The sequence below is a fragment of the Trichosurus vulpecula genome, chromosome 1 (assembly GCF_011100635.1).
Source record: "Trichosurus vulpecula isolate mTriVul1 chromosome 1, mTriVul1.pri, whole genome shotgun sequence".
NCBI classification, from domain to species: domain Eukaryota; kingdom Metazoa; phylum Chordata; class Mammalia; order Diprotodontia; family Phalangeridae; genus Trichosurus; species Trichosurus vulpecula.
In genome coordinates this window covers 237,365,429-237,509,607 of record NC_050573.1, presented here as the reverse complement: position 1 = coordinate 237,509,607, position 144,179 = coordinate 237,365,429, and the positions used below count along the sequence as shown (strand labels likewise).

Here is a 144,179-nt window from a genome sequence, read left to right as displayed (position 1 = left end):
AGGGAAAAGTACAAAGTGCTGTAAGAAATTTGACCAGGGAGAGATCACTTCCAGTCAAGGGGATCAGTGAAGATCTCAGCAATAGGTAACCCCTGAGTTAGGCATTGAAGAATGGGAAGGATTTCAACAGGTAAATATTAAAAGGAGGAGCTACATTCCAGGCATGAAGAGCAAGACCAGCAAATGCCCAGTTATGGAAAAGAACAAGAATAGGAGACAGTGAATGGTCCGATTTGACTAGAATATGAAGGCCTTGTATTTGTATGAAAATATGTAAATGCTATCAGTAATTAGCTGAATATTATTCAAAACTAGGTTTGCACATGTACGGAAAAAGGATTTGGGATGGATTTTGCTTCCCACTCTGCCTCCCCACTCCATGAACTGTGACCATCTGCCAAAAGGACTGTGGAGAAGGATGGAGGCATAGAAGAAAAGGGCAACAGAAAGGAAGAAAAGGGAATGTTGGGAGGCGTGTTATGATTCAGAAGTAGGGAAATAAGATTAAAGCTTTTTAAAAAAGAACTAGAACACTACTCACCATCAAGACCCCAGATCTTCACTACTTAAGTCAGTACCAATGCCTACAACCCACATGGAAAGTGAAATATTTTAATAGGTGAGAAATGTCCCACATGTCAGTCTTGAAAGGAAGCAGTAAAAATTTATTTAAGAGTTTTTGCACTTAAATGTGAGGCTATTTTGGCAGCAAAATCTAATGAAAAGAACATCTGGACTGACATCCAAGACACCTACTTTCTAGTCATGGATATTACACAAAAGTTTCCTTCAGAAGCAAGAAAGTAAGGAGTGTTACGTTGAGATCAAGGACTGTATGCCTTGCTTTGTATCCCTAGCACATAACACAGAACCTAACACATCGATGACGCATAGTACACTTGCTGATTGACTGTATCAGTACATTTTTAAAAGAAGTAACAAATACATAAAATAGCAATTGCCCAACAGATATGTAGTCAAAGGGAAAAAGTGATGTAGCCCACATAGAAACTAGGGATCCTTATCCTAACTTCTCCTACACTAGCAGGTTGGGTCCCCACCTAAATCATATAAGGGGGATAATATCCCCAAAATTTGGGGGGAAAAGTCTATGCTTTGTTCTTACAATACCTTTGAAACAAATACCTCTTTATGAAAGCTAAAATGAAGTGGTTAAATGGAACTAAGGACCAATGACTGTCCTCCTGAAAATGGGGAAAGCATAGTTGATAGGGTCTGTAGTCACTGTCAGTAGAGAAAGGAAATTGCAATGCCTCAGAGCAGTCTAGAATCCTGAGGAGGGAAATGTAGCCAGTCAGCCTGGCCCTGGAATAGAGAGGTCAAAGGAAACTTGTTGATCCACGTAACTGCTCTTGCCTTTTCCTCATTGAAATGACACTTCAGTTAGCTTGCCTGCACCTTTGAAACAAAGCTGAATAAATCTTTTAATTATTCCTTGGCTTTTTCTGCTAAGAGACTCCTAACAGCCTGCTGGATTTCCCTGAAGGATTACTCCTTTGATCTCTGGTCCTTTCCCCTTATTTACTTGGATATGCCATTAATGGCCTGCCTGAGACCTTGCAATTCCTCAGGATTACCCAGCTTTACCTAGGGGTTAGGCTAATATTGCTTAAGGCAAGTAGAGTCTATATCACTGGCCTCCCAGGTTGAAACTCTGAATGTGTTTTTTCTTAGAAACATTTTTATATTTGGTGGTTAAAGTCTATTGTACTATTAGTGATATCTACAGTACTATACTTCAGCTATATTATGAATGCATAGACTTTTGTGAGCTAACCTGGAAACCTAACCACTTGACATTTACTCTGTGGGGAAAATGTATCCCAAATTAGAAGAACTGGTCAGAAGTTGTGAATTAATTACATAAAGAGTGTTATCTCCTCTTTGTTCATGAGAAACTTTCTGAAAGAAAAAAAATAACACTAGTTGGCTTTGTTTTAGACATGCTCCATACTTTAAACATGAATCTTTAAACATGAATGTACATTGCATAGGTTCTTTTCCTCTTTATTTTTCACTTTTTTTGTCTTTAAAAAGATACTATTTGTTATATGCAATAGTACTCTGGAGACATGGGAGGACAGAATATTTTATTAAAACCATGGAATATTCAGGCTGGAAAAGCTCTTAGAAAGCATCCAACCCAATCCTCTCAGATGAGGAATCTGAGACCCAGAGAATTTAAGTGTCTTACTAAACATTACAAGGTATTTAGTAGCAGTAAGGGAATACAGACCCCAGATCTTGATTTTACCTGTGATTTCCCCTCCACCAAGCTGCCTTTAATTTAAAATGCCAAGGAAAAACTTTTTTGTGTGTACCTAGATCTGCCTTAGTTCTGAAAATCTTTGAGGACTGGAGAGACCATTTTATCATCTAAAGTCGTATCTATATGTAATTTTCCAGAAAGTTTTTTTTTTCCTCTCAGTAAAGAGCCCTCTGCCATTTTCTTAGACAGCAAGTAAATAAGACCAATTTAATACATAACTTGTGCTTAAAATAGAGTAAGGACTCATCTTAGGGGAAATATTTGGCTATATGTTTATAGATATAGCTAGATATTGAGATGTACATATGTATCTTAATTTTAAAAGAGCCAAATTTGATATTTTTATTTTCTTTGGTACAGAATACCATTTTCCATAAATAAAACAATCTTCTTTATATGTTTTCTGACCACATCACTCTCTCCCTTTCCTCTTCCCTTAGCCTTCCAAATCAGATTTTTAAAATCTTTTTTAAACCTCTTCTTAGCTCACATTTCTAATTTTTATCACCTCTGTTCAGATCCTTCAGTATAGTCAAGAACATGTTATTCTGACCCCTGGGGGATCTTGTGCCTACTTGATTTGGACAGATTCCCCTAACAGGACAGGACCCCTTCAGCTTTTCCTAGAATCCTCTAATGCCATTCTCCTAGAATTGTTTCCTCATTTCAAACCATATAGGGCCTTCCTCTTCTTTTCAAGACTTTTCCTCAAGAGTTATTTCACTTAGGAAGTCTCAAAAGAACAACTTGGGGTGAATCAACTAATAGAGAAGCAAAGGAAGTCATGATGTACATTGAGAGTAACAAAAATAGCCCCATTTCTATAGTTATTTAAAGCTCCCAAAGAACTTTCTTCATAAGAACCCCAAAAGATAGATAGTATAAGCATTATTGTCATCACCATTTTACAGATGAATAAGCTGAGGGCAAGAAAAGGTAAGAGAATTGGGGGGGGGGCACATAGTAAGTGTCAAAGTCAGGATTTGAATCCATTTCTTTCTTTTCCTGTCCAAGTGCTATGTGCCAAAGTGAATCAGGAAGCTGAAAACAGACTCTAGGTCCCAGACTAATTCTTTTCTACCAAGCCATGGTATCTTTCTAAAAAGTTAATAATAGTAAATTGTACAATTTCTCTTCAACTGCCTTTAATATTCTTTCCTCTCAGTAGAAAGGAGAAATTTTAAAATGTTTTTTAAATTTTTACATAAATGCAGGGAATGGCTATCCCTCACTCTCTGAGTTTCCAAATTCTAAAAGGTTCATTGGGAGAGGCTACTACAAACAGGAGGAACACCATCCAGGCACTGAAGGAGGAAGGAGATAGTTTGAACCTGAATGACAAATGTACCTATTCAATTGGACCAAAAAAGATTCCACAAAAAATGTCCTACAGCAATCTAGAACCATTTTATGTGGAGTGGGCCTTTAATACTGGACCCAAAAAATCAAAAATGTGAAGAATGCCAGAGATTCAGTGCCCTGGAAACAAGAAAGAGCTCTAACACTTCCACATGAGATTCCAATGTAAGTCTTGTGAAGGCTAGCCGCCTAGTACTGGTACCTGGCAAGGATGTACTTAGTTTTACCTTCTGGAGAAAAAGCAAATAGTCAGGAACAGAAAAACAAAACTGAAAACAGTAGCAATGGCTGAAAGGACCTATAACAACTTTAAGGAGTATAGACAGCAACAATGTTGAAAAGAAGCAAGGGTATGTGGGGGACAGAGACTCTTGACTCTCTATGGGCACTAATATAACTTGCATTTGCATCTCTTATTATGCAGTTAAAGCTGATTAATATTTTGAAGTCTTGTAAGAGGAGCTGCTTGTATATTTAGGAGGACTGTCAGATACCAAATTTCCTAAGTTCCACCTGGGTGAGAGGCAATGAAGCAACGAACTGGAAATCCCTAAAGTATATCCAACCCTATCATGTTAGGAAGGAGACTCCAATAAAAAAGTTACTTCTAAAAAACCCTATCCTCTGAATAAATGTAAGAGGTTTGGAATTAATCCATCAGTATTAACATAAAAATATTCAAGTCAATTCAACAAACATGTGTCAAGTGTCAACTGGGTACAAAACTTTGTAGTTGATGGCATGGTGCTGAGCACCGGAGATACAAAAATAGAAGTGACAAAGATCCTGGTCATGAGATGCTTACAATCAAAAGGCATGGTGGGAAGACATTTGTACTAATAACTATAATCAATCAACAAGCACTTATTAAGTACCTATTATGTGTCAGGCACTGGAGATACAAATGACATACAGGAGGATTTGATAATTGCAAAAGAGAAGTATTTTAGAAGTCAGAGATTACTTTCAGGTTGTTTAAAAGGGGTATGGAAGAACAGAGTTAGAGAAGGTTTGATGAAGAATTTGGCCAGTCTTGAAGGGAGGGAATTCAAAAGATGGAGATGAAAAGAGGAGTGGGTAATCCATCCTAGTGATGGTAGGTGGACTTGGCAAAGAAATATAGGAGAGGACAGGATGAGAATGAGGAATAAGTACAGTTTGGCTAGAATAGAATATTGGCCGGTAGGAGAGTTTTATAAAATAATGCTAAAATGTTAGATTGGAGCCAGATTATGGAGAGCCCAAAAAGTATTCACTTCAGTAACAGAGATACTTTAAAAAAAAAAGGAAGAGTCTTAAATATCAAGATCAAGAGTTTATACTTTATTCAATATATAAAGGAGGGCAAGCTGAATTTTTTGAGTGAGGCACTCCTCACTCAAAATCAGAACAATGAATTGGGAAGATTATTCAGATAACAGAGTGAAGAACGGTGAGATAAGGGATATACTGACGTCTGGAAGACCAGTTTGGAGTCCAAGTGAAAAGAAATGAAGGCCAAACTAGGACAATTATCAAGGAAATGGAAACAACAAAATGAATTTATGGGACGTTGTGAAAGTAAAATCAACAGATGAAAAATGACCAGATAGAAGGGATGACTCCAAAAAGAGAATAACCCCATAACAACTTCAAGTGAGTCTCAAAGAAAATTGGATTTTCCACAAGGATTAAATGATTATCTAGAAGAAATTAATTAAGAGATTAAAAAAAGAAGTAAAAACTCTTAAGGAAAGATTTGGAAGGAGAATAAACAAGGACAAGAGAAATTTGTAAACCTTACCCAAGGTAACTGACTCCCTGAAAACTAGAACAGCCCAAACAGTAATCAATGATTTCATGAGACAGAAATATTAGAAATCAAAAATCAAAAGATTGAAAAATAGAAGAAAATAATGGTATATCTGATGAAAAATGACTTGGAAAACAGGCGAAAAGGAATATCAGTAGACTAATCGTTAGATTAGAATCATTAGACTTGGGGCAGCTAGGTGGTGCAGTGAGTAGAGCACCAGCCCTGAAGTCAGGAGGACCTGAGTTCGAAATCCGGCCTCAGACACTGGACACACTAGCTGTGTGACCTTGGGCAAGCCACTGCCTTCCCCCCCTCAAAAAAAAAAGGATCATTAGACTCTCTGAAAATCATGACTAAAAAAACTGGATACTATATTTCAAGAAATAATAAATTAAAACTGCCCAGATCTACTAGAACCAGAAGGCAATGTGAAATTAGAAAGAATCCATAGATCGCTTCCTGAAAAGAAACTCAAAAGGAAAAGTTTCAAATCATAGTCAACATCCAGAACTCTGACTTTAAAGAAAAGATACTACAAGCATCCAGAAAGAATCAATACAAATAGGAAGGAATCACAGTCAAGATCACACAAGACCTGGCATCTTCTATCAAAAATGAGAAGAAATTTGGAATGAAATACTCCAAGTGGCAAAATATATGTAACCAAAAATATTCTACCTTGCACGCAGGGTATAATCCTCTAAGGGGAAAAAAATAGACCTTTAAATTAAAAGAGGGTTTTCAAGCACTTCTGATGATAAGACAAGAGTCAAATAGGAACTTAGAAATGCAAACATGGAAGTCAAGAGAAATCTACAAAGACGAATGAGTATCCAGAGCCAGAATGGACCAAGTTTCAACCTGTGAACTCTGAAATATCAGAAGAGTCATCAGAGGTCCAGAAAATGGAGTCAATAGAAAACTGCCAGTAGCTGCCATATCCACCAGATCCAGTAAAGAGCAAACCCTGACTGCTCATCCAAGCTGGTCCTGGTTGCTTGTCCAACCTGTTTGATCAAGACCAGCCACGAGTCTTCAAAGCAGCTGAGACACTATGTCCTTCAAGCATCAAAGCAACTCATACAGCAACTGGCTATGCTATACCCAGAAATAAACTTAGTGTGGACTCTATGAAGGGAGGACTCCCAAGGCCAGGAAATAGAACCCCTGGGTTGGGGGTGAGGGAATGTTTTAAGCTTGAGTCCATTCTTCCAAGGGGCAATTAAGCTCCCCAGTTTGGTGTGAATGTTTTTGTATTCTGTCCTTAATCTACTTCCTCAGTAAATATTCCCTTGTAAGGACTTTTTTTAAAAGTTAGAGGGAGAGGAAAATTTTATAAGAAATTTTAGACCATCAAATTTGAGATGCAAGTAGGATCTCCATGTGTAGCTATCTAGCAAGCAATTGGATATCTAATAGTGGACGTGAGAGAAACTGGAGGTCTTGGGAGTCATCAGTATAGAAGTGACAACTAAAGTCATGGGAGTAGATGAGTTCACCAATGAAGAACATGTAAAAATAGAAGAGAAGAAGACCAAGGACAAAATCCTAAGGAACACATACCTTGAAGGACTGAAAAGAGAGAGAGAACCTGCCCTCCAAAGTCTTATATTTTAACATATACCAATATGATTATGGTTAGGATTTTTGTTTGTTGTTTCATTTGAAGTGAGGAATTGTTTCATTTTGCTTTTTGGTTGGGTAGAAAACATTCATTCAATATTCATTTTTATTAATACTACAGAGCTTTCAGGCAGATGACTTGTATTACATCTACCAACCTTTAAGCACACTGAGTTTTGCCAATCCAGGCAATGAGAATAAGGTCAGAAATGTTCTCCTCTTATTTTGTCTTTGTTTAAGTTGGAGATCAATCATCCCTAGGTTAAAAATCAGTATTAGTCAAGAAATTAACTTGAGTATGATCAACTAACGGCAATTTATTTTCTTTTTAAATTTCTGGCAAGTATACATGAAATAAGTATTTTGCAGTATTGTGACTGGGGAAGGCAAGGTGGTACAGCTGCAAAAGTACTGTATGGCAAAGAAGGAAAGCTGGATTCTAGTACAAGCTCTGCTGCTATCTGACCTTAGGCAAGTTGCTTGACCTCTGCCACCCCTTCTAGCTTTCAAAAACAAAATTCTAATAATTGAGAATCCACTAAGAAACTTTCCTGGAGAAAAAAACCATAACAATGCCCAAAAGAAGCAGCCATAATTTTCCTCCATTCCTAATTTACATGTTGTTGTATCACCATTTAACACTAACTATAAAAAATACATTGTTGCCATAGTAACTGCCACATGGCATGATGCTAAATCATTTTCCGAAAAGTTCATTCTCAACACACACAGAAGCACTCATACACATATACATAGACTTTCACCTTTTCTGAAAAGAACATAAACAAGTTTCTGCTTTCCCGATAAGCAATGTTTTCAACGAATACAAACAAGTTACTTTTTTAAATGTTTGTAATTCTTGGAGTTGGGCCATGTCCAATGTCATCAGTGCTATCATCTTATCATGCTTTTGGAAATGACTTTATTTTGTTGCAGGGTCAGCTCTAGGCAAAATTGTAAGATGAGCAAAGGGTTTCTTTAATTATTATTTTATATTGGGGGGGGGGACATTTTATTGTAGAGAATGCACACTACATGGTTTTTTTTAAATAATGCCCACATTCCAAAGAAATCAAGGTCAGAATTAATAAATAAGGCTTAAGATGAAATGGTCCAATTTATCCCAGTATTAGTAAGTGGTAACAGAAAGCAGCAGTTAGTCATAATTGCTACTTTTGGTACAAAGATGTACCAAACTAGTCAAAAGTGTTATCACTTCCTCTTTTCTAAACTATCTTTAAATGAAATTATAAATGGGGTCATAGCAAAGTCATAGAAATATAATAATAATACTTAACATATATTTTATATTTATATTAGTTTATATTATTTACATGTTTGCATATATTTACATTTTATATATAACATACATATAACACTTATTATGTGCCAGGTACGGTTCTGAGTGCTTTATAATATATTGTATCTACCTCATTTGATCCTCATGACAACCTAGGAAGTAAATGCCATTATTATTCTTATCTTATAGATGTGGAAACTAAGGCAAAGAGAGGAGTTATATGACAGGTCCATAATTGCAAATCTAGGAAGTGTCTGGGGCCACATTTGAACTCAGGTCTTCCTGACTCTGGGTCCAGGCATTTTTCTATCCACTGTGCCACCTACCTGCTATATGAATGCATGTTTTTATCTATAAACTGATAAGTACTTAGTTTTGGTTTTGTTGCTGTTGCTCTTTTAATTAGCGGAAGTACAATTAATTTCTTTTCCAGCTCCCATCATAAAAGGTTTTACTGTCTGGTTTCTGTTTTTTAAGTTTGCCTTTGATTGACTTCATGCCATCTTTGATATATTTTCTTGTGAGTTTTTTTTTCTGAAGCTAGTTTCCTGGAGATAATGGTTCATTACTATGCCAATGCCAGTGATTCTTGGTTATTCATTCTTTCACTTTCAGGGGAATTATGCCCCCCAACAAGTGAACTACCAATAGTACCCTCTGTCCTACTAGTCATCTTTCCTCCACCTCTAGGCATAGACTGTACATTATCCTCCCCCCACCTCAATTTTATATGAGTTAGAGAATATCTCTCATTATGGCTGGTGATATCCTTGTAGATTATCATGGGAGCAGAGAAAAGGAAGCAGCAACCCTAAGGGTACAGCAAGGACCTAGAGCTTCACTTGGGCATGATATAATCAAACTGGCCTTGGAAACAGAAGGGGGAACTGGTGAAAAAGCATAAAGTCTATCTCTGGTCCAGCCTATATTTCTGCTAGTGGCCCTTTCCTTCATCTTGGCTTTCCAACAGCAAACCTATAATCCAACTTCAAGAATCCACATCCTATGTTCCATTTCTATTAATCCCATTAAGACGTTATCAGATAGCTATTCTAGTGGTGATAGTAGTTCAAGGAACAACCTCATCTCAAAGTATTTCCTTTTTAATAAGGACCCTAGAAGAATGACAGGGATCAAAGGAATAAAGTTAAGATGGAAAGATGACAGATGGTAGTGTCTATATTTTAGGGCCCACAGACTCATAGAGTGTTAAAGCTGGATGGGAACTTAGAGACTATATTGACCAGCTCTTCATTTTGTGTTGTCGTTCACTCATTTCAGTCGTGTCTGACTCTTCATGACCCCATTGGGGGTTTTCTTAGCAAAGATACTGGAGTGGTTTGCCATTTCCTTCTCCAGCTCATTTTACAGATAAGGAAACAGACAAACAGGGTTAAATAACTTGCCCAGGGTCACACAGCTAGATTTGAACTCAGAAAGATGAGTTCTCCTAACTTCAGGCCCAGCATTCTACCTACTGCACCATCTAGCTGCTTCTCATTTTGCATATGTGGAAATCAAGGCCCAGAGAGGTGAAATTGTTGCCCAAAGTTACAGATCTGGTTAGTAGAAGACCAGAGAATAGAATCTAGAATCTATTGATTCTCATCAATATTTATTCCACTATTCTATGCTGCCAGCAGACTTTTCATGGTGAGCCCATCAAATTCAATTAAATTTAGCATTTGCTAAGTCCTCCTCCAATGTGTCAGCATGATCCATAGAAGCCTCTGTATTGACCAAGGCTACATCCATGGAACATAGGTTCTAAAAAGTCTTTATAAACTGGAAATACCTTGGGTGTGGGCTCCACAAAAGACTGCTATGCAAGTACCTTAGTTATAACTTAAATGCTGAGTGGCTATACTTATAAGAGGCTTCCCTATTATAATCATTAGGTTAATGCTTGCTAGTGACCTTGTCCCAGGGTTGTAAATGCAAAAATCATTAACTCATTCCTGAACGATGTCTTTTAGAGGAAGAACATACCCAGCATAAGGAGCCATTTTCTCAATTTGAAAAGCCTACTTACCTAAGGACTAAAAAGTTGTGTAAGCTTTTACTTCGGCCATTCTCCATTTGGCCTTTCTGCTGGTATCACCTGTCTCCTTATTTTGTTGGACAGATGAAAAGACCGTAGTCTTATCTGTACTACTGCCAGGCCCTGGATGCTCTGCTATGGTTTAATCAGATTTAAGAATCAAGCATAAGAGAAGGCTTCTTGCAGCATCAAAGACACAAGAGTATATCCAGGATTGATTTTCTTTCTTCCCTCCTACTCATTCTCTTCCTGCAGATCAGAGAGCCAGGCAGAGTCAATGACATTGCTACATGCTCAGATTAGCAAAGAAAAAGTAAAAATGAAAAGGAGGCAGAAATGTGGAAGGACATTTCAAGGCAAAAGAAGCGATCCACGATAAAATTGGGAACTAAAGGAAAATGTAGAAAAGCAGAGAACTCCAAAAGTTAAAAAAGAATCTGCAAACTTTGAAATGATACAAAGAGACAGCATGCCATTTGCAATGCAAGATGTTTTGGAAATGGCATCGGACTAGACTGGTGGAGCTCAAGAGACCTAAGTTTAATCCTAGATTTGTAACTAACTAGTTTAGTAAATCACTTTGCCTCCCTGGGTCTTATATTTATCGTTTATAAAATGACAGCATTGAACTAAATTATTTCTAAGGTCCCTCTCAGTTCCAGCATGTTTTGGTTCTGGGTACATAAGTATATTACGCTGGAGATATATGTAATGGGGAAATAGCCAAAGAGACCCCAGTCCTTAGGAGCATTCTTGGCCTGATGCAATACCCTACACAAAGGCCAGGTGACCTTGCCTCTTCCATAAGTTCATGATGTTGTGCAGTGAAGGAGTCTGGCTATCCACTTCAAAGTTTGTGTTGTTTCCTGTCTGCTTTCTACATGGTAAAGAAAAGGCCTTTCAGTTAGTTGCTGATCCAGAACTAACTTTGTATGAAAAAAAAAGCTTTGACAAACCAAACTGGATCTCTCTCTGACTGTGTCTCTGTCTGTCTCTGTCCCTCTCTGTCTCTCTGTCTCTGTCTCTCTCTGTCTCTCTGTCTCTGTCTCTCTGTCTCTCTCTCTGTCTCTCTCTCTCTCTCTCTCTCTCTCTCTCTCTCTCTCTCTCTCTCTCTCTCTCTCTCTCTCTCTCTCTCCCTTTGTCTCCCCCTTCCCCTTGGCTACGTTCAGGTAATGACATTGTTCTCTGAGGTACACTCTTAACTCTCTGTACTTTCTCCATCATGCCAGAACAGCCTTCTCACACTGGAAATTCACTGTCTCTGTGGTTTCGTTACCCTGAAAGTTCACTCCATTCCAGTCGCCCCTTCTTCTGATTAGTTGACCTGTCTCAGAATCTCCATTTTGAGAAAAGTGACCAAACTAGCCCTGTCTTCGTTCCATTCTGGGCCTCATCCTGACTCTCCAGACTTTCTTCACCACCCCCTTTTTTCCCATTTCCCTATTTCCCCCTCACACTATGGGGGAGAAAGGGCTATGATCCAGGCACCAAAAGGTCAAGAGAGACATCAAGAACCCAAGAACAGGGTCCACCACACCCAGTGAAGAACATCACATCCCAAGGAGCAACCTGCTTAACCTAGCATAGCAGCTGGCCAACAAGACACCTGAGAGAGCTTATCCTACAACAAGAAAATAATTTGTCCAACATCTTTTCCAAAGGGAACTTGGTGGAGTGAATGCTTTGTAGCAGATTTTCAATTTGAGCCTACTCTTCCCAGGACATAAGATGGTATAGGATTCAGAAAGCTCTTGGTTCAGGAGAGATGTTTTTGTGCTTTGATTCTTGCCATATCTTCTTTAAAAATATTCCTTTGTAAAACTTAATTGATGTTAATTGCTCAAGTTATATTGGCATATTAGTTACTGGGTCAATAATATAGGGAAGATACTAACTAACTAGAGATTGATACTGGGACAAATAGATATGATTGGAAGCTTGAACCCATAAAATTAGAAAGATACCCCAATCCCCTCAGAAGTACCTCTAGGACTCAGGGGAAGACATTTGGGGGAGCAACTTGGGGACCCAACTTACTAAAGCACAAGTAAAAGTTGGTATAAGGACCCCTAGAATATAAATAGGTTACATATAAATGGTGAGTAAAAAAACAAAAAAATCAACAGTATCTACTGATTACCTCACATTAGTCATTCACTTGCTAGACTCTGTGATCTGCAATTTGAGTGCAAGAACTCTTGCCCCTACCCTTGGTCATTAAGATAAGAATTCTGTGCTCCACATGCTCATCCTTTCAGGGTCATAGCATATTGTGCTTGAATTCCCATGACATAAAATTATGTGCATTCATAAAAAATAGCATTAGAACATTCCCTTTGTTGGGCCTCCAGTCACACTCCCCTTCTCCCTCCCTCAGCTATATGCTAGGCAGATCCTTAATTTCTTTAACCCTCCCAACTTCCAACTTTATTGGAAAAAGGAAAAGCATAAGATTCCTAACTTCCAAGCCAAAATCTAGACAGTAGACCACACTGCCGGTGATGTCAGAAATTTTCCTGTACCTCTTCATTTAATTATTCAGTGAGTACTTGACTTTATAGCACCTAAGCTAAAAGAATATATCAAACAACTGAGGGGAACAGAGGTTGGTGGATAAATTGCCTTTGGCTCTTGTGAGAACTCTTAGCAAAGTTATGCCTGACTCTTTTCTACAGAACTGAGCCTATATACCTCTGCCAAACATATTTACTCATGAGATTTATATGGCGCTTTTTCTTCAATGTTAAGGATGTTTTCATACCTACACATTTATCATCCAGTATTTTAGTACATTCTGTTATTCAACCTTTTGAGACAGAATCATCTCCTTTCTTATGGATTCCTTACACACACACACACACACACACACACACACACACATACTACTCCCCCCAAAAAATCTGTTATGGAGCAAAGAATTAACTAAACCATCTGCTTTTGGCAAACATAGATCTCCAGAAAAGTACTGTGTTCAGAAGGATTTGAATTACCTAACTACAGAAAGGATTAAATTAATTTTGTACCAAACCATTTACCCATGTAAAGCTGAAGGGAAGTTTATTATGTAATTCATGTTACTCATTTTTGAGCCAGCTTCTCTCAGGGCCTATTTTACTCATGGATCATAAGTCAGGCACCTTTGGAAACTGCAGTAACTATTTCAGGCATCTAAACAACACCTCAGTGCCCCAAAAGTACTTTGCCTTGGTTGAAAGATAAGCAGAGCATGGCCTTCCTGTGAGGGTTTTACTGCATCTCTGCTGCCACAAATAGACCCAGGGGCCTATAAGCACCACCTGAATTCTCATGTAGAGAGGTAGTGATCTTCATTGTCATACTTGCATAATTTTCCCCAAGAACAGCACATTAAACTTGTTACTAAACTTTCCATTTTTAAGGATTATGTCAAGACACACTGGAGAATTGAAAGAGAAGATGAAGAGGCATTTTTTTTCTCCCTTGTCTCCAAAACAGTCCAGAGACAGCCTACTCAGAACACTTGGCAAGATCTGTTAAAGAGCCATAGCTGGTTCCATTTGCTCAAAATAAAATCGCTTTATAACCATAAAGCATTATACGAATGCAAGTTATTATTATAGAAAGTGAAATTATGTAAATAATTATGGCGGCCTTAGAGTTAGTTAGACAGTAAATGTTACTAGCTCATTCCACTAAATCAGGTAGGATTTCAAGAGGCAGAGTATTTAGAAGATACTACAGTTACAGGAAGCAGTCTGAGAATAAGTACAGGGATGAAAGTGGTAGAATCTGACAAAGGAGGTAGCAAGGTTTGCCTGAAAGGAATGGAGGAAATAGAAACAAAATAGATAATTAGGCTGAGTGAGGCTAATGGGTGGCCCTAAAGGTAAAATTAGCAAGCATGGCTTTATGTGGATACTGATGTAGAAAATTGTAAGATTTCATAAGTTCATAAGCCCAAACTTCTATCTCATTCAATTTGGGAAACAGCTTTAACTAGAATTACTTATCTATTCCTCTTTAGTCTCTAGAACTGAAAATTGTATCATTCCAGCTATGGAATGCTCTCAAAAAGAGGCCCCCTAACAGGCTGTGGCAGACAAAGTTCCACTTGAGGGGGCAATATTAATCAGTAAATTGAAAAACACTTAAGGACTAAGATTCACATTAAATTTATGCTTGTTCCCATTAGACCCTAATTATGTAAATGCATTCACAGAGTTCAGTAATATTATTACTCAAATACATACAATTGCTCAAAAGAAACATTAAAGGCAGACTGAACTATAAATATATGAAACTAAGAAAAAGGCAGGAACTTTGCCTCTGATATGCAATTGCAGCAGATGGGAACTATGGGAGGTTGTTCTAGCAACTAGCACACCTGCATCAATTCATACCCTTTTGGATGCCTCCAGATCAGTGGTACCTGACTTTTTTTTCTTCAACCCTAAATTGGATGATAATAAGACTTTTAAGCCCTATGATCTTTGAGTCCTTAAACTAAAGGCATTTAAATAAAATTACTCCTATTTTATTTTATTTATTTATTTATTTTCTCAAAATAAAATTCCTCTATCACCTTCATGGTCGTCATCAGAGGAATAGACAAACAAGTCTGAGTCCTAATCCAACTTCACTCCTTACTAGCATGTAACTTAGAGTGATTCATTTAATCTCTCTGTATCTCAGACTCCTTGACTATAAAACGGGGACAACCAATGTATAATTAAAAGGATCAAATGAGAGAATACAAGAAAGACAGTTTGTGTACTTTAAAGTATCATACAAACGTAAAGAATTATTTTTGTTGGTCTAATGTTATTATCATCAAAACTCATATTCCTGTATGCAGTGTTTAAAGATTTGGAAAGCATCTTTCCTCAAAACAATCCTTTGAAGTTGTTAGTGTAAGTGCTCATAGGATCACAGATTAGAGCTATCAGGGACCATAGAGGTCACTGAGACCAACTGCTCATTTTAAAGATAGGAAACTGAGACACGGTTAATTTTCCCTAGTCACAAAGCATCAGAGGCATGATTTGAACCCAGATCTTCCTGACTTCAGGTTTAGTACCCTTTCCACTATTCCACACTGGTTTTCTTTATGGAGGCAGTGTCAGTAAGGTGAATTTTAGTGTAAGTGAAGTAGATTTTAGTGTGTGTAAAGTGATTTTTGTTATTATTTCTTAGAGTTCAGTTTCCCAGGATGTATGGCCATAACAACCTCAGTTTCCCAGGATCCGTGGTTATAACAATCTCTGTTTCTCAGGTATAAGATATGAGTTCCCAGGCTCATGGTTTGAAACATCTCCACCACACTTGCGCAGCATTATGTAAGGATAAATAGTATAAACATGTATGCTGAAACTGTAAACATCCACTGCCACATGCACTGAGACACAGGGATGAGGTGATGTAAACTTATGAGACTATTGCTGGCAATGTCTGATGCCCTATAAAACAGGTGGGCATTAGTTAGTGAGTTGGGGAAGCTTTATGGTTGAATACACAAGCTGGGATGCTGTGTGCCTTGACTGGCCCCCATCAAAGCTTGGGAGGGGGGAAATCTGTGTTTGCCTCAGCTGGCCCCATTAAGGCTTGAGGGGATTTAGGAGATGCACAAGTTGTGCCTGTCTCAATTGACCCCATCAAGACATAGAAGTAGTTGCCCCCGCCCTTCTTGCCAGCCCCTGTAAGAAAGGTGATTAGGGCATACTGTAGGAGTTTGTGGTGCTTCCGTTATCAGCAATATTTTGTTAGAGAAGACTATACTAGAATAAAGCTTATTATTAACCCCTTTGAAGCTCTTCTTCCTGTATGACCAGATCAAGAGTGAACCAGTTAGAGGCTGGAGTCTGAAACCTCCAGTGCCTCCTGTGTATTATCTGTCTAACAAGCAGTTAAGTGGGATAATGGATAGAGTCTTGGACTTGGAATCAGAAAGACTTGAGTTCCAGCTCTGCTTCAGACACTAACTAGCTGTCTGACCATGAGCACTTGGCCTCTCTCAGCCTCAGTATCCTCATCCTTAAAATGCAGATAATAATAACACATATCTCCCAGGGTTGGTGTAAGGATCAAATGAGATAACAGGAAGGAAGGAAAGGAGAGAAGGAGGGAAGAAGGGAAGGAAGGAAGGAGGGAAAGAAGGAAGGAAGAAAGGAAGGAAGGAAGGAAGGAAGGAAGGAAGGAAGGAAGGAAAGGAGAGGAGGGAGGGAAGGAAGGAAGAAAAGGAGAGAAGGAGGGATGGAAGGAAGGGAGGGAAAAGAGAGGAAAAGAAGAAAAGAGAGAGGAAAGTATGGAAGAACGAAGGAAAGAAGCACTTATTAAGTGCCCACTGTGTGTCGCTGTCACAGTGCTAAGCTCTTTACAAATATTATCTCATTTGGTCCTCACAGAAACCCTGCAAAGTAGGTGCTATTATTATCCCCACTCTACAGATGAGGGAATTAAGGCAAACAGAGGTAAGCGACTTGCCCAAGGTCACACAGCTAGTAAGGGTCTGAATCCACATTTGAATACAAGTCTTCCTGACTCTAGGCCTGGCATTCTATTTACTGTGCCACCAAGAAGTCTAGTATGCTCCCCTTTGTAAGGGGGTGAGGAGGAGATAATTTTTCTTGTCACTTAACTTAATAAAGACATGCAAGTTCACCATACTAGGCCTCTTCCCACAGAGGGAAGTAAGGGACAGAACAAAACATTACAATGACTGATGAATCCATAAGTGAATCCCCTGATACTAAAGGAATTCTATTAACCCCTCCTATGTCAGTCCTTCTCTGACCTATTGGTATGTTTAAAGGTGTAGGGAGTAAATCAAAAGGGTGGAATTGTAGGGAGTTAGTGCCGACCCCGGGGCTGCTCAGACCCTAGCACTTGGCCTGTTTCCTGGGTAAAACCAGGCAGGCTTAGTAGGAGTTGGAATGGTGAGGCGCCCGGAGGAAAGACTTCTGTCCCTAGCAGCCCCCCTTACAGGCGCCCGGAGGAAAGACTTCTGTCCCTTACAGCCCCCCTCCCGCTCTGGTAGCCATCCTTTCTCATGCAGGCAGAGTCCATTCACCAGGGACTCACAAGCCCAGAAGGAGGAACCCAGCTGGCCACTAACTAATGCTCTTGAACCAGTGCCTCACACAACAATGCTTTGATACTTTACTTACTGGAACATCTTTGATACTTTACAAGGGCATCCTGCCCCGTGCCTCACATAGCTCATATAGCTCTGATATCAGCTGGCTACATGCCTGAGCCTTCCCATGCCTCCGTAGATACTGTAGGACAGCACCCCCCTTTGTCCCCATACTCCCATGGAAACTACCTTACTACAGCCCTAGTTTTTCCCATATGCTTGTAGGAAACATAGTTTACAACAATCCAGATTCTTCCCACCAGATATCAATCTTCCTATGCTCTCATCCCCTTACCCCTTGAACACTTGCTTCTGCTTATGTAGTGCAAAACCCTATAAAACTGGATAATGTCTGCCAATAAATCGGAGTTGCATCTTCCCTGACTCCCGCCTCATCATTGTGTACTGAGATAGGGATCCTTGCTGGTCAAGGACCCCTAACATAAAGGTACTTGTGATCTGCCAACCGTTTTTGTATTTGTAAAAGGCTCTAGCTTCCCTTTGTCTACTTCTTACTCACCTCTGTACATTCTGATTTGGTCTATCATTCTGGACACAGCCAATTTCCTGAATTGCAGTTACATATGCCCCTTAATTTCCCCAGAACCAGAACAAGAGTAGGGCCAAAGGATGGCAGTCAATCTGAATCTCATGACTCTTTGTATTCTTTTTAAGGAATGAGTGATCTTTTGGCAGTTTGCATACTATTAATAAACACTACAGTTATATTAGTGTGGCCAGAGTGGCCTTTGTTTTCCTTGAGTGACTCAGCTTACCTCATTAAGCCTTGCTGGTTGCTGCTGCTTCTCTTCCGGGAAGCAGAGAATTTCCTGTGTGATGAGTCATGGGGCTGGCTGAGGGGAGGTGTTAACTCCAGAGCCATGCGCTATTGGGTGTTAACCTGGTCTACACTAGGGGGAGGGGCCAACTCAAGAACCAATCGGCCCTGGTAATTCAGGCAGCACTTGATGATGTCAAAAACTCTATAAGAGGGGAGAGGACAGCTTGAAGAGCTCTCTTTCCTTTTCCAGTTGGCGTGGGAGCAGCGGCCAGCATGACTCTGGGCCAGCCCTTGCTCTTGGGCTGAGCCCAGATGTTGGTAACTATGAATTGTATTGGGTCTGTCTGTTGATATTTGTAATTTGTTTGCATTTTGGTTTTGAGGTTCGGGGTGCTGGTTCTTTTCCCCCCAGACTAAATGAATGTTCAGAACCTCAGGGTGCTGGTTTTTTCCCCTGAAGTATGTCTCTTGATGCTTGTCTCTTTGCTCCCCTGAACTAACTGAATGCTAACTGAAAGCTGGTGTCTTTTCCCCTGAACTAAATGAATGTTGTCTGTATGCTAACTGAATGCTGGATTAAAGTAAGCTGGTCAACCCCTTCACCGTGCTTTCCTTGTTTAAGCAGATAAAAAGAACCTGTGCTTTCCCGGCATCCTGGCAGCCTCCTGGGTGCTGGCTGTGGGGGGAATCTTATGCCCCCACAGGAGCTGCTAGCTGGGTTGTTAAAAACAATTAGAAATGGACATGGTTACATTTCTGTTCTTTGAATTTCAGAACCAAACTAGTACAGAGACTATAAGTACTAAACTTGAGGTTAAAAAAATACTTTACAAGTAGAGGATGAGAAAGGTGTATCTAGACATTAGTTCTTATGAAAAAGATGAAGGGGTTTTAGTAGACTGCAAGCTCAGTATGACTCAACATGATGTAAGGAGCTTTAGGTCCTTTTCGTATGAAACGTTTAGTGCTGGAAAAGGCAGAAAAAAGTACTTTTGTATAAAAGAAAATTAATTGGTAAAAGATGTAGGATATTATCACTGTGGAATATGAACATTTTGATTCCTGAAAGGAGTAGGAAAAGAATTTTTAAATTGTTAAAAAATATATGTATATGAAAAAGCATAGATTTCAAGTGAATTTTGAACAGTCTGGGAGAGAAAGTGAACTGTGGCATAAAAATAAAGACAAATCACTTTGTGCACAAGATATAAGATGATGGCTTTTTGATGGGAACAGTTTGCTATTTTAAAGGGGAAGGGAAAAAACTTTTATTTAATGCAGTTGGAAAAATTGAACACAAAAAAGTTTTGAAGACACAAAATGAATAATTGAATGTACACTCTCAGTTTATTTGCATAGAAGTGTTTTAAGATCAAAGAGGGTCACATAAAAATGCAAAATCACACATCTATTTGGAGACTGAGTTGTTAATTTTAAAGGACTATCATTTTATTAGGAAGAATTTGTGAATTGTTACTTTTTCAGTGAAAGGCAAGTCACTGAGAGATAGGAGGCTCTGAGTTAAGCTGTTGAAAAATATATAGGAAGTATAAGAGACAAAGGCTGAGGCTGATGTGGTCAAGAGGTTGAAGAACCTGATGGAAAAGAAAATAGACAGCAAGGGGTCATAAAAGCAGCTCTCTTGATTCTGTGCATTTGAACAAAACAGTCATAGGAGCAATCAGTTGACAGAAGACTCCAATCCTGTGATACCTGGATGGAGAAGAAAGGCTTAATCTCTTTGGACAAGAGCTTCAGTTTGAAATATTACTCTTCTGGGATCCCTAGATGAAATCTCTCAAAAGTCATGTTGCTTTTTGCTACTCCCTCTGATTTAAAAGGGAATTGCAGTGAGGGAAAGTTTTGCAGCTGATTTGCTAATGCTAGACATTAATTGGTCAATATTCCAAACCCTGTTGAGTAAAGAGCTGACTGTGCTTGTTTGCCTTTCTTGAAGACTCAGTCTGAACTATTTGCCATGAGCTCCTGGTAATTGAAGAGTTGGCTGGGCTGGGCTAAACAGAAGCACTCACTCTTTTAAGGGTGATTATAAATTGAAAGAACTTGTAAATGCTCCATCAGTTCAAATATAGATGAGAAGAGCATTTGTTAAGCCAGAGAACGGTGAGTATAAAGAACAAGAAGTTAGCAGAGAAATGGTTTTGTTTGGTGAAGATGTTCCTGGATGAATCAATGGCATCAAAACATGAAGAGCAGGGCTGTGGGTTATTCCAAGCACACTGGTTTTTCTCTTTTGCATGCCTTGCTGCCAGGTTCCTGCAGCACTACCTGTGATGTTATTTTGCCTTATTACTAAGTAAATGATTATGTCTAAAACCTAAAAGTGTCATTATTCAGAGTGAGTAGTTTGTATAGACAGAAACTCATCAGTGGGGGCTCAAAACCTAGGATGCTGAATAGGGAGCATGTATTCTACTTCAACAGGCTTATCCCCTAGAACCCTGAAAGAATTTTAATGTAACTGTATGATAGTAGTTTGTTTCTAAAAACCTAGATCTGCTAGAGTGAAAACAAATTAAAGTAAGTGAGCATACCCTGAGAGTGAATAGGGTGTGAAGCACTGCTATTGAGAGGGTGGTCATCACACACACCTTGTTGTCACATTATTTTGACTGCTCATCTGGGACTTTTTTCCTCAACCCCTATCTGTTATATTTTGGAAGCTTCATTAGGAAGTAATTTATTTTCCCACTACACAGTCTTTACAATGACATGGCAAACAATATAGCTATTATCGTCCTAGACTACATTAAGACAGTCAGAGTGTCCAGAGTAAGGGAGCTAATAGTTCCATTATACTCTGACCTGGTCAGACCCTGTCTAAATACTATGTTCAGAACCGGGCATTTTAAAAAAAGACATAGACTAGCTATAGATAGCATGTCCAAAAGAGAGTAACCGAGGGATGAGAGGACTGAAGAACATGACATTCAAAGAGTGATTGAAGGAACTAGGGATGTTTAACCTAGTGAAGAGAAAACTTGGGCTGGGTAGGGGGAAAGGCAAATACAACAGCTGTCTTTAAATATTTAAGAAGCTGTCATGTAGTACAGGTATTAAACCCATTCTGTGTGACCCCAGAAGACAGACTAGAAACAATAACTAGAAGTCACAGAGAGGCAGATTTAGATTTGATGTAAGGCAAGACTTCCTAACAATGAAGATGTTATCCAAAAGTTAAATGGACTGCCTCAAGAGGCAAGGGGTTTTCCCTCATTGACTATATTCAGAGGTTGGACAATCTTTTTCTGGAGATACTGCAGAGATGATTCTTGTTCAGATATAGGTTGGACTAGATGACCTCCCAACTCTGTGTGATTCTGGGGTATATTAACTGATGGCCACCCATGGAAGGAGTTAGAGCTCTGCAACAAACACCCTTGCCCTTTTCCTAGGACAAAATGATAAATCATGGCAAAGGCTTCCCCTTTAGTTATTGTTTAAAATGCTTTCATTACTTCAGCAATGAGAAATAACCAGCTGAGTCCTAATTAAAGAGCTCAGTGTTTGCCAATCAACAAACTACTCAGCCATAATTTGGCCTGTGTTTCCATTGTTTGAGGCCCTCTCCACTTATAGCCCCCCTTTCAGGTTCCCTGGATATTCTCAGGAAAGTAAGTACATTTGTTTAACTGCATATTTACTCATACATAAAAGCCTCCACGCACTAAATCCTGTATCAGTTACAAACATACCGCAAGTGTTGTTTATAACCTTTTTTCCTCTCCTGGGAACACCTTAACCAAAAAAGCTTTTAAAGGTCTGGATTTAAAAACAAAAAAGGACATCTTTAAAAGAAAATAATGTGAAAGGAAATTTTTTTCTTAAATCCCTTTTGATAGCTTGGGAAAATAGAAGGGCTTTTACATTTTTCCACTCTAAATTTATATTATAATTTCTGAATTTTTAAGAAGTTCTCTTTTTCAAAAAGAAAGAAACATGTTTCAATATATATATGCTAGTGTGGCATTGTTTGCAACTCCAGAATCATAATACCAAGAAAAAAAGAATATCATTTCTCCTTACATACTCTCTATGCCTGTCCATCTCATTGTGTCACACATACACACACACAATTACTACACAACCCAAAAACAACCAGTCATAAATATTTTTTATATAATTAATCATCACACATATATTTGGACTCTACAGTACCAAATATCCAAATATTTGACATCAAACTACAAATGTCATGAATTATAATCAAGGAAAACCTTGTGAAACAATTCAGCTTTACCAGTATTACCCAATACATATTTTCCTTGATGAATTAAAAATGTATTCCCTTGATGCAAAGAGAAATTTTTAAAAGCAAATTTGTCTGGAGCTTTCAGGATCCAAAAAGGTTTTGACAAGCTAGAACAATAGGTCAAGAACAATAAGCTTATAGCAATATATCACAAAGATTACAAACTATGACCAGGTAAGATTTATACCAGGAATGCAGAGTTGGTTCAATATTAGGAAAACTATCCACATTATTGACCATATCAATAATAATAAAACAGTGTATCAATAGATGCAGGAAAAAAAGCTTTTGACAAAATGCAACACTCATTCCTACTAAAAAAACATTAGAAAGCACAGGAATGAATGGAGTTTTCCTTAAAATGATATGTAGTATTTATCTAAAACCATCAGGAAGCAGTATTTGTAATGGAGATAAACAAGATCAGGGACGAAGTAAAGATACCCATTATCACCACTATTATTCAATATTGTACTAGAAATGCTAGCTATAACAATAAGAGAAGAAAAAGAAATTAAAGGAATAAAAATAGGCAATGAGGAAATAAAACTATCACTCTTTGCAGATGATAAGATGGTATACTTGGAGGATCCTAGAGAATCAATTAAAAAACTAATTGAAGTAATTAACAACTTTAGCAAAGTTGCAGGATATAAAGTAAGCCCATATACATCATCAGCATTTCAATATATTATCAAGAAAGTTTAACAGCAAGAGATAGAAAGAGAAATTCCATTTGAAATAACTGTAGACAATATTAAATATTTGGGAGCATGCCTGCCAAAAACTATACGAACACAGTAACAAAACAATTTTCACACAAATAACATCAGATCTGAACAATTGGAAAAAATATTAATTGCTTATAGGTGGGCCAAACCAATACAATAAAAAGGCCAATTCTACCTGAAGTAATTGATTTATTCAATGCCATACCAGTCAAACCCCCAAAAAGTATTTTATAGAGCTAGAAAAAATAATAACAAAATTTATCTAAAAGAAATAAAGGTCAAGAATATCAAGGGAAATAATGGGGGAAAAATGTGAAGGAAGGGGACTAATGAAACCAGATCTCAAACTGTATTACAAAGCAGAAATCATAAAAGTAATCTGGTACTGGCTAAGAAATAGAGCAGTGGATCAGTGAACTAGATTAGGCGAACAATACACAGCAGGTAATGACCAAAGTAATCTAGTGTTTAATAAAGAGAAAGATCCCAACTTTTAAGACAAGAACTCACCATTTAATAAAAATTTCTAGGAAAATTGGAAAGCAGTTTGGCAGAAACTAGGTATAGACCAACATCTGGCGTAATATACCAAGATCATGTCAAAATGGGTATATAATTAAGACATAAAGGGTGATACCATAAGCAAATTAGGTCAGCATGGAATAGTTTACCTGTCAGATCTATGATCAAGGGAAGAGTTTATGACCAAACAAGAGATAGAGAACATTACAGGATATAAAATAGATAATTTTGATTTCATTAAATTAAAAAAATTTTGTATAAACAAAACCAAAGCAGCCAAGATTAGAAGAAAAGCAGAAAACTGGGGGGGGGCTATAGCAAGATTTGCTGATTAAGGCCTCATTTCTCACATATATAGAGAATTAATTCAAATTTATAACACTACAAGTCATTCTGCAGTAGATAAATGGTGAAAGGATATAAACAGGCAAGTTGTTTTTAATAATATATTGTTTTTCTCCCAATTACATGTAAAAACAATTTTCAACATTTGTGGAATTCCAAATTCTATCCTTCTCTCTCCTCATCCTCTCTGAGATGGTAAGCAATCGGATAAGTTATACATTTGAAATCACGTAAAACTATATTAGTCATTTTGTGCAAGAAGATTAGGAAAGAAAGAGAAAGGGGGAAGGGAAGGAGGAAGGCAGAAAAGAAGACAGGCAGGAAGGAAGAAAAGGAAGAAGAGAAAGAGAGAAAGGAAGGAAGAAAAGAAAGAAAGAAAAGAGAGAGAGAGAAAGAGAGAGAGAGAAAGGGAGAAAGAGAGAAAAAGAAAGAAAGAAAAAGAAGGAAAGGAAGGAAGGAAGGAAGGAAGGAAGGAAGGAAGGAAGGAAGGAAGGAAGGAAGGAAGAGAAAGGAAGGAGGGAATATGCATATATACATATGTACACATATATACATATACCTATATTTATATTTATATTGCATATATATGTGTGTACATACACACATACACACAAACCTTCCACTCTCCCTTTGAATTTGGTTGCTTGGTTTGTCCCAATAAATAACTAGCTGATTTTAGTTCTTGCTTTCCCCTCATCCCCATAAGTTATCAAGTAATCAAGTTCTGTAAAATTTGTTCTTGGTTCCTGACTCCTCCACCCCAAAAAAGGTGTCAATCTCTTTGGTCCAAAGAAGCGAGGGCCTGGAGTTCAATCCTAAGCTGAACCTGGCTTCTGTAGAAGTAGAATCTTTCCCCTTAAAGCTGATATGGCCTTTGACTAATTGAAGAGGTGTTAAAGGTAGAGAGACTCCACCAACTAAAAAACAGGATAGATTTTTACCATTAGGTTAAGTACATAAAACCACAGTTATTTATAGGAGACATTATTTATGAATTGTAGGAATATTATGTTTCCCTTAATTGATTCCCATAAATATATGTCTATGTATTTATTGTTTATCAATTTAGTTTGCTGCATCAGTTGGTATGCCCAGCCATTAATCCCTGAAAACCAGCTATCCAGAAAGAGAAATATTCAAGTTTTAATCTCCTATTTTCTGTCTAAAACATCCTTTATAAGCATTATGCCCTGTAGATATTTAATAATGTAACTTCACCACTTTGAAATAATCTTATTAGAATATGCACTTACCTTCAGGACTTATTTTAATTACAAATATATCATGCATAAAATATTCAAAATTATTTCAAAATATTTATCATCCACTGCCTCAACTGCAATTCAATTCACAAGGCAAGTTTAATTGTAGCATATTTCTCTCCCCTTCTGTAGACCTCAGATTTCAACATGACATTGTTTCAGATGAATTTTCTGGAAAGAAGACCTCTGACAGGTTGCCCTGGCTTAGGTTCCACTTGAAAGGGCAGTACTAATCAGTGTGCTGGAAAACCCCTAAGCACTAGGGCCCACATTAAAATCTAGGCTTGGTCCCCTAAGGTTCTAATTATGAAAATAAATTCATATCTTTCATTGATAATATTAACATTCACAGACTTTCTGAGATGAAACACTAAAGCAACGATGCAGATTGGCACAGGCCTGGAAATGAAGAACATCAACACATTAGAATACAACACAGGCTGAGATGGAAGGAAGGGGGAGAGGAAGGCTGGCATCAAATTTCAGAAACCCAGCTTTGCCATTTACTATGTGTCACCTTAGGCAAGTTACTGCCTCTCTGGCCTGCAGTTTTCTCATCTGTATGGAGGGAAAGGAGGAAAAGACCTCTAGAGGCCCCTTCCATCTCTAAATCCTATGATCCTGGGCTAGTGATAGGTAGAGACATATTGGTTACATCCACAACACAAAAGAGAAATCATAAAAAGATATACAAACCTCGAGGAAAAGTGTGTATTTTCAATCTGGGAATACAATGAAGAAAAGGAAGAAAAACACATGAAATTCTTCAGACGGATATGGGGAAAGTCAAAGGAGTCTGGAGGTCAGAGCCAAAACGATAAACAGCAGAATGTATTACAACATCATACACAATGGCTAACAGGAATACTCTAATGCATCCAGGATCTGTAACTGGATGAGGATATATAGTCCCTCCACAGATAAAGATCTTGGCCCCACTACAGTTTAGTAGATGGGTTTTGAGAGGTGCTCTAGCTAAAAAAAATCACTCTGGAGTCAACCAGGTGATGAGCCTCCTCCAACTCAGACTGGTTCATAAACAACAAATACACAGGCTGTCAGGTACTAGAAGTCTTTCCAACTTGATGGAATAGATTGGAGTTTAATCACTGACACCGGTTCTCTATCTCTACTTGATTACCAAGCATCTCTTCTTCTGGAAGGAGGTCACTTCCCCAGTGAAACATTTCCACCTTCACATGAGGGCAGGAGGAGAAGAAGGGGAATAATCACTGGACAACAAGTGACCAAAGGACTTTAGGCCTAAGAAGAGAAAGGGAATAACTGTCTATCAATGCTATAAACAACCTAGTCACTTAGCTCTGTGGGAATTATATGCCTGGTAGCAGAAATAAAGTTCCCTGGAGGTATATACACCTAGCAACACCCCATCCCCTAACACACAGAAGCATAAGGAAAGGCAGCCAAGTATCACACCCTGTTCCTCTGGCTGCCTAAAATCCAAATTAAATCTTCATTGTCAGGTTATAGCATAAAGTGAGGGAGAAAAGAATCCCAAAGGGGAATGATCAGGCTAAAAAGTACAATATAAGTTCTTTGAAGGCAAGGATAGTTTCCATTTTGTCTTCATATCCCCAGACCCTAGAAGAGTGCCTTGCACATAGTAGACACTAAATAAATGCTTGTTGAATTGTCGCACTCCAGAATAGAAGCACAATTCCAATAATAATAACTGACATTTATGTTTTTGCTGTTCAGCTGTTTTCATCATGTCTGACTATGACCCCATTTGGGGTTTTCTTGGCAAAGAGCCTAGAGTGTTTTGCCACTTCCTTCTCCAGCTCATTTTACAGATAAGGAAACTGAGGCAAACAGGATTAAGTGATTTGCCCAGGGTCACAGAGCTAGTGTCTGAGGCTAAATTTGAACTCAGGGAGATGAGTCTTCCTGTCTCCAGGACTGGTACTCTATCCACCATACCACATAGCTGCCCCCAAGAAAATAAATAAAATTTGTATTGGGGACAACAAAATTTTAAAATGCAATAAAATAAATATACTGTCATATGTGGTTTTCTAAGTCAATACATGCCCTTAAGGATTGTTATGTAAAGATTAGTGCCCTCCCTGCTATTTGAGTTTGACACCAGTTTGCTAGAGCACTGAGTGATTACATGATTTGCCCAAGGTCAAAAAAAGTCAGTATGTGTCAGAAGTTGAACTTGAACCCAGGACTTCTTAGATCTGAGGCCATCTCTCCATCCACTACTATATCACCTCACTAAAAGCTAAGAAAGCATAGTTTTAAGAAATGGCAAATATGAAGAATACAAAAAAGCATGGAAAGTGATGAAAAGTGAAGAAGAACTAGAAAATAATATATGCAACAGCTACAACAATGTAAACAGAAAGAACAAGAACAAAAAAGAAATCAGAACTGAATGCTGTGTAATTGTAATGATGAAGCTCAGCTAGGAAAAAGAGACATGAGAACACACCTTCATCTTTGGTGGCACAGTGGACAGGAAGATCTGAGCTTGAATTTCTGCCTCAGATACTTAATAACTGTGTGATTCTAGACAAGTCACTCCCACTTTCTGCGGATCGATTTTCTCTTCTCTGAAACAAGGCATTTGGAATTGATGGCCTCCAAGTTCTGTTCCGGCTCTAATTCTATGAGCCTATGACCCTTTTTCAGAGAGGTGAAAGACCAGTATTATATACTGTCTAACTTGGTTGATGTGTTGGTTAGTTTAGCTGAATTGTTCCATTCCCCCTCTTTTTTATTCTTTGTTATAAAAGATGGTTCTCTGGATTGGGGATGGGAAAAGGATATGCTTGGAAATGAAGATGATGTAAAAACAACATATGTTAATAACATTTTAAAACTTTTTTTCTCGAGCCAGTTTTATTCCTCAGTGTCTACTCTGACTCTCTAAGAGAAGACAAAGGTCTTTGTCTGGTATATGGTACTGTGAACTCCAGATCTTGCCACTTCTGTTTGTTAAACTTCTGGAGAAGAGAGTAGAATACAAAGAGTAGAAGGCATCTTCAGTCATATCATGCCTGAAAAGCATGAATTATGCTTACTCCCTTGAGAAGAAAGCTGGCCAGTGAGTGACTATGCCATAAGGGCTCATGACCAGGGAGGGCTTCTTCTACCATCTTGAAGGGAACTGCTGAAAGTCTGAATTACCCTTGTAATGTTGCAATAAATCTATACTACTATGTGTGATCTTTGTCCTTTTTCTGGACAGGCCTTGAACTCACCAATGCCCATAAATCTGTTGTGAAGATTAGAGCCACTGTCTAAGAAAAATCTATTACATGAAATTATTGGAGGTGAATGTGTTTGATACCTTTCCAAAGGTTATCAGAGGTTTAGGTGTCCCAGGATATTTTTCCCTGTGTGTCTATAGGTATGTTTTTCTTATGTTCTCTGTGTTCCCTGGGGTCAGCTTATGTCATCTGATGATGATAATGAATCTGTCCCCAAGTCAGCTACACAGTTGTGTCCTTGATAATATGCTCTGTGCCAGTCCCTCTATGAGAGTATCAAAAATTACAGGGCCATTACTGGCTGGTCCTTCCAGATGGGGAAAGGGGATACAAAACAGAGAACAGCTGAACAGCTGCTCAAAGCCCTCAACTGGGGAGAATATAAATGAGAGAGAAGAGCAGAAGGTCAATGGGAAACATGAGATTCAGTCCTAGGCCAGGTCATTCAGAAGTGACTTAGGCAAAATGGAGAGAAATGGTGAACTCCAGCTGTTAGAAAGCTAGATCTAAATCCTCTGTCTTTTATAGACTATATTGATTAATTTTCAGAATATATTAATATTAATATATTAATGGATGCATATTTGGGAAAAAGAAAAAACAAAAAAAGCTGAGGTTAAACTATACAAGGCATAAGGTGAAAGCTATTGACCCTGACTCTTTTTAAGTTACTAGAAAACTAACAGAAAAGAGAAGATCTGGAAAAATTGTGGTTTGGTGGGGCAAAATCCTTGATCAAATATCCACTGGCTTAGATGGCCAACGGTTATCCTTCCAACACTAAGATTATGTGAATAGTGGAATATAATACTAATTATAGTCATTTATACTGCATGCCATTTTTGCCTAATTACCATACATAATAAATATATTATCATTAGTGTACATCAAGTTACCTTGATTATAGCAAGTTTGTTATCAATAGCAACTTTTAGGTTTAAAAGGTACTTTTTATGTTTAGTTGTATTTTAATACAAAGAAATGAAAAGAAACCTTCAGTGCCTGGCATGAGGAAAGAAATTCTGCTCAGTGAATTTTGTCTCCTGTTGTGATCTTACATGAGGACAAGACTTGAAAGAAAAATAAAGAACATTTCCCAGAGAATTACCCCTTCACCAATTCAGCTGTCGGGCACTTGAAGGTACCTTCAACAAACTCACATTTCCAGCAACAGGGGACCAAAACACCTTCCCACAGATCAACTGATCTCACAACCTTCTAATACAAAATAAGGAAATCAGGGTAAAAGGGAAAAAAATTTTGGTTTTGGAAAAAGTTGATCAATCTATCAAAATAAAATGTTGGCAACTGCTAAGATTGATTTTTCTGATCTTGGTCTGGTTTCTTAGTAACTAAGAAAACTAAACAAAAGTGCAGAGCACAAATATGATTTTTTTCTAATTCTCTCATTTCACATCTCAGAAATCTTGTTTCATGTCAATTAACAAGCATTTATTAAGTGCCAGTTATGTGCCAGGCACTATGCTAGATGCTGAGAATACAAAGACAAAAATGAAAAAGTCTCTGACTTCAAGAAGTTTACAGTCAATTAGTTATTCTCAGCAGTACAAAGATTCAAGACAATTCTGAAGGACCTATGATGAAAAATGCTATCCTCCTCCAGAGAAAGAACTGATGGAATCTGAATGGAGATTGAAGCATACTATTTTTTTTAACTTCCTTTATTTTCCTTGGATTTTTTGTCTATGTTTTCTTTTACAACATGACTAATATAGAAATATGTTTTACATGACGATACATGTATAACCTTTATCAAATTACTTGCCTCCTCAATGAGGGGTCTGGGGAAAGAGGGTGGGAGAAAATTTTAAACTCAAAACTGTAAAATTTAAAGGTGAAGAATTGTTTTTGCATGTAATTGGAAAAAAATAAAATTTAAAAAATTTTAAGTTTTCCATCTATCTGTGACCTGGGGCAAGTCACTTAACATTCACTAGGCCTCAGTCTCCTTATCTGTAAAATAAGAGTGTTGTACCAAATTGTTTCTAAGGTCCCCTCCAGCTCAGTAGCTATGATTCTATGATGCTAAGCATATACAGAATTAATATAAAGTGGACACCAGAGAGTTTAAGGAGTTACTAATAGCTTTCTGATACCATCTGATGGGATCAAAAAAAGCTTCACGTGGAGACTGTTTTCTTTAATCCAAGTCTTGAAGGAAATAAAGGATTCTAAGAAGTGGAGATGAGGAAAGAACATATTCCGAGTACAAGGGACAACCAAAGCAAAGGCACCAAGATGCAAGGAGTAGTGCCACATATGGGGAACAGCAAAACACCCAATCTGTGATTATAGAGTAAGAGAAGGAGAATAAGAAACTTCATAACAAAACCAAAAAGATAGGTTTGTTTGTTAAGGGGTTTAAACACCCAAAATATGCGTTTATATTTTATCCTTTGCGGCAATAGGAAGCCACTGAGGTTTATCAAGTACTGGAGTGACAGGTCAGACATATACTTAAGGAAAATCACTGTGACAGCTTGGTGGAATTAAGATGGAAGAGGGAAAGGCTTGAGACAAAGAGAGCAATAAGGAGACCTTTGCAATAGTCCAGGTGAGAGGGGATAAAGGCCTAAACGAGGTAGATAGTGCTTCGTTAGTAGTGAGGAGAGACAGCATTCCAGCGATGTGGTAGAGATAGAAACATCCTCTTCCCTGAGCTCCTTTTGTGTTTTCTTTCTGTACTACTCATTTTAGCACTTAATCAGGTACTAAACTCAAGTTTTCTCTGGAACAAGGTCACCTCTCACTCACAGTTATGTTTCCATAACTGCTTTATGTATATATTCTTGTCTCTCCAAACAGATGAATCCTGGAAAGCAAGGGCCAGGTCTTACAGAAGGAGAACACAATAACCAAAGCGAATTTTCATTTTTCATACTATGTGCCTCTATTATATTTCATAGACATAATATATACTAAAAATGTATGACTACATATCTTAATTACTATGTCTAAATTATGTATAGTATTCATAGTTTATGAAATACATATAACCACAAGATGGCATTGATGGTCACTCACCTAATCTCCTTCAGCTCTGCAGATCAGGGTCTCAGGATTTCCCACACTTATATTGATAATTTGCATGGGCCTCATTGAGTAGAAGTACTGAGTCAGTGCAAGCTCTCGAAGGTTACTAGAATATCCATAAATGTTCTATCCTTTGGCTCTGCCTCTTTCTGCAAGGTGATACCCAACCCATTGTCAAGTAGTGTGTGAATTTACCCAACTAGAATTCTGCTTTGTAGACCTACCTGCTAGTGAACTCCACCTCCTTTCTGCATTTCAGTCTTGTGACCTTGGGCCAATGGAACCAGGATTCCCCAGGAGTAGTCAAAAATACCTGGATACTATACAAAGTACTTATTCTTATCATAAAATCAATCAGTATCTAAATAGTACATAGTAATAAGAGAAAAATGCATACTAACCATCTACCAAGAAGCTGCAAGCTCACCATTCTTCATAAGTCTCCAAAAGTTCAGCAGTTGCTTGAAACCTAGGAGTTTTAGGAAAGGTATAGTTTGAGTTTTAGTTCATAGTTGCACCCCTCCTCCCTACAGAAGCAGACAAAAAGAGTGTCCACTTAACCTCAATGTGTGTTTCTCGTAGGATTGGTCTTTACTTGAAGAGACACAAACTCTGAATAAACTCTGAACCTGAGACTTATGACATGAGGAATGGAACTTGGGATCCTTGTTGACTCAGGAAAAGACAGACGTTCCTATGGCCAGTGTTGCTCTCAATTCTGGCCATCTTATTACTGTAAGGAAACTTATATTCATAACTACTTCATCACAGGGCAGGGTTAGTGGACTCAGTAGCTGGCCCTAAGCAAGGAGATGCTTGCTACCACAATTGCCCTTTTTCTCTCTGACCTTGACCATAGCCTGTTTCTGCCCCTGTAACTGTCTCATTGTTCTTCAACCAAATCCCAACCATGGAGTGTGGGAGAAATGGTACCCCTAGTGGCAACATTTCTGTTTATATTTCTGTAACAGAACTCTGACATGGATACAGAACATCTCTGATGTTACTTGCCATGTGGAAGAGGAAAGGGACCTTGCTTCTGGAAAAGTCATGATAATGTATAATGGAAGGGCCTTGGAGAGACCAAAGCAGCATAGATATTCAGGTTCCAGTCTGCTAACTACCTGGTTAGGGGTTATTGATTGGTACAATTCTATAACCAGGACTAAGGTCACCTTCAAAAGGTCTTAGTTGACCTTTGCCTTTTTCTCTTGGTATAGCAGTTCTCAAAGTGTGGTCTGAGAATCCCTGGAGAGCCCCAAGTCCCCTTCGAGTCATCTTTGAGGTCACAGCTTTCTTCATAATAATGTTAAAGCATTATTGTCCTATTAAAATACTCCTTTTCCAACTACATGTCTCTGTGAGGCTGAATTTTCCTAATATGCATCAACCAAAACAACATATCTCAACAGATTGAATGCAGATATGAGAATCTAGCTATTCACCCAATAAGTTAAAAATTAAAGAGATTTGCTAAAAATATTTTAAACTTTGCTACTCTACTCACCAATTTTTTTTATTTTGGAAAATAGTTATGTTTAATGAAAAAATGTAGCATGTTAACATGAAATGGGTTTATTGTGGTCATTTTTAAATGAATAAATATTTTGATCATTTATCAGTTTTAATTTCTAATATGGCAATATCAATAGATATAACCAATTTAAATAAAAGCTCTTTGGAGTCCTCAATGATTTTAAGAGTATAAAAGAATCCAGAGACCAAAAAGTTTTGAGAGCCACTGTCTTAAGATACTCTCTCTTAATTTGATTTCTTTACAGACACTGTCTGCTGAAAAGCAATGCTATAAGAGGAGAGGTCTTAGGCTTTGTCTCTGAGGGCGTGAGGCCCCAAGAAAACAGGCTTTGATTCTTTACCAGTCTCAGCATCTGTTCTCCCATTTTAGATGAAAGAGATTAATCTAGAGGCTCTGGCTTCACGAGTTTCAAAATGTCAAAAGAATAGTTTTGAGTGATTCATCAATTCCAAGAGTCCAAGTCCATGCTGAGTTTTGTAGCCTGCCCAGCCTCAACGCCTCAAGGAGTGAAAAGTGACTTTGAGGAGTGAATTTCAGGAGAGCCCACCATTACCTGTGACAAGGATTCATCCAGCAACAATGCTGATTGGATATGAACTTTGGTGCAACCAATGCTATGTAGGAAGCAAACTAAGTTTGAATCCACTCTCCCCAGAGACCCGTCTGAGATAAGGAGAATATACATCTGATATACTGGGTAGGGGAAATGTTTATACTTTGGTTCTTATTATGTTTCAAAGTAAATATACGTTTGTAAAAGTAATTGATATTAAGTGGTCAGATGGAACCGAAAGGCTAATCTAATCCCTCCTTGGAGGCTAACAATAGGGCTCAAGGAACTGGAGAGAGAAGAGATACTTAAAGACATTTGAGAAGAGACACTTCCAAATCCCTTAGTATACCCTAGAACTCTGAGGGGAAAGTGTAGCTGGCCTGCTTTGAGTGCACCAAGAACATACTCATTCCATTTCTAAAATAAAGTATTTTTGAAGATATGGTTCAATAAATAGTGCAGTATAATGAATAGAATGTTGAATTTATACTAGCTGTACCTTGGTTCAAACTCCAGATCTGCTGCTTACTACCTAAGTAAACTTGAACAAGATACTCACCTTCCTGAACCTCAACAGACCTCTGTAAAATAAAGGAGACAGTTGGGCTAGATTGCCTCTAAGTTCCTTCCCAATCAATCTGGGAATAAAGACACCTTTAGTTATGGATGCATACTTATATTTCTTTGGCAATCCTCCTCAGTGCTAGACACATCTAAGACACTCAATAAGTGCCTGTTGGAAGAACAAACAAATGAATGAATGTATCTTATGGGAGGAAAAAGACCACCAAGCAAATTACTCCTATACAACTACATTATTCTTCTCAATCCTGTACTATTTACCAAGCATAGATTTCTTTTTAAGTGTTGTTATAATTAGAGAGAAACAATCAAATGCAAATGAAGGTCTAAAGATAAACATAAAAGTGAATTAACAAGACAACCATTAACCAAAAGCTTTCACTAAAAATTAAGGGTGTTCTTGCTCTTCAAGAAACAGCTGCTTTCAGCTTGTGAATACTGCAGAGATCCTGGGATGGATAAATGGACCATGATGCATTTCTGGGTCTGGTCTAGACCACATTGTTGTTTTACAGACTAAATGAGTTAAACAGATATCCATACCCACATAATTCTCCCAGTTGTCATTAGCATCCATTTTAATTGCGCAAAGTAATTGTTTTCATTTACTTATGTAGACACTCACTTTGAGGGACACCCACAGGCTACAGATTTGGGAGCATGTAAATGTGGTCAGGTTTCCACATACAGCAATTTAACTCAGCCAAATTTGCACTTGCACCAACATTATTATAGCACTTATGGCAGGCAGCACAGAGAGGAACATAAATCACCCAGCCAATATTGAGGAAATGGAACACAACCTCAAATGCAACAGAAAACCCAACAGGTGGACCTCTTCTGCTTACTCTGGCTTGCTACAGGTAACTTTCAAGTGAAAAAAGAGGTCAGCTGTCTATGCCCGTAATAATAGCCTGCAAAACCCAAACCACTAAAAAAATAATTTAGCCCCAGTGGGAATTTATTTTCTCAGCAGACATTTACCAAGCACCTACTTGTGTAAGGCACCATATTAGACCCTGAGAAGAACACAGAGGGTAGTTAAATCTGATCCCTGCTTTCAAGAAGCTTGCAGACTAGCATAAGAGATGAGACACAAATTCATATAATTATGGTACAATTCATGTCATTATAATACAATAATATAATCATAATACAATATAATTATAATATAATAGTAATGACAAGGGCATGAGAGATTCAAAAAATGGTGAGAGTTCAAGGGAAGGAGAGATAATTTCTAACTTCAGGTGAGGGGTTGTTGTTCAATTGTTTTCAGTTGTTCAGTTCAGTTCAGACTCTTTCTGACCCCATTTGGGGTTTTCTTGGCAAAGATAATAGAGTGGTTTGCCATTTCCTTCTTCAGCTCATTTTATAGATGAAGAAACTGAGGCAAACAGGGTTCAGTGATTTGCCCAGGGTCACACAGCTAGTAAGTTTTTGAGGCTAGATTTGAACTCAGGGAGATGAGTGTTCCTATCTCTAAGCCTGGCACCTTATCCACTGTGTTACCTAGCTATGAGAGATAGAACTCTGCAAAGACTTCACAGAAAAGAGCTTCATTTGAGTAGGGCCTTAAAGAATGGGTAGAAAGAGGGATTAAGAGCAGAGGACATTCTAAGCATAAGGAATGGTATTGGTAAAGGAACAGCAAAGGAAAAATATTAAAGCTTAAATGTGCTCTTTCTGCAGAGAAATCAATTACAAACAGTTGTTTAGGGCTTCTCTATAAGCATTCAAGCAAAATTCTTTAATAGAAGTAAGCAACTTACCTCCATGGTCTCCAGTTACCACAAAAGATATCAGTTGCTTTATTTATTATATCATTTTCCTCAGTCAATCATACAGTTTACAAGCATTTAATAAGCATTTAATACATGTTAGACAAGGTATCGATGAGAAATATGTTGATGGAGTCTAGAATATGATCCCCTGATCTGTGGGCTCCCATCCTCTCTAAACTGATCCTGCTAATTAGTCTGGGACTTTTCAGAGAGATATTTTTATATTGGGTGAAAACAATATTATCTGCCCAATATTTGCAAAGGACAATAAATTCAGCCTCCCAAGTAAATAGATTGCTGATCTTAGGCACAGAAAATTTGGTTCAAAATCTACTTCTGATATTTCATAACCCTAAGCAAGTCATTTAACCTGTATGTGACTTGGGCCACTCTCTAGGAGTTATCATCTAATAAGTCACAAATTAATTTATCTCTCACACATTCCTTTCTCTCCACACAAAGCCACCACTCAAGTTCAGGCCCTCAACACCTCTCCCCTGGATTACTGTTAGTACCCTAACTAGTCTCCCTGCCTCAGATCTCTCCCAATTCCAATCCATCCTCCAAAGAGTTTCTAAGTAATACTCCTGAAGCATAGAGCTGACCATATCATTCATTCCCCTGATCAATAAACTCCAGCGGCTCCTTATTAGTTGGTGGTGCCATAGTGCACAGAGTGCTGGACCTGGAGTTGGGAAGACCTGAGTTCAAAGCTGGCCTCAGACACTTACTAGTTGTGTGACCCTGAGCAACTCAATTAAGCTCTGTTTGTGTCAGTTTCCTCAACTGTAAAGTGTGGGTAATAACTATCTACCTCCTGGGGCTGCTGGGAGGATCAACTGATATAATGATTATACAGTGCCCAGCACAGACTTGGCACTATAAAAATTTTCATTCACTTTTACCTCTACAGTATGAAATTCAAACTCCTCAATTTGGCATTTAAATCTGTCCATAAGCAGGCACCAACCTATCTTCCAGGTTTATTGTACCTATCTCTTTCATATTATAATCCATCCAAACTGATTTTGCTATCCTCACACACAGTGACCCATCTCCTATCTATGTACCTCTGTCCCACGGGCTGTCCCCATTCCCAGTATTTACTCCCTCTTCATCTCTACCTCTTAGAATCCCTTGCTTCCTTCAAGATCCAGCTCAAATATCACCTCCAAAATAAGGTCTTTCCTGATTCCTTCCAGCTGCTAGTGCCTTCTCCCCAAATTTACCTTACATTTATATAAGGATGGGGACCCTTCTCCCACCCCCAATTAATCACATAATGTATAGATACCTTGATTGAATCAAGCAAAAGCAAACAGATATTAATAAAGACTTTAATAAAATCAAAAGGATCATAGGAACTTTGGTTTATTGAATGAAGGCATATGATGCTACATATGACATATCTTACAATTACTTCAAGAAAAGTCATGCCCCTTGAGGCTATACATAAAAGAGCAAGCTAGTTCAGAAATAGTTGGTGGAGTAAGAAAGAATTCCAAATTTGAAAGCTGAGGATATCAAGTAGCTGAGGAAAACAAACAGCTCATGGGCAGAATAAAGGAAGTATCTTGATCTCTCCCCTTCCCTCCTTTTGTTGTTCAGTCTTTTCAGTTGTGTCCAACTCTTTGTGACCCCATTTGGGGTTTTCTTGGCAAACATACTGAAGTGGTTTGCCATTTCTTTCTCTAGCTCATTTTAGTGATGAGGAAACTGAGGCAAATAGGCTTATGTGACTTGCCCACAGTCATACAGTAAATAAGTGTCTGAGGCCAGATTTGAAGTCAGGAAGACTCATCTTCCTGACTCCAGACCTGGCACTCTATCCACTGTACCACCCAGCTGCCCTCCTTTCTTTCTCCCCACCCAAAATCAATTCACCATGTTACTAGAGAGTCTTCACTAGTAGAAGACAAAGCATACATTTGGGAACAGAAAGAGAAACGTACTAAAAACAAAGGAAAGGTCTCCCAAGAAAAGGCAATCAAGTATCCAGAGACAGAACTGATCAGGCTACAACCTTGCAAACTTTGGAAAGTCAGAAGACCCAAAGGTCCTTTTGTCCACCAGCGTCCACCAGAACTAGTAGCAGTGTCCTTGGAGTAACAGTGGCTGTTGGCAACACTTGTCTCATGAGTTGAAAGATATACCAAAGACAAATTAGACACAACAAAGCAAGACAACTTCAGAATCCCACAACGGTAGCAAACTTCAGAGCCCATCAGAGAGCTACACCCTAAAGAAACTTCCTGATGATTCCACAAAGAAAGAAAAATATTTCCAGTAACCAGGAGCTATGTACTAAAAACCCTACCCCTTCAGGGTAACTCCTAGAAACCTTAGGAGAATAGTAATACTCTACCCTCTAATGACCCCAAACTGTAAGTTTGAGTGCAAGTGGGGGTGAGGGAGTAGCATCAGAGGGTGTGTTACAGTTATCTTGCATATATTTCTCAGTATGACACCCAACTTGGAATACAAGTTTCCAAAAATTTTTAAATTAATATCACACAATGGGCAATAGATAGGGACTTGGTAGTTGTGAGCAGGCTACAATATGTAACCAATAAGAACTCCGAAGAACAAGAGTAAAAAAAAAATCATGAAAATATGTGATAGGAAGAGAAGGTCAGCAGGTCATAGGGTAAGTGTATAGGATGATAAATGGACAGCCAGAGTGCTCCAATGGTGCTCTCCTGGTGCTAGGAGAAAACAATGAAGGCCTCTAGCAAGTTGAGTGGAAAATTTTTGAGAGGACTCAAGCAAGAATTGCACAGGATGGTCCAGTATACATGGATCATGATCTGTATCCCTGGACAGAACTTTCAAATTAATATGATCACAGGTCCATTTGAGTATATGGTATGTGTGCACATACATATCTATTTATAAACTTACTCCTTGCATGGAGGCTGTATTTGTGGGAAGGAGTGAACTAGATTCTTAGGTTAACATTTGTATTAACTATTTACCATGTTATCTGAAAGTAGTAGTTACTGTTCCCTGGGGACAAAACCTGACAATTCAAGCAGAAGTTGGGGAATGCTGGGGTGCTTCTTCTTCTTCCTCCTCTTCCTCTTCCTCTTCCTCTTCCTCTTCCTCTTCCTCTTCCTCTTCCTCTTCCTCTTCCTCTTCTTCTTCTTCTTCTTCTTCTTCTTCTTCTTCTTCTTCTTCTTCTTCTTCTTCTTCTTCTTCTTCTTCTTCTTCTTCTTCTTCTTCTTCTGTTGCATTGCCTATACTTAGATCTGGGTCACAGTCTTGGGTCTCTGTCCCAGTGCAAGGTGAAGCACTAGCACAGCAGAGGTTGCGGCCACAGGGGAGCAGGACCCTGGTCATAGTTCCAGGATTGAAAAGAGTGCTTGTGGTCACCCACAAACTATTACACAATACAGGAGAGTAGTAAGCACATCTCTCGCTAGATCATACCACCTTGGAAGAGACAAAAACTTACGGGTCCCCAGAATTACCTCTGAAATCAGCTGCATAAAAAACCTGAAGCTTGAAGCAGTGTGCCCTCCACTTGGGAAGCAGAGCCCCACTCTATCATAGAGTTAAGAGTCAAGAAATAGGCTGGAAAATGAGCAAACAACAGAAAATAATTCTGACCATAGAAAGTTACCGTGTTGACAAGGAAGATCAAAACATACACTCAGAAGAAGACAGCAAAGCCAAAATTCCTGCAATCTAAAGCCTCAAAGAAAAATGTGAATTGGTCTCAGGCCATGGAAGAGCTCAAAAAAGATTTTTAAAAATCAGAGAAGTAGAGGAAAAATTGGGAAGAGAAATGAGAGTGATTCGAGAAAGTCATGAAAAAAGAGTGAACAGCTTGGTAAAGTAGGCACGAAAAAAAGACTGAAGAAATAACACCTTAAAAAACCAGAATAGGCCAAATGGTAAAAGAGGCACAAAAATCTAAAGAAGAGAAGAATGCCTTGAAAAGCAGAATTGGCCAAGTGGAAAAGGAAATATGAAAGCTCACTGAAGAAACTAATTCCTTAAAAGTTAGAATTGGGCAGGTGGAAGCTGATGACTTTATGAAACATCAAGAAAAAATCAAAAGAATGAAAAAATAGAAGAAAGGGTGAAATATCACATTGGAAAAACAGCTGACCTAGAAAATAGATCAAGGAGAAATAAGGTTAAAATTGTCAGACTACCTAAAGGTCACGATGAAAAAAAAAGAGCATAGACATCATCTTTCAAGAAATTATCAAGGAAAACTGTCCTGATATTCTAAAACCAGAGGGTAAAATACAAATTGAAAGAATCCACCAATTACCTCATGAAAGAGATTCCAAAATGAAAACTCCCAAGAATATTATAGCCAAATTCCAGACCTCTCAGATCAAGGTGAAACTGCTGAAAGCAGTCAAAATAAAACAGTTCAAGTGTGGTGGAGCCACAGTCAGGACAACACAAGATTTAGAGGCTTCTACATTAAAGGATCAGAGGGTTTGGAATATGATATTCTGGAAGACAAAAGAACTAGGATTACAAACACGAATCACCTACCCAGCAAAACTGAGTATAATCCTTCAGGGGTAAAAAATAGATATTCAATGAAATAGAGGACTTTCAAGCATTCCTGATGAAAAGACCAGAGCTAACTAGAAAATTTGACTTTCAAATGCAAGATACAAAAGAGCCACCAAAAGGTAAACAGGAAAGAGAAATCATAAAGGATTTGATAAGGTTAAATTGTTTGTATTCCTACATGTGAAGATGATATTTATAACCCCTAAAAACTTTCTCATTACTAGGGCAGTTATAAGGAGTATACATAGAAATAAAGCAAAGATGTGAGTTGAACATGATGGTATGATTATCTAAAAAAATAAAATTATGGGATGAGAAAGAAGAATGCACTAAGAGAAGGGGAAAAGGAGAGGCAGAATGGGATAAATTATCTGACATAAAAGAGGCCTGAAAGGGATTTTACAGTGGAGGAGAAAATAGGGGAAGTGGGAAGTGGAGTACATGAACCTTACTCTCATCAGAATTAGTTCAAAGAGAGAATAATATACACACTCAGTTGAGTGTAGAAATCTCTCTTACCATATAAGAAGGAAGGAAAGGAAGGTAATAATAGAAGGGGGAGCTGATAGAAGGGAGGGCAGTTTAGGGGAGGTAAATGTAAGAAGCAAAACACTTTTGAAAATGGACAGGGTAAAAGAAGAGAGAGAGAGAGAGAGAGAGAGAGAGAGAGAGAGAGAGAGAGAGAGAATAGGATAAAGAGGGGGAAAATAGGATGGAGGGATATATATGGTTGGTAATCGTTGCTGTAAAAATAAATTTATAGTGAATTTCTATGATAAAGACTTCCCTTCTCAAACATATAGAAAACTGAGTCAAATTTAAAGAAATAAGAGCTATTCCTCAATTGATAAATGGTCAAAAGATATGAACAGGCAGATTTCAGACCAAGTAATCAAAGCTATCTATAGTCATATGAAAGAAAATGGTCTAAATTACTATTGATGAGAGAAATGCAAATTAAAACAACTCTGAGCTACTACCTCACACCTGTCAGTTTGGCTAATATGACAGAAAAGAAAATGACAAATGTTGGAGGGGATGTGGGAAAGTTAAAATACTAATGTACTATTAGTGAAGTTGTATACTGATTCAACCATTCTCAATAGCAATTTGGAACTATACCCAAAGGGCTATAAACCATGCACACCCTTTGACTAAGCAATACTACTACTAGGTCCATATCCCAAAGAGATTTTTAAAAAAGGAAAAGGACCTCCTTGTACAAAAATATTTATAGCAGCTCTTTTACTGATGGCAAAGAACTGGAAATTGAAGGGATGTCCATCAATTGGGGAATGGCTAAACAAGTTGTTGTATGTTATTGTGATGGAATACTGTTGTGCTTTAAGAAATTATGAGCTCTATAAATGCAGGAGAAGAAGTGAGAAAATTGGAACACTAATGCATTGTTGATGGAGTTGTGAACTGATCCAACCATTTTGAAGAGCAATTTGGAACTATGCCCAAAGGGCTATAAAAATGTGCATACCCTTTGACCCAGCAATACCACTTCTAGGGCTGTAACCCAAAGAGATCATACAAATGGGAAAAGGACCTACATGTACAAAAATATTTATAGCAGCTCTTTTTGTGGTGGCAAAGAATTGGAAATTGAGGGGATGTCCATCGATTGGGGAATGGTTGAACAAGTTTTGGTATATGAGTGAAATGGAATACTATTGTGCTATAAGAAATGATGTGCAGGCAGACTTCAGAAAAACCTGGAAAGACTTACATAAACTGATGCTTAGTGAGGGGAGCAGAGCCAGGAGAACATTGTACACAGTAACAGCCACATTGTGTGATGACTAACTTTGATAGACTTGGCTCTTATCAGCAATGCAAGGTTCTAAGACAATTCCAAAAAGACTGGTGATAGAAAATGCTATCCACATCCAGAGAAAGAATTACGGAGTCTGAATGCAGATCAAAGCAGACTATTTGCTCTCTTTTTTGTCTTGTTTCTTCTTTCTTGTAGTTCATTCCATTGGTTATAATTCTTCTTTGCAACATGACTAATGTGAAAATGTGTTTAATGTGAATGTATATGTAGAGCCTATATCAAATTGCATGCCATCTTTGAGTGGGGGGAAACGAGAAAAGAGGGAGGAGAAGAAAACTTGGAACTCAAAAGCTTGTAGAACTGAATGTTGTAAACTAAAAATAAATTTTTTTCAAAATTTTTTTAAAAAAGAAATTATGAGCTCAATGATCTTAGAAAATCATGGACTTACATGAACTGATGCAAAGTGAAATGAGCAGAACTAGGGGAGCATTGTACACAGTAATAGCAATATTGTGTGATGATCTACTGGGAATAACTTTAGCTAATTCTCAGCAATACAATGATCCAAGACAATTCTGTAGGACTTATTATGAAAAGTGCTGTCCATCTCCAGAGAAAGAATTGGTAGTGCCTGAATGCAGATCATAGATATTTTTTCTTTACCTTCTTGATTTTTCGGGGAGGGGGGTTGTCTGCATTTTCTTTCACTGAATGATTTGTAGGGAAATGTGTTTTGCATGACTACACAAGTATAACCTACGTCAAACTGATTACCTTCTTAGTAAGGGGGAAGAGAAGAGAGAGAGAGAGAGAATTTGGAACTCAAAATCTGAAAAAAAAAATTAAAATTATTTTTACATATATTGGGGGAAAATAAAATATTGAGATTTAAAAAATAAAATGTTGCTAAGGTAATTCCTTGTAGGCTACTTGGAGACTGAAATTTTATATAAAATTAGTGTTAGTTAGCTGATTTTACAGATGCCCTAACTGTATTCTGAATCTTGCCATCTTATTGATTCTTAAATAAGAAAGTTTCAGACTGCTTCTTAAGAGGAAAGTAATTAGATTGCTTCTTTACTCACATGTCTAGTTCATCAAGACAGGAAATACTCAAGTCTCACAGCTGAGTCTCACGATAAATATCTTGTACCAAGATTCTAAATGAAAATAATTCTATTTTTACTGGGTTAGTATTTCATAAATGGTTAGACAGTAAAGGTAATAAATACTGCACATTCCCTCTCATATCTGTGAATTAGATAATTTTTTGAATTTTTAAATTTAATTTTTAGTCGACAAAAAATCTGCCTTCTCTATTTCCCACCTCTATCTCAACCAAGAAAAAAAGAAAAACACAACCCCCTTTACCAACACATGTAGTCAAACAAAACAAATTATCCACATCCAAAAGATTATATCTCAATCTATACTTTGAGTTCACCACCTCTCTCTCAGGAGGCAGGTAACATGTTTCTTCGAGTTCATTAGAACTGTGGTTGGTCATTTCAGTGATCAGAGTTTCCAAGTTTTTCGAAGTTGTTTGTTTTTACAATATTGTTGTCATTGTATAAACTGTCCTGGTCCTTCTCACTTCATTCTTCATTACTTAATACAAGTCTTCCCAGGTTCCTCTAAAACCATCCCCTTCATCATTTGTTACAGTAAAATAGTACTCAATCACATTTATACACTACTTGTATTTATATATACACCATCCAAAACAAAAAGAGAACTATTACAAATATTTTCATACATCCTTAGGTAGAGTTTTGTCTTTTTGCATGGGCCTAAACCTCTCTTAATCTATATTCCCTTTTATTCTCCCTCTCCCTTCTCCCCTTTCCCTCCTGTTTCCCTGTGGAGTCAGATGTATTTCTGTACCCAAATGTGTATATGTGTGTGTATTTTTCTCTTCTTTTACCAGTTCAGATGGGAGTGAAGTTCATGTTACTTGCACCCTCTCTTCCTCCTTGCTTGTGTAGACTTCTACTTGTGTACTTTGATTCTTTGAGGTAATTTTCCCATCCTTCCTCTCCTTTTTCGTCACCTGGAATATTGCTATTCCTCTCCATTTCTATTCTTTTATGAGCATCAAAACATAACAGAACCCCTCCCAGACGCCCTGTCTAATTAGACTTTCTCTAGGACGACAGGGTTAAGAAGGGACATGCAAATCATCTCCCCATAATACAATGTAAACGGCTTACCTTATTTAGTCTCTTATGATTGTTCGTGTACGTTTACCTTTTATGTTTGTCTTAACTCCTGTGTTTTCTCTTCAAAGTTCCTATGCAACTCTGGACTTTTCATCAGGAATGCTTAGAAGTACTCTTTCCCTCCATTTTAATTCTGTAGGAATAGGAAGAGGGATTCATCCTAAATTTGTAAACTTTTGTTTTCAAGATATTAAGGGGGAGGGGCATTCTATTTTGTGCAGAGGGGAAGAGAATTCTCCTTGGCCTTTGAACTTGGGGTGGTGAGACCTAGGTGATTGTGGAGCCATCCTATGTGGATTGTGGATGGCCAGGTCCCACCTCTTTTAAAGCAAGAGGCTGCCCCCTTGCTCTGCCTTTATTGGGGTATGGTCAGAAGACCCTGAACAAACTACACAACAAAACCTCCCTTCTTTGAGCCTGTAAAACAAGAATGAGTTCTTTGCTCAAGTTTCAGAAGAAGTTTCTTTTGCAGATGGACCACTGCTATAAGGGTAGGGGAATCTAAGCCAATTTGTGCAATAGAAGGAGAAGGGTTCGCCCTTCTGCCATATTGGTATATGCCTCCCACATTGTATTTATTTGTCAGAACACACACTACCTACTGTTGCCTCTTGAGGCTACCATAATCTTGCTTCTGTCTCTGCCCTTTGGTGAATCAGGGACACAGCAGGAGCTGAGTGAAACAGCAGTCTGGAGAGGAGAAGATGGCAGCCACTGTGGCTGCAGAAGCACAAGTATTCCTGCCTAAGCTATTTGCTCCTGCCCCCACAATGATACGGAGCAGAGGGAAAGAAGGAACTTACTCCAGGGCAGGAGCAAGACTTACGGTCAACAAATTTCGCTCCCATTCCACCTTGATAAACAGAAGAGGGTGAAGGGGGGTGAAGAGAAACAATCACTATTTTTTCCCCTTTTCTATCTGGTACATAATTAAAAGAAAATACAAATCATTAAAAGGGGGGAGGAGAGAGAAAAAATCCACAAAAACAAATGATGGGGTTATAGGGCTTATGTGATAGATTATGAATAAGACAAAGACAAATTCTAACTCTATAAAGAAATTCTGCAATTAAAAAAAGCCAAGGAGGAAACCTAATACAAAATGCAAACTGAATTTGTACCAGATGTGATGGAAGTAAATTAGATTAAAAGAAGATTCCAATGCAATAAAAAAAAAAAATAGGGAAGAAATAAAAGAAGAACTTGCATAAATGCAAAGCACCATAAAAAAAATACACCAATGGAAGTAGCATAAAAGTAGTGAAGCAAGGATCCATAAATAATGAAGGAAAAAATGAAGAACAAGTCCAGAATGTCATTAAGAAAAAAACAGTGACAATGAAGGATAAAAGTAATACACTTGGAATATGGAGACTAAAATTCAAATATAAAAGTAATTGGGATTCAAAAGATGTATAAAAAGAAAAAAAGATTTCACATCAGAAGAAATAATTGAATAATTTCCTAGAATGAAAAAGAATAGGGTTAAGGCTACGGTAAAAAGCATTTACAAGACCCTAGCACGAAGACATCTAAAATTTGAATCTCCAAGACACATAATTAACCAACTTCAAAATGTTAAAAACAAAGAAAACATGCTCAAGACTTCAACAAAAAGATAAGAAAGTATGTGTCATAAAGTTCCAATAAGAATGTCCTAAGATTTTTCACTGATAATATGAAAAAGATATCAAAGTTGATTAAAAGGGTATTTATTTTAGAAGGATTAGCTCTAAAAATTACAATCCTCCAAACTTGAACATTTTATTCGAAGGCAGAAAATGACATTTAAAACCCAAGAAGGCATCAAATCATTTATTGACAAAAGCCCACAATTAAAAGATTCCAAAACTCATGGGAAAAATCCAGATCAGTTCCCAATAAAAGTCAGTTGTTATCTGTGATTAAGAATATTTAAAAAGTGTATGATCTTTTGCAAAATAAATAAAGATAAGACATTCAATTAAAATACATTATAATTAATGAAAAAAGAGAAAGAATATGTTTAGGCCATAAATTTTAAAAGGCATCTAAAATCTGTATTAAATAATAAAAAGATAAAGGGAGAAAGGAAAATAATAAAAGTAAAGTTTCTATGTTAAATAAAAAGGGAACCAATCCATAAGGAATCACACAGAGTTAACAGTTTAAAAGACAAAAATTTGATTCATGAAATGGTTTTACCAGTAAAAAACAGCTATAGAAAAATAAGATTGATTTTAATTCCTTTAGTAATGTTAAAAACAGAAAAATTAATGAAATTCCAGAAGAAATATAATGTCTAAAATTAAATGAGTGACCCGAGTTCTATTTAAAAAAATTTAAAGTTAAAGCATGAGTTAAAAAAATCTATCAACATATTGTCTACCAGAAACATTTAAAGTAAAAGGATATGCACATGTTAAAATCATGAAACCAAAAGTTCAAAATATCAGGAATCACATAATTTATATTTATATAAAGTCAAATTTAAGCAGAAAACATCAAAGAAGCAAGCAATGGTAATTTAATGAAAGGAATATTCAATAGCAATATTTCATTTACATACAATAAATGATATTTTAGTTCAATTTATACATGAAAGATGAGCAGCATTCCTAGAACTGATAAGAATATAACAATAGTAGGAGAATTTAATATTCCATTATCATAATATTATTAATCTAATAAAAAATTAGCAACACATAAACTATTCCTATGAATTGTCATTTTAATATGCTATAACTGATCTACGAAGAAAATTAGAATATGCACTTTTTTTCAACTACACATAAAACTCACAAAAATTTTAGGCCAATCTTATTAGTGACTTAGAGGAGAAGGAGAGTAAGGGTGTTTCAGAAATATGATTCCATCAGTCTAAGGAACTCCCGGTATGGAAAATACCTTTACCTATGCAGTTTGGCAGCTCATCTCTAATACAATCTTAGAGAGTTGACTATGGAGCTAAAAGATAAAACAACTTTCCCAGGGTCACAAACCAGCATGTGTTAGAGACACAACTTAAACCAGGTCTTTCTGACACCAAGGTCAGCCCTGTATCCACTCTACCACTTTTCTACTCAGCAATCACAATTAGAAGGAGAAATGAAATAAAAATTATTAATGTAAAAAAAAGAAAAATTTTAGATCTTATTTGAGGATGACAAGACCTGATTCCCAGGGAAATCTATTGCTCTGCAAAAAAAATTAATTGAGATAACGAGTTCAGCAGGGTTGCAAGATTTAAGAGTAAACTCACAAAAAATCATTCATATTCTTAGACACAAGGAGAAAATGTAATGCATCCTGCTGGACTTAGAATCAAGAAGATTTGAGTTCAATTATTGCCTCAAACACTTAGTACCTGTGTGACCCTGGGCAAGTCATTTCACTTTCAGCCTCATTTTCCTCATCTGTAAAATGGGGTTAATAATAGCATCTACCTCACAGAATTATTGTAATGCTCAAAAGACATAATACATATAAAGACTTTGCAAACTTTAAAGTACTATATAAATGCTAGCTATTATTATTATTATTACATGCTACCAATACATAAAACCATCTAACTTGGCAAAAAAAAGAGAAAAACTCACCAAGAAAATAGAATAAAGATTCCACGTATAGAACCAAATGTGTACCAAAGTTAGTATTTTACAAACCCAAGGAAAGAATAAGTGTACAAGGGACCCATTATTTAATACATGTTGAGAACTCTAGATAGAAACATGATGAAAAATAAATGGATAGCCTTAACTCATATTATAATAAATTCTAACTGGATCACAGAATTAAACTTAAAAATAAACTCATAAAAAATAAATGTTTATCTCAATTATGGAGGGTAGAAAGAAGAAATTACTAGCAACAAAGTAGATGCACATTTAAAAAAAAGTAATAAAATCAAATGAGTCAATTTGTTAGCATTAGTAAGTACTTACTATGTTCCAGGCATGATGCTAAGTGTTGGAGATAAAAAGAAAAGCAAAAGACTGTTCCAGGTCTTGAAGAGCTAATGGAAGAAGACAATATGATAACAACTACACATAAACAAGATTTATACAGAAGAAATTAGAGATAATCAACAGAGAGAGGGCAATAGAATTAAGAAGGATCAGGAAAGGATTCTCTTAAAAAAATGTGGTTTTAGCTGAGACTTAGAAGAAGCCAGGTAATCAAGATAAAAAGAAAATACCAGTTTGGGGAAAACATTTGCAATATATATAAGTTAAAAACTTAGTCTCAAAAATTCATAAAGTATCAATATAACAGTAACATCCTGTTCCCAATAGATATATAAACATATAACTAATAGATTCACCATTCAACAAAAACTTCTGGGAAACCTGGAAATCAGGTTAGACCAATATCTCATACCATACACCACAAGTTTCAAATTAATACAAAACCTAGATATAACCAAATTAGACGAACAAGGAAGGAGATCTGTTTCACAACTATGAAGAGAGGAAGTTGTTCTTGTCCAAACATAAGATAGAGAGGATCACCGGAAAATAAAAGGAAAATAACAATTGTGGAGTTGCTGTGGAAGGAGAGGAACACCAATGCACTGTTGGTGGAGATGTGAATTGGCTCAGCCACTCATCATCTAGGTCTCATTTTACCAATGCAAAGACAGGCCCTTGATTTGCCCAAGGTCACAGAGATAGTAAGTACATAGCTGACCTGGGATTTGAACCCGGATCCTCTGACCCCACTTCCAGCGCTGCCTCTACCATGCTACACTGAAGAGCAGAAATCAGCTCATAGGAGTTACAGGTAAAGAAACTAAAAAAGTTTAGACTACAGATGAGAAGACCAAAAAGAAGAACAATAGGCATTTTCAAACATCCGTTGTCACGTGGAAGAGAAAGTAGATTTGTCCCGTGTAGTTCCAGAGGATAGAATTAGGATCGACTGATGGGAATTATATTAAGAGTAATCACCAATAGTCACCAGGAGACTGGCTAGTAGGTGATGAGTTATTTGGCCACAACAAAAAAGACTATAAAATGACTGCTAAAAGGGGTGATGGAGGGGTGGGAATGGATTAGCCATAGAATCAACCAAAACCACATAATTATATATGAAACGCACACATGTTTTACATTATATATGTAATAGAAAAGCAATATATAATTTTAATATTTATATGTTTTGCATATATGAAATATGTGTGTTTATTTTGTCAAAGGCCTTTATACATATATATAATATTGTGTGTTACATAACACACACATATATTAAAACACACACAAAAATCCAGAAAGTATAGGCATATATATGTATACATATACATATATATGCACACACAGGGGAATATTAGAGGTTTTCCCAATAAATTCAGGAGTAAAGTAAGAATATCCTCTAACATGGCTATTATTTGACATAGTGAAAATACTAGCAGTAGCAATGAGATAAGAAAAATTAAAAATATGAACATAGGCAAAGAGGAGATGAAATTATGCCTATTTGTAGGTGACAGGACGGATTATGCAGAAAGTCCCAGAGAATTAATAAAGATACTGATTCAGAGAATGAATAGCAGCAAGGCAAAACATTCTGAGGGAAAGACAAAAGTTGGTATGTGCTAGGTAAGTCAAAACACTGCCAAGACCTTGACTATCCTTTCCCCTGGAACCATAATGGAAGTAGTCCAGGATCCTGAGCACAAAAGCCTTGAGAATAGCCATGTTTCCAAGTTGGCCTCTGAAGCCATCATTGAAGGGATCAATCTTTTTATACAATGGACCACTATCCTCACCACAACCACACTAACTACTAACCATCTACCAGCAATCGGCTGGTAAGTCTGAGAACCCTAGAATAGCAGCTCTCTTTCCCAGATTACTGGCCACGCTTTTAAACCAACCACTAATGCCATTATCCAGGAAAGCAACCACTGTGAAAAAGGACCCAGCCAGCCTCGACAAAGAAGCAAGGCACCTTAAGGGACAGACAAGAGTCAGTATGTGACAGGCAAGGCCATTACCTTGACCTCCATTTCTTTTCAAACCCTAATGGAAATAGCCTAGGACCCTTAGGTCAGGAATAGCAATACCCCTCAGACCACCAGCCTTTCTTTCAGTCTGGAACCTTGAAGCCATCATCCACAAAAATAATCCTCATGAAGATGTAGCTCAGCAACTGTTTCGGACAGTGCTGGAGCCCCTGCTTTATCAGAAGTCACAGCTACTGACAAATTAGAAAAGAAAGATCCAGCCAACAGCACTATAAAATAGTCCAACATCAGAAACTAATTTCTTTTTATCAGCGGAAATAAAAATTAAAGGAGATGTACTACCATCTGCCTTGCTGCTGAACCCTAAGGACCATGCAGGCTTTCCATCTGAATTGCCCCTGAAACCCCCTATAATTCATTGTCTCCCCTACTAGAATGTGAGCTTCTTGAGAGCAGGGACTGTTTTATTTTTCTATTGGTAACCCAAGCACTTAGCATGGTGCTTTGCACATAAAAAGCACTTAATAAATACTTTTTCATTCATTCATGTATTCATCCAGAAAGTAGCAGAAATACAAAAATAAATTATCAGCATTTCTATATAGCAACAACAAAAAACAGGACAAATCTCATGCAAAATAACTAGGAAAGGCATAAAATATACAATAGTCAATCTACCAAGGCACTTTCAATACATATAAATACAATTTTAAAACACTTCTTGAAGCATAGAAGCACTTAGATGAAGTCATTGTGTCTCAGTGAAGTAAGCAGAGCCAAGAAAACAATAGACATGATGACTACTACAACAAACATGGAAAGAACTAAAAATCAAAAACAATTAAAGACGAATGTTTTAAAATTATAAAGAACTAGTCTGCCTCAAGAAGAGATATGAAAAACATCTCCCTCTCCTCCTTTGACAAGACAGGGGATCCAATGGACTGAACAATAGAATTAATGTTGTCTTGATGATTTTTTTTTCCTTTTTAAAAAAAATTCTTTGTTAAAAGACATAGCTCTCTGGGAGGGGAAGAAGGAAGAATACAGGGGAAAATCTAGGCAATGTAAAAACAAAACATATCAATAAAAATCTGTTTTTTAAAATGCTCTTTAAAAAATGAGTCAGAATTGGAAGGATATTCACTGCTTGTGGCTAGACTGCATCAATACAATAAAAAATGATGATACTACCCAAATTAATTTACAGATTTAGTGTTCTGCCAATTAAACTAAGAAGAGGTAACTTTAAAGTGCTAGGGGGGGAAATAGCAGAATTCATTTGGAGGAACAAAGGGTCAAAAATCACAAGAGAAAGAAAGGAAAGAAAATGAGGAATGAAGAGGCAATAGCATTTCCAGTACTTAAGCCATATAATAAAAGCAGTAATCCTCTCTTAGCCAGTACCAGATAGTTTGATGATTACTACCTTTAATATCTGGTATTGATAAACCTCCTATCTGGTACTGGCTAAGAAACAGACGGGTAGATCAGTGGAACAGAGCAGACATACAATTTACAGACACAAATGACTATAGCAACCTTTTGTCTAACAAGTGTATTGAATTAAGTTTTGGGGACAAGAATTCATTATTTGGAAAAAATTGCTGGGAAAGCTGCAAAGCAGTCTGGCAGAAATTGGGCATAGACACAATATCTTATACCATTTACCAAGATAAGGTCAAAAAGGACACACAACCTAGATATAAAGAGAGAGATTACAAGAAAACTTGAAGAACATGGAACGTATTGCCTATCAGACTCATGGATAACCAAACAATTTATGAATGAACAAGTGATAGAGAGCAATGTAAGGTGTAAAAAGGATAATTACAATTATACTAAATTTAAAAGCTTTTATGCAAATAAAACAAATGTAGCCAAGATCAGAAGGAAAACATAAAATCAGGGGCAAAAAATTTATAGACAGTTTCTCAGATAAATGTCTCATATTTCAAATACATAAAGAACTTTGTAAAATCTAAAATAATCTGAGTCATCCCCCAATTGATAAATGGTCATAGGATATAAACAGGCAGTTTTCCAATGAAGAAATCAAAACAATTTATAGTCATATGAAAATATGCTCTAAATCATTATTGATTAGAGAAATGCAAATTAAAACAACCTTTAGATATCATTTTACAACTTTTACAGTCAGATTGGCTAAAACGATTGAAGTTGGGAAACAGAAAAATGTTGGAAGGGATGTGGGAAAATGGGGACATTAATTCACTGTTGGTGGAACTGTGAACTAATCCAACCATTTTGGAGAGCAATCTGGAATTATGCCCAAAGAGTTATTAAAGAGCCTATATACCCTTTGACCCAGTAATACCACTAGTAGGTCTGTTTCCCAATAGGATTAGAGAAAAAGCAAAAGAATTTATATGTTCTAAAATGTTTATAGCAACTGTCTTTGTAGTGGCAAAGAACTGAATCGCTGAACAAATTGTGGCGTATGATTGTGATGGCATACTACTGTGCTATAAGAAATGATGAACTCAGTGGTCCTAGAAATCATGGATAGACTTGCATGAAATAGTGAAGAGTGAAATGAGAGAGCCAAGAGAAACACTGTATACATCAACAGCAATATTGCTTTAAGAACAACTTTGAGTTATTAAGTCATTTCGATTATTATAAATACCCAAATTCATTACAAAGGACCTGTGAAGGAAGATACTATCTGCATCCAAAGAAAGAACTGATAAATAGAAATATGGTAAATACTGATATGAAGTACTGATAAAAAGAAGTATAGAAGAATGGTTTTATTGTATATGTTATATATATATACATTTAAATCTAATAGCTGTTGATAGGACCAGGTTTGAGGGAAGTAGTGGGCAAGGAAAGAAAAAAGGGGAGGGGGAAGTTACATTATAATTTACTATATATTTAAAGAGAATAGCAAGTTGTAGATAACAGATTTGCAATTTCATGTACAATCATTTTTCTATTCTACTATGTTATAGAAATGCCTGTTTTATTTCTTAAGTACAGAATAAAATTTTTAAAAGTAATAATCATCAAAACTATTTTAAAAAAGAAAAACAGATCAGTGGGACACACTGAATAAGGAAAGATCAGAAACAATAGAACTTAATGACCCAATTTCATTTGGTTGAAAGAATGGGTCACAAAATATGTTTAATGGTGTTACAAAGTAAAGTAAACTGAGGCACAAAGTTCCAAGCATGATCAATTTATTAGCAAAGTGCAATTTTATCAGTAGAGAAGATCTCAGCTTCCTCAGCAAAGCTAAGACCCCAAGTGAGGGGGACAGCTCTCTTTTATAGTCTTGAAGAATATAAAACAAAGAATATGACTTCATAAGCAGGTAACAAGTTATGATTGGGTAAAAGAGCTCAACATCTTGAATGACAAAATCAATATGATTGCTTACAGTGCTGAGGTGTGGGAAACAATATTATTGGTTGGAAATTGTGTATGAGGGACTAGCAACAACTCCCTCCTTCCCTCCTTTGACTAAGAAATGTTCATTATTTGAGTCCACCTGCAAGGTTACAGATAGTGAACCAGACTTCTTTGGATAACAAGCCAATCATCCTTGACACAAGAATAGAACAGTGATTAACAAGAGAACTGGCTGTCTAAACTTAACTCATTACAGGCCAGCTGAATTCTGAGCTAAGTTCAGACACAAAACTGTAACTTTGGCACTTAAAGGACAAAATCAACTAACTGTAAGTAGGATTAATTTTTTTAAAAAATCAATCTAATCATTTCAATGGTAAAGATAATGTTACTTTTGGAACATGTTGGATTTGTGGATTGAGCACATAGTAGGGCACATAGTAATCAATAATACTTGTTAATTGAGAAATAAAAATAGCTTATAAAAAGTCTCAGAACGTGAAGTGAGAGTGTGGCATGTGGCTTTTTTTAACCCTTTATACTTTTCTAACATCTTTTTTATTTTCATTTAGTTTTCAGTGGCTCTGGATGAAAAGAGTAAAGAAGGTAAAGAGATATAAAAGCTAAAGTAGCTGCCTAAGAACGATGAGTAAGTCAACAAGTACGTATGTTGGGTATTCAATAGAGTGAGAAGCAATGTGGCTTAGTGGATGGAGTTCACCTTGGAATCAATAAAACCTGGGCTCACATACTGCTTGTGTGAGATGCTAGGAAAATAAATTAATTTTTCCATATCCCAGGCAACTCTCTAAGACTGTAAGTTACAGAGAAAATGCCAATGTGAAGCAGTAGAGAAAGCTACTCACTGGAGACTCACTTCACCGTTGACAATAATAGAGTAAATAGCTTTGTACAATAGGTAGGAAGCATATTAAAAATACCGTCCTTGCCCTTGATGTTTATAGCCTCATAGGAAAAAAAAATGAGACTAAATAAGCAATTCACAAAAACATGTATTTATAACTAGAATTACTAAAACATATTGAAGGGAAGAGGTAGGTGAGAAATTAGACTAGTGGAGTGGTAGGCTGATCAATGGAAGGGTACTAATAATCACAAATAGTTAGCATTGATATAAGTTTTACAATAGCAAGCTTATAACCTTAGCCCTGGAATTTACATGTTGGAAGTACCCATTATCACTGAGGCCTTTCCTTCTGGTTGGATGGCTCCTCCCAGAACCTCCATTAAGGAGGGTGTCCAAGGCAACCACTTCTCAGTCCTTTTCAGATTTACATGTCAGACTTTCTCTGACATGCCCTTTTCTACTTCCCCCATTAGAGGGTAAGCTCCTTGAGGGCAGGGATTGTCTTTCTGTCTGTATTTGTATTCCCAGCACTTTGCACAGTACCTGATATGTAGTAAGCCCTAAAAAAAAATGCTTGTTGACTACCTGTGTGTTAGATGCTATTCTCACCATTTTACAGATGAGGAAACTGAGGCTGAGAACAGTTAACTGACTGGCCAAAAGTCACATAGCTAGTAAGTGTCTGAAGCAGCATCTGATCTCAGATCCAGGGCTCTTATCTATTGTACCCCCTAACTGCCTCAGTTGATGGGCTAGCCTTTAGGTATGATAGAGCAAGATATGATATACCTATAGCATTTAGTTCTTCCCCACCTTGACCCAGAATGATCAGAAGTCCTACTACAGGATCTTCTATCTAACAAACACTCAATAAATATCTGTGGAATGAATTAATGTAGACCAGCAGATCACCAAATTATTAAAGTGCCACAGACCTTTGGCATACCTGCTCATTTTTCATACTACAATTGGCACTCTCCATCCAAACTAATTTTGAAATGCAGCTTTTGAATCTATGTACTGCCTAATGCTAAAATTACTTATATTACCATTCACCCAAACTATCTCATGTAACATCTATATTTGCAGTTTCCATGAAGACTATTTCAATGACATGTGTCTATTGTGATTTTTATTTTATTAAGTTAATGAAACTGTCAAGTTGCCTTTTGGTTCAGTCAGGTAAAAATCTTCTGGATAGTTGTGGTATCGATACGAGTGACGTGTCAAAACTTTTAGCTGCATTGCTTTGAAAATGAGGTTTGTACACATTCAGAGGTTAAAAAGGAAGACGTTACTGAAACCTCACATTTTAGGCAGTTCTTTGTCAATGATGGAAAGGATCAGGTTGTCTCCACATAGGTGATTCGTTAATCAAATGATAACAAGAGCTAGCATTTACATAGTACTTTAAGGTTAGCAAAGCTCTTTATAAATATTACCTCACTCCATACTCACAGTGCTGGGAGGTGGGTGCTTTTATTATATCCATTTTACAGATGAGGAAACCAAGGCAGGCAGGGACTTGCCCAAGGTTACACAGACAAGAAGTTTTTGAGACTATATTTGAACTTATATCTCCGTGATTCTGGGCCCAGCACTCTATTCATTGCACCACTTAGTTGCCTTTTCAATAAAGAAGTTTATTTTAAGGTTTCTTCATATGGAAGAGAATAGTTACATTTCTAAAATTCAGGAGTTTTAAGCCTTCCATAATCGACCCTGTAATCCTTTATGGATCTCATTAAAGTCTCAATGATCTAAGCTACCTTGATTTCACCTTTATCTTTTTTAAATGAAGAATGCAAATGGGCTGGGAAGTTATAATATTTAAATGAGCCATTACTCACTTCCTAGAGAAAATGAGCAAAAAAGATGAGTGAAGACTTCAACACACATTAGAAAAGAGACCATCAGCCTACTGGCTGACATTTATATAGCACTACAAGGTTTCCAAAGGGCTTTATATACCTAATCTCTTTTGATTCTCATAACAACCCTGAGGTAGGTACTACAAGAGTTAACCCCCCTTTACATTTCAGGAAACTGAGGTTCAGGGAAGTGATACGACCACTGTCCGCACAGCTAGTTGAGCGCCAGAGCTGCGAAAAGAACTGTGCTCCTGCAATAAGTAAGAGGGCTGAAGAGAATAAACCAGGAATGACAGGTAAGATAATGGTGAACTAACAAAAGAAGAATCTGGAAGTTACAGAAGCCAACAGTTTGTGAAAGAAACAGGGAGGACCTACCAAAGACTCAGCAATGCTTTAAGTCAGATCAAGTGAAATAAGCAACATAAGAATCATATCAAGTTTATTTGGAAGTCTCTATGGTGACTTTCGTCACATTGTATTGATAAGTATACACTGTGGTAGAAAGGATACTATAAAGTGAGAGTTAAAAAGTCCTAAATCCAGGGAGTTCTTCAAGAAATTCTCTATTATCCCCTGAGTTTTAACAGGGAAAAGCAATCCAAATCTGCAATGATGGAATTGGGGGCTCTGATTCTAAAACTAGACAAAAGCTGGTTTTACTATTCACTATTGGGAATACTACACCAAACATCCTCCCTAATCCTGCCCAAAAATGGACAGCTTCTCTTCTATTCAGACCCAGAAAGGCAAAGACAAGGACCATGCCATTTGAGACATTTTAGCAGCATGGAGAAGTAACAGAGTACTGAATTTGAAGTCAGAGGAACTGGATTCAAACTCTGCCTTTTTCTCTACCTGGGTGGCCTTGACTCTACTATACTACTATCTGTTAGGTACAGATTAGCTACAGGGAAAAAAGGTCAAGTGATATCCAAGAGCATGTAAAATGAAGAGGTTGGACCGGATGAGTGGTCTCTGCTTAAACACTTTTGATCACATACCCCTGTCAGTTAAAAGAAAAATTTTGAACACAGCCCCAAAATATATATATTTCTTGTTTGTAAGTTATATATACGTACCACTATGCTAAAAATTTAGGTACACTTAAAAAAACAGGAATTTTAAAAGGATGCAATAATATTTAATCCTAGAGTTAATGGGGAGTTACTACTGGCATTTACTGAGTAGGGAAGCAAGATGGTCAGAACTGTAATTTAGGAAAATCAGTTTCGCATCTGTGTAGAAGATGGATTGGAGTAGGGAGAGACCTGAGGTAGGCACAGTCAGTGAGTCAATAAACATTCTGGGACACCAAGGAGAAGGTTATAGCAATAGATACTGAGAGATTCAGAAGCCATTATATTGGGGGGGGGGGCCTGATTGAAGCATTTGATGGTGTTTAGCCTTGAGAAGAAATAGAGAGGAAATCACACGTCTTCAAGTGCTTAAACGTCTCAGCCTGATTTGAGAAAATTTTCCTAAGAGTTAAATCTATCCAAAAGCAGAATAGGCTGCCTCAGGAGTGGGGGGTGGGGGGACTCAGTGGCCTCTGAAGACCCTTTCCCATTCCAAATGTCCCTGTTCAGTCGTTTTTCAGTCAGGTCCGACTGCTCATGACCCCACTTGGGGTTTTCTTGGCAGAGATACTGGAGTAGCTTGCCATCTCCTCATTTTATAGATGAGGAAACTGAGGCAAACAAGGTTGAATGACTCGCCTTACATAGCTAGTAAGTGTCTGATGTCAGATTTGAACTCGGGAAGATGAGTCTTCCTGACTCTGGGCCTGACACTCCATCTACTGAGCCACCTAGCTGCCCTTCCAATTATTAGATTCTAATTCTGTAACACTGGACCCACCCACTGTTCTTAGTTAATAGATAGAACAGAGTTCAAAACCACCTTACATTCGATCCTCAAAACAACCCTGTGAGGTTGGCAGGAAGGACAGGTATGTTATTCGTCTCATTTTTATCGATGAGGAAACTGAGCAAGGTTCAGATTACTTGTCCAAGGCCTCCTGGTTAGTGATTAGCAGACCCAAGTCTATAACTAGATCTTAGTCCCATAGGATCATAGATTTAGATCTTGAAGGAATACTAGGGGCTATCCTTCATTCTATAAATCAGGAAACTAAGATATCAAGGTGTTAAGTGACTTGCTAGGGGTGACATATCTATTAAGTGTCCAGGACAGAATTTGAACCCAGGTCTTCTGTCTCCAAATCCAGTGTCCTTTCCATGCTTTGAAAAAAAAATACATGACATAGATATTCTTTAAAAACATGTTTATTATTTTCTGAAAAGCAAATATTTCTTAAAATAAGTCCAAAGAAAGTAGCACTGAAAAGCAACCCTGACATGCAATCTAAAACCACAAAGAATACTGCATAAATTTCAATGCACTTGGCAGTTTCTAGAACACTTTTCAAAGTATAATTGTATCTGAGAGATAAGTGTCTACAATTCATTTTTTAACAGACCAAGAGATTATTAGGAACCCATTTTTTTTTTCTTCTTAACCTGTTACTTGCAGAGTTAAAAGTGGAAGTTAAACTCACCCTCAATGAATACAAAAGGCTGGTCACTACAATGCATTTTGTCATAAAACATATGAATCCTATTTAATATCCAAGTGTACGACTGGTAGTAAAGGCACAATGAAGTAGGTCACATTAGGGGATAGTAGAGGAGATAAGGAGAATGGTTACTTTGGTCAGAAGATTATGGTCAGTTTCTAATCTGTGGAGTAATGAAATAATCAATATGCTGAAATTTAAGAACTTCATTTCCCCAGCTAGTCCATCCAGGCTGTAAGTTTCGAGCAAACAACTCCAAACATTCGGCATCTGGCATGATATAGTCTCTTAGAACTTCTGTTAAAAAAAAAAAGCCAAAGATGATTACAGGGGGGGAAATCAATTTCCTTTCAGCTGTTAAAGAAAAAAAAATAACAGAATGTTTCATTTTTGTTAAAGGACAGCAAATTAATTTCTAGGATTTCATCAAGAGGTTTTACTATTTATAGCTGGAAAGTCACCGGAAATCAGTGCCCTTGAGATTGGGAACAACACCATCAGAGCCTTCAATCATCTTGATTTATCGGTTTTCATTTGAGGGATAAGAAATGAAGATTTCAACACCTACATAGGTGACTTTTAAATTTTTCAGTATTGTCAACCCAACATCTCCTGAATATAGGCCAATTTATTTTTTAATCAACAAATTCCATGCAAGGGGGAAAAAGTGGGGGAAGCCTTTGAAAATATCTATACGAACAACTAAATGACACCCAATATGAAAAAGAAGAAAAGGAGGAGGAGGAGGAAGAGGAAGATAAGAGAAAGAAGGAGGAAGAGGAGAAGAAGGAGGAGGAGGAAGAGGAGAAGAGGAGGAAGAGGAGGAAGAAGAGGAAGAGGAGAAGGAGAAGGAGAAGAAGAAGGAGGAGGAGGAGGAGGAGGAGGAAGAGGAGGAGGAGAAGGAGAAGGAGAAGGAGAAGGAGACGAAGGAGACGAAGGAGACGGAGAAGGAGAAGGAGAAGGAGACGGAGAAACATTTATAAATGTACTTACAATATGCCAGGCACTATGCTATACATTTTACAATTATGATCTTGTTTGATCCTCACAGCAGCCCTGGGAGTTGATGCTATTACTATCCCCCTCTTACAGATGAGGAAACTGAGGCAAACAGAGGTTAAGTGGCTTGCCAGGGTTATACAGCTAAGTAAGTACTTAAGGCCAAGTCTGAACTTGGGTCTGCATGACTCCAGGCCCAGAATTCTGTCCACTGTGCCACCTAGTTGCCTGCCTACACACACACACACACACACACACACACTCTCTCACACAAGAAACTATGTTAAAGGACTATGTATCCCCTTGGTAACTCTGGGGATATCTGAGCCTTTAAAAACAACATGTCAATGATTTTTTATCATTATGATGTATGAGTCAGTGTTTGGGGGATAGGGAGAGGGGTATTGGTTGAGCACTGCCTATTAAATATTAAATCAAGGTTGAAGATACCTAGAGTTTGATTTAACTGAAATTCAGGTTTCAGAACAATCTAGCCAGGGTTGGTTTGTGGAATTCGTCTCTTCATAAATAAACAATTAAATGCTGCTGTCCTCAGAAGAGATTTCCCCAGAGGCCTAGAGGACAATAACACCATCATTCTTTCATTTTCCTCTCCATGAATCCTTGCCCTACCTGTCCCCAGTCACCTTTAATGTGGTCTAAGGTTATACTAAAAGAAGCACGTATTTTGACTTTTTCTTTTGTACAAAGATAGAATAAAACCCAAAATCTTCTCAGAGTCAGTCAGTCCATACACATACTAAACTGAGAATCCAGGGTGAAGAACCCTGCCCCAGAAGCCAAATAAGCAGGTAAGGAACCAGAAGTCTCAGGTCATCAAAAAGCTGAAAATCTACTTGAGAAAGGAAAACTGATCTTAGAAAGGAAAAACATTCACAATCAGAATCTATGAACTACTTAGTGTCCACCCAGCTCCTCACCTGGAGTGGCACACCATTGATCACTCTTACATTTTGAACACATCTATGGCTTCTTTTTCCTTCCCATTCCAACAGGAAATAAGAAAAAAAATGAGCAGTATTCAGATGCTATTATGCCATTCCTTTTACTTTATTAAGAATTTTGTAAAGAAATTAGGAAAAATTAATAGAAATGTACAACTTATTAAGTTAGTTCAAATGTTTGAATTCTAAATTCATAGTTACAAAATGACATCATTTGGGGGGTAAAAAATCAAGATGCTCCTGATTGGCTACATTTATAAAGTTAACAGATAATCCCCAAATAGCTAATCATCCTCCTTCTTTCCTAGCTGGGAATGAAGTTAGAGACATAGAAAAAAATGAAGGTCTTCTCTATCCCCGTGTCTGTTCACCCCATGAACTGCTTGTCCATCCCATCATCTTCCCTACTCTTTCTTCTGCTGGCTTGCTCTGAACTCAAATGAAAAACAAACAAAACAAAAACAATGTAGAGAAAACACTAGACCTTAATTGACAAATGATAAGAAATTATTTGCTACCATTATTTCAAAAGGCCAGAAGGCATTTAAACTCTAAACAGGAAAGCAAGAGAGAAACCACTTGAAGGATTACTGTCAGTCCCAATGACAGTTGCTATGTAGCTCCCACGGGTCTCAGTGACCTTTATCTCTTCAGCCCTCTGGGTTAACTTTCTAAGTATTGTTACCAGTAGACTAAACTCTCTTGCTGGTGGGGGAGCATAGTCCAGAACAGAGAGAACTGATTTCAGTTCTCAAGTGAGCCGAGACAAAGTCTCTCAAGTGGAACAAGTGAGAACCAACAGGACATGTTTGCTTCAAGTCACAAGAAAACCTGCAATGTCAGCAATCCATCTTGAAAGAACAAACATTTCTAAATGTACAGAACAGATGTGTTCTAGACAGGCTGACTGAAAAGCTAAACTTCATCTAAAGAATCACATTTTCCCAGTTAATTCACATTTTAACAGATAATAAATTCTACTCCCTCCTAAGTTCCAGTATTGTATACCATATTGCCAGCTCAAAAGACTAAACCATGATTTGGTTATTAGTAGCATAAAATCTAATGCCATTATAATCCCTTCACATTTTAAACTTTAGTACATAATACCTCATCTAATTTTTTTTACATTTTCAGGAGGAAATGATGCATATAGCATCATAAATAAGGGAGAATGTGAACAGTAAAAATACTTGTGATTCAAAAAATTAACAATGTAAACTTTTTTACTGTATATTAAAAAAGTTGTTAAGTGTTCTAAAGTGTACTTATAATACCATTTTCATATTTCATATTCACGATACCTTTAAATCTATGGGAGGAAAACATGTTAATCTTGAGAATACAGTAAAAGTACCCCACATGAAACAGAATATTCTGCCAATTCTCCTGTAGAATAAAATGTATCTTTACTATTTCATGGAAGATATCATGAGTTGAACCAAAAGAAAAACCTGCTGTTATTTGAATCAAAAACTGGAGTGAGAAAATTTCATTTTATGAATTTGCATAAAACAGCGTAAGTACATTTCAGTGACATATTAAAACTGCAAGCACTAAACACAGAACATGTATCATCCAAAACCCTTACAGTCATGATTCCATAGTTAAATGCTCTGCAGGAACCTAAATGTTGCTTTTTGATGACTTACTTTAATTTGCACCTTCACCAGAAGAATAAATCTTTATACATTAACATATGAACTTTTAAGAGTAGCATGAAATAAGATAAGAGTAGCCATAAATACTAATGTTTTTGTCATTGTGACTACTTAAACAAAATATAATCTATATGAGTCATCCAGATATTGATACAAAACTTTCAACTTTAGAGGCGTTGCAAAATTCTGTGTGGTTCTGCTGCCCTCTACTGAAAAACTGAAATACTGCATTACTTATACCCTGACACCACAGAGATTTTAATGATTCTTTTTTATACAACTAACCTGCATATCCAATTTTAGCAGCCCCCTAAGACTTTTAGTTACAATCGCTCATTTTTTTAAACTAATGACATTAGTTACTCAGAAATATTAGATTTTTTTAAAAAGCACAGAAGTTTTCATTTTGTAAAACTGAAACTATAGGAAATATAACCACAAAACTCCTGGCATCCACTAAGGGAGAAACATCCAAAGGAGATAACTACTTATTAGATTTCCTTAGATTGAATACAAAAATCAGTATCAAATTCTCCTACATTTTAAGTTACTCTTCATTTTAAGTCACATAGGTGTGCGTTGGGAGGGGAGGAGGCAGGGACCTCTATCACTTGAAAAAAGGAAAGCAATAAATTATGCATAGGAAAAAAATCTCTGCTAGTTTGGAATAATCAGCTAGATGTCTCCTGTTTCTGTCTCAAAAGCAACCTGGTAATGCATAAAGAACCCTCTATACAAGGAACTAAATATTATGTAAACCCCTAGTAAGATTTTCTCCCGAGTTGTTTTATAGTACAGATAGCCTCAAAATAAATTAAATATGTTTCCATGGGGAAAAAAAGATCTGTGTAAAGCAAAATGTCATGGGTTGAATCCCGTTTTCCTAAGTACTATGAAGTATAAAATCAGAAATGCATTGCTATTTTTCTCTCAATTGCCTGAACAGAAAAATGTTGGTATGGTTTAGCAGTAAGGAGATTATCATAACCCCACAGCAGCATTATGACCACTAGGAACTGCAGTCCACATCAGCAATTCAGTTAAAGGCACCTCAAGAATACGGTCCTCTCTCAAAATAAGGAAATAAACAAAACCCAAAGCTTCTACAGAACATCTAGACAACGCTGGCCATTTCTCTAGCAGCTATTTTGAGTACATTTCAAATTCAGCCTTCACAGACAAGGGTAAGACCTAAAGACCCTTCAGACCCTATTTTATCAACATCTCCATCTGCAGACTTTTTTAATGTTGGGTTTACTTATAGGATCATAGTATGGTAAAAACTATGCTGGATTTTGAGTCAGACAACTTGGGTAAAAATCCTGGCTTTGCTTCTTAATGCAGGTGTAACACTGGGCAAATCTTCAGAATTAAAAGGGACCCTGAGATAACCCTGGTAGTAGTAACTACCAGAACAGGACCATGAACCCAAGTCTCCTGAGGTCAAATCCAATGCTCTTTCCACTATACCATAACCAATCCTATTTTTAAATCCCTTAAAATCTTTGAACCATTTAAGTGCCCAACTTATGATCTGTGAATTTAATGAAAGCCCAAACAGTCTAATAACAATAATATAAACATACCTGTAAGAGGTGGTTTGTGCGAATGAAGGGTACAGGGAACACTGACAATTATTTTGTGGTCTGGAATTGGAAGTACTTTCATCTCCGGGTTCCTATTTTTAAAAGAATTTAAAAGTAAGTTATATAGTCAAATCTGATGTTTATATGTACAAATTATAGGCATCATGATTTTTTTTTCATCTTTTCTTGCGGTATTCACTCCCCAACAACTTCCCATGCGGCATCAGCACTACTGCCACCAAGGGCTGCCTTGATAGGGAAGAAAAATCATAAAAATTTAGCTTGAGGGGTGTGTTTAAAAGGACTGGGAAGGGAACAGTTAACAGTTAATCTTAGCACCTTCTACAGGAAGCCTAGGCCTTGGTTTCCCCACTTATTTTATGTGCCTTCCCTCTGTTGATTATTTCCAATTTGTTCTTTCCAGATCTTGTTTTTACACAATTATTTGAGCAGAGACTATCTTTTGCCTTTCTTTGCATACCTAGCACTTAACACAGTGCCTAGCACAAAGTAGGTGTTTAATAAATGTTTACTGACTGACTGAAATGAAATGATAATATTTTTCCTCTGAAGAATAAATTTAAGGAAAATCTTCAATTCAAGTATCAAGAGTATAGAACTTCAGGGCAGTAAGACTCAGGAGAAAACAAATGTATGAAGAGTACATGTGACAGAAAATCATAACAGAAAGTTATCCATTCTACTCATTCTCAATTTCCAGGTTTTCAAAATATGTACAAATTAAGAGTGAGATTGACTTTTGTTTAATAATAAACTTATACTAGGGGCAGCTAGGTGGCGCAGTCAGTAGAGCACCGGCCCTGGAGTCAGGAGAACCTGAGTTCAAATCCGACCTCAGACACTTGACATATGTACTAGCTGTGTGACCTTGGGCAAGTCACTTAACCCCAATTGCCCTGCCAAAAAAAAAAAAAAAGAAACTTATACTATACAAACTTTAAAAAATACTTTTCTCATACCTTAATGGCAAAACAGTTTTTTCTTGAATTCTCCCCAGTACTAAACCTTCATAAGGCTTTTTGTGTGGAGAATCTAATGGGAACACAAATTCTCCAGACCTGGTGATCTGACAGAGGAATAAAAAAGTCAAGTAAATCCACAAATGTTTTCTGGTACTGGAAAGAAAAATGAGTATTTTCTAATCAGCTAGTCTGAAAGACCATTATATATAGCATACATAGTTCCTAATTTTTTATTGCAATGTGTTGCTAGAAACTGAATCTTAAAGCAAAACATCAGAAAGTGAATCATATTTCCCTCATAGGAACAATTATAATTTCACTTCTGATTAAAAACTCAGGATCAAATAAATTACAGAAAAGACCAAAAATATAATAACAAAGCATCCCCCAAAAAAGTATGCATTTAGCACCTAAAAAATTATATCATAATTTTACTTATCTAAAATTAATAAGCTAACTATAATTAAACAATTAGAAACAGCTTAATTTGGTTTAGAATATAGAAGAGATTAGGGAAATTATTTGGGTGGATTATTTTACCTTTAAAAATTAGTATCTTGTCCTTCTTAAGGATTTAATTTGAGAGAGTTTCAAAAGCATGAGCTTTTAAAAATCTAGCCATTTCTCCATCTCTTTTCTCATCCTTCCTCCACCAGCAACTCCATCACCACCATCCTCCCCACCTCCATCCCCTACAACTCCCTCCCTAGCACAAAGAGAAGCCCTGAAAAAGAAATTGACAAAAAGGCTAAAGTGGAAGGGGTAGAGGGACTAGCACAATCTTCCCCCACCCCCACCCCCACCCCCGTATCTGCCATCACCCAGAGACTGAGAAATGAATAGGCTTTAACAAGACAATGTTAAATGAGTGAAGAAAGAAAAAATGAATTGGTGGCGACAGTCAAAAGATGCCACCTGAGTAAATAAATTATCAAACAACTTTAGAACTTACTTTCACCCAGTGCCATTCAGTAAGTGTTTCCACAGACCAACAGGGATAAAGCTCATCCTTTACAAACTGTAGGTGTTTTTGTCGATTGGTGACCCAAGTGATCACAAGACAGTTTGGAGCAGCCAGTTTGGGGACAGGTATTTTTTTTATTTGCCAAGAAGATAAATAATTGTACCTACATATAATTTTTAAAAAAATATTTTTACAAATACAGGAAAATTTGGTAGGAATTAAAAAAACAAGAATTAAACAGGGAACTCTGCATAGAATTGTGCCTATCTAAAAGAAGGCTTCTAAGTGCTAAGTATGAATCAACAGTGACATCCAGTGGACACATATTCCTGAGATAACAATTTTTGTCCATTTTCCTTTTTAATACAGACAGGCTTTGTTGCAAACGGTTTTCATCTCTTCTAAAACTACTGTAATAATTTTACTGAAACATATAAAAGAACACTAATGTCCTTGTTCTTCTTACAGGGCTAAATTACAGTTTTAAATATCTTGTAACTTTTACTCAAGCTAGTGTCATATCCACACTCATTCTCAGCCTCGCAAGCTAGAAAAACTGGAATCATTTTTTATTCTTCCCTTTCATTCACTCCATTAAATCCAATCGGCCACAAAGTCCTGTCTCTTCTTCCTTTGAAATAGCTATCAATTTCACTTTTCCTTTCGTAACTCTTGTTAGACTTTCAATTTGCATTGTTAGGCCAAATTTTTATCATCCGAGTTACTGCATTTGTCTCCTAGCTGGTCTTTCTGCCTCTCACTGGTCCTCCTTCCAATTAATCCCACATACCACTTCTATAGTTTTGCCCTTTCTTGTTCTAGAACTATCAATTACATTCTACTATACAGTACTGAATCTAAACTCCTTCACCTGGCTTTCAAGGCCCTCAAAAAATTTGCCCCAAAGGTGGCGACTGGAAAGCAGGGACTTGCTTAAGCTCTCCCCCAGGTCCCTCCAAACACCTGTAAAAAATGACTCTGAACAAATTCTAGAGCTGCAGAACACACAAAATAGCAGAGGGAAGCAGTGCTCCAGCCCAGGAAAGCCTGGATGGTCGCTGGGAAGGGTCTATCACACAGAGGTGGGAGCGGAGCGGAGCACAGCCCAGGGTGGGCCACGCCAGGACCAAACAGACCAGGAGCTGGGCAGAACAGGCAGTAGGGCCCTGAATCATCAAGCTATGGCACTTACCAGACTTCTCAATTCACAAACGCCAAAGACAACAAAGAAGGTTAATAGAAAAACTGTTAAAGTGAAAGGAGTGCATGGTCAGCCCTAGCTGCCAGGGGCTTGGAAGTGGTGCAGCTCTTGGGCTGCTTCCAGAGCTCCAGCTGTGGTTGCTTCTGGCCCCAGGCCCACCCTGTGGGAGGAATTAAGCAGTGGATCAGAGCAAGAGTGCAGAGTCTGCTTGGATCAGGGTCATGGTCCTGGTTGGCGGTTCTTGGGGGAGGAGGAACGCTGGTGTGGCAGAGTTTGCTGTGTAGAAGTAGCTCTGAAAACAGCAGCACAGCCCCTTAAGCTTGGGACAAATTACTCTCTGCTCTACAAGCAGTCATATGCTGACAAAAAGCTCAAGGGTCAAGTACTTGGCTGGGAACATGGCCAGGCAGCAAAAACGCACTCAGACTCAAACTCAAACTCTAGATTCCTTTTTTGGTGACAAAGAAGAGCAAAACATACAGCCAGAAGAAGTCAACAAAGTCAAAGAGCCTACAACAAAAGCCTCCAAGAGAAACATGAACTGCTCTCAGGCCATGGAAGAGCTCAAAAAGGAGTTGGAAAAGCAAGTTAGAGAAGTAGAGAAAAATTGGGAAGAAAAATGAGAAGGATGCGAGAAAACCATGAAAAACAAGTCAATGACTTGCTAAAGGAGACCCAAAAAAATACTGAAAAATATACTGAAGAAAACAACACTTTAAAAAATAGACTAACTCAAATGGCAAAAGAGCTCCAAAAAGCCAATGAGGAGAAGAATGCCTTGAAAGGCAGAATTAGCCAAATGGAAAAGGAGGTCCAAAAGACCACTGAAGAAAATACTACCTTAAAAATTAGATTGGAGCAAGTGAAAGCTAGTGACTTGATGAGAAATCAAGATATTCTAAAACAGAACCAAAGGAATGAAAAAATGGAAGACAATGTGAAATATCTCATTGGAAAAATCACTGACCTGGAAAATAGATCCAGGAGAGATAATTTAAAAATTATTGGACTACCTGAAAGCCATGATCAAAAAAAGAGCCTAGACATCATCTTTCAAGAAATTATCAAGGAAAATTGTCCTGATAGTCTAGAGCCAGAGGGTAAAATAGAAATTGAAAGAATCCACTGATCGCCTCCTCAAAAAGATCCCAAAAAGAAAACTCCTAGGAATATTGTCGCCAGATTCCAGAAGTCCCAGATCAAGAAGAAAATACTGCAAGCAGCCAGAAAGAAACAATTTGAGTATTGTGGAAACACAATCAGGATAACACAAGATCTAGCAGCTTCCACATTAAGGGATCGAAGGGCTTGGAATATGATGATCTGGAGGCCAAAGGAGTTAGTATTAAAACCAAGAATCACCTACCCAGCAAAACTGAGTATAATGCTCCAAGGCAAAATATGGATTTTCAATAAAATAGAAGACTTTCAAGCTTTCTCAGTGAAAAGATCAGAGCTGAATAGAAAATCTGACTTTCAAACACAAGAACCAAGAGAAGTATGAAAAGGTAAACAAGAGAGAGAAATCATAAGGGACTTACTAAAGTGGAACTGTTTTGTTTACATTCCTTCACAGAAAGATGATGTGTGTAATTCATGAGACCTTTCTCAGTATTAGAGTAGTTGAAGAGAATATACATATATATAGACAGAGGGCACAGGGTGAGTTCAATATGAACGGATGATATCTAAAAAAATAAAATCAAATAAAGGCATGAGAGAGGAATATATTGAGAGAGGGAGAAAGGGAGAGATAGAATGGGGTAAATTATCTCACATAAAAGTGGCAAGAAAAAGCAGTTCATTGGAAGGGAAGAGGGGACAGGTGAGGGGGAATGAGTGAATCTTGCTCTCATTGGATTTGACTTGAGGAAAGAATAACATACACACTCGATTGGGTATCTTACCACACATGAAAGTAGGGGGAAGGGGATAAGAAAGGGGGACCAGTAGAAGAGAGGACAGATGGGGGAAGAAGTAATCAAAAGCAAACACTTTTGAAAAGGGACAGGGTCAAGGGAGAAAATTGAATAAAGGGGGACAGGATAGGATGGAGGGAAATATAGTTAGTCTTTCACAACATGACTATGGGAGTGTTTTGCATAATGATACATATATGGCCTATGTAGAATTGCTTGTCTTCTTAGGAAGAGTGAGTGGGGAGGGAAGCGGGGAGAGAATTTGGAATTCAAAATTTTAAAAGAAGATGCTCAAAAAAATTGGTTTTGCATGCAACTGGGAAATAAGATATACAGGCAATGGGGCATAGAAATCTATCTTGCCCTACAAGAAAGTAAGGGGAAAAGGGATGGGGGGTGAGGGGGAGTTGGGTGACAGAAGGGAGGGCTGACTGGGGAATGGGGCAGTCAGAATATATGCCATCTTGGAGTGGGGGGGAGGGTAGAAATGGGGAGAAAATTTGTAACTCAAAATCTTGTGGAAATCAATGCTAAAAACTAAAAATATTAAATAATAAAGTATGGATTGACTGAAGTACTGAGGAAAAAAAAATTTATCCCTATTCTGGCTGATATTCCACTACATCCCAACACAAAACTTCTCCTCCAGCAAAATCGATCTCATCCTAACCCTGGCCTCCATGCTATCATTAATTTTGTTTTTTCCCCATCTAGGAAACTCTCACCCCTCTTCTCTGCAGAAGCATATTCTACCCAGCTCAAGTCCTACTTCCTCCTCCATGAGGGTTTCCCCAATAAATCCCCTTTATCAATCTCTCTTGACTCTAATTTCTTTACACTTATTATGGTGCACAATGAGCAAACTAGGGAAATGGGATGAGAATAAGCATTTCTTAAGTGCCTATTATGTTCTAGGCACTGTGCTAGGTGTTTTATAAAATGTGACCTACATTACTACATATTTTCCTATCTTCTAATTATCTGTATGTATGTCTTTTCCCTATATCTAGATTGTAAGGTCCTTTCAAATAAGGCCCACACATTACAGTTCTTTTGTACTCCATAATTGCTAGGCCAGAGCTAGTCTTATAATTATTGCTGTTCAGTCATTTCAGTTGTGTCTGACTCTTCCTGACCACATTTGCAGTTTTTTTGGCAAAGATACTGGAGTGATTTGTGACTTTCTTCTCCAGCTCCTTTTACAGCTGAGGAAACTGAGACAGAGGATAAGTAATTTGCCCAGGGTCACACAACTTAGCAAATGTCTGAGGCCAAATCTGAACTCAAATCTTTCTGACACCAAGCCCAGAGCTCTATCCACTGTACCACCTAGCTGCCCCTCCTCTCTCTATATCCATATGCAAATAAGTTGCTAAATCTTGGAAGTTATACCTCCACTTGTTGTTGTTCAGTCATTTTCAGTCATCTTCAACTCTCCCTGACCCTATCTGGAGTTTATCCTGGAGTGGTTTGCCATTTCCTTCTCCATTTCATTTTACAGATGAGGAAACTGAGGTAAACAAGGTTAAGTGTTAAGCCCTGGGTCATACAACTAGTAAACACCTGAGGCCAGATTTGAACTCGGGAAGAGAGCCTTCCTGACTCTAAGCCTGATCTGCTATCCACCGCGCCACCTAGCTACCTCCACAGCACCTCTCAAATACTTCCCCTTTTCTTCATTATAATATAGCCAACACCCTACTTCAGGCCCTCATTACCTTTCACCTGAACTTCGGCAATATGTTCCTAACTGGTCTCCAAACTTCTAGTATTTTTGCTCCAATCCATCCTCCATATAGCTTCCAAAATGATAGTCCTAAAACATAGGTCTGACCAAATCACTTCCCTGCTCAAAATACTCTGGTGGCTCCTTATTACCCTTAGGCAATACAAAATACAACTTCTCTCTTTGGCTCTTAAAACCACTTGTGCTCTGGGTCCAACCTGCCATCTGAGACAATATATCTTACTCCTTCTCACTTATTCTGTATTCTAGGCTGACTGACCTGCTTTTCCCTTATACACAGCATCCCACCTTTGTGCTTTCACACAGGCTATCTCCCCCATGCCCACACTTGGAATGCAGTTTTTCCTCACCTCCTTCTCCTTTCATACTTAGTTTTCTTCAAGGTTCAGTTTATGTGTCATCTCCTATACAATTCTCCCAGTTACTAGTTCCCTAACCACCCCATGAAATGAACTTCAATTCCAATATTCTCTTAGTGATGCTGTATGTCTACAAATCATGGAACACCATAATCTCATAGGATCATAAGACTGCATATTTAGAGCTTGCAAGGACCTTAGATGTTATTTTATAGATGAGGAAAATGAAACCCAGAGAGACAATGACTCATTCACAAATAGTAAAAAGAGATAGGCATCAAACTCTTCCTAGTTTGCCAATCAGATTTTCCATTTTTGTTTCATTCTCATTACGTGATCAGCCTACCTCCTTTTCTAGGTATGGTTATCCTCCAAAATGCCTTCTTTGCCACTTGGGTCCAAATTGTCAGTGATAATGTGTTTATGCCCACAATGCATTTTTCCATTGCCTTTTAGATTATTTGTAATTTTAATTCTTTTGAGAATTAAGGAGAGGCACTGTAGTACAATGGAAAGATCACTGTAAAGTTGGAATGGTCTTAATGGTAAATTTTGATATATAAATCTGTACAATATACCTTTTGCTTCTTTTAACGGATTTGTTCTGCCATGGTGGATCGATCACAATTACATCATATTTTTTGCCATCTGAAAGCAAAAGCACAACTTTAGGAGAAAAGCTCCTATGTGGTGATCACAGATTATAAACATGAAAGCCAAATGTCATACTCAAACTGAAGCACATTCAACTAGACACAAATATAACAGAAAAAGTATTATTGCACTTAATCCAATAAACTATAACAAGAACAATTCATCATCAGTCAACTTGTGAGCTATTGTATTCAATCACAAAATGGAGGAGATATCCCTTTCAGAAAAGACCGTACATGTAAATACTTACAATTTAGAAGTGGCTGCATACAAGAAAGATCAGACAAGAGGAAGCTGCTTTTTGGTGGCAACAGATATTTCTGTCCCATCAGAATAATCATCTTTGTAAAGTTTGTGCGGTTTTGGGTAATTCGTGAAAATACATCCTGTTCTGGAACAGATACATCTGCATCTATCAACTGTACTGTATCATTTTCATTTACTAAAGGCAACCGTTTAGCCATGTCACATAGTTCAGCCAAACCACAGCTATCAAGTCCCAGAGTAGTAGTCTTGTTACCATTGTCCAGTTTTTCTGAAAGTGAGCTAAGAAAACCACTTTTCAGGCCTTCTTGGACTAATTGTGTGGTGCCATCCAAAATCAGGCCCCTGACCTGAAAATGAATAATAAAAATATGTTAAGGAAACAGATTTTTATGATGATGTTATTTCTACAACAGTAGTTCATCTTTTTTTTATATTATAAATGTTTAGATTAAAATCAATGTACTTATTGAATACTGGTAGAAACAAAAAGGACATGGGAAACCTCATGTCCTTACTTTTTTTATATATATATAAAACTAGAGTAATAAAATTTGGCAGCTGGTCATTTCCAAGTTCCCCAGGTAGGGGGCGGAGGGGGGGCGCGGTGGACATGGGATGGGAACATAAAGCTGCTTTCTGTGGCCTCTCCCCTACCTCTCCCCCTAGGAATAAGTAGAGGGTGGGAGGACAAGAACTTAATCAGGATCTTTGGATAATTTGAGAGTTATAGGGAGCTGGGCCTAGAATCAGGAAGACTCATCTTCCTAAATTCCAATCTGGCCTCAGACATATACTAGTTGTGTGACCCTGGGCAAGTCACTTCACCCTGTTTCCCTTGGTTTCCTCATCTGTAAAATGAGCTGGAGAAGGAAATGGCAAATTAGCCCAGCATCTTTGCCAAGAAAACCCCAAGAAAACTGACATGAAATGACTTGAAATGACTAAAACAACAAGAAACAATACAAAACTTTTGTTCTCAACAACATGAAAATAATAATAACTTAATCCAGCCCTGAGCTTTGATTAAGGAAATTCTGCTGCTTAAGGTTAAATCTTGTGGGATTGTAATTGATATTATTCTGAGTCTGATTCCAGGTATGATCATCAGGAAATGTCATTGAACCAATGATCTATAATGCCAGAAACCTAATGGGTGTGACATCTGTGAACAGCTACCAGCTATCTGTCCCTGGGAAATACTGGAAGGGGGAGAGGGGGGCAGGGAGGAATGGCACTTTGGAAGAGTAAGGTAAGACTCCCTTGGCTCAGTTTCCACCTGGTAAATTCTGAGCCTGGCTGTGACATCCTGTCAATACAATTGGCTATCTACATGACTCTTACCTGTAATTGACACAGAGCTAGAAGAGCATCTTCCCCTTACTATAACTATATCCCTCTTTTTCCTTTTACGGAAAATTTCTAAAATCATGGAATGTTTTATAACTGTGGCATTCACATTTATTATTAAGAATTAGTTACTTAAATTCATTTGACACTCCTATGCAATACTGTCTACAGGACCCAAATCAAAGAAATTATAACAACTAAATACATAATTTGTTATGATTATTCATTCAGCATTTTTCTATATTTTGTAACAAAATCTTGAAAATATGTTTGATGGGATAATGTATTCACCTTATTGCATCACTAACTATTTCTGCTTTTTGGTCTCCACAGTAGTTTCTAGGCAACAAAGTATGTACCAAAACAAATGAGAAAATATTTACAGCTAGTTAAATAAGTCTTCTCTTTCTTTAATTCCTTTTCCAGACCTTTCAAACAAGTGATTTCTCCTCAATACCTCCGTTTCCTTACTACCACAAGTGTCTCCAAATCCTTAAAATATGGTTTCTGCTCTGAACATATACTGGAAGTGTTTTCTTCATAATGGTCACTAACCACCTTCATCATGCAAATCCAATAGCCTTTTGTACTCACCAAGGTATAGTGTTCAGAAAGCTGGCCTCAAAGCCAGGAAGAACTGGGATCAAATGCTGTCTCTGGTGCACAGTAGGTGATCCTAGGCAAGTCACTAGGTTACTCTCTAAGACTAGATTGCAAAGAAAATGCCAACCTGCTTTAATAGAGTTGTTTTGTTTGTTTTCTTTCTCACATAGGAGTTCCCTATACCAATAAAATCATGTCCAGGCCCTGCCCTCTATAGTTTAATATTTAATTATTCTCTAATTGCTTTATCTATTAGTGCTGTTTTTCTATGACATGTTGTGTTCCTTGACAACAAAAGCCAGGTTTTAAACATGTCTGTATCTTCTACAGTACCTAGAATAATTAAGGATAAGTACTCAATAATTGATTTTCTCTCTTCTCATTCTCCTGGATCATTTTTTGGCCCTTGACACTAGTGCCAATTTCAAAAAAAAAAAATATTATAGAAAAGAGATAAGAGGATACATAGCAAAAATGTCGTGAAACAGTTAAATAATTTGTATTTTATAGTTTTATGTACACTTTTAAATTTTGTTTGAAGCCAGTCGGAGTAATAAACAAAATGGTGGATGCGAGTTGGGAAGATGTGGGTTCAAATCTCACCTATGATACCTTAGCTACTTGAAGCCTCAAATTTCTCGCCTATCAAAAAAAATTCAACCAGAAGAGGACTTTCCTTACAGAACTACGATGAGCAAATGAGATAACATATGTAAAGCACTTAATGTTTGTTTTGATGATGGCTACTAAGATGAGAATTTTTTTCTAAGGTATACCACAATACCTCATTTAATTATCATTCACATTAAAAAAGCCATTGAAAGAAGAGAGGCAGGAGTGTGGAGGATGAGGAAAAAGCTATCTTATTTGTCAGAGGGGACACATACTAAGTGTCCCCCATGCATTTCCCTGAATTCTACCATAGTCCACCTGCCTTCTACTTTCTACATACAAAAGGGAATGGAGGACAGAGAGAGGCACTTTGGTCAGGAAAGTAACAGGAACGATGAGTAAGGCATCAGAGGAATCAACTGATATGTTCCCAGTTAGGAACAACAGAAAAGTTAATGTGATTTGGTTAATGGTGTCAGAGGTTTGAATGTGTTTATGGGGTTTTTTTGGTGGGGGGAGGAGGCCTGGGCAGTGAAGAGGAAGGGAAATGTTAAGCTATACTTAAAGAATAATTTCAAGTATAAGAGACCTTAGAGGTCATTAGTTTGATCTTCTATCCCATGTAAGAATTCACTCTATAATATCCCTGAGAAATGGTCATTTGAACTCTGCTTAAGTATTTCTTGATTTAGAAATTAAAGAACAGAGCTGTAATTCAACTAATATAGCTTCATTTAATTCATGCTATAGTAATAAATATTCACAAATATTAATGTAATCCGAAATGTAGAGCATGATTTGAATGTTTTGCAAAGTAGTTTATTACTTTACTCTACTAAATTTAGGCTGACAAGTCAAAATCACGTCAGGTCAGAATCCTTGACTCTGGGAGAATAAATGCTTATGCTATTTGTTGGTCTGTTCCACTTTGCATAAAGTTTCCATTATGATTATTAAACATTTGAAACTTACTTTTGTATGGTATTCCATAGCATCCAGTTCACCTTGATTGAATGCAATAGATCTTTTCCTTTTCTAAAGAGAAAACCAAAACAAGAAAAAATTAAGCTAATGCATCAAGATGTTTTAGACTTGTAAAATGTATAAGCAATTTCTTTTACGACATTCTCTTTTTGCAGTTGTCTAATTTAGTCCATACGGTGATAACTATGTACTTAGGCTAACTAAAGGCAAAGAATTTGGACTAAAGTATGCTGTCCCCAAACAGAAAACTAATAAATAAAAATCAACAACACAAATCACAAAGGGTACCAACGTGTCACCTGCTGAAATTTTATATATGTATGTATATATGCATATATTTTATATATATACATATATATAATATTTAAACATAGTTAAGAAGAAACTGTACCTAACAAAATGCAACAATCAATAAGTCTATTTCTTTTACCAATATCAGCACTAGAAGTACACAAAGCAGAATAGGCATTGCACAATAACAAACACAAATCTTTCCTGTCAATTAGCATATATAGTTTAATTATACTGAGCTTCCTTCTTTTCTCAGTCAATGAAATATCTAGACTTAATTTCATAGCAACAGTATCAAGAAAAGTCCCTATTTGTTGGTTTAACAGTTACATACAAATTATCTATATTAATAAAATCCAACATGCTAATCACACTTGGGATCACTAAAATAGCCATTCTAATCTACCTCATCTTGTTGGAAATACGAAGGATATTTTGTAATAAGGTCGAATAAGCCAAATTTATATTACTACTGCATCTATTTTGTCTCATTAGTAAGATAGACCCTGATAGAACTTATTAAGAAATATCTGTTTACATTAATTCATGCTACAATATTTCCTAAGATATAGAAAGATAAATCTACTCAACATACAAAGCAGGAATAAATATAGCCTATGAGGTGATATATTAGATTCAGTCAGGAGACAAGATTTTTACTAGTGGTACCTATGACAACCTGCAAGATGACCTTTAGTCTTATATTTTTTTCTGTAAAACTAGGACAACAATAATCTTTATATCCATGGCTTTGAGGTGAATTTTTCTGAATCTGCAAAGACTTACATATTGATTATTGAGTTATTATGATTGCTCCTGCACTATATTGCTGTCTGAAGGAGTTACTGAAGATTGATTGTACGTATGACTTCCATGTTATTCAGTGCAATTCATTTCAATTAGCATACTACTTCTATTGTTCCTAACTTCTGAAAAATGTTAGACTTCTAAGCCTTCAAGATTTGAATTCATCTAGAAGGAAAACTTTCTGAAAGTCTGTACCAAATCTGTTTGTTGTTTTTGAGTTAAACATGGTCATCTGATTTTTACATCCAGGCCTCTTTACACAGTATTCCACTACTTCTCATCTTAGCTTCTTTTGTTCTTTCTTGCTTATTTATTCCTGAGAGTGAAAAAAAATTACTTGAGCTGTTTGAATGGTAAATTATTTAATGTGTAAGCAACATATTTTCTTAGAAGACTTCATACCTTCCTAAGAGCAGAAACAGAATCTTGGTCTTGAACACATTCTTGATTCTTATGATTGATACTGCCATCCTCTTGAGCCTCCATTTTATTTCCTTTCTGGAATGCTGTGCAATCAGCTACTGTCACATGGGGTTTAGTAACATGAAACAGTTCAGCTCGAAATGTATATTTTTGCAGTAACACTTCATTTTTTCTTTCATCAGTCACTGGTTTTGGGGCAGCCTCAGAGGCCATCGATGTAGCAGAAAGTTCAATAGCAGATGTAGAAGTTACAGTAAGAGAATCACAGTGGGGAGATGAGATGGGTACAGCATTACTGGAAGCTGGTTCATAGTGCTGGCAGAGTTGGTAATCAATGTTATTGATAAAGGCAAGATGATCCAGTAGCCATCCAGATGACAGCTGGTGCACAATAGACATAGTCTCTTCTTATGAAAGGCTTTTAGAAATGAGGAACTAAAGTTTAAAAATAATTTTTCAGATCAAAATTATAATGTTCCTAAATTTTAGTAAAAATATAAAATAGCTTTATGTGAGGTAATTTATTATGATGGTATAGAAATGTTATCTCTACCCAAAAGAAAATTTAAAATTCAACTGTATTACACGTGGCAGATTCTGAGGAAAACTTTCAAGTTATTGCTTATAAACTCTATCCCACTGATACCAAAGTTTCCTATCAACTCACTAATTCTAAGTTTTTTTCAGTCATATTCTATCTAGGGTTGTTTAAACTTTCCTTTTATAAGAGACATTCCACCCCATTTCTAGAAATCCATCTAAGACATTCATTTTCTTCACCTCTCTATCACTTCAATCTCCACCTTAGATCCCAAAAGACAAACCTATTTCTAAACAAAAATATTAATAATTTCACTATTATTATAGTACTTTAAGGTTTACAAAATACTTTCTTCAACAACCTTGTGAAACATATAGCACTAGTATTAATATACTCACTTTATAGATCAGAAGGTTGCTATTCATCTAATCAATACAATGACCAACCACAATTCCAAATGAGTATGCTATTCACCTTCAGACAGAAAGCTGATGGACTCAGAGTACAGATTGAAGCTAATTTTTTTTTTGCTTCATTCCTTTCTTTCTTTTTTTGGACATGAATAATACAGGATATACATATTTGTAATAGATATTATTTCTCTTTCTCAATGAGTGGGGGAGGAGAGGAGGACCAGAGAGAATGTAGATCTGAAAATAAAATATAGTTTAATTTTAAAAATTAAATAATTTTATTAAATTGAGGTTCAGATGGGTTAATAACTTGTCCAGGGTCAAATAGCTAGTAAATATCAGAGCCAAAACTCATGATTGTAAGAACAGTGTTTCCCACTCTATCATGCTACCTCTCATTCTACTGAAAAGTCACCCAATTTTTGATTTCCAATGACCATGTGGTGAAGGTAAAGTAAAATGCAATTCTGAAGGTATATAAAGAAGGTTTGAAAAAAAATGATACAAAGATTTCTTTTTTCAGATAATCACTTCCCTTCTTTGGAATTCTTCCTTTGATCTGGGAAGGGGACAGGAAGGTGGCAGTTAGGGGGAGCAGTTAGTGGGGAATCTAACCCTAAAAGATGGAGAGCAACACATGAACCCAGGAAAACAGCAATCAGAGCTGACCAACTCACCCAAACTGCAATTCCAAAATGGCTTGTCTTAGGGACACTTTCAGAAGTATGTAGTAATTTTGTCCATCTTTGGACTTTTCTCTAAGAAGAAATGTTAAGAATTAGTTTAAATTGATAAAATTGTTTCTAGTAGACTTGTATAGACACAAAGTACAGAGTTTTCTTCCACAATGGTTAAGTATTTAGCACCTTTTTTCCCCTCAAAAAAGAAAGTTTTTCAGTGGTACAGTATCCATTATTATGGTGACTAGAATTGGACTTATAGACACTGAAAGGGGCTTTTTTTTTTTTTTTCAAAAAAGGCAAGGTTGATTCTTTTCCATAACTCAATGAGCTTAACTTTGATTCTTTGAAAATTCTAGAATTTATTGAAGGTACAGTTAATAGCAGTTTAGCACAGAGATCCTAGGGTCTGTGTTTTAAGTATTTTAATAACTATTTAGATGTTGGTTTGCTTTGTAATATATTTCATTTTATGCATTTAAAGACATTATTCTGAGAAGGGGTCCATAGGCTTTATTAGAGAGTTAAAGGGGACCATGACATTAAAAAAAAAGTTAAGAATCCCTATTCCAGAAAAAGAAACACTTTTCTTTTTCATTCTTTTATTAGGAATGGCTCACTGGTTAGGAAGTAGGGAGGGGTATATTCATAAATGAAAATGGGTAAAAAACAAAAGCTGTCAATAAAAAATTGATTAAGAAAGGTAAATATTGATTACAAAAAGTTGGTATGGTCTTATGAAGATACCAGACCGATCTCATTTCCTTCTTTTTTTAACCCTTTTTCTTTTCAAGCTGAATTTCAATAATTTAATCACATTGAATTAGCAATCTTCTCTATGTGATTTAGACCTAGTCCGTCACTGCTTCAAACTCTAACTACTTATTTGATTGGACACTGACAGACTCTATACAGTGTTAGCTGAGTCCTTTAAACACATAATTTTACATTAATCTACCTTGTCAATTCTACCTTCATAATATCTCTCTTAAACATTCCCTTCTCTCTCTCTCTCTCTCTCTCTCTCTCTCTCTCTCTCTCTCTCTCTCTCTGGCATTTCCTTCTTTGACAGAGTTACAATAGTTACTAACAGTTAAAGTAGTAAATCTTCAAAGTGGCAACCACCACATCCTCCTAAAAGGCTGAAACTTAACTCCAAGGATAGCTCTTAATCAAAAGGAGAGAAAGAAAATGGGTCACAGCCCACCCTTCCCCAACACAGCCAGTTGTAGACTTGTCTCCAACACCACAAACCTAACCCATTTACCCACTGCAGCTCAACTTTCCTCCATTCCACTCTCCCCCACAAAGTGCCTCTCGTGGCTGCCCTCAAACCCTATACTGGCCCCTCCAGGTGGTTATAACCAAATTTGACCCAGACACTTAAAGCAGCTACACAGTCAAAATTTTTCCTCCCACCCCCAAACACTTTCCTCAGATCACTTCATCAGAGTCATCATCCCCTTGGCAGGTGGAGTGTGTGTGCTTTTGGGCAGTGGTTGGTGAGTAAATCCCCTTACATACACACGCACGCACACACACACGGAGGTTTTTTTCAGCAGAAAAGAGAGGGTAGCACTAGATGAACAAATATGAATAGGCTGTAACATGCATCACAGGCCTCATTACGTTGGTTTTCTCCCAAAAAAAGCCAAAAAAAAAAAAACCGCCCCTTTTCTGAACATCCCTATTTCCATCCCTGTCTACTGCTAATTTTTTCCCCACGATGACCTTTCTAGTCTCCTAGGTTCCCAGTCTCCTCATTATCCTTGACTCCCACTTCTAATGAAACTTCTGTCTTCAAAATTACCAATAATCTCTTACCTGCCCAATTTGATGGCCTTTTCTCAAGACTCAAGACCTAGGTAGACCATGATAACTGTCCAAGCAAATGAAGTATATATCCAAGTATATGAACTAGACAAGGAATTAGACTAATTTTCACTGGCCCCAGAAGGTAGAAATAGGAATAATGGGCTGAAGTTGCAGAGAAGCAGATTCAGACTCAAAATAAAGGAAAACAACAATTAGAGCTATCCAAAAATGGAACTAGATGCTTCAGGAGACCTTCCCTAGCTAGGAGTCTTCAAGCAATGGAGACTGGATGAACACTTATTAAGGATGTCACAGAGGGGATTCTTGGTCATTTATGGGTTAGACCAGATGCCTTCTGAGATTCCTTCCAACTCCAAGATTCTATCATCCTAAGGGACTATTTTTTAAGAATCATAACATTTCTAGCCTGAAATGGATCTTTACTAAATTTGACTGTACACATCTTGTGTCTACAAAGTTTTTCATATGTTGTCTCAGACCTCATCAGAATGGGAGTAACTCCTTCAGGTTAAGGATGATATTTTTGCTAGGTGGCATAGTGGACAGAGCTCTGGGCCTGGAGTCAGAAAGACCTGAGTTCAAATACAGCCTTGGATACTCACTAGCTGTGTTATCCTGGGTCAGTCATTTTATCTCAGTTTCCTCAACTGTAAAACGAGGATAATAAAAGCACTACTTCACAGGGTTGTTGTAAGACTCAAACGAGATGATATTTTTAAGTGCCAGGTATACAGTAGTCACTATATAAATGCTTCTTCTCCTCCCTCCTCTTCTTTTCCTTTCCCTTCTTCTATCTTCAGCACTTAGCATAATGCCTAGCACATTATAAGCACTTTCTGAATATTTGTTGAACTTCACACAATACACATAGATAAGCTCCAAATGGATAAATAACCTAGATTTAAAATGGTTATAACATAAATAAATTAGAAGCAAGGAAGAAATTACCTTCCAGATCTATGGATAGGGGAAGGACTAAACAAGGGATAGAGAGGTTCACAAAAGATATAAAGAATAATTTTGATGACATAAAATTTAAAAGTTTTTGCACAAAGCCAATGAAATTAAAAGTAGAAAAGAAAGAGGTACTGGAAAAAAATCTTTGTTATAAGTTTCTCTGATAAAGATCTCATTTCCAAGATATATAAGGAACTAATTCAAATTTATAAGAATAAGAATCATTCCCAATTGATAAATGGTTAAAAGCTATAAACAAGCAGTTCTCAAGGGCAGAAATTCAATCTATAGCCATAGAAAGAATGCTCCAAATCACTAATAATTACAGAAATGCAAAACAAAACAACAACTCTGAAGTTCCACCTCACACCAACTAGATTGTCAAAAATGACAAGAAAGGGAAATGGCAAATACTGGAGGGGCTGCTAGAAGGCAGGTACATCGATTCATTCCAGGTGGACCTATAAATAGGTTCAGCCATTCTAAAAGCAACTTGGAACTATGCTCAAAAAATTATTAAACTTTGCATACCTTCTGACCTAGCAAATACCACTATATACCCCAAAGAGAGCAAAGAAAGAGGAAAAGGTCCTAGACATACAAAAATGTTTATAGTAGTTCTTTCTGTAGTGGAAAAAAACTAGAAACAAAGATAGTGCCAATCAATCATGGAATGGCTGAAAAATGATGGTATATGAATGTAATGAAATACTACTGTGCCACAAGAAATGATGAAGGGGACAATTCGGAGAAATCAGGGAAACCTCATATGAACTGATGCAGAATAAATCAAGAAGAATAAAGAGCAATTTCTAGAATAACATCATTGTAAAAAAGGAACAATTTTGAAAGACTCAAGAACTTTTGGTTATAATAATTATCGAACATGATTACAGAGGGACATGATAAAGAATGCTACACACCTCCTGAGATAATAAGATTCAAGGTACAAATCCAAGACATGGTGGAGTTTTTTGGTTTGTCTGTTTTAAAATATTGTCAATTTGGCAATTTATTTTGCTCAACTACGCTTATTGGTTACAATGGTTTTATCTTTCTTTGGGGGAAAGGAGAGAAAAGGATGAGTTGAGAGGGAGAAAAAATGTTAATTTAAAAAATAAAACAAAATAAATGCTTGTTGACTGACAGTTGGTCCCTTATATAGACTATCTAGGAACTACACTTTCCAGATGTGCTCTTTTCAAGACTCTTCTGTAGATCTTTTATGACCTACATTTAGGAACCAGTATCCTCAAGCAACATGCTATCTTTTCTTTCCCTAAAAATGCTTCCTAAACTTTGGGGTAGATGCCAAAAACCAAATCATTTCATTCCTACTTAAGTCACCTAGTTAATCTTCCTCATTTTATATATGAGGAAAATGACCTCCCAGGAAAGGTAGATAGCTTGCTCTGACATTGCTACCTAATAGGAAGGCTAAAACTAGACCCCAGCTCTCCTGCAGCATGGTGTAGGGAGAGCACTCTTCCATCTGGAGTCCACTGCAAATATCTACCTGTGTGATCTTGGACAAGTGACTTCACCCCGAGGCCCAGAGAGGACTTCACCTTGAGGCCAAAATCCTATAGACAATACACATCTATCTAAATTCTTTCTCAATAATTAACAAACCACCCTCTAGTCATACTCTCCCCATCCCAGAAATGCTGAACTCCTGATGATCATTATTCAGACCCCATTCCCACATCCCCCACCACCTGATCCCTTATTCTCATTCCTCTCAACATACCGCCTCCCCAGTAGAACACTCTAGAATCCTAAAACTACCCACCTTTAATCATTATACCCTCTAGAATACTTGCCCTATAGGCAACAAATTTGATTTCATCTTAAATCTTTTTTTTTCCAATTTCCTCCCTCTTCTAGCTCTCACTGAATTCAGGCTCCCTCCTGTTGACAGCTTCCTTGGCTTCCCTTTTCAACACGGGCTCCACCTTCTTCACTCATTCCCCCTTGGCTCACTGGTCAAAGTTGGAATACTGCAATTTTCCTTGCTCCCCATTGTCACTTTCAGGTTCTCCCTCTACCACCATTGCTCAGAAACCTAAGCTCCTCTGATGTTCATTCAATCCTATTTACCACCCAATCAAATTCTGATAGCTGTTGTTGACAGACCTCCAGGGATACTTCCCTTCTTTCCTCAATGAGTTCAGTGCCTGGCTCAAAGTCTTTCTCTCCTCCCCAACTCCTGACCTCACATTAGGAGACTTCAACATATAGATACTCCCTCAAGTAACATAAAATATAACGGTTCTTTAACCTGCTCAATTCACATGACCTACCACTCTACCCCATCTCAGCCACACACAAAGATGGTGATACCTGCGATCTTGCACCACCTACAAATTCATAAAGGCTCCATTTCCATCTTCATGAACTCTGAAATTCCCTTATCTGATCAGTCTATTGTCATTCCACCTTTTCTTCTGCTTTGCAATCCAAAATCTCATTCTTCAACCACACCATAACCTCCAATCTCTCAAGCCCTCAATTCTCTCCTAGGCTATCACCCTGCACCAACCACACTGTCCTTTCCCCACTGCCATCCAGACATCAAGCTGATTCAGTGGATGTGTACTGGGCCTGGAGTCAGGAGTTTCAAATCTGAGCTCAGACACTTACTAGTTCCGTGGCCCCCAACAAGCCATTTAACCTCTATCTGCCTCTGTTTCCTCTGTAAAATGGGGATAACAGCACCTACTTCCCAGGGTTCTCGTGAGGATCAAATGAGATGTTTGTAAAGCGATTAGCACATAGTAGGTGATTAACAGATGCTTGCTCCCTTCCCTGCTCTCCTCTGATACTGCCACCACCCTGATGCAGGGCTTTAATCAGCTCAAGACTGGTCTATTGCAAAAGCCTACTGATTGATCTGTCTGCAAGAAGTCTCTTCACACTCCAGCCCATCCTCACTCACTGATCCTCCTAATACACATCTGATTATGGCAAACCACCACCACACACCCCCATTCCCCAATAAACTCCAGTGGCTCCTTATTACCCCCAGGATAAAACAGAAAATTATTCAAAGCCCTTCTTCATAACCTTCCTACCTTTCCAGTCTTCTTACACCTTTCTTACCCCACTTACTCTACAATCCAGTGATACTGGCCTCCCTGCTGTTCTTCACACAAAACACTTCATCTCCTAACCCTAGGCATTTTGGCTTTCCTCAAGCAGGTAATGCTCTCCCTCCTCATCTCTTCCTCCTGGCTTCCCTGACTTCCTCCAAGTCCTAGCTAAAATACCACCTTCCCTGATTCCCCTTAATGCCAGTGCCGTCCATCTGTTGATTATTTCAAATTAATCTCCTTATGTGTCTTGTTTGTTCATAACTGTTTGTACAGTATCCCCTATTAGATTGTGAGCTCCTTTAGGGCAGGAAGTCTCATACTTTGTTTTGTGTCCCCAGAGCTTAGCATAATGTCCTGCACATAGTAGGCACTTAATAAATGTTTATCGAATGACTGACTGATCCTCCTTCATCTATAAGTTATACTACGACCTCTCTAAACTCGCTTCTGGCTTTAAACATAGGCTCCTATAATCCCAAATCCAAGGTTCTTTGCATTTGCATCACTTCTGCCTCTGTTCCCAAGCTAGAAGACACCTCGGGTGAAACATGGTAATTATTTCGAAGTGGCCTTAACTTGAGGGGGTGCAATGGGGAGGACAGTCATGAAAGTGTACACTAGGAGACTCTGAAACTAATCTGGCCCACTCCTCTTTCTCCTTCAGCGCATAAATCGCCTGTCACCACCCTGGCCTCCGTAGTGGACCAAAAATGGACCACACACACACGCACACACACACAATTGGCGCCAATTATCACGGTTCCAAGCCCCTAAATTTCAAGTCAATACGAGTGAGACCGTACACCCATCAGACCTCCCATTCTCTCCTCCAGAAAAGGTGATAATCCTCCTTTAAATTATCGCAGGAAATCTGCATCACCGTACAATGGAGCTGGAGAAAAGAATTAAACACCTCGCTCACAGCAAAGACGAGAGATTTCTTTCTCCTCCTTTAATCATGGGCGCAGCCATATTGCTGTACGGAAAGGGTATTTCCGGGGCCTTTTCCGACTCTCGTTGATCCACGCTTAAGTAGGCGTGTCAGAGGAGCTGGTCTCGCTGCGCACGCGCAAGCGAGCGCGTCGGCAGAGCGCGACGGAGACGAGGCGAGCGCACCCTTTGGGGCTTGAGCGTAGAGTGGGAGGAGAACGCACGCACGGAGAGCGCGCACGTCATAACGTGATGACGAAAGATGCCGCGGTGATTTTAAAAATTCAAAGCGGATAGGCGGTAACGCGCTGGAGGTGGCGGTCCTTGACGCAGTCTCGACTTTTGGCGGCTCTATGACCCTTCCAGGCCCCTACCCTGCTGGTTCCGAGCCCCGGTGTCTGTCTTACTCTTAAGGTGCCAGACAACTGGAAAGGTAGGAAAGCCTTTAAGAGCCAAGCAGAAGATTTTTATATTTGCTCCTAGAGTCATAGGGATTCACTGAAATGTATTGAGTCAGAGCTGTGCTTTAGGAAAGTCGGTTAGACAGCTGAGTAGGGGGTGGATTGCAGGGGGATGCTTTTTGGCCCAGATGGAGTAGAAAGAGCTTTGCATCATGGAGCCAGAGGTGGTGTGGGTCCAAGTTCCGATCTGCCACTTGTTATCTGTGTTAGCTTCTCTCGTGAGTCTCGGCCTCCTATTCTGTACCATGCACGATGAGTCTGGAATTGACCCCGCCTGTCTCTCCTTAACTCTGTTACAAAGCTTTCTGGCTCTCACCAAACACCTCAGAATAGAACACAGGACAGTAAGTGAGAAAAGGGAATTAGCTTGGTAGAAACTGGATCCTGGGATAAAATTGTTACCTAGGTAACCAGGGAGATGGAACAAAGCCTTTTAAGAACTGGAGACTAGAAAAAGTATTTTTGCTTATATACTAATACTAAATACAACTAATGCTGAAAGTATTTTTGCTTTATTTAAATAATGTTTAAGTGAACATTACTAATACTAATCAATTGTCAAGCATTTTATTAAATACCTACTACTAATGTCCTAGGGGCACAAAGGCAAAATTAAACTGTCACTGCTTATTGTTTAAGTGAGGGAGGCAGTAGATACAAAATGCAAGTTAATTTTGTGGGAAAGGCACTATCAACTGGAGGTTATCAGGAAAAGTTTCGTGTAGATGGTGGCACTTTGGAAGAGAGGGGGTCTTAGAGTTAAGGTGAGAATGTCATTCCAGGCACAGCCAATGCAAAAGCACTGAGAGTATTATGTGTAAGGAAGAATAAGAAGGCCGCTTTAATGTAAGTAATGCGTAAGAGAATGGGAGTAATGTTTAAAGGGAGTAAAGACAAGTTGAAGGCATGTTGTGAAGGGCTTTAAATAACAAGCAGGAATCTATATTTTATGCTAGAGGAAGTGGGGAGCCGCTAGAATTTAGAATTGAGTAGCAGAGTGATATGGTCAGATCTGTACTTTAAGAAAAATCACTTTGGCTACTGTGTAAAGACGAATTGGAGTGAGAACGGACTTGAGACAGGGAGACCAATTAGGAGGTTATGGCATGAGACCCTAGTAGAAGTGATGAAGATGGCAAAGGAAGTTTAATGGTCACCCGGCACTAGTCCTTGGGATGCAGAATTGTGTGGTGGGTAGAGTGCTGGACTTGTCATGTGTTCATTCAGCAATCATTTCTTAAGCGCTTTCTAGATCCTAGGCACTGAGGATACAGAGACAAGTGAGAATGCCCACCCTCAGGAAGCTTACCTTCTATTGGGTTAAACACCGTGTTAGTAAAAATGGTAGCTAGTTTTTATATAGCACCTTAAGGTCCGCAGAAGTCTTTACAAATTCCTCATCACAACAACCCTGGGAAGTAGGTGCTGTTGTTATCCTCATTTTGCAGAGCAGAGGGTAAAGATTGCTCAGCTAATAAGTAACTGAATCCGAATTTGAGCTCAGGTCTTCCTGAGGCCATGTCTATCTAGCCTTCTAACCACTGCACCACCCACCTAAAGAAATTAGGTAAATTGGGAGAAGAAAACACTTATATATGGGGGATCCTGTGACATTTAGTCAGCTTCAGAAAGAAGCTAAGAATTCTAAGAGGCAGAGAGAGGTGAGGAGTACATCCCAGAAATCTAACGGAAATGAGGAGACAACCTAGGAAAACGTAACAAACAGGGAGATAGAATGATATTTACAAAAGATTAATTTGGCTGGAAAGAAGGATGTATAAGGGAGAGAAATGTGTAATGAGCCCGTGGAATAATGTATAATAAAGCCAAATTGGGAGGGGCTTGAAATGTCACTCGAAAGGTGAGGACAAGGTGGATTTCAATCTCACATCTGATATCCAGGATGAACCTGTTAAATTAAAGATGGTTTACATCCCAGGAACTTCACATATAAGGAGAAGAGGTGGACACAGAATCAATTACAGACTCAATAAACTATCTGAGAGTAGAATGAGCTGTTCTGGAAGTTAGTGGGCTCCTCCTCCAAAAATCGACAGGCAAAAACTGGAAAACCATCTTATCAGTTATGATATGGAGAGGGGTAAGGGAATTTTTGTTTAGAATTTTTATTAAAAGAGATGGCCTCTTTTGACTCTGAGATTCTGTAAGACCTTACCAGCCTTATTAAAAATTGCTCCCTATATTTACAATCTCATATATTACTCCCCTTCATGCAAACTATGGTCCAATCAAATTTCTTGAGCAAGTTGTTAATCTGCAAAATGTAATAATAATAATGATACCTGAAGCACATACCTCACAGCATTATGCTTAAATGACATAATCCACGTTTTATAATACTTTGGAAATCTACAAATCCTGGTTAGGTGCCTTTTACTGTTAGGGAGGCTAAAAATAGAACCTGATCTGTAATCAATCTTCTAGAACCCAGGGATCTCAAAATAAGACCCATCTCTGATGGATTCTATTCTGCATAAATGTCATAGCCCCCCTCTATCTCGTTAACCCACATAAGTACTGATGCCTTTAACTGTACGCATACTTATCCCCAGAGTAGGTTGCTAAAGAGGTATTTGAATTACAGGAGAAAATGAAAAGGACATGAGGATAAAGACGTCTCTCCTCAAATTTTACCCCAGCACTTTTTTTGCTCTCTTCTTTGCTTCTTATTTTGTTGTACCATTTCCTGAAATTACCCATCTTACCAATAAGCTTGCAAGTTCTTTGTTAGTAAGGATTGTTGGTTTTCTTATTTATATGACTCAGTTCTGTGCCCATAGTAAACAACATTAGAAAGAGTTTTAAATATGATGAAAGGCAATGAATGGTTTCTCACCTGGAAACTTGAAAACAGGAAAATGATGTTGCTGATTGATGTTAATTCGCTTGAAAAATGATTTTTTCCCCTGTTGCTATTAAAAACTGAATTAATCAAAGATGAGCAGTACGTCAAATCTAGAGTTAATGGCAGAGTGATCAAAATGAGAAAATTTATCAGATTCATAAGAAGCACCATGTCCCTAGAATTGTGCTGAACTGTGAGGATGATACAAAGATGGAAAAAGCAAAATCCCACCTTTGAGGAATAACATTTAACTGACTGCTATATAGCACTTGAAAATTTACAGAATTTGCATACATTATTCATTGGCTTCTCATTTATAGGGGAATTAATAAACCTACTGTAACAGTTAAAGTTAAGGTAGAGTGAGGCACAAAGTTCCAAGCATAACCAATTTATTGATAAAGCGCAAATTTACCAATAAATAGGATCTCAGCTTCCCAAGCAAAGCTAAGACCCTGAATGAGGGGGACAGCTCTCTTTTATAGTTTTGGGTAGTATAGAAAGTAAGAAGGCTAGAATCACAAATGGAAGAAAATATGTTTGGGTAAAAATTGGGAATGAAGGCTAGCACACAACCACCTCTTTCCCTCCTGTGACTAAGAAATAATCATTGCTTGAGTCCAGCTGCATCTACAAGGACAGGGACAGCAAGCCAAATTTCTTTGGATAACAAACTAGACATCCTTGAAGGATAGCTTGGTGGTGTAAAGACACTTAATTGGACTCCCTGGTGTCCACCTGCCTCCTTCAAGGATAGTAGATTTCCTTAACACAGAAATAGAACAGTGATTAACAGGAGAACTGGATTTCTAAACTTAATTCATTATAAGACAGATGAATTTCTGAATTAAGTTCAGAAACAAAGAATCATGACTAGGCAGTTATAAGACAAAATCAATTAATTGTAAATGGGATAAAAAAAGTTAATCAATCTGATTATTTCACTATTAAATGATGATCCAAATAGTGCGTAAGAAAGATATAAAATGCTGTGACCATTCTGAACAAAGATAATTAGGGTTATAGAGATTTAGAGGTAATTAGGGCAGCTAGGTGGCACAGTGGAGAGAGCCCTTGAGGCTGTAGACCCAAGGTAAAGGACTGGTGACATAGATTATGTGGGGAAGCATAGTACGACTGGAAAGAGCTTTGAATACCTGGCTAAGGAATTTAAACAAAAAAAGCATTTGAAATCTCTTTCTAAAAAAAGGCAAAAGTCAGCAGACTGAGGAACAGATTGAAGTGGGCAAACTTATCAGCAGTTAGAAAGTTGTTGCAGTGATTCAGATCCAGAATGATAAGCACCAGGACTAAAGTAGTAGCATTGAGGGATCAGGGGTGAGACATTACCAAAGTCAAATGAGCAACACTTAGTAACTTAAAAGAGCCCTGCATAAAGGGAAGTAGGGAAGAAAAATTAGATGGTGCTTTTATGCATGAGAGTCTAGGTAAATAGAAGTCTCACTGACAAGCAGTGACTTTTCTATTTTTTTTAAGAAGATTGGTAATTGCTTCCATACTTATTACTTTGCCCCCTTGCCTCCCTGCCCCTCACCCCAGTAACATTAATTTCATTTGCTCAGCTCACAGGGATGAAGCGCAATTCTGTTTCTACTGGTGCTGCTGGCCGCCAGTCTATGCAGGCCTTGAGATCACAGGACTTCAATAAACAAGGTCTTTATACCCCACAAACGTAAGTATTACTGACATTGATTCTTGTCTGCACATCTTAGTGTTGGAGGGAAAGAAATCTGTACAAGTGGAAGATTCCAGAAGTGAAGATTATATTGTGATGAGTGACAGGAACATAGAATTAGAAGGCCTGCCTACCGCTCACTTCTTACAACCCCTTGACCTGATCTTGGGGTCAATGAACACTGAACTAGATTCGGTGTCATAAGGGGATATTGCATCAATCTCAATTGTCATTAAAACATAGATAAAAGGGGCAGCTAGGTGGCGCAGTGAGTAGAGCACCGGCCCTGGAGTCAGGAGGACCTGAGTTCAAATCCAGCCTCAGACACTTGACACATGTACTAGCTGTGTGACCTTGGGCAAGTCACTTAACCCCAATTGCCCTGCCAAAAAGCAAAAAACAAAAAAACAAAAACAAAAAAAAAACATAGATAAAAGCTAAGATGCAGTTTGTCAGAAAATTATGTGCCATGTCATTTAAATTATTATAAGATAGACCTAGGATTTACTCTCATTTAGAAGAGATAATGGTAATTCATAGAAAAAAACTTTGCCTGTGTGCTCCTCCTTGTTATGCCTGTAATTGCTATAACTGCCACCAGGTGGGTGAGGGTGTCTTGAATTTTGGTTAGCAGTCCACTCTACAAGCCTGGTTGGTAGTGTCTCACGCTATTCTCTATTGCTTTTCTTATAAAAATATGATTACCAGAGTTACAAAACTTGGCTTGCAACAGCCTTACGTTCAGATATTAGATGACCTTTTTCTTTTTTTTTTTTTTTTTTTTAATTTTTTAAATTTATTGATTTAACATGTTTAGTTTTCAGCACTGACTTTCACAAGAGTTTGAATTACAAATTTTCTCCCCATTTCTACCCTCGCCCCCACTCCAAGATGACGTATATCCTGGTTGCCCTGTTCCCCATTCAGCCCTCCCTTCTGTCACCCCACTCCCCTCCCATCCCCTTTTCCCTTCCTTTCTTGTAGGGCAAGATAAATTTCTACGCCCCATTGCCTGTGTATCTTATTTTCTAGTTGCATGCAAAAACTTTTTTTTCGTTTTTCAACATCTGTTTTTAAAACTTTGAGTTCCAAATTCTCTCTCCTCTTCCCTTCCCACCCACCCTCCCTAAGTAGTCAAGCAATTCAACATAGGCCACATGTGTATCATTATGTATAACCCTTCCACAATACTCATGTTGTGAAAGACTAACTATATTTTGCTCCTTCCCAACCCATCCCCCTTTATTGAATTTTCTCCCTTGACCCTGTCCCCTTTCCAAAGTGTCTGTTTTTGATTACCTCCACCCCCATCTGCCCTCCCCTCCATCATCCCCCCCTTTTTTTTATCTTCTTCCCTCTTCTTTCCTGTGGGGTAAGATACCCGGACTGGGCTTAGATCTTCAGCAGGCTGTGCACTCCTGCTCTGATCTGCCACTTAATTCCTCCCACCAGGTGGGCCTGGGGCCAGAAGCAACAGCAGCTGTAGCTGCCCCACCTCTGCTGCCCCAGGGGCGGTGGCCAAACCGAGAACTCCTTCCACTCTGGCAGCTTTTCCCACTAACCTTTTCCGCTGTCTTTGGTGTTTGTGGGTTGAGAAGTCTGGTAACTGCCACAGCTCACTGATTCAGGGCGCTGGGGCCCACTCCGCCCAGCTCCTAGTCTGGTTGGTCCTTGCCACTCACGCTGGGCTCTGCTCCGCTCCCAGCTCCGTGTGAGATAGACCTCACCCAGAGACCATCCAGGCTGTTCTGGGCTGGAGCCCTGCTTCCCTCTGCTGTTTTGTGGGTTCTGCAGTTCTAGAATTGGTTCAGAGCCATTTTTTATAGGTTTTTGGAGGGACTAGGGGGGAGCTCATGCTAGTCCCTGCTTTCCAGCTGCCATCTTCTAGATGACCTTTTTCATGTGGTCTGCAGTAAATTGGCATGCATTCATTTAGCACACTTTTCATATCAACATGTTTGACAATCAGACCGGGATGAAATGTGGTGACAATAGTTCTAATAGTTGTTCATCATGGAATGTTATCTCGTCCACTTACTACCTGTGTAACCTTCAGTACGTCATTTACCTATTTATTTCTTCATCTTTAAAACAGAGATGTGCTTGCCTCATACTACTTATTTTGCCTGGGATCCCCTTCTTAGGCTTCTGAGTGTCCTTTTTTGTCACTTAGGCCTGGTTGACCCCAGGACAATCAAGCATGCCTAGCCAGAAGACCGGAGCTATCTAGTGGGGAAGGGGTGTGGGAAGAGGTGGTAACTATCACCAGGGTGTAAACTGGAATAGCTAGCAAAGCTCCTAGGGAAAAGGCAGGGGTTAGTCTGCATACCCCAGGGGCTCTAAAAATTTTCAGCTCCAGAACAGAACCAACGCTGACAATCTCAAAGAGCTTAGTGCTCTAGGTATAATGCTCTGTATCCAAAGGATACAGGCCTGGGACCCACTAGCACTTTATGCAAAGTAGGTGCCTTTGGAGGGGTGGGCCAGTGACAGAACCTCAGACAGTATGAATCAAGGCCAAACAGAGCCTACCATTCTATCCTAGCACGCAGCCAGTTGCAGCCTAGCCCTGACGCTGTCCCACGGGGCAGGGTGGGGAACACCACTCCACAACAACACTTGAAAAATGAATAAACAGATGTCTAGGACACAAGCCTACAAGGGAGTAACTGCACAGCACTTATGGGCAGAGCTACAGATAGCTCACCCCCAAGTCTATTAAAATTCCTAGAAGAGATGAAAGAAGATATAAAAGGACCTTATAAATTAAATGGGAGCTCTAGACCAGTGGTGTCAAAAAGAAACAGATTTCTGTGGCTGCATAATGACTTAGAAAACACTTATTAACATCTGTGTCGTGTTATATTTTTATTTATTTTGCTAAACATCTCCCAGTTACTTTTAATCTGGTTTCTTAAAGGCCTCTTGCTTGGCATGCAAGTTCGACACCTCTGCTTCAGAGGATAGAATTAGGAGAATAAACAGTTTCGCACAGGTGGCAAAAATTCTTACCGAAGTAAAAAACTCTCTGAGAATGAGCCAAAATAAATAAAAGGAATTAATAAATAAATAAAATACATGATTCTGTTAAAAAAAAAAGAACTATTGAAATCAAAAGACAGAAAAAATAGAAGAATGTGTAAGGTATCTCTGATCAAAAACAACTGACCTAGAAAACACATCAAGGAGTGATAATCTAAGAATAATCAGATGTATCAGAGAAAAAGCTTGGATACCATATTCCAAGAAATGATAAAAGAATATTGCTTAGCGCTATTAAAATCAGAAGGCAAAATGAAAATAGAATTCATGCTGGAAAAAAACTCTAAGAATATCATGGGAACCGAAATTAAAATCCAGAACTTCCAAGTTAAAGAAAAATATTGTCTGCAGATAGTCTTCAAGTACCAAGGAACTACAGTCAGGCTCATGTACTACTTGGCAGCTACAATTTTAAGGGACAGGAGAGCCTGGAATAAAGTATTCTAAAAGGCAAAAGATACAATCTTACAGGCAAAAATAACTTACTTTGCAAGACTGGGGGTGGCGACGCAGGGGTTGGATGAACCTTTAATGAAACACAAGACTTCCGAGCATTCCTCATTTTTAAAAGAGATGAGAGTTAAATAGAATATTTGAAATGCAAATCCAAGAGCCAAGAGAAAGCTAGAAAGGCAAATAATTGGATCAGTTGGAAGAGACTACATGTTGAGGAAGCATTCACATTCTGGTATTCAGGAAGGGACAAAGTGTCCCCTCAAAATCCTAATGTCAGGGCAGCTAGATGGCGCAGTCAGTAGAGCACCGGCCCTGGAGTCAGGAGGACCTGAGTTCAAATCCGGCCTCAGACACTTGACACACTTACTAGCTGTGTGACCCCAATTGCCCAGCCTTCCCCCCCTGCAAAAAAAAAAAATCCTAATGTCTTCAGAGGTCATAGTGTTCAATAAGACAAGAGGCCTTGTGGTGGTTTTGTTCAGTTTGGGTGATCTTAAGTAAAATAAGAAAAGGAATGGGAAATACACCAAGGAAAAGGAGGTGGAACTTAATATTTCATATAATTGGGGTATGTGAAAGAAGACAGTGGAGAAATTGGGAACTGTTATAATGGGCAGCTAGGTGGCCCATGGGACAGAGTACTGGGCCTGGAGTCTGGAAGACCTGAGTTCAAATCCAGTCTCAGATACTTAACAGTTATGTGACCCGGGGCAAGTCATTCAACCTCTATTTGCCTCGTTTTCCTCAACTCTAAAATGGGGATTAAAAACAGCCCCTATCTCCCAGGATTGTTGTGAGGATCAAATAAGATAATATTTGTGGTGCCACTATATAAATGCTTATTTCCTTCCCTGTTCCCTAATATAAACCTTGCTTTCACCTGAACTATACAAAAGAGGGTTGAACAAACACAAAATCTGGTATGGAAAAAACATCAAATTCAAAAGGAAATTAGGCAGGAACTGTGGAGGAGGAAGAGGAGAGATGAATGAGAGGGGAAATGGAGATACCGTTACTTTCAGGTTAAAAAAAAGAAAGAAAGAAAAATGAGGATAATCCTTGCATTGTCCAGTTATAACTACAAAGTGCTGTGTGAATATGATTTAGTATAAAATGCTTCTTCAGTGTCGATCCTTTAAGGATCCATAATTTCATAAGTATAGGTATTTCTTGCATCATTGTTTGCCACAGTAATCTTCACAAGTTTCTATAGCTGAAAAAATTGCTGTAAACTCACCAGGAGGCCAAAATCCTGGTATGAGCTTTTTTCAAACTCACCTAGGCTATTCCTCAAAGGACTAACACAGTGTGTCAGGGGCCATCTCCAGTCATCCTGATCTATACTATATCTGACCACTGGACCCAAATGGCTCTGGAGGAGAAAGTAAGTCTGGTGACTTTGTCCAGTCCTCTCTCACTTAAATCCAGTTCATTTGCATGTCATGGCATCACCTTCCTGATGTCATGGTCCTCTTCAAGAACGAAGGACAAACAACAACAAGAGAACAACAACAACAGCATAATGTGTCTCTTAGGTGTATTCAACCTTTTCTGAGTTATTGAAGTTTGCAAAACCTTCGAGAATCAGCTATTGCTTCCACACAGCATTAAAATAGGGAATAAAAATTTATATAGGACCTACTACATGCTAGGCACTATGCTAATCCCTGTTGATCCTCACAACAACCTTGCAGGATAGGTGCTGTTATCCCCATTTTACATTTGAGGGAACTGAGGCAAACAGAAGTTAAGTGACTTGACCCAGGGTCATATGGCTAGTGAGTGTCTGAGGCTAGATTTGAACTCTGGTCTTCCTGACTCCAGGCTCAGCTCTCTTATGTATGTGTCACTTAGCTGCCTCTAAAATAGCACTAATTCAAACAATAGAAATATTGTTTAAATACGTGTGTGTGTGTGTGTGTGTGTAAGCTTAAAATCCTCAAAATTCTTTCTTTTCACAAATATTCTATATACAAACACAACACTCAGGAATAAATGATATTTCACACTAAGCTTGATTGCTTTAATTCAGTCTTAACTTTTACTTTCTGTTTTCCCCATTTAGAACTGCTATACTTCTGGCTATTTTAGTTTGATGTTTTACAACCTACGTGTCACAAAAAAACTTCTTAACAAAATTTTGGTCATTTTAAAACTAATACAGGTTCTTCCAAAAGACAAAACTTGAAATTATATCAGAAGTGAAAAAGTGGCCAATGTAATTTCTTTCTGACAGAATCTGTTGTATGCTCTTATGTAAGAACAGTTGCATCCTAATGAATAGTGAAATTGCATTTATTTCTAGAGAATTTTGTTTTATAGAGTTGTAATTTCTTTTTCCTTAAAGCAAAGAAAGACCAAACTTTGGGAAGTTAAACACAAGTAGACTTACACCTGGCACGTCAACTTCTGAAAGGAAAATCAGCTTCTTTGGTAAAAGGTAATATTAATATTGGCTTTTTCTCCCCAATCAAGCAAAAAATATTTATTGAATATTTTCTACATGCCTGGCACTGTATCATGTTTTTGAATAAGCAGTATAAGACACAGCCTCTGTCCGTCTCCCCTAGCCCATCCCACCCTCACATACACACCAAAAAAAAAACAAAGAATTGTAGCCAGTTAAGCTGGAACCTACAGTATAAGTCTAAAAAGGTAGATTGCAGCCAGATTATGGAAGCCTTTAAATCCTAAACTGAGGAGTTCTATTTTAATCTAGAGGCAATATGAAGATAATGAAAATTGAGTAGGAGAGTGACCTAAAATTTAGGAATATTAATATAACAGCTGTGTAGGATATGGGTTAAAAAGGAGAGAGACTGAAAGCAGGGATCCTAATAACATTAGGCTGTTGTGCCAGTCTAGGACAGAAATGATATATTCCTGAACTAGGGAAGACACTTGTGTAAGTAGAGAGAAAGGGGTGGATGTGAGAGGTATTACAAAGGTAGGATCTACAATACATGGCACCTTAGACATGGATGTTGAGAGAAGGAAGAGTTAAGGAAGAGTCCAAGGTCACAACTTGGGGTGACTAGAAAGATGGTAGGTGGTACCCATCAACAGAATCAGAAATACGGAGAAGAAATGGATTGGAGGGAAATACATAATTAATTCTGTTTTGGACATGATGGCTTTGAGATAACCTACAGAACATCCAGCAAGCAGTAACACAGGGCTGGAATTCAGGAGAGAAATTAGAGCTGGATATATAGCTTTACCGGTTGTCCACATAGAGAGTAATTAGTAGCTAATGAAATCACTAAGAATGTAGAAACAGAGAGGACCTAGACGGAGACTTGGGAAAAACTCTTGACAGGTAAGAATAGAACCACTCATGAAAAAAACAGGGAAAAGATAGAGTAGTCAGGATAGGGTTTGGCAATCAAGAGGTGCTGAGGTGTCTAGAAGAATAGGAACTAAGGAAAAGCCATTAGATTTAACATTAAAGAGATTGCTGGTAACCTTGAAGACGGTAGAAACATGATTTCAAAGGGCTAAAGAGTAGAAAGTGAAGAAGTAGAGGAAATGAGTGTCAACAGCATTTTGGCTACAGAAATGAGGAAAGATAGAAAATAGCTTAAAGGTGTGGCAAGGCTGCAAAGTTTTGTTATTTGTTTTCATGATGGATGATACCTGAGCATATTTATCCAAAGCAAAGATGGAGGCAGTGGATAAGAAGAGATTGAAAGTGACCAAAATACAAAGAATGATCAAAGATGCAAGTTCCCAGAGATCATAACCGACAGCTAATGTTTATATAGCCCTTTAAGTTTTGCAAAGCACTTTAATATGTATTAACTCATTTGATCCTCAAAACAACCCTTTGAAGAAGGTACTCTTATGCCATTTTATAGATAAAGGAACTGAGGCACAGCAAGGTAAATTGATTTGCCCAGAGAAACATAGTAAGTGTCTAAAGCAGGATTTGAACTAAGGTCTTTCTGGCTACACATCCAGCACTTTATCTATCCAGTATGTCAGGAAGTGCATGAAAGACAGTAGCTTTTAAACAAAGTTATAATAGTTTATTCATAAGAGAACATTTAATTGATTTTTTTCTTGGTGGGGGGTGATAATATGTTTCACGAATTTAAATGAAATAAGAGGTATGTTTTGGCTTCCTTGAAATTTTTTAATTGGATCCCAGATAAGAGAGATCTGTTTTTTGTTTTCTAGAGAGAGCTAATTCGTTCCTAGATCTTTGGGAATTGAGAATTTAAATTACTGGCTTATTATTCATTTAAAGTTTTAATATGTATTACTGAAAGAAATACATTATTTGTACCACACACAGAAGAAAGCTGAATATCCATCAATACTTAAGAAGGGATCAGATAGAGGAAAGAGCACAAAAGAGAATTTATGCTCTAGTGGAAATAGCAACAGACTGAATAAGATCTGGGTTCTAGTTCCAGTTTTACTACACATAATGTAACTTTGGATAAGTCATTAATCTTTCAGTTTCCACATCAATAAAATATGGATGTTAGATTACGTCTTTCTAAGGTCCTTCCAAAATTCTAAAACACTTTGATTCTATAATATCTGACAGATAGGTGGCAGCAAGTGAAAATCAAGGATAAAATTACTTTCAACTAAAAATTAGCTTCAACAAACAATTTAACAGACATTTATTAAGTAACTACTGTGTACGAAGCACTGAGCTAAGTGCTAGGGGCACAAAATCAAAAACAAAGCAGTCCAAGGGTGAACCAACATCAACACAGATAAGTAAATATTAGGCAATTTCAAAATTGAGATGACACTCACAGGTGGAGGAAGCAGGGAGAAGGGTATATCAGAAAAGACTTTCTATAGGATGTAGGACCTGATCTGAATCTTGAAGTAAACTAAGAATTCTTGGAAACAGGTAAGGAGAAAGTACATTGACTATTGTGGACAGCCAGTTCAAAGTTATGGAGAGTCTCAGTTTCCTCATCTGTAAAATATGGATAATAATAGCACTTAAGTCCCAGGGTTGTTGTGAGAATAAAAAGAGACAATATTTGTAACATGCTTCGCAAACCTTAACGTGCTAGGTAAATTCTAGCTATCATAGTAATAATAATACTAATAATGATGACGGCGATAATGACATTTGGTTTGGAGTCAGGAAAACCCAGGTTCAAATCCCATCACAGATGCTTACTGAAAGTCACTTAACCTTTCTTGGCCTCAGTTTCTTCATATTTAAAAATGAGGATCATAATAGTACCTAACCCACAGGATTGTTATAAAAATTAAATTAGATACAATATGTGTAAAGTGTTTTGTAAACCGTCAAGCACCATAAAAATGTTAGCTATTACTATATTTAAGAGGTTCAACAATAGGAAGTTTGTCTTCTTTTTAAAATCTCTGGCCGATTAAGAAAAGTAGAATTTGGTAGAATGGCTAAGGAATAATCTTCAGCCATTCTACTGCAAAATACTTCTTCAAAAAAAAAACAAAGATTTTCAGAGATTAGCTGCAGGTGGAGCGGGGCGGGGATTTAAGAGGAGAATATAATAATTTTAGTGCCAATCCAACTCTTTTCTGATTTGAGAAAAAAGCCTGTCCTGGAGTTTTATGCAGAAAATAAAATGTGAGCAATTACAAAAGATAAAATAGATTATTTTGTTTAAATTAAATTGAAAAACTTTTGTACAAACAAAATGTATCTAGGATAATAAGGGAAATAATCAACTGGGGGAAAATATCTTTCCATCAAAATATCTCTTATGAAGGTTTGATATCCAAATATAGGACCAAAAATCATTCCCCAATAGAGTAGTTGAAGAATATAAACAAATAGTTCTAAAAATAAAAGCAAACTATTAACCACATGAAAGAATACTCCAAGTCACTAAAAATAAGAGAGGAACATATCAAAACAACCCTTAAGTTTCACCTCGCACTCAACAAATTGGCAAAAATTACAAAATATGAAAATAGTCAATGTTGGAGAGTTGTGGACAGATTATGTATGTATATGTGTGTGCGTATATTTACATACATATATACACACATTGTTGGTGGGGTTGTGAATTAATCCAACCATTCTTTGATAAAAATTTGGAATTGTGAAAATAAAGTGACTAAAATGTTCATGTACTTTGCCCTAGATATTCTACTGCTAGGTGGCCATTGACAAAAAGAAAGGCTCCACAGATGCCAAAATATTTATAGTAGCACCTTTTGTGGTAGCAAAGAACTGGAAACAAAGTAGATATCTATTGTTCAGAAATGGCCACATTATTTCTTCCAATTTATTTGGTACAATTATTTCTTATAATATCACATTATAGTCGATGACCATGAAGAATGTAGGAAAGCATGGCAAGTCTTATATGAACTGATGCAAAATGAAGTGAGCAGAACCAAGAAAACAATATATATCATGACTACAACAGTATAAACAAAAAATAACCACCACCAAGGAATTGAAACAATGCTATGAAATTATAGATGTAAGAAAACATCTCTTTTCCCATTCCTTTTCTAAAGAGTAAAGTAAAATTGTACCTTCTCCTTTTTGAAATAGTCTTCAAATTCAAAGTAAACTTCCAGTAATCTAGATTTGGCTAAAGAAATGTACGTGGAGAGGAAAAGAAGAGACCATTTTCACTACTTTTATTTTTTCCAGAACTAGTGGACCTGGATCCCGAAACAGTCTGCTTGGTGTATTTGGTGGCACTGAAAAAATCAAAGACCCTAGACCACTTAATGACAAAACATTCATTCAGCAGTATATTCGACAGCTCTGTGAGGTATTCTGCCAATTGATGTTTTAAGTTGCAGCTGTTAACTTAGGAGACTTTTAATCAGCAAATAGTTTATTCTACTAAAAAATAATAACAATTCTTATAGTTTCTTACAGAAAATGGCTATGCCTGTGGTGTTTCCATGAAATCTCTACAAAGTCCATCTGTTAAAGACTTTCTAAAGATCTTCACTTTTATTTTTGACTTCTTATCGCCTTCTTATGAACTTCCTGATAGTAAGTTTGAAGAGGAGGTTCCAAGAATTTTAAAAGATCTCGGGTTTGTATGTTTAATTTTTCATTGGCCTAAAAATATAAGAGGGAGAAACATTCAGAGCACATATTTGCACCCAAAGAGTATAAAAATTACTTAACAGTATGACAATAAATCTGGCTGCAAACAACATTACATAGTTAATCTATGGGAATGTCGAAAAGAAAATTTTCACCCAAGTAAATTATGAACGAGAGGCACATGGCGTAGTAGATAAGGAGTTGGCCTTGATCTGAGACTAGGGTTAAAATCCTGGATCTTTATAACCGTGGGAAAATTGTGTAAACTCTCCATGTCCAAGGCAATTGGAAAAAAACATAGGTCTATCTCAGCAGAGAGAGTTCTCAAACTGGGAGTCCCCTACATCAATGAAATCACAACTCATTGTTTTGTAATTCAGCTTACCCTTATGCTTTTGGACAGTATAATACCATACTGTTATAATTTTTTGTTCAAAAGGAAATTGTAGAGCTGACCATCATGCTTCCATAGTTTACCAAGATTTTTCTCCCCTCTTAACCTCCACCTCATAAAGTCCCTCTCTTCCTTTATGATACAACTCAAACACAATCGTCCTCGCAAAGCTTTTCCTAAAACCCACAAGCTACTAGCATCCTCCCTCTGAAACTCCTTTGTATATATTGATACAGTATTTACTCTGTTCTGCTAACCTATTCAAATTAGTTTTTGATGATAAAGTGGGTTTGTGTAAAGAGCAAATAACTAATTAGCTAAATAAGGAAGCTTGTGGCTAATGAGTCATTCAGTCCAAATTATGGTAGTTCTAGTGTAATGAATCCACCCACCCTCATCCCCAGTTATTAAGAAATTCAGTACCTATTTCACGATCTTCTCCTCCCTGACTCCTATCCTTATTCTTGGGGACTTTAATCCATTTAGATGCTCCTTCAAGCTCACTGACACTCCAATTCCTCAGCCTTTTTAAGTCCCATGACCAACTCCATTCCACCTCAGCCACATATAGGAATCATCACATGCTAGATCTCACCGTTATTCATCAATGTTCAACTTCCCCACTTAGAAATTCTGGCATTCCCCTACCTGATTATAATCTATCATTCCACCCTCATCCAGACCTCTAATCTTTCTACTCCTTAGTACTTTCTCAGACTTCTGAAATTGGACCGCTGCTTTGATTTCACTTAACTCCTCCAGCATCAGCCCAGTAATCAACCATTTCAGCTTGACCCTGTTCTCTACCCTTGAATCCCTGGTCCCTTTTTCCTATTGCCTCTTTCTCTTTCCAAACCTCAGCCCTGGGTTATTCTAACTTTCCCTCCTCTATTCTCATGCAAGAGCTGCTAAAGTGAGTCTCGCAACTGTGCTTACTGGGTACATTAGAAATTCACATTAAACAGCCTCAACTGACCCACACTGCAGCAAGTAAGTTGTCTAAGTCTGACCGATTTCCTGTCTCATCCCCCAGAAAAGCTATTCCAAATCTTCACTTCCCTCCTCAAGACTTCCACACCTCTCCCTTACCTTCCCCTTTCAGCTGAGGATCGTCTTTCCTACTTTACTAAAACTTGAGACCATTTGGTATAGGGTCCCTCTTCTCCTTTTCTCTTTATCTTGACATGACATCATCTTCCACTTTTTCCTCCTTTCAGTCACCCTTCTTCATGTGCACTTGACCCTATCCATTCTTCTCTTCTCCCTCAGATTGTATCCTGAAGGTCTTTTCTCAGTCCTAATCCTTCTCAACCTTTATGCACATTTGACACTGTTGACTACCCTCTCCAGATGCTCCCTCTTTTCTGGATTTCCATGGCACTACTTTTTCCTGATTCTTTTTCTCTCTTTCTGATCTCTCTTTCTCCTTTCTCTGTCATCCATATCATAATCTCAAACTGGTTCCTCCCTAAAGTTCTTCTTAGGCTCCCTATTTCTTCCCTTACGTACACTACCAGTGACCTCATCAGCTCTCATGGTTTTATCTCTTCAGATGACCTCTAGATCCAACCATAGTTTCTAATACCAGTAGTAGTAGTAGTAGTAGTAGTAGTAGTAGTAGTAGTAGTAGTAGTAGTAGTAGTAGTAGTAGTAGAAGTAGTAGTAGTAGTAGTAGTAGTAGTAGTAGTAGTAGTAGTAGTAGTAGTAGTAGTAGTAATAGTAGTAGTAGTAGTAGTGGTAACAATAACCAGCATTTATATAGAGCTTACTATGTTCCAGGTACTGTGCTAAGGACTTTATACATCTCTCATCCTCCCAACAATCCTGAGAGCTAGATATTATTAATCCCATTTTTATAGTTGAGGAAGCTGAGGCAAATAGGTTTAGGTGACTTACACAGTGTCACCCAGCTAGTCAATGTCTAAGTCTGGATTGGAACTCAGTTCTTCCTCATTCCAGATCCAGCACTGTCCACTATGTTACCTCTCCCTATGGGGTCAGTGCCAGATTACTAATTGACTGTTGGACATTTCAGACTGGATGTACCAGAGACATCTTAAATTCAACATGTCCAAAACAGAGCTCATTCACTATCTTTCCTTCCAAACTTGCCCCTCTTCCAAACTTATCAATTTTATCACAGATGCTCCTGATCTCCTACTCACCCAGTTTTGCAACTTTGGATTCATCTGCTCAGCTCTCAGTCTGCCTCACCTCAAATACCCAAACAATAAAGTTGCCAAATTTTGTTTCTCTCTCTCTGTCCTATCTGACTCCTCTCTACTCACGCAGGTACCACCTTAGTTTAAGCCCTCATCTTCTCTTGCCCAAACTATCGCAATGGCCTCTTAAATTAGCCTCCCTTCCTTAATTTTCTCACCAGTCTAGGCCATCCTACATACTGCTGCCAGAGTGGTTTTCCTTAAGTGAAATTCTTACCATGTTATTTCTTTACTCATCTAACTCTAAACATAAAATCCTCTGTATAGTTTTTAAAACCCTATACAACCTTACCCCTATACATTACACCCCCTCCAGCAGTTTATGATTAAGCTAAAATAGCAGACTTTCTGCTCCTAACATATATCTCCTCTCTCTGCCTCTGCACTGCCCAGCCCCTATGTCTGAAACACTCATTTACCTCCACCTCATAGAGTCCTCTCTTTTTGACACAGCTCAAACACAATCTTCTGTATGAAGCTTTTCCTAAAACCCACAAACGCTAGCACCTTCCCTCTAACACTCTCTTGTGTTTAACTACTTTGTATATATTTATATTTATTTATTGTGTTTTTATACTTTATATATTTTAATATAACCTTGTCTCACCTATGAGAAAGTAAGCTACTTGTGAGTAAAGACTGCTAATTCTTTGTGTTTATATCCCCAGTACCTAGCACGTAGTAGGCATTTAACAAATTTTTGTTCATTTATTTTTTATGAGATGCATATTTTACCCACTCTTATTTAATATATTAACTATATTATTGTTGCTTTTATAGGTATCCCTTTACTTTACCAAAAAGCTCCATGTATACAGTGGGAGCACCTCATACATGGCCTCATGTTGTGGCAGGTTTGAACTGGCTTATAGACTGTGTTAAGGTATTGTTTGATTTGATATTTTGCATCCAAAAATAAGTAAAGCAGAGAATCACAACTGTAACTTTACAGTGCCTCAGCATGAAGTAGTTTTAATTACCTCAAGGGGAATCATAAAAATTTTCATTCCAAATTAAAATAAAAAATCTTTCATTTAAAAATGAATTGAAACTAAATAAAAAGAACCCTTACCAGTTAGTTGAGATCATTAATTTTTTTTCCTCACAGAGTATACTGTTCCAAAATTCTCTTGTCAGAAAACAAAATTTAAACATCTACAAAAATTGAAACTAATATTTCCACCTAGATGTGTAGGTGTCATAATTTGAAGTTAAACAAATGAGTAATTTATTTTAATAATAATCTTGTAATATTGTAAAAATATATATATAAATTTTTAAACTAAAACATTTTTAAAAACTTGATATTTCTTTCATTTTCATGCTTAAAAGTTTATACTTAACTAAATTTTTCTGAGTGATTGAGACATAAACTTTATATTGGGGAGGGAAAGAGATTTTTTTTATATCAGTACTTTAAAAGATATGTCATTTCATTGAGTGGGCACTCCTTATATAAATCTATATCTCAATCTCTGTGTTTCACAATTTCCTGAAAAAATTGTCTTCTGGTAGCCAGTCTTATGGTGACTAATCTCTTAGCACCTCAGCAGTTAGGTGACAAAGTTGACAAGGTGCTAGACTTGGAGACTTCTAAAGACCTGAGTTTACATCCTGTCTCAGCTGTGTGACAATGGACAAATCAAAACTTCTCTCAGCCTCAGTTTCCTCATGTGTAAAATAGACAAAATAATAGTACCTACTTCACAGGATTGTTGTGGAGATTTAATGAGCTAGCATATGAAGTGCTTTCAAACCTTAAAACTCTCTATAAAGTTAGTTACTAGCTACAAATTCCGATCCACAGGGAACGTACAGAATCTGCTGATAGGCTGATAATTGAAGCCTTGCATGTTCCTCTCTCCCCAAATCCCACCCCCCCATTCCATCTATGGCAATTAGTGCCCTCAAAACTAAATGTCCAAAGATAACAATGAGTTGCAGTTATAAGCCCTAAATGAAAATTTGCTGTGATTTTCTACCCAAAATTATACACATTATATTATCAAAGTGATTTAATATCTCCAAAAGTTGTCAACATTTTCATATTGTAAAATTCAGTCTGGTTTTTTAGTTCTGAACTAGGTAATTCAACCAATCGTACCTTGAGTCAATACAAAGTCATCCATCTAAACAAAATTTTTCTTAGCTCAGTCCCTCAACTTTGTACAGAAATGTAACATTGAATTAAAATACATTATTCTTGAAAAAGATGATTTGGAGAATAAGTGGCTCCGGTTCTAATTATAAGGTTATAATTTCAAAAACAGTTCTAGATTACTGACTTTGCCTAAATTATAAAGTGTTAAGCCATTTAAAGTTAACGTTAAAGTTTGATCAGCCACATGCTTAGTAAGCACCCTTTCTGTGCCAGGCACTCTGCTGCATGCTAAGTATACAAGTAAAATGAATTTTAAAAAGGAGAAACAAAAGTATCTTGTAGGAGGAATAGAAAGAAAGCCAGTTTGTCAGGATCACAGAGGAAGAGGAGCATCGTACAGTGAAAGTGGAAAGACAAGTTGGGGCCAGTTTCTGTAGTGCTCTGAAAGCTAACCAGAGAACTGTATGTTTTATCGAGAGTCACCCTAGGAACTTTGTTGATTAGTCACATGTTCATATTTTCCCTTAATGAAAATTACAGGAAGACCAATTAGGAATTGAAATAGTCTAAACAAGAGGTGGTAAGGGTACCAAGGTAGTAGGCATGTAAGAAAGGGTCAAGTGTGAGCAGTGTTATAGAGATAGAAACAGATTTGGCAGCTCATTGGATATATGAAATCAGGTAGAGGAAGGAGTTGCAATCAATGCTAAATTTACAAATCTGGGAGACTAGAAAAATGGCAGTACTTTCAACAGAAATAGGAAATTTTGGAAAAGTTTTAAGTTTTGAAAGCACTTCATATGCTATCTCATTAAATCTCCACGACAATCCTGTGAAGTAGGTACTATTATTGAGTTTGGGGATAGATAATACTTCATTTTAGACTTATTGAATTTGAGATATCTCTAGGACCTCCAGTTTGAACTGTCCAATAATGATTGCAGCTTGAGAAGAGCCTGAGGTTAGATATATAGATCCGTGAGTCATCAACATAGAGATGAAATTTAAGCCCATGGGAGCTGATGAGGTCACCAATAAGAATAATAGCTAACATTTATACATCACTTACTATGTACCAGGCGCTGCGCTAAGTGCTTTACAATTATTATCTTATTTGATCCTCACAACAACTCTAGAATTTAGGTGCTATTATTATCCGTATTTTATGGATGAGGAAACAGGCAAACAGGTTAAGTGACTTGCCCAGGGTCACATAGCTAGTAAATGTCTGAGGCCACATTTTAACTCAGGTCTTCCTACTCTAGCCCCTGTGCTCTATCCATCATACCTTCTAGCTGCCCCAAGAGGGAGAATATAAACAGAGAAAAATAGGCCTAAGACAGTCTTGGGGAACATCCGTAGTTAGGAGATGTGATAAAGATGGTGAATTAGAAAAGGAGATGGAAAAGATGTGGTTGGTAGCTTAATAAAAACCTTAAATTAAGAAAGATAAAAGATTGTACTGAATCGAGAGATCCAGATTATAATCCAGAAGCTACCGTGACTCTAACATTTCTCCTAGAACCATGTTTCTTATCCTCTCAATTGCTTTGACTTCATTTAGTGTTAATACATTCCATTTATTGCTTAAAGATGTTCAAGTTTGATAATGTAGAAGAAAATTATGCTAACATAAAATATTAATGTATACTGATACGCATCCTAGCCAAAAAAACCTTAACGTTTTGAAAACAAAGTTCAAAAGTATTTCCTGCAAAATGCTAATCACTTGGAGCACTTAAAAGTAAATGAGATAAAATACGGGACAATATATTCTCTTCTATTTAATTATGTTGTTAAGAACATGAAAAATTTGCAAATACTAGCCACCTTTAGGTCATTACCTGGTTGGCATTTCCTGAAATGGAGGGAGTGATATAGTAAGCTAAAATTTTTATTTGTGCTTTGATGCATGAGTAATAAACAATGATTTGGCAAAAGTTGAAATTATACGTTGTTTCTAAGGAATCTTTCCATTCTTATAAGTTTCTATTTGCTCAACATAGCATTTAGTGAATTATCCCTTGTTAGTAATATTTCTTTAATTACACTGGATTCCTTGGTAAGATTGTAATTATGTGTAGCTAATTAAAATATTGCTAATGAAGCCAAGGTTATGAATTTAGTCTTCCTCTCGTAGTGTACTCTGAAAAGAGCAATGTTAGGAATAACAAATGTATTTTTAGATCTAATACTTGGTTTTAGAAAAAAAAATTGGGGAGATGAACCTGTTAGTGATGTATATGTTTGAGAGCAGCTAAATATTTTACCATATCCTATTTAGCTCATTTTTGCCAGCAAACAAAATTCACCTTCATTTGATGATGGACAGCCCTGGGGAGGAGAGAGTGAAGATGGAATAATGCATAATAAGGTACCCTAACCTCACAGAATTTTTTATTTTAAGAGTTGGCATGGTGTTAATGAACTGAATGTGTCATCATATAAGAATTAATGTAAATTCTTAGAGGATTTGTGTTCTTTCTGAAGTACTGATGTATGCATGTTAAATTAAAATGTAATTAGAGAATCTGACGCACAGTCCCTGGCACATAGTACGTGCTACATAAATGTTTTATTATTATAAATGTTTTATTATTATAAAATAAGAAAATAAACTCAAAATAGTTAAGCAACCTATCCATGATCACAAAACTAGGTAATAGTCAACAGATTTGCTCAAACTCAAGTCTTATGACATATTCCATTGTTCTTTCCCATATACCACAAAAAGCTTACATGATGGTTTAAGTCCTAGAAAATAGATATTTTCTTATCTCTACATATTTTAAAGTGACAAGACCAGTACTAGCTTTGCTATTTTAATAAGGCCTTAATCATCGTTATCATGACACACTGTTCCCTACATTTTGCACATCAAATTCAGTGAATTTACTTTAATGGTCATAGTATAGTTGTAATGAGGCCAGGCTCAACAGTTACCTTAATTAAAGGGAAATATTGTTCTGTATGTATTTCTAATTCTAACCAGGCATCTTATATGGCAATGGTCACCAGGGGAGCATAGCACAGTATAACTCATCACTACTATTGATCAAAAAAGCAAAACAAAAGAATTTCCCAGTTTTGCACATAATAGGGATAGATGAAAAAGCATGTGTCCCAATAGCATATTAAAAAATACCCTACCTAGTATTGATTCCTGCAAGATATCACTGACATGTCCTAGAGCCGTATCAGACTTGCCCTTTTGAATCCACACTAAACTCATTGAATGAATGCAGCACTTAGCTATGTACAAAAATAGCCCCTACTCTCAGGAAGCTCACATTCTAACAGGAGAGACAACACACGTGGAAAACTTTATGTGCAAGTCAGATGACAAAATCCCATGGCCCTTAGGGTATGGTAGCAAAGCAAGGGTTAATGCCTCTTCTTTAATGTCAGTATTCCCAGAGCTCTTGGCTCCCAAGTCCTGGTCTATCCCCATCAAGTCTGAAGAGACATGGTGTTCAAGGTGTGATGCTCTTAGCACAGTACCCTAACACATAGTAGGTGCTTAGTAAATGCTTCTTCCCTTCCCTTCTCATGGCCTACCTGCCCTACATGTCAACTGTAACACAATTACCTTTCAGCATTTTATACTTCTTAATGACCTTCCATTTCTTTGACTGTTATTCCAAAGACTAAATCAAAGGAGGATATTCTTGCTTTAGGTGTCATTTTATACTAAGAAATCAAAGCACATAAGTATGAGTAAATCTGTAAAGTGAAAAAAATACATGAATTTTATTTATGTATTCTTAGATAGGTTCCTATTAGTGTGTTTGGTTATTATTGAATTAATTAAATTGATATTTTTCACAAAAGAAAATAGTAAAATAGCTAGCTAAGAAATTGTAACTTCAAAAAAAAATAATTGGGGGGGGCGGAGCCAAGATGGCAGGTGGAAAGCAGGGACTTGCATGAGCTCCCTGCCAGGTCCCTCCAAACACCTATAAAAATGGCTCTGAACAAATTCTAGAACTGCAGAACCCACAAAATGGGAGAGGGAAGCAGGGCTCCAGCCCAGGACAGCCTGGATGATCGCTAGGTAAGGTCCATCACACAGAACTGGGAACAGAGTGGAACAGAGCCCAGCATGAGCCGCACCTGGACCAACCAGAACAGGAGCTAGGCAGAACAGGCCCTAGCACCCTGAATCAGTGAGCTGTGGCAGTTACCAGACTTCTCAACCCACAAACACCAAAAACAACAGAGAAGGTTAATGGGAAAAGCTGCTGGGACAGAGTGAAAGGAGTTCACAGTTCGGCCACCACCCCAAGGGCAGCAGAGGTGATGCAGCTCTGAGGCTGCTTGCAGAGCTACAGCTGCAGTTGCTTCCAGCCCCAGGCCTACCTGGTGGGAGGAATTAAGTGGCTGATCGGAGTGGGAGTGCAGAGCCTGCTTAAGATCTGAGTTCTGTCCAGGTTGGCGTTCTTGTGGGAGGAATAGTGCTGGTGTGGCAGAGCTTGCTGTGTAGAAATAGCTCTGAAAACAACAACGCAGCCCCTCAAGTTTGGGACAAAGCACTCTCTACAAGCAGTCATACCCTGATGAAAAATTCAAGGGAAAAGTAAGTTGGCTGGGAACGTGGCCAGTCAGCGAAAATGGACTCAGATTCCCACTCAGACTTTGGAATCTTTCTTTGGTGACAAAGACCAAAACATACAGCCAGAAGAAGTCAACAAGGTCAAAGAGCCTACATCAAAAGCCTAGAAGAAAAACATGAACTGGTCTCAGGCCATGGAAGAGCTCAAAAAGGATTTGGAAAAGCAAGCAAGAGAAGTAGAAGAAAAACTGGGAAGAGAAATGAGAGTGATGCAAGAAAACCATGAAAAACAAGTCAATGACTTGCTAAAGGAGACCCAAAGAAGTACTGAAAAATATACTGAAGAAAACAACACCTTAAAAAATAGACTAACTCAAATGGCAAAAGAGCTCCAAAAAGCCAATGAGGAGAAGAATGCCTTGAAAGGCAGAATTAGCCAAATGGAAAAGGAGGTCCAAAAGAACACTGAAGAAAATACTACCTTCAAAATTAGACTGGAGCAAGTGGAAGCTAGTGGCTTTAAGAGAAATCAGGATATTATAAAACAACCAAAGGAATGAAAAAATGGAAGACAATGTCAAATATCTCATTGGAAAAACCACTGACCTGGAAAATAGATCCAGGAGAGATAATTTAAATATTATTGGAGTACCTGAAAGCCATGATCAAAAAAAGAGCCTAGATATCATCTTGCAAGAAATTATCAGGGAGAATTGCCCTGATATTCTAGAGCCAGAGGGTAAATTAGAAATTGAAAGAATCCACAGATCGCCTCCTCAAAAAGATCCCAAAAAGAAAACTCCTAGGAATTTTGTCCCCAAATTCCAGAGCTGCCAGGAGAAAATACTGCAAGCAGCCAGAAAGAAACAATTTGCGTATTGTGGAAACACAATCAGGATAACACAAGATCTAGCAGCTTCTACATTAAGGGATCGAAGGGTTTGAAATATGATATTCTGGAGGTCAATGTAGCTAGGATTAAAACCAAGAATCACCTACCCAGCAATATGGATTTTCAATAAAATAGAGGACTTTCAAGCTTTCTCAGTGAGAAGACCAGAGCTGAATAGAAAATTTGACTTTCAAACACAAGAATCAAGAGAAGCATGAAAAGGTAAACAAGAACAAGAAATCATAAGGGACTTACTAAAGTTGAACTGTTTTGTTTACATTGCTACATGGAAAGATGATGTGTATAATTCATGAGACCTCAGTATTAGGGTAGCTGAAGGGAATATACATATATGTATACAGACAGAGGGCACAAGGTGAGTTGAATATGAAGGGATGATACCTAAAAAAATAAAATCAAATTAAGGGATGAGAGAGGAATATATTGAGAGAGAGAGAAAGGGAGAGATAGAATGGAGTAAATTATCTCACATAGAAGTGGCAAGAAAAAGCAGTTCTGTTGGAAGGGAAGAGGGGCAGGTGAGGGGAAATGAGTGAATCTTGCTCTCATCGGATTTGAGCTGAGGAGGGAATAACATACACACTCAATCGGGTATCTTACCCGACAGGAAAGAAGGAGGAAGGAGACAAAAAGGGGGGACAATAGAAGGGAGGGCAGATGGGGGAGGAGGTAATCAAAAACAAACACTTTTGAAAAGGGACAGGGTCAAGAGAGAAAATTGAATAAAGGGCGATAGGATAGGAAGGAGCAAAATATAGTTAGTCTTTCACAACATGAGTATTGTGGAAGGGTTTTACATAATGATATGCATGTGGCCTATGTTGAATTGCTTGACTTCTTAGGGAGGGTGGGTGGGAAGGGAAGAGGAGAGAGAATTTGGAACTCAAAGTTTTAAAAACAGATGTTCAAAAAAAAAGGTTTTGCATACAACTAGGAAATACGATATACAGGGAATGGGGCATAGAAGTTTATCTTGCCCTACAAGAAAGTAAGGGAAAAGTGGATAGGAGGGGAGTGGGGTGACAGAAGGGAGGGCTGACTGGGGAATGGGGCAACCAGAATATATGCCATCTTAGAGTGGGGGAAGGGTAGAAATGGGGAGAAAATTTGTAATTCAAACTCTTGTGAAAATCAATGCTGAAAACTAAAAATATTAAATAAATTTAAAAAAAAAATTTTAAAAATATACTTCCCTCTTTTCTAGTTGTTTTTGGACTATACTGTAAAGTGCTATGAAAATTTCATGACTGGTGCTGATTCTTTTGAAGATTTAGATACAGAGTTACACTTAAAGCTAAGTAAGTATTCATTTCTAATATGTTAAAATTTGCTGCCTTGTACTAAATACCAAAATAAAACTTTTTAAACTATAAATACACCATCAAAATAAATCTTATTTATTTAGGGATTTCACTTTTTAAAAGTACCTCACTCATTGATCTTCATGCTTTCCCTTGGGGTAGAGATGGTATCCTCATGCCCTGAGGTATAATTATGTTGCCCAAAGTCTTTCATATGTTCCTGGCAGATGAAAACAAAAGTTCCCTGACTCAGTCTGTATTTCCATTTGACTCCCAGAAAACTTAGTCCACATTGATTATTATGAAGGTTCAGTGATTTTCTTTTACTTGATATCATTACTTATCTTGAAAAACCAGTTTATGTAAAGGGCAAGTATAGATCTGAATGCCAAAGGAGTTTCTATCAGCAAGCAGGTAAACTCTTGAAAAATGATGAAACCATTTCATAATGACTTACTCTTGGGAGAGAGACCTTCTTGGCCATTGATCTGGTCATGCCAATTGCTTCACATGGGGAAGATCGCAAGGTAGATCATTTTGAAAAGTGTTTACTAAAAGGATGGGGAGTAGGGAGCAGTCAGTGTCCTAGTAGATGTAGTATAAGAAAAATTTAATACAAAATGTAATCATTATTTTTGAATAACTAATGGTTCATATTAACTATATTTGGGGGTTTTATTTCCTTTCAGAGGACTTATTTAATATAGATGATTCCAAGCTAGAATCTCTGGCTTTAGAAAATAAAAGACTAACTGAAGAAATTGCAAGGCTGGAACGAGAGAAAGAAAATGAACCGGTTAGTAAACATGCCTGTCTCTAGTGAGATTGTACACTTGGGAATTTGAGCCAAAAAAATCTTTTAGTCTCTCAATTCCTTTTCATCTGATTTGGTGCTTTGTCTTTTTCATAAAGAGATGTGTTTTTAAGAAATTTTATTTTAAAGTTTTCGTTAACATAAGATTGAACTTCTTGTGAAAGCAAGTTGCTTTATATTCTCTAGAATCTGTCCCTTGTGTGATGTAGCTTAGACTAGTGAGATCTGTCACCTGATGCAAGATTCATGTACATTTACGTAAGACCAGAAACAAGTCTTATGTCTCAGTTTGGAGGTCCTTGATGGTTGTTGGGAAAAGAAGTAATAAAGGGATTTATTTTTTGTTTAATGTCACATTTTGTATACTGGATACTTTATATAAATTAAAATTATATAAATTACAATTTGATACCTTAATCTAGATAGTTGTATGTGTGTATTTAGCTGTCTAATCAAGACATTTTTGAGGTTAAAATTAGGTGATGGACTTCACAAAAAAAATACAGTTCTCAAGTGCCAAAGAAATTAGTACTTTGAAACAATTTCTCCCTGATCTTTAAGTTCCTCATCTCATTATTTACTTATTAAGAAATCCTTCTCCTTAATAACTCTGTAACATCACAACATTTGCTTATTTCTAGCAATAGATTTAAGCATTATTACTTTGATATTGGCATAACAGTGTTGGATTTAGAGTCAGGAAGACCCGAGTTGAATTCATCCTTTTCTTTGTGCCTCAGATAACTCCCTAGCAGGCATCTCCTGAGTCTGAAATTTAAGTTGTGATCTGCCTTAGTGGTTGAAGTTTCCACACTAGAGTCTTCTACCCTGACAAAAATTGGTTCTTTTGAGTATTCATATTTGAAATAATTTTGGACTAAGATAAGCTGTCTCTTTTTTCACATTTAATATTCTTTTCTCCTAAAGAATCGTCTGATATCACTAAGAAAACTGAAGGCATCTTTAAAAGCAGATGTTCAGAAGTACCAGGCATATATGAACAATTTGGAGTCTCATTCTAGCATTCTTGACCAGAAATTAAGTGGTCTCAATGAAGAAGTTCCTGCTGTAGGTAAGGTCACATATTAGATGTTACAGGTAACCACATTACTGAGTACTCAAGTATTCATTCTTTCAGTGACAAGAAGATTTCAGTCCAAGAATATAGCTTTCTTTTGTCCAAGATATTTTTCCTTCTATCTGGCTAATTTCCTACTGACCATCTGCCTCTCCTAATGCTGCGGCAACTGGTGCTTCAGGTTCTGCTGCCGCTGCTTCCTAACCACTTCAGGTCCATGAGCACAGGGCAGAACAAGACAAAGAACAGCACTTGTAATGGCCCTTGGTAGGTGGGTGGACACCTGTACCCTGGTGCCTGAAAGTGTATTCTTATTCCTGTCCTGTTGTCACAGGCAGTTGACTGGGGAGGAGGTGTAAAGTGAGACACAGAGATGACATACTTAATCTCCTGCTCTTTCGGTTCCAGAAGCAATGCAGAGAAAAGAAGCCAAAGGACACAAATACTGGCCTAGGGTTGAGGAACAGAAAGCCATGCTGTGTTGTCACACTGTTGTTGCTGATTCTTAACTTTTCAGCTGTGTTCTTTTAGGCTCCTTCATAGTGGGTTAAGGATAGACTATTCCTTTTAAGAAGTGCCTGGCATGGTATTTATGCATATAAGAATGATGTCTGGAGTATTGGTCATCCACTGAATCGGAAAAGCTGCTAATCACTCTTGATGTGACTTACTGGCTCACTTGATGATTTTGTTTTCTTAAGTCAGTATAAAGCTTATTGTAAAAGTATCTATACTTTTTTGGCATGCATATTTTAATTATATCCTTTATTGGTATCTCAGAAATAATACCATTCTTCCTCTTGTTATGGTGAGGATTTATTTGCAGAGACAAAGAGGATCTAAGTGGCTTAGATAGACTTTGAGGGTCATTTGCACTACTGAAGTGGTCTACATTTTGAGACCCACTCATATTTTAATTGAGGGCAGCTAGGTGGTGCAGTGGATAGAGTGCTAGGCCTAGAGCAGGAAGACCTGAGTTCAAATGCAGCCTCAGACGCTATGTGACCCTGGGCAAGTCACTTAACCTGTTTACCTCAGTTTTTTCATCTGTAAAAATGAGCTGAAGAAGGAAATGGCAAACCCCTCCAGTATTTTTGCCAAGAAAACCCCAAAAGGAGTCACGAAGAGTTGGATGTAACTGAAAACAACTAAACAACATCAATAATATTTTAATTCTATAGCTGTCTTTAGGGTTTTTTTTAAATATTTAATCATTTTAAATACTTCCCCAGAAATCTTATAATTCAAATTACTCAAGGCTGCCAATGACAAAGAATAGATAAAAAATGTTTTGTATTTCACAGCAGGAATCAAGATATAGCCAACATTACTAAGTGATGACATGTAATTAATACATAAAATGCTATACCAATAAATGAGTTCTTTAAATTAGTATAGAACTCAACTTATTTAATATCTTGTTGGTTCCTCTTTGCTATAAATATGTCATCCAATGTTTCATTTTTACTCAGAATACGTGAAGGCCAACATCGTGGCATACTGTTAGCAGTTTTAGGTCATATATGTCAATGTTAGGGAACTTACTTGACTTACGTACCAGGAAGCTTTCCAAGCACATTTTCAGCTCCACCAGTTGCCATCTTTTTAGTAGTCTATGTAACTTCAAAAAACACGAGATGTGGAGCCAAGATGGTGGGGTACAGGCAGGCACTTAGGGACTGAGCTCTCCCAAAAAACTTTAATACCTCAAAATGAATTCTGGAGTGGCAAAACCAACACAAGCATAGGGTGAAACAGTTTCCAGCCCAAGACAATTTAGAAGGTTAGCGAGAAAGGTCTGTCTCAATGGGGTGAGAGTGGCATGCAGTCAAGCATAGGCCACGCCCCAGCAGCAAGCTTTGGGGGCTACTGAATCCATAGTAGCAGCTTCCAGAGGTCTCAGCCCACCGATGGTAAGGAGGTCAGACAACTGCTCAGAAAGATATTACAGGAGACCCTTTGCTAGCACTGGGTGTGGGACTCCTGCATTGCCCACGTGTGGTTCCAGGTCATAGTCCCAGGGTAAGGAATAGCAGTAGCACACTGTATCAGCAAGACAAGAATCACAATATAGGTGATAATTATCAAAATTCCTATATGGTTCTGTATCGCAAAATATATGAGACTCTCCACATACAAGGTAGAAGAAGTGAACCATTTATTCAGACACCAGAGGATCATATCCCATAAGCCATCTGCCCAAACCATCACAGCAGCAAAGAATTTGATACATAATATCACAGTATGGAGACTTGCCATCCCAAAACCTCTCCACCCCCTGCTGGGGCCTTCCCAAAAACTCACAGTACATTTATCACAGGTCCACTCTCTTTCCCTCAGCTCTGTCATAACTTTTGTAACTGCTCTCTTAGCATTTCCTGTGACACAACTTCCTTTTCCTGTCAGGAAGCTCCTCCCACCATATGTAACTTAGGCTTCCTGTGATGTAAGCATGGATCAATAGGTGGGAAAGATCTTCAAATCTAAATTGCTATTACACACACTATTATACACACAATTCCAGAGGAACAGGGACCCTGGTCATAGTTACAGAGCAGAAAAGAGTGCTTGTGGTTCCTCACAGACCAGTATACAAGCCAGGAGAATAGTAAACACACCTCTCCTTAGATCTTAGCTCTGAAAATAGCAGCACAAAAAACTTGAAACTCAGTGCCCTCTCCACCCTAGGAGCAAAACCCAACTTAAATATAAAGTTAAAAGTCAAGAAATAAGCAGGAAAAATGAGGAAACAACAAAAAATATCCTGACCACAGAAAATTACTATGGTGACAGAAAAGATCAAAACACAAACTCAGAGAACAACAAAATCAAAGGACCTACAGGCAAAGCCTCAAAGAAAAATATGAATTGGTCTTAGGACTAGAAAGTACTCATAGAAGAGCTCAAAAAAGATTTTCAAAACCAAATAAGAAAGGTAGAGGAAAAAAATAGGAAAAGAAATGAGAGCCGTGCAAGAAAATCATGAAAAAAGAGTCAACAGCTTGGCAAAGGAAGTACAAAAACTTACTAAAGAAAATAGCACTTTAAAAATCAAGATAGGCCAAGTGGTAAAAGAAACACAAAAATCCGCTGAAGAGAAAATTTCCTTATAAAGCAAAATTGCCAAATGGAAAAAAGATGTACAAAAATTCACTGAAGAAAAGAACTCCTTGAAAATTAGAATTAGCCAAATGGAAAAGGCAGTACAAAAACTCAATGAAGAAAATAATTCCTTAAAAATTAGAATTGGGCAAGTGAAAGCTAATGACTCTCTGAGACATCAAGAAACAATTGAACAAAATCAAAAGAATGAAAAAAATCGAAAATGTGAACTATTTCACTGGAAAAACAACTGACCTAGGAAATAGATCAAGAAGAGATGATTTAAGAATTATTAGACTCTTGGAAAGCAATGAACAAAAGAAGAGCCCAGACATCATATTTCAAGAAATTATCAAGGAAAACTGCCCTAATGTCCTAGAACCAGAGGGTAAAATAGAAATTGAAAGACTCCACCAATCATCTCCTGAAAGAGATCCCAAAATGAAAACTCCCAGGATTATTATAGTCAAATTCCAGAGCTCCCAGGTCAAGGAGAAAATACCTGAGGCCAGATTTGAACTTGTTTCTTCCTGACTGCAGCCCATTGCTCTATCCACTGTACCCCCGATAGTTCAATTTGATTAAAACAAAGAATTTATGGATGGTATTGATATATGAAATATGACTAGAAATATAGGTTGGAACCAGATTGTTGGGGAAGAAAGAGACAGACAGACACTTTGACTAGAGTGGTGCTAGTGGTAGTGATGGTATGGGGGTGGGAGTGGAGTGTAAAGAAAGGGACAAACATGAGATGTTGTAAAGGTAAAATTGACTAGCCTTGGCAAATAACTGGATGTAAGGGATGAAAGATAGCGAAGAGTCAAAATGATGGAAGTTTCAAGCCTGGGTGATTGGGAAGAGGGGTAAATTTAGAAGGAAAGGTGGAGAATTCAGATGAAAAAGGTTAAAGTTATTTTTACCCTATCTCTAATCAGATTACATGTAATGTTGTAGTCTATTCTAGGTGCCACATTTTGGGAAGGAAATTGATAAGCTAAAGGGTTTCTAAAGCAGGAGTTATAAACCTAGCAACCATGAACTTTAATATCATAATAACTGTATTTCAATATAATTTGTTTCCTTTGTAATCCTCTTTATTTTATACATTTAAAAGCATTATTCTGAGAAGGAATCCATTGACTTCACCAGACTGCCAAAGGGATCCATGACACAAAAAAGCTTAGTCCCTGGTCTAAAGGAGAGTAAGATTGTAAAGGTCTTAAAGATCATACTGTATTAGGACCCATTCAAGAAAGTAGGAATCTTGAGCTGGTAGGGGAGAACTTAGGAAAGAGATGGTTGCCATCTTCACATATTTGGAGGCCTATGTTGTTGAAGAAGGATTAGGGTTTTCAACTTGACCCCAAAGGGCAGAACTAGGAGTAATGTTTAAAAGTATCAACAGAGACAGATTTAAACTTCCTAGCAATTACAACTATCCAAAAGTGGAATATGCTGGCTCCAGAGACATGCGTTCTCCCTCATTAACGCTGTTCAAGTGAAGCCCAAACAACCACTTGTTTGGGATATTGTAGAAAGAATTCTTGGTCAGGTACTGGTTGAGCTAGATGGTCTCTAAGGCTCCTTCTGACCGAAATTGTTTTGAGTTTAGACATGTTAAATTTGAAGTGCTAGTAGGACATCCCAATGGAAGTGCCACTAAGCTATTAGAGATTCAGGATGAGGGTTCGGTATAGGGACTAGGTCTAAATATATCTATTTGGGGATCATAAAGTTAATGATTGAACCCATAGGAACAGATGATGTCCCCAAGGGAGAGAGAGTATAGGAAGAAGAGATGGATCAAAGAAAGCTCAAAGGGACCCAAACTTAAGAGACAGGGGGTTAGATCGTAAACCAGCAGAGGAGAGTAAGAAGAAGCAATCGGACATGTAGGACTAGAACCAAGGAACAAGCATGGAAGCTAAAGGGAAGAGAGTATCCAGGAAGAAGCAAGGGGCAGAGGGTCATAAAGAATGTCATGCAGAAAGGAAAAAGCAGATAAAGACTAAGAAAACTCAGTCATATTTAGCAATTTACAGCTCTTTAATATTTTAATAATAATTTCAATAGAGAAGTGAAGTCAGATTGCAAGTTCAGAAGTAAATGAGATAGGTCACTTATGACTTGTCTTATCTAAGTCTTGTGTAACTGCTCCTAGTCGATTGACACAATAAGGGCCTAAACAGTGTAGCTGCCTAAAGAATCAATGAAAATTCCAATGAAATGAGAAATAATTCTCAGGTTTAAGTGTGAAAAGAACATACAGGCTATCCATCTGACTTATTATAGAGAGTTATGATACTGTAGATTATAAGCTCTATCTTAGGGCAGAAACTGTTTCATTCTTATTTTTGTATCCCCAGTGCCTTGAGCATAGGTTAGACACTTTAGAGTTTGCAAATAAATGTACATGTCTTATTTCATTAGATCCTGACCTCGTGTCTGAAGTGGGATCTCTATTTTCCAGTTGAAGAACCTAAAGTTTAGAGGGCTTCATACACATAGCCATGGTCATGGCTAGAAAGAGCCAAAGGCAAGATTCAAAACTGTGCTTTTCCTGACTCCAATCCCAACGTCCTTTCCACTCACTGAAAGTGAGTAGGAAAATATGGTTCAATATGTACATAAGTATTTGCTTGCTACTCAGGTTTTCATCACTGTCCAATGCATAAAATGAAGTCAAACACTACTGTTTCAGTTGGTGGGTGGCAAATACAGCTTGAAATTGTATATCTCTCTAAATGGAGAATCATGCCAATTGGAGTAAGTGGTGACATTATTAATTGGTGAATCCAAGAAACTTAACCAATATTTTCCTTATTACAGAACTGGAATTGGAAGCAGTAAAGCAGGAGAATGCCCGGCTACAAAGCATTATTGATATCCAAAAATATTCAATTGCCGACATTGAGAGAATACATCATGAAAGAAATGAATTCCAGCAAACCATCAAAAAATTAACCACAGAACTAGAGACAGAACAAAAGCAGTTATGGAATGAAGAATTAAAATATGCTAGAAGCAAAGAAGCGGTATGTCACTATTGCTAATTGGCAGCTAATAAGAGAGGACGTTGAGGGTAAATTGCTCTTTCCAGGCTCTCCAGTGGAAAGGGGTTCACCTACCAAAATAAATTTGTGCTACAGGTAGAGCTTTTCAGCATGAAAATACATGAAATTACATTTGGCCCTGAGCTATTATAAAGTAATATCCACTTTTCCATTGGTAAAACTCAAACTTCTGAATAGCCAAAAGCCCAAAACTGAACCAAAAATAGAAAACTCCATATTTGTTAAGGATAAAAGCTATATACTGTCTTCAGACAACAGGCCTATGTAACTTCACTTTTTATATGACACTAGAAAACCAACACTGTTGGGGTACTGAAATGTTTTTTGCATTTGTACTTTTTATATGCTTAAACTTTTAACTTTTTCATGATAAACTTTTTATAATGTCCCTGCTTTAGGAAATAGAGTAGAGAGAGAGAATAACAACCCTTTTCTTGATAGCTGAAGATAGTCATTATGATCATCGTTAATACTTGGCTTGTGACATAGTAATGTCTCCAGACAGTTATTGAGATATATAAGCCTATTTGTCCTTATCCTCAGTGGCTATCAGACAGTTCTGACACCTACTTTATGTATTTTCCACAAGTATAAATGTATTCCTGTACAATATGGGAAGATGTCTGTGTGTAGGTGTGGATGAATCTTTGTGGCCATCTCTAGCTATAGATATTTCAAATCTGCTTTGCTTCTATAGTTTCATTTTTCCCCAAACTGCTTCTATTGTTCACTTCCTTAAAAGCAACAGAAGACAGAACTGAATGTAGCCAAAGGAATCCTGGATAACCAAGGATTATGTATAAACTTAAGTCAGGGCAGCTAGGTGGTGCAGTGAGTAGAGCACCGGCCCTGGAGTCAGGAGGACCTGAGTTCAAATCCAGCTTCAGACACTTGACATATGTACTAGCTGTGTGACCTTGGGCAAGTCACTTAACCCCAATTGCCCTGCCCCCCCCCCAAAAAAAACCAAAAACTTAAGTCAGTTGTACTTTGTGTACAGACCCTGAAATTGAGGTGCCTTGGTGTGTTGATTTTAGGGTCAGTGATAGATTCAGAAATCTGAAAAAATAAAGATTTGCATTAAGGGATTTGAAGGCAACTTTCCTTACCCAAATAATTTCTTCTACACACTATTTAACATTATTTATTCTACTAGTTGGTTTTATTTAGATAACAACTATTTTTTTTAAATGCAAGTACCCCTAGGAGCAGTAAGGAACTAATAATTGGACTGGGAATAAGGACACCTGGGTTCTTGTTTTGGCTTCAGATTAGCCATGTGATTTTGTTCAAGTTAACCTCTCTGGACCTCAATTTTCTTATTTACAAAAAGTAAAAGGTTAGATTGGATGATCTCTAAAGTCCTTTCCAGCACACAAATTCTATTATTCTATTAACCTAAGATAATATACATTTTAACTGTCAGACTTTTGATTAGCAGAAGGCAATTTTGCCATATGTGAGGGAAGGTAAAGTTTTGGGCAGCCACAGACTAACATGAAAACTGTGAAGGGAATAAAGGAAGGGTATAAAAAGGGGAGCGGTACAGGGCCCAACCCACATGTGGCCCTTTTTGCCACTTTTCTAGGGCGCACCCTTGAGAGGGCAACTTAGGAGTCAAAGGCATTCTTTGTAATGGTTATTTGTTTTTGTAAGCTAGGAAATGACAGCAGATTACTGAGGCCACCACAGAGGAGGTCATAGGACAAACCCCAACTAGAACAGTACAGAAGTCTAAACCTGATTGTTATGAAAGCCAGATAAGTCTTAGTAACCCTTGAGAGTATCACTGTTATAAAACAGCATACTAACTAGTCACTTTTTTGTTTTTAAATAAATTTTTATTGACAGCTTCTTTTTCTTATATCACCATAGTTATTCCATTATCCTTTCCCCTCCTCCAAGACAGCCACCCCATCTAACAAATAGGATTTTTTTAAGTGGGGAAGAAAATCAACACAACTGATCAATACAGTGGAAAAAGTAAAAAAAAAAAAAAAAAACATGCAAGGTGTAACACCTATGGACTTTCAACCTCCACAAAGAAGTGGGTTGGAGGTGTCTTCATATCTTTTCATCTGAGTCATGCTTGCTCTTTATAATTTTGTTTCAATCACTTTTAATTTTCTGGTGTGTGGTTCTTTCCATTTACAACGTTGTAGTTACTGTGTATGTTATTTTTTTGGCTCGGCTTACTTCATTTTGCATCAGCTCATATATGTTTTTTCTTCTCTGTATTCATCATATATGTCATTTCTTACAAAGCAGTATTATTCCATTACTTTCATGTGCTACAATTTGTTTAGCCATTCCCATTTGATGGGCATCTATTTTGTTTCCAATTCTTTACTATTATAAAAACTATTTATTTTTATGATTTACTGTGTTCCAAGAATCTATTCTAAGGGGAATCCTGACATGTTGCTTTCATCTGCTTTAACGTGGTCAGTGTTCTGAATAATGGGTAAAGTCAACAAGAAGTGAAATATAAGTTTTTTAGGAAGTGATGATTAGGCAGAATAGCTACGGCAAATTATTGCTTTTATTGAGGCAGGTAAGTGTAGGATTAAATTTTTTATCAAAAGCTGCTTAAAATTTTGGTACATAAAAAGTTATCTGGAAAATGCACTTAGCAAAACACCTTAGAGAAAGTAAAAATTACAATTTTTCATTGCATTTGAGATGCTAATGGGTTATCTAAAAACAATTCTCTAGCTTGATTTTCTTTTTTAGAATCATTCATTATTACATAAATATTTGTACATTATAGACACTCAATGAAGTTTCTATTATATGACAGTAAACTAAAATAATAAGTGTACTTAAGAGGACAAAGACATTATTTGTTAGCTAACAATTGTAGTAAAATTATCCATGAATGGGTTTAAATGATTGTATATTCTTGCCTTGGGTATTTTGTAGCTGGTACCACTCTTATTTACTTATTTGCTTATTTGAATTACAAAGCTTGTAACAGAATGGCAGTTAAAAGCCACTTAAGAGAATGCTCGTTTTGATACTGTTTTACATATTGTTGCTTTGCTTCTAGATTGAAGCACAACTGGCAGAATATCACAAACTTGCTAGAAAATTAAAACTCATTCCAAAGAGTGCAGAGAATTCCAAAGGTTATGACTTTGAAATTAAATTTAATCCTGAAGCCGGTACAAACTATCCTGTCAAGTACAGAACACAAGTCTATGTAAGTATTAACATTTTTATGTACCATATAAGATAGAGAAATTATTCCCTGGTTATACCTTAATCTTCAAATAACATCTAAAGAATGTTTTCCTTTCTATCTACCCCACTGATTATTAACGAATTGGATAGTTCATTTATAAGAATATTCATTCTTTATTTAACAGATACTATACATGGCACAAACTAGTTCTGGTACAGAAATGTGTATTTGGATAAAGCCAGTAACTATTCAAATCAAAATTCTGTTTAGTTTTGGTATTTAATGGATTTTTTAAATTATGTTTGATTTAAGGGTGTTTGTATATTCTCAGTTCATACACACCATTAGCATAAAATTACCTGTATTTCTTCTGCAGAAGAAAAAGTAGAGAAATGCAATAGGTCACCCTTCATCCCAAGCATATAGATTTGGATGACTTTTTAGCATACACAGCAAATCCTTTCAAATAATCTTATGTTGGAAAAAATAATTGATAAAGTCAAGAACTTCTCAATTTTAAATTAATCTGATTAGCTTATGCAGGTATTATAATGTACTTCATTTCCAGAGTTGAACATATTCAACAGTTAACAGCTTTTTCAATAGACACAGTGTCACTCAAAAGTGATGACACTGATTGCCACGAATACCAAAAATGAAATTTCCTGATGCCTTTATAATCATACTTTATAAACAAACCATTTTTCCCTGTTTTATAGATACCACTTAAGGAGCTCTTAAACCAATATGAAGAAGGAATAAGCAACATTCTACATAAAAAAATGGGTTCAGAAGAGACCCTAGAACAAGTAAGTTAGGAAGATAAGACTTCAAAAATAATTTCAATAATTCATATCTGTATTGTACTTTAAGCTTTACAAATTGCTTTATTCACAACAAGCCTATGAGGTTGGGATGTCAGAGGCAGTTGCTAGAAATAGAAAAGGCTTTAAATGAATGATTAAACAAGTTAGTTAATTCTGAAAGCAATTTTTTTAGCCATGTCCCTGATGGCATTGGTAAAGGGTGAAGAAACACTCTCCACCAATGCATATGATCACCTCTTCCATAAATCATAGTTTTAGAGCAGTAATGTCAAACTCAAAGAGAAATGTGGGAGCAGATCCAAGATGGTAGAATAAAGACAGGGACTCAGCTAAGCACTCCCCCAAACCCTCCAAATACCTATAAAAAAAAACTAAACAAATTCTAGAGCAGAAGAACCCACAAAAAGACAGAGTGAAACAGTTCCAGCCCAAGACAACCTGGAAGGTTGACAGGAAAGGTTTATTGCACCAGGCTGAGAGAGGAGCACAGTCCAGCACAAACTGGGCCCCAACAAACCCAAAGCAGGCTTCAGGGGACTGAATCACTGGCCGCTGTGGTAGTTTCCAGACTTCTCAACCCAGTAACACCAAAGACAACTTAGAAGGTCAGTAGGAAAGGTCTGTTGAATCTGCGTGAGAGAGGAGCACAGTCCATCCCCAGACCCATCCCCAGCAAACCAGGAGCAAGCCTTGGGAGTGACTAAGTCAGCAGCAGCAGCAGTGGCTACATCCAGAGCTCTCAGTACACAGACAGTAAGGGGATCAAACAGCTGGTCAGAAGATTACAGGGGTCTCTTTGCTAGCACTGAGGCAGGACTCTGTTGCTTTGTCCATACTTAGATCTGGGTCAAAGTCCTGGGTGGCAGTCCTGGGGAGAGGAAGAGCACGGGCATAGCAGAGCTTGTGGCAGCAGTAGAGAGGGAACCCTCCTCACAGTTCCAGGGCAGAAAAGAGTGCTCATGGTCACTCACAGGCCAGGAAAAGAGTAAACACCTCTCCTTCGATCATACCACCTTGGAAGAACTGAAAACTTACAGGTCCCTAGAAGTATCCTAGAAAATAGCTGCACAAAACCTCTGAAGCTTGGAACAGTTTGCCTTTCACACTGGAAGCAGAGCCCTACCTTAACAAAGAGTTAAAAAGTCAAGTAATAGGCTGGGAAAATGTGCAAACAGTGGGGAAAAAAACTCTGACAAGAAACTTACTTTGGTGACAAGGAAGATCAAAACATACACTCAAGAAGACAACAAAATCAAAGCTCCTATACCCAAAGCCTCCAAGAAAAATATGAATTGGTCGCAGGCCATGGAAGAGCTCAAAAAGGATTTAAAAAAGCAAGTAAGAGAAGTAGAAGAAAAATTGGGAAGAGAAATGAGAGTGATACAAGAAAATCATGAAAAACAAGTAAACAGCTTGCTAAAGGAGAACCAAAAAAATACTAAAGAAAGTAACACCTTAAAAAAATAGACTAACCCAAATAGCAAAAGAGATCCAAAAAGCCAGTGAGGAGAAGAATGCCTTAGAAAGCAGAATTGGCCAAATGGAAAAGGAGATGCAGAAGCTCACTGAGGAAAATAATTTCTCAAAAATTAGAATGGAGCAAATGGAAGCTAATGACTATGAGAAATCAAGAAATTATAAGACAAAACCAAAAGAATGATTAAATAGAAGACAATGTGAAATATCTCAATGAAAAATCAACTAACCTTGAAAATAAATCCAGGAGAAATAATTTTAAAATTATTGGACTACCTGAAAGCCATGATCAAAAAAAAAGCCTAGAGACATCATCTTTCAAGAAGTTATCAAGGAAAACTGCCCCAATGTTCTAGAACCAGAGGGTAAAATAGAAATTGAAAGATTCCACCAATCACCTCCTGAAAGAGTCCCAAAATGAAAACTCCCAGGAATATAATAGCCAAATTCCAGAGTTCTCAGGTCAAGGAGAAAATATTGCAAGTGGCCAGAAAGAAACAATTCAAGTATTGTGGAAACACAGTCTGGATAACACAAGATTTAGCAGCTTCTACATTAAGGGATTAGAGAGCTTAGAATATGATATTCCAGAGGTCAAAAGAGCTAGCATTAAAACCAAGAATCACCTCCCCAGCAAAACTGAGTGTAATCCATGAAGAGAAAAAATGAATATTCAAAGAGGAATGGGAGGACTCTCAGCCAGTACGAAGGATCCCTGCCCGTCTACATATCGACATAGAAAACTACAAGTTACGATTATCTATATGTTACTGTACTTTTATTTCTTTTGTTAAATGTTTCCCAATTATATTTTAATCTGGTTCAAACAGTACTCAGGAGTTAACTAGCTGCAATGAGGCCTGAGTTTGATATAGTGACTTGCCTAAAGGAAGAACTTGAACCCAGGTCTCCCTGCCTCTCAATCCATACTTCCTCTTACACTAAAAGCAACAGGCCATTTTATCTGGTATATTTAAAGGAGGACCTAAAGAGAATGACCATGTAGCTTAACTGGAAACACTCAAAGGAACATGATACAGGAAGAATAAGTGAAGGATATGAATGTAATTACCCAGCAAGACTCTCTCACTGGGGTTAGGATTTATACCTCACCTTATACACATAGACAAGGATTAACAGATTCAAATCAGAACTAGATAAAGACACAACCTGGGCTATTTTGAGGGAACCTCTAGCAAATCTGGTTTCAGGTCAAGTCCTTGATGATTTAGAACTCTTGAGTCCATTCTTGAGAGTAGCCTGGGCATTACTGCTGCTCTGGTAGGTCGGATTTCCCACCCCTGAGATCACAGGCAGGGAAGTATCAGAGAGTTAACAAATGGGAAGTTTTTACCCCAGAATAGAAAGTTACATGTTTGGGGGGCAAGGAAAAGAGATGGTCCAGCAGATGGAAGAAAACATGGCTAAAGAACAGTCTGTGGCAGAAAATCACAGAATTTGAGAGGGCAGCCATTTAGTCTAATTTGTACACAAAAAAGAATCCCCACTGTGACACCTCTTCAGGCAGCTTGTTCTGCTTTCAGATAATTATGTGAATAGAGAAAAGGGGTCAGATGAAAGAGATGTTGTGGTAGTGGAAATGGCAATATTTGATCATGGATTGGATGTGAGGTGAGGGAGAGTGAAGAATTGAAGGCAACCTTGGGAGACTAGAAGGATGGTGGTACCTTTGACAGAAATTAACTGGTTAATCATTGGGAAAAAAAAAAACTTAAATTGTTAACATCTTTTGGTAGTTCTAATGACTTTTAAACCCAAGATTTATTCTTCAAGGTGAACACAATGGTGAAAGAAGTGAAAAGGAGTACAAAAATGTTAAATGATGAGGTCCAAAAACTGAAGGATCTTAAAGAACAAAAAATTAAGGTAAGAACAAATGTCACATTATTGTTTAGAGAGACTGTTCAAAATGGAGGCAACATAGAGCCATGGATAGAGTTGGCCTTTGAGCGAGGCAGATCTGGGTTCTAGTCCAACCTCTTCAACATACTGGCTACACAATCCTGAGCAAGGCATTTAACTTCTCAGTGCTCTGGACAATTTCCTAAAATTCTGTATGGGTAGAGGGAATTTCCTCAACTGGGCGTTCCCTATACCAATGAAATCACAGGCCCAGTCCTTGTCACTCAAAATTAGTTGACTGGCTAGATATATTTTAGTGCCTGAAAAGTAAATTAAGAAATAAGAAGATAGTAAACTTGTGTTACTTTTCTATCTTTCTATAGCAATAGAAATAGTTATCACTATAGATTCATATATAGGTATATATGTGTCAATATATACATGTATCTATATATGTAACTATATACATGGATCTTATATAACAATGATCTCATTAATGCAAATCATCATTTCAGAAATGCAATTCCCAACACATCCATACTTGCCCACCCTTGTTGTGCCCTTGCATTAGGTACCCATATGAAATATATTTTTCTTTCCATATGTTTTATATATCACAGGTGGGACCCAGTCTCAGAATCTGCAACATCACTAGGCTAGGGACTCAACATTAATAGATAGCCTTTTCTTTACCTTAATCAATAGAAATAGTTGTTAAAACTAAGCTCTTTGTCCCAGTTCTTATTGCTATCCCAATACTATTATGTTTTCATATTCAGAATATGAATCAGATTTCTAATCTTAATTTGGAATAATATCTACCTGAGTCAGGTGTTTCAATAACCAATGCAAGAGTACAATATAGCATATAAGAAAATATAGTCATGAAGACCGGTGTATTGTAAGGTCAGATGCAGGAATAGCCGTGGACATGACAGTTTGAAAATTAGATTTATCAAATAAAGGTCAAGGGGATTATGAATTACCCAGGGTTATATAACTTATAAGTGTTAAATTCAAATCCAGGAATTTCTGATTCCAAATAGAGTATACTTTGCAAATTGGCTCCATATCTAATATTTTTGCATTTAAGACCCTATCGTTTTCATTTATATAATTCCTATATGGAATAAGACTCTATCATCTGCAAATGAAAATTAAAAATCAAACTTCCAGATGAAGTATCACACAGTCCCCTAGTATTAGAAGCTGGAATTACCACTGAATAAATATTAGACAATCCTGCTATAATGAAATACCAGAATCATCTAGTCTTCTAGAATATAGAATTCCCAGCAGAAAGTTTGATTTCCTATATGTGTGACATTATAGCAAGCATAACAGTATGTAATCAGGGCAGACACAGGGAAAATATTTTTATTTCCATAAGTCTTTAGTCATTTAAAAGAATTACTTGAAATAATGCCTGTCAATTTAAAACACCATAATTATGACTTTGTCCTTGAAGGAAGCTGAAGAGAAAGACAGAAAATGTACCACTGAGGTGGAGTCCCTGGATAAACATAAACATTTACTTGAAAGCGGAGTTAATGAGGGCCTCAGTGAAGCCATGAGTGAATTGGATGACATTCAACAGCAGTAAGTTCACCTTTTATTCAAATGAGTTTTTTGAGATAAGGGTACAAATTTATGTGTAGTTTCGAACGTTTTTAAACTGATAAATAGCATGGATATGATCAGGGAGCAGGAACCTGTAACAAGCAAAATATTGAAAATGTAATATTAAACCCATTTATTTAGCATTTGGGCTGTTTTTCCTACTTACTACTATCAGGATATTTGTCAAGAAAAGATAGCTAATTATTTCTTAGATAACTTACGGTATCTAAGCATAATATGAGAATTTTCATTTAATTTAAACAATTTAAATTATTGAGTAAAAGTTTAATTAAACCAGCCATTTCTGTCAAACTGGTGGAGTGAGTAGTGACATGTAAGAGGGAAAACCCTCAGCAGTAGTAAAAGAAAAATTGACAAAATGGATAAGCAAAAAAGACTCTAATATAATGAATAAAGAGCAAGAAGCAATCTCTAGAAGGAAAGAACTGCTAGAAGACAACTGGGCATTTACCACAAAATCTTCTAAAGTATTTTATACTCACGATAAGAGATAATAAAAGACCTAGCATCTCTTAAGATTTGAGATAAGAGCACTAAAAGGAATCATTCAACAAAACATCATTTGCCCAATAGCTGACAGTCATTGTGAAGCACTGGAGATGCAAAGACAAAAATGAAGCATTCTGCGTCCTATGGAGCTTAGAGTCTACAGGTAGAGACAAGATGACAGACAGACAGAGAGATAGAGAGAAAGATAAGAAAGAAGGAAAGGAAACTATACAAACTAAATGCAAAGTAGTTTCAAGAGGGAAGGTATTGGCAGTTAGGAGACTCAGGAAAGGCTTAATTTAATTAAAGTAGTTTTTGAGCTAATTTTTCCAGGAAACAAGGGAGTCTAAGAGGTGGAGGTAAGGCAGTATATTCCAGGGATGGAATGTTATCCAGTTTCATCTGAGGCCTCACTGCATCAAGATAATCCTTTTTTTTTTTTTGTAATTACTTCCCTATCTCACTCCCCACAAAAGCTTTTCTAAACCTTCTTTCCTCACGCATCCCACCTCTTCCTCCTCTTCATCCTCTTCCTCCTCTTCCTCCCCTCTCTCTCTCACCAATGGAGGTTTTACCTCTTACTCTACTGAGAAAATTGAGGTCATTCAGTGTGAACACCTTCTTCTACTGTTCTCTTCATCTTGACAACTTCTCTTCATCTGGCAGCTTTCAGTTCTGTCTTCTTTTCCATCAAGAAAATGAACAAAAGAAACTATTTAGGGGAAATTGAAACTACAGAAGCTAAAACAGTGTGTGAAGTATCTAAGGAGTATAGAAATGGTCACCAAAAAAAGATTCATCTACAACCTAGACGCAGATACCTTTCCATATTGTACAAGAACATGTTGTTACAAGAACTAACTGTAAAACAGATAGTCCTAGGTTTCAGAACTGCTCAGAGGCCTGGGGAGACCACTGACTTTAAGGGCAAATAGTCCTACATACCTCAACAGCCTTCTTAAGACATCATTATCACAAGCAAAGTATTAGCAATGATCACAATGACTATCCTTAGCCATCAAGGAGTATGTAACACTAAAAGGTTGTTATAAAGAGCAATTAAAAGTTTAATCATATAAAAAGATTATCTACAAAAACTCAGTCTACCTAGGATACCCCAACAATGTTGAAAAGATGAGGCTTTCTAGTATTGTATATAAAATGAAGTCAAATAGGTTTGTTGTCTGGAAAAGGGAATATAATGCATGGACTTCATTTTTGTTGGAATTGAAAACTTTTGGGGGGCCAAGGAGAAGGTATTTCTGGGTTTTTGACTCTTCAGAACTGATAAAGTCCTCAAGTAAGAAATGTAGAGAATTGGGTGTACTCACAATTAAATAGCATGATATGGATGACTTCATTTATTTATTCATCCATTCATTATTCATTCATTTATTTATTTATTCATTTATTCAAAGGAGACTGAGATGAGAAAGAGGGTGGATGGAGAACTCCAAGAGAAAGTCATGTTATGTAAACCCTGAGAAGCTAGGAAAGGGTGGTCAGTAGTTCTTCAGAGCCACCAAGGAGAAAGAGCTAAGAAAAGGCCATCAAACTTGGCATATGAGAGATCCTATGATAACTTTGGAAAGAACCATTTCAGTTCAGTGAGAAGATTAGAAGCTAGATTACAAAAGTTTGAAAGTAAGAAAAGGCCATCTGTAGATAACATTTTCTAACATTTTGGCTAGAAAAAAAAGCGGGAGAAGAGATATCAGATCTAATGAAGAGTTTTTTTGATTTGTTTATTTTTTAAGAATTGCATATTTGAAGGAATTAGAGAAGGAACTATTAAATAGAAGAGAGTGGAGCAATAGATGGGGGAAAGATAATTGAGGAGACAATCTGCTGGAGAATATGAGAGGGGATAGAATCAAGGGTACAAAGAGCCACCTCTTTATCAGAGATTTCTAATCTTGGCCTCTGAGGTTACCTTGTTTCACTATGCATGCATCTTCTACTTAGCTATAATTAGAATGTAAGATCCTTGAGGGCAGAGACTGTTTGCTTTTGTCTTTCTCTGCCGGGCTTATCACTATGCCTAGCATATAGTAAATGCTTAAGTATATACCTATGGATTTACTGAAGTAAAGAAGGGGGTGGGTGGGATAGGGTCCTGGAGGTTGTAACCAGAATGGCCTTTGTTTTCTTTGAATGACTCAGTTTACCTCGTTGAGCTTCCCCGGACACTGGGGCTTGCTCTTCCGGGGCAGGAGGCCCAGCGGCTGGGCCGGGGATCAGGGAGCTTCCTGTGTGATGAGTCATGGGGCTAGCTGAGGGGAGGTGTGTTAACCTGGTCTACGCTAGGGGGAGGGGCCAAGTCAAGAACCAATCGGCCCTGGTCGTTCAGGCGGCGCTTGATGACGTCAAAAACTCTGTAAGAGGGGAGAGGACAGCTTGAAGATCCTCCTTTCCTTTTCCGGTTGGAGCCAGAGACGCCTACAGCCGAAGCTGAGCTGCCGGTAGCAGAGCTGACTGGAGGCTAGTGGGTAATCTTCTTACCGTAGAGGGGAAGCATGTATACGATTTTGCCTTATACCATCTCGCTTCTCTGTGGCCTCCTGGTTACCCTTGTGAGGCGGACTTATTGGGCCTGGAAGCTTTTGATGAAAATATCAAAATGGGGACGCTGGTTTGTGGGCTTGTTACTGTGGAGTGTAAATACATGCTTTAGTTCTCCTGCCTTCTGAACAGAGATCTTACATCTAGCGATCCCATCCTCGTCGCCAAATATATTAGGAAGGCAGAATTTATGATTTCAAAGAGAATCTCATATGTGCCTAAAAGGTCCGGAACCGCAGGATATAAGGAATTCTCTAGGCAGAAGGCAGGAGAACTAAAGCATGTATTTACACTCCACAGTAACAATCCCACAAACCAGCGTCCCCATTTTGATATTTTCATCAAAAGCTTCCAGGCCCAATAAGTCCGCCTCACAAGGGTAACCAGGAGGCCACAGAGAAGCGAGATGGTATAAGGCAAAATCGTATACATGCTTCCCCTCTACGGTAAGAAGATTACCCACTAGCCTCCAGTCAGCTCTGCTACCGGCAGCTCAGCTTCGGCTGTAGGCGTCTCTGGCTCCAACCGGAAAAGGAAAGGAGGATCTTCAAGCTGTCCTCTCCCCTCTTACAGAGTTTTTGACGTCATCAAGCGCCGCCTGAACGACCAGGGCCGATTGGTTCTTGACTTGGCCCCTCCCCCTAGCGCAGACCAGGTTAACACACCTCCCCTCAGCTAGCCCCATGACTCATCACACAGGAAGCTCCCTGATCCCCGGCCCGGCCGCTGGGCCTCCTGCCCCGGAAGAGCAAGCCCCAGTGTCCGGGGAAGCTCAACGAGGTAAGCTGAGTCATTCAAAGAAAACAAAGGCCATTCTGGTTACAGAGGTTGGAAATACAGAAAAGAAAGTTCTAATACTTAATGCCTCTTTTCTCAGTATAAATAAATGAATGAATGAATGGGTGGATGGATGAATGGATGAATAAATAAATGAAGTCCTCAGCTGAGAGACTACAGGGAGGAGAAGGATTGATGTGAGAATGGGTGATATGGGAGGTTTGAAGAGAGAAGTTTTAGGAGGAAGGAAGGAAACAAGCATTTATTAAACACTTACTATGTGCCAGGCACTGTGCTAAGTGCTTCACAAATATTATCTCATTTGATGTTCATAGTAACCCCAGGAAATAGGTGCTATTATTATCCTTTTTTTACATTCGAGGAGACTGAGGCTGAGAGAAGTTAAGTGACTTGTCCAGGGTCACACAGCTAGTAAATATCTGAAGTCAGATTTAAACTCAGATCTTTTTGAACTTAAGGAAGATTTAAAAAATTAACCTTGGTACAACAAAGGAAAATTCTGGAAAACAAACATGAGGATTGATCAAGTAGAAAAGAAAATGGAAATACTCTGAAATGTGGACTCTGAAAAATATAGCAGGAATATAAATACGCCTGAATTCAAATCCTACCTCAGACATTTTCTAGCTATGACCATGAGCAAGTAATTTAATTGCCATCTGCCTCAGTTTCCTCATCTCTAAAATGGGAATATTAACAACACCTACTTCCCAGGGTTGTTAGGACAGTCAAATGAGACAGTATTTGTTTCGAGGGGTTTTTTGTTCTTCGAGGCATTTAGGGTTAAGTGACATACCCAGGGTCACACAGCTAGTGTCTGGGGTTGGACTTGAACTCAGATCCACCCAACTCCAGGACCCATTCTCTATCCACTGAGCTGCTCCATGAGATAGTATTTGTAAAGAATTTTGCAGACCTTAAAGGACTATATAAATGAGAAAAAAAAATATAAATTCTTATAGCAAAACCATAGCTTTATAAGCCAAAAAATCTTATCTGAAACCAAGAAGTAGTATTAGTTGTAACGGAGAACTAGAAGCTTTCTCAGTAAGATAAAAAGAGAAGGAAAGATAGCCACTGTCATCATTACTATTTAACATACTACTAGAAATGAATTTAGCAATAAATCAAGAAAATATATTAACAGGATAGATATTAGCAAAGGAGGCAAAATTACCTGTATTTACTGATGAAATGGTTTATTTAACAAACCCTAGGAAACCAATACAAAATTAGTTGAGACAGTTGATAATTTTAGCAAAAGTGGCAAGGTGCACACCCACACACATACCCCTCCCACCAGTACCTCCCAATGATCAGCATCTCTGTATGTTACTAAAAAAATAAAGATAGAAAAACAGGGAAAAACAGAGAAATAGAGTTTAAAATGATAAAATGCTTTATCTTAGAATTAACCCACCAAGATTCACATAGTACTTAAGACCTAAATTAGTGAAAATTCCGTGTTCATTACTAAGCCACACCAACATAGTAAAAATAATGTTATCATCCAAATAGATCTGTAAGAGATTCTTTATAGAATTAGTCAAAATAGTAAAAATTAGTTTGGGGGGTGCAAAAGGCCAGGGATATCTAGGGAAAAATAGAGAAGGAATACTAATAAAGTGACTTTTCTGTTACTAGTTCTTATAAAATAGCAATTATAAAATTGTTTATTACTAGATAAAAAGAAAAGTTTATCAGTGAAACAGATAAACAAGACTTAGAAAGAAACAGGCCGTCAGGTCTTTGATAATGGATAAAGAACTTTTCTATTCAGCGAAAATTGTCGAAAAACCTGCATAGCAATCTGGCAGATATTAGACTTAGAGTATAATTTTCATATCATATACCACAATTCCAAATAGATGAATGTTCCTATAAAAAGTCATACTGTTAAAAAAAGTTAAAGGAAAAATGGTGGCATCATGTTATGTCATTTGATTTTACTTAACACTGCTTCAAGGGAAGGCTCACTATGGGATTTGGTGGTAAAATATGGAAATCACTGGGACACAAAAACAAAAGTAATTGATAAAACTTTTTTAAAAAATTATAATAAAGCCAAAAAACTTAGAAAGGAAATGGCTAGTTAATTTCTCAACTAGGGATAGGGGGATGCATCTATGACTAACAGATGATATAGTAAAAATTAGTTACTTTGATCATGTAAAAATTAAAAACTTTGCACAAATAAACCAAGTGCAGTTTTATATGTGTGTATATCTACAGAATACACACATATACATATATTTCACTTTAAGAGAACCAAAAGTGAATATTTGTATTCTTATGGAAAGAATACAATAAATTATAATGGAAGCCAATATGAAAAAAATGATAATTTTTAAAAGGGCTTTTGAAGGCATCACTCTACCTTTTCTCTATATTGATATGTTCCCGTTTTTTTTCAAGTAACAGGTATTTTTTATTAATCTGTCCCACTACTTTCCTCTCTTAAGCAAATTAAAATATAAAAACAAACCTGAAAAACAAATACATAGTCTGGCAAAACAAATTCCCAAATTTTTAACCAGTACCAAATCAAGTTCTTTTAATGGTTACTGCTTTGTAATACAGTTTAAGATATGGTACTGATAAACCTTCCTCCCCACTTTTTTTTTTCCATTTTTACCCTTTGTTGGGAGTAAAATGCAATAAGAGGGAAACTGAACCACCTTTTTTCAAGGAAGATCAGCTTATTAACAGTGACATATGCTGTTAATAAAGTGGGTCAGACTGGCCCCCTCATTCAGGCCAGCAACCCTCATGAGAAGGAAAAGAGCATTTGTGGGAAAGGAGTGGGTAAGAAGTAGTTAGGGAACCTTCAGATTTGCTGAAGCTGGGGAAAGTGGGTTGGCCTTCAGGTGTTATCATGTCCTTCTGTGACAGTAAAACAATGTTCATTGCTTTATGGGACTCAACCACCTCCTGACTAGGAAATTAGAACCACCTAAATCAGGACCACCAGGTTAGTTGTCTCCTTGGGGAAGATCAAACCTCCCCTAATTACAGAAGGACTAGGGAGAACAAGAGAATTGTCTTTGGGGAAGGGTCTCCATCTTAAGCTGGTCAATTGTTTACAGAAAACAAGTCCCCAGTTAAACTGATTAGCAAACAGATGTCCCAGGAGCTAGCTATAGCTACACTCCCTTTCAACCAAGCCTTTAAGCCAATTCAGACTGGGAGAAGCTGCATATTTGAGCCCAGTAAGTTGAGGCAAATTTCATAAAAATAAATACAGCATAAAATCAATTACATGTAAAATCAGTACAGTAGAAACCAAAGGAAATATTAATTGCTCTGTTTTCACACCTTGAAATTCATGACCTTTTGTTCTTCAACTTTAATTTTAAAATTATTTTTTCTAGCTCTATAAAATACTATTTTTATAAAATAGAATGACTAAAGTTAGGTAGCATCAGTTTTTATTGTGTTGGTTCAGCCTATCCATTTAAGTCCTTACAACCTCCAAGGAACTGGTTAAAATTCTTAGATGAATTAAGCAAAAGTTTTACTCCACAGATACCAGCTGGTGTTACAAATGACAACTGAAGAAAGACGAAAAGTGAGCAATAACTTACAGCGTCTTCTAGAAATGGTTGCAACCCATGTTGGATCTATCGAAGTAAGTAAAAATTTGTTGGAAACACTAAGATCTTTCTGAATTTAAAATTCCTTTGGCAAAAGCTCTATTCTTCTATCTTAAAAATACTTAAAACTAACTTTTATATTCTGCAGAAATGTTGTTCTACACTAATTAGATTAGATTCTGTGCATGCATGTGGCTTCAGTTGTAATCATAAGCATTACAGACATTTTCAAACTGCTGTTTCTCTTCAAACTGCCTAATCTCTCTCTGTACAGTGATAAGTACCAAAAACAACATCCAATGGTAGCAGATTACTGGGTTTTAATATATAAATTTAATTTAACTCTTAAGGGTTTCACTAATTAATGCTGAAGTTCTAGGTGGTGAATTTCAAGTCTTTTGAGATTTTCTGTATATCCTAAGTTTATTGAGAAAGAACAAACTAAGGATAAAATAGTTAACAATAAACTACGTCTTCATTCAAAAACATTATTTCCAATTAAACTCATTTTCCTTTAAAAAAAAAACTAGGTTACTACACTAGTAGATCCCAAGAACAATGTAAATCTAGTTTATGTAGATTTTAATGCAACCTTTGGCAAAGTCCCTAATACTATTCTTAAGGATAAAATATAAAGCTATCTCCTATGCAGTCATATAGTTAAGTAGGTTCAGAAAGGTTTGAATGGCCGGAGTCAAAGAAATGTCATTGATGGTTCATCATCAGCTTATAAGGAGGAGCTTTAGTAATGTAGTCTTGGAGTTTGCCCTTGTCCCTATTTTATTAGGAAGGGGATAGTTATTATAAGAAAGGATGCAAAAAACCCACAGGTTTCAGCAGGTTAAATCTAGTAATATTGTAATAAAGTCTCATTGGTGAACTTACTGTTTCTACTCAAATACAGAAATAGGGGTAAGCATGGCTAGATAAGAGTTCATCTGGAAAAATCTGGATGTTTTAATAAACTAAAAATTCACTCTGAGGTAAAAGTGTAATAAGGAGCCAAAAAAAATTGTGACCTTAAATTGCTTTAAAATAGGCATGGAATATGGGATTGGGGAAGAAATAGTTCTTCTGTTCTCTGTCTCAGTCAAACCAAAACTAGAGTATAATGTTCAATTCTTGTCACATAACTTCTTATGAAGGACATTGTTCAACTGGAGGACATCTAGTAAATTATATCATTTGAAGAAATAGAAGACTTCATTGGGAGAAGGAAAAAAGTGAGGAACATTCAGTATTTAAGAATTTAAAGGATGATTATGTGAAAGTGGGATCTGACTATTCTGCTTTACCCATAGAGGGCAGAATTATGCATTAAAATTCCTAGAAATCATGCTGCCTTGGAGGTAGTGGAGTGTCTCCATCCCCACCCCTCCATTAGTGGTCATCCAGTGAACACTTGGGTAGATGGTTGTAGTATGTTTTCTTGTTCAGATACAGGTTAGGCTAGGTAGCCTCTGAGATGCTTTTCAATTCTGTGGTTCTGTGGAATCAAAATGAGTAGTCAAAGGTTGCCCAACCAGTATACAGAGACATAGTTTATAAAGGTTATCCACGCAAAATAAATTGCTAAAGACTAACAGGAATTATTTTTTCATTGACCTATTTGGAATCCAGAGTTAATCTAAGACTTGTTTCTTCAAGGAATATTTTTGTCTTCTAAAGTAAAACATATTTCTCTCAGCTGTATATAGGCCCTGATGTCTCTTCCTTCCTAGACCAGGCCACACAGCACACTATGCCCCTACATCTGCTTTTACAGACCCGGCTCCATTTCTCCGTCTGTCGTGTAGAATGTGTTTTAACTGATTGTTCTACAAGACAAAATGTTTATCAATAAGACTCCTATAACTTGTGTATCTTGAGGGACGAAATGAAAAGAGAAAAACTGATTTCTTTATAGGGCCTCTATTTTGTAGAGAAACCCAGGCCATCCATCCTTCATTTCCCTCCTAACTGGACTTTTGACTCCACCTTCCCCTCTCTTTTGACCTCCCTTTTGTGTGTTGTCTTCCCCCATTATAATGTAAGCTCTTTGAGAACAGAGATTTTCTTTTGCTTGTATATGTATCCCTTAACAGTGGTACTTTATAAATACTTATTACCAACCTACCTCATACTTTTAGAACTAAATTATCATAAATTGAAAATATTAGTAAAATTTTCACTGCACCTTTTTCAGTGCTGTAATTTGTTTTGTTATTGGTTTTAAATTACTGACAATTTTAATTTTCTTTTCTTCTAGAAGCACCTTGAAGATCAGATTGTTAGAGTAGACAGAGAATGTGAAGAATTCATTGCCGAAGATTTCTTGGAAAATATCAAAGAAGTTGTAGACAAGTACCAAAAGAAAGCTTCTGTCATCTCTTCCAGTGAATGAAGAAGAAATGCTAATTATTGTATTACAGATGCAGACTTCACTTCTTAAGATGTCAGCACAAAGTCTTTTTTTGTTTTTGTGAAACAAAAGCATTCATGGCTATTTAGATAGTAATTGTCTGCTGCCAATTGTCAGTATGCATCAAGAGTGGAAAGCTGATTTGAATTTCTGCTCTCCTCACCTACTTGTATCTTCCAGTCGTTCCCGGAATTTATTTTCTAAGTGTTAACCTGCCAGTGTATGATAGTCATTCAACTCAGCTTATTCTTGATGGATCTCCAAAAGACTATTGAAGGACAAAGTTTATATTTGTATTTATAATAAAAATTATTCAAATGAAAAACCATACACTATGATGGCCTTCAGAAATTCAACGGGAGGAAGAAAGGCAAAAAGTAATTAAGAGAGTTTTTCTTCCTTCACCTATGATATTACATTCAATTTAGGATTTTTACATTATTATCCACAGATATGCCCACTGTGTGCATAGTGTTAGGAACTACAAATGCCAATAGGGCTTGAGCCATTAAGAATCATAATTTTAAAGAACTTAAAACCTTTAGTGGAAGCCTTAAGATTCTAAGCACTAACTGCTCTTCCTCCAAATGAGTGTGGTTCACATACTAAAACATGTATGTATCTAATTTATAAATGAGACAGTAAGGCAATTGTGCTTAAGTATTTGTTTCTCTCATCATCTGTGAATCTCAATTCTCCTGTGGCCTCTTTGAACTCATGATGGCAATACTCTCTTAGGACATTTATCCTTAGTGTCTAGGTTAATAGATCTCAATAATTGCCTGTTACATGAAGAGCTCTATCTCATTGTACTGAGTAAGTAGCCCTAATTGGGTCTGTGATAATAATCAAAGCTTGTCATGTACATTCTATTGACATAATGCTTGTAACATTCAAATACTCAATTTGGCCAAAGGGGGAATTCCATTCAGTCATTTATCCATCACTCCCCTCTGGTCACCAGTCCCACGCCCCATCAACCAGGGATCTCACATTACCTGTATTAGAATCCTTCAGGGTCAGGTTGATCTGTTTCAACAAATGGAAAAGCTGCAACCTTTTAAAGGATTGATTGAGAGTTGTCACAGTCTCCTGGAGCTCTATGAACACTCAGCTCTGCAGCAGTTTAATGAAGTTGTTCAGCCAGTGACCTCCAGTCTCTTGTAATTTCTGGCCTGGATAGCTTCACCTCAAAGCTCAGGCCATCAACCCAAATTTGACAGCACCTGCCTTATAGTCTTTAATGAGGAGTATCTTTCTAATGCCACATGAAAGGTATACTTTTTTTTTACCATAAGCTCATATGTAGCTGTGTATTTGTGTGTGTATATATATATGTGTATATAAATGTGTATATGCTGGGGGAGGAGGGAAGGGAGAAAGTGTTCCTAAATAAATGTTTTTGGAAATTGAAGGTGAGATAACTTATTACTTTTAATATCAGAAACCTAATTAAGTAAACAAGCAAAATACTCAATACTGTAATGAAATAGAATGAGTAGATGAAAAGGCATTATTAAGCATTTATGTGACGAGCACTGAGGAAGACAGTCCCTGCCATTCTAATAGGGAAAGAAGATCTAGAAGGGATGGGAAAGAGAAGTGGCCAGGGGAGGAGAGTTTTGGATAGTTGGGGAAATGGTCAGAAGGCAACCAATGGACAGTGTCCTGTTTTTTAGAAATAGTGAAGTTGTTGTGGTATATGAGTAATAGAATGCTGCTGTGCTATGAAAAATGACAAGCAGGATGCTTTCAGAAAAACCTGGAAAGACTTACATGAACTGATTCAGAGTGAAGTAAGCATAACAAGAACATTGTACACAGTAACAGCAATATTGTACTGTGATCAGGTATGAATGACAGCTGTTCTCAGTGATACAGTGATCCAAGACAGTTCCAAAGATCTAATGATGACAAATGCGATCTACCTCAGAGAAAGAAATGATAGAGTCTGAATAGAGATGGAAACATACTATTTTTTGCTTTCTTTATTTTCTTTTTGTGGTGTTTTGTTTGTTTTCTTTCACATGACTAATAGAAACATGTTTTGCAAATGTATAACCTCTATCAATTGTTCAGTCTCAGAGAGGGGCGGGGGGAGAAAGGGAGGGAGAGAATTTGGGACTCAAAATTTTTAAAAACTAATGTTAAAAATTGTTTTTACATGTAATTGGAAAAAAAATTTTTTTCAAAATTTAAAAAAAAGGCCAAAAGAAAAAAAAAGAAATGGTGAGGTTGATATTAAGTGATGCAGTGGATAGAGCATTGGACTTGGGTTCAGGAAGATGCAAGTTCAAATCCAGCCTCTGACACTTAACTAGCTGTATAATCCTGGACAAGTCATTTAACTCATATTTGCCTCAGTTCTTCATCTGTAAAATGGGGGCACACTAGAGAAGGAAATGGCAAGGCACACCAGTATCTTTGCTAAGAAAACCCCATGGACAAAAGTCCATGGTGTCATATAGTCAAACACGACTGAACAACAAGAAGGTTTGATACTACTGTTCTCAAAACTAGCTATAGTTAAGGAGAAGAAAAATGAGTGAGTGATAGGTATGGAGATGTCTGGGAAGTGAGCAACATAAGGTGAATGCTTACCAATCAGAAGCTTAGGGTCTAAGGGTTGGGAGTTTGAGAAACCATTTGCCATGAGTTCCCCTTTACCACTTTATTTTAAAACCGTTGAATCATCCCCTACTGAAATATGAAATATCTGTTATCAAGGGAGACAATGCCAAGATGATGGAGTAGCAGGAAGAAGTACAGTGGGCTCCCAGCCAAAACAAATATACAGAAAATGCACCAAACTGAAACCTGATGGGGAAATCGAAGTCATTTTTCCAGCCCAGGTCCACGTCGGGGACAGATCTATGGACTCTGGAGAAGGGGCTTGGCCAGGGGATGGCCAAAGGAACACTCCAGCACAAGGAAAAGGCTATGTACCTGAGTAAGAGGAAGTCCTAGGCCCCATACCAGGATACCCAGGGTACCAGGGTTCCCATGATGGGAACAGGTGCTACCTGGCAAGCTTTGTCACCTTCTACCCAGTTATGAGTCACATTCCTCACAGCAGAATTAAGAGACCTGTTCCCAGAAGCAGTGTCCAAATTAGTGACAGGCCATAAGTCCTGGTTTGTACCAAGAGAGGAGCAAGTTCTCAGCAGCTGTGTGGCTAGGACCCCCAGGAGTAGAGCAGGATCCCAGCTTCTAGCACAGTTTAAAACCTTCAGAAGAATAACCAGAACAGGAATGCCAGACTAAAAGGGAGCCTACAATGCTGCCACTCTTAAGCAGCACAGCTTCTCAGATGGTTAATAGTAGGAGTCTATAAACAGTTAACCATTGCTCACACCCAAACCCAGGTCAAGAACTTGTAGACCATAGAACAGAAGGTCAGTCATCGGACTTTGTCCTGTATCAGACCACTTTGGGAGCGTGAGCTATCCCTGAGACCACACAATGCTCAACAGCCAAGAAAGCAGTAGAACGTCCCATTCTAAATGTTTTTGTCAAAGAAATGAGAGTACTACAGGGGAAAATGGAAAATAAATGAGAGCTATAGAAGAAAAACTTCCAAGCAAAAAGACCTCCCTGAAATTTAGAATGGACTAAGTAGAAGCAAATGATTCTATGAAACAATAAGAAATATTAAAACAAGACTGAAAAAAAATATAAGATATAGAAAAAACAACAGATCAAGGAGAAAAAATTTAAGAATCGATGAACAGGTTTAATGTCATGACCCAAAAAACAGCCTGGGCATCATATTTCAAGAAATCTTAAAAGAAAACTACCCAGATCCCTCACAAGCCAAGGACAAAGTGGAAATAGCATCTGCCAGTCACCTCTTGACAGAAATCTGAAAATGAAAACTCCCAGAAACAACATAGCCAAAATCTAGAGCTTTTAAGTCAAAGAAAAAATACTGCAAAGCAGCCAAAAAGAAAAAATATACAAAGGAGCCACAGTCAGAATCACACATGATTTAGCAGTCACCACTCTAAATGAGTGGAGAGTTTGGAATGTGATATTCCAG

At 37.5% G+C, this 144,179-nt stretch overlaps 2 protein-coding genes across 8 annotated transcripts; one reads left to right on the top strand and one right to left on the bottom strand.

Moving 5' to 3' along the window:
- Nucleotides 1-59,100: 59,100 nt before the first annotated feature.
- Nucleotides 59,101-86,260, bottom strand: METTL4 (methyltransferase like 4). 6 transcript variants are annotated; one of them, XM_036750218.1, is made up of 10 exons: nt 86,185-86,260; nt 79,372-79,452; nt 77,720-78,175; nt 76,208-76,270; nt 72,657-73,020; nt 72,331-72,400; nt 66,515-66,689; nt 65,560-65,666; nt 64,580-64,671; nt 59,101-59,665 (listed from the first exon to the last, which is right to left on the bottom strand). In XM_036750218.1, the coding sequence occupies exons 3-10, from the start codon at nt 78,137-78,139 to the stop codon at nt 59,520-59,522; spliced, it is 1,437 nt and encodes a 478-aa protein (XP_036606113.1). In that variant the 5' UTR covers nt 78,140-78,175; nt 79,372-79,452; nt 86,185-86,260; the 3' UTR covers nt 59,101-59,519. The 6 variants fall into 6 exon arrangements, with proteins under 6 accessions (XP_036606113.1, XP_036606095.1, XP_036606086.1 ...); XM_036750200.1 differs by having other exon boundaries at nt 86,148-86,235; XM_036750191.1 differs by having other exon boundaries at nt 86,176-86,232.
- A 109-nt stretch (nt 86,261-86,369) lies between these two features.
- Nucleotides 86,370-141,552, top strand: NDC80 (NDC80 kinetochore complex component). Of its 2 annotated transcripts, XM_036735910.1 has the most exons (17): nt 86,370-86,625; nt 91,103-91,212; nt 97,061-97,153; nt 101,342-101,465; nt 101,566-101,738; nt 105,149-105,251; nt 108,754-108,843; nt 113,139-113,232; nt 113,925-114,031; nt 114,977-115,121; nt 121,062-121,267; nt 124,356-124,508; nt 125,210-125,299; nt 128,588-128,680; nt 130,125-130,255; nt 137,672-137,774; nt 139,988-141,552. In XM_036735910.1, the coding sequence occupies exons 2-17, from the start codon at nt 91,112-91,114 to the stop codon at nt 140,120-140,122; spliced, it is 1,941 nt and encodes a 646-aa protein (XP_036591805.1). In that variant the 5' UTR covers nt 86,370-86,625; nt 91,103-91,111; the 3' UTR covers nt 140,123-141,552. The 2 variants fall into 2 exon arrangements, with proteins under 2 accessions (XP_036591805.1, XP_036591813.1); XM_036735918.1 differs by lacking the exons at nt 101,566-101,738; nt 105,149-105,251 and having other exon boundaries at nt 86,517-86,625; nt 139,988-141,402.
- The last annotated feature ends 2,627 nt before the right edge of the window (nt 141,553-144,179 follow it).

Excerpts from the sequence above, each read along its gene's own strand:
- METTL4 (XM_036750218.1), bottom strand. The coding sequence starts at position 78,139 with ATGTCTATTGTGCACCAGCTGTCATCTGGATGGCTACTGGATCATCTT. Across the intron at positions 73,021-76,207 it reads CTATGGAATACCATACAAAA|GTCAGGGGCCTGATTTTGGA; the intron begins GTAAGTTTCAAA and ends ATTCATTTTCAG. Across the intron at positions 59,666-64,579 it reads GCACAAACCACCTCTTACAG|AAGTTCTAAGAGACTATATC; the intron begins GTATGTTTATAT and ends TTTTTTTAACAG.
- NDC80 (XM_036735910.1), top strand. The coding sequence starts at position 91,112 with ATGAAGCGCAATTCTGTTTCTACTGGTGCTGCTGGCCGCCAGTCTATG. Across the intron at positions 101,739-105,148 it reads AGAATTTTAAAAGATCTCGG|GTATCCCTTTACTTTACCAA; the intron begins GTTTGTATGTTT and ends TTGCTTTTATAG. Across the intron at positions 124,509-125,209 it reads AGTACAGAACACAAGTCTAT|ATACCACTTAAGGAGCTCTT; the intron begins GTAAGTATTAAC and ends CCTGTTTTATAG.